Here is a 142,778-nt window from a genome sequence, read left to right as displayed (position 1 = left end):
TCCAGTCCAACACTCTGTGTCACACAGTGGCCAATATATAAGTTGTCTGCAAACATTTGCTGTCTTTGCAGAGGCAGATGGTAGAAATTGAGGAGGCTAACAGTGTTAACATGTTCCTTGGTAACATCCAGGTTGGACTACCGGAGCTGATTTTCATACTCTTTGTATGAGCCAGTTTGGTGTAGTGGTTAAGTGCATGGACTCTTATCTGGGAGAACCGAGTTTGATTCCCCACTCCTCCACTTGCACCTGCTGGAATGACCTTGGGTTAGCCAGAGCTATCACAGAGGTTGTCCTTGGAAGGGCAGCATCTGGGAGAGCCCTCTCAGCCCCACCCACCTCACAGGGTGCCTGTTGTTGGGGGAGAAGATAAAGGAGATTGTAAGCCGCTCTGAGTCTCTGATTCAAAGAGAAGGGCAGGGTATAAATCTGCAATTCTTCTTCTTCTTCTTTGGGATAGGAAGGTAGCATACAAGAATATATATTCAATCCATCGGGAGCTGTCATTCTCACTCTCAGGGGGCAAGGGGGATAACATGTTGTCAAATATTATAAATTGGCTCTCAAGAATGTGTTCTGGTTCACATACAGGAAGGTCGGTGTTGCATTGCTTCCATAACGATGTGAAGTTTGGTGCACTGTTCACTTGCCTGTGACTGGTTGTCATGTGCTAATATTGTCCTCAGAAACCTTTTTCTGAGGTCAGTAAAATGAGTACCCAGCTTGCTGGGGGGGGGGGAGTGTAGATGACTGGGGGAGGCAATAGCAAACCACCCTGTAAAAAATCTGCCAAGAAAATGTCATGATGTGACATTACCTCATGGGTCGGTAACAACTTGGTGCTTGCACAGAGGACTACCTTTACCTTTATTTTTTAACCCTTTTCTGAAGACGTTTAACCAGAACATGGGTAATCAAGGACAATATTAGCATATGTAAATAATATATGCCTTTGGTCCCGGATTTAGGTCATGCATTCCTAGCAATCTAGTAAGCTTTCTTCATGGGCCAGCAGCATCCATTGGTCCACATATGTAAATGATGCCTGCCTTTGGCTCTGGACTTCGGTCATGCATTCCTAGCAATCTACTAAGCTTTCTTCATGGGCCAACAGCATCCATTTGTCCAGCAGTCCCCAACATGATGCTCAGGGGCACCTTAGTATTCACAGGCACCTTTCCTGGTGCCCTCCAAGTGTTTGTAGAAAATGGGCACAGCCAGGTGGAGCTTTTGCCCAACAAGGGTTCTGAATGGCTATTTAAAACATTTCTTTGTCAACAGCAGCCACCACAAAACAAAGGTCTTCAAGATAATCTATGGCAGCCATTTTGTGGCTGGCAATGCCTCTTGTATCGGCCATGATGTGGCAGCTATTTTGTGGCTGCACTTCTCTTTGAGCATTAGCCGCAAGTGAAAGTTTACATTGGAGACAATTGGTCCATATGAACTGTAAAGCACTGGGGTTGGCGCAGTAAGAGACCAGAGTCGGAGAGTGATTTCAGCAAGCTTTACTTCAGGAACACACACACAGACTGAGCTCTATTCAAACTTCCTGCTCCTTTATACAATTCTTGCCCCCTTCTGATTGGTCCTTAACTATGTACATGGATTGGCTATTTACAGGGCCCTAAGGGCCTATCAGGGTACAGTATGAGCCTAGATGTTGATTGGCTACTTATGTTTCAATCCTTCCCCTGATTGGGCACGCTTAGGCCTTCTCTGGAACCCTGGTGTGGAATACAAGCTTTGGCTTGTTCAGCTTCCCTCCAAAAGTAACAGTTCCCTCCAAAAGTAACAGTTCTCCCATTTGAGCCTAGGACACAACATGAACGTTGTTTAAAAGTTTCAGTATTGATTATTTCTAATGTTTATGGAATATCCCCTGCTGATAAAGAATTGGAAACAGATGGGGCAGAAGTCGACAACCTGTTCAGGGTAATTCCAAGATGTCTTTATGTCGTGTTTATTGAAGGAACATTCTTCATCGAAGGAAGCATTCACATCATGAAGAAGATGTCCTCAGCTTGGATCTTTTGAGCACATGAATCATTTTTCGTTGGGGCTTTGCTAGGGTCTTATGTCACTTTATTGTTTAAGTGTTTATATAAATCATTAGCTATTTGTCACTATAACCCTTGGGTTGTGTTATTGTTTAATCCCCAGGTGGGGGCAGGGGATTCCCCAATTTGGAGGCCCTCTCCCCACTCCAGGGTCATCAGAAAGTGGGGAGGGGAGAGGGAAATGTCTGCTGGACACTCTATTATTCCCTATGGAGACCAATTCCTATAGGCTATAATGGAGAATTGATCCACAGGTATCTGGGGCTCTGGGAAGCCTTTTTTTTTTTTTAGGCAGAGGCACCAAATTTACAGCATAGTGTCCAATGCCTCTCCTCAAAAGACCCTCCAAGTTTCAAAAAGATTGGACAAGGGGGTCCAATTCTATGAACTCAAAAAGAAGGTGTCCCTATTCTTCATTATTTCCATCATTTAAAAAGGTGTGCGGTCCCTTTAAATGTGATGGCCAGAACTCCCTTTGGAGTTCAATTATGCTTGTCCCAACCTTGCTCCTGGCTCCAACCCCAATGTCTCCTGGCTCTACCCCCAAATCTCCAGATATTTCTTGAATTGGACCTGACAACCCTAGCCTCTAGGTTCAAAAAAGGTTGGTGACCCTTCCATTGGACAGGTGGTGGTGAAATGTGCCATCAAATTGCAGTTGACTTACAGTGACCCCATAGGGTTTTCAAGGCAAGAGGCAAAAAGAGATAGTTGGCTGTTGTCTGCCTCCACATCGCAACCATGGACTTCCTTGAGAGGGGGGGGGGTCTCCCATCCCACTACTAACTGGGGTTGGCCCTGCTTAGTTTCTGAGATCTGCCAAATTTGTCCAGTCCAGGGGTGGCCAAATTGCGGCTTAGGAGCCACATATGGCTCTTTCACACATATTGTGTGATTCTCAAAGCCCCTCTCCCCCGGTCAGCCAGCTTGGAGAAGGCATTTCTCTCTTTAGATTACTTCTCCAAGCCAAGCCATCCAGCAGCTTGGAGAGTGCATTTAAAGTTAAAGTTGTTTTCTTTCCACCTCCCTTTCCATCTATTTTCCTTCCTTCCTTCCTTCCTTCCTTCCTTCCTTCCTTCCTTCCTTCCTTCCTTCCTTCCTTCCTTCCTTCCTTCCTTCCTGTTTTGCAGCTCTCAAACATCTGACATTTTATTCTATGTGGCTCTTATGTTAAACAAGTCTGGCCACCCCTGGTCTAGCCATTCAGATCAGGGTAATTGGACAATTGCTTCATGAATAATCACAAAGACATTTGTGCAAAATAGGCACATGCACTCACAAGGCGCATCATATCAAGGCGCCGGTACACCAGAAATTCAAGAATATGAGGGGCTGACTTGAGTTAAATGTAACTGTTGCAGCAGCATGTTATGTTTAAGGTTCACAGCGTCACTAATTGGCATTGCTGTGGAAGAGTGGGAATGGAACAGGTGGTATCAAAATATGGAAACCCCCCCCCCCACAGGGTCCTGCACCTGGAGATCCAGCTGAGTCTTGCTGATTTGCACAACTGGGATAGGATCACCAGGGGCTCTGCTCCACCAAGTCAAGGGAACGATTGTTGTATTTTTAGAGCCCTGGAGGCCTGAGCAAACAAATAAACAAAAAGGTACATAAGTATGTGACCTCCAAGCCAAGGAGAACCCACAGTGCCTTTGGCGAAAGGCAGCAAAGAAGGATGCACCAAAAGGCAGTAGTTGCTACCCTTGATGTGCAAAAATTGGCTGCAGAAAACAAGATCCAGTCTTATGGACACCATCCTCAAGGTGATAACGGCAAAGATAGTCAGGAGACGGCAAAACCATGAATGAACAGGGAAGGAGTTGGACCTTCTTTCATCCACTGTTGTCCTCCTGGCACCCCATTCCAGACAGGGAGATCCCTGGACTTAAAGAAAAAGGGTAAGTCCTTTCTGAAGATCATAACAAACCCACTTATTTTGAAGAAGTCACTTGATCCATCTAGCTCAGCTTGTCCTGTTTAGTGGAACAGGAGTCCTCTAAGACATCAAACAGCAAAACCTCTCTTTGAAAATAAGAACATAAGAACATAAGAGAAGCAGTGTTGGATCAGGCCAATTGCCCATCCAGTCCAACAATCTGTGTCACACAGTGCCCCCCCCCAAAAAAACCCCCAAGTGCCATCAGAAGGTCAACCAGTGGGGCCAGGACACTAGAAGCTCTTCCACTGTTGCCCCTCCCCCCCAAGCACCAAGAATACAGAGCATCATTGCCTCAGACAGAGAGTTCCAACAATACGCTGTGGCTAATAGCCACTGATGGACCTCTGCTCCATATGTTGATCCAATCCCTCTTGAAGCTGGCTATGCTTGTAGCCACCACCACCTCCTGTGGCAGTGAATTCCATGTGTTAATCACCCTTTGGGTGAAGAAGGACTTCCTTTTATCCATTCTAACCCGACTGCTCAGCAATTTCATTGAATGTCCACGAGTTCTCATATTGTGAGAAAGTGAGAAAAGTACTTCTTTCTCTACCTTCTCTATCCCATGCATAATCTTGTAATCCTCTATCATGTCACCCCTCAGTCTGCCTCTCAGATCTGCCACCAAAGATTACTGAGCACCTGCGAAACCACAGACCGACGAAGCAGGGGATCTATCTATCTAACAAGTCCTCCCACCAAACATTTTGTGGCAGGAGATCTTGAGGTTCCTGAAGGTCACGAGAGAGAGCATCAAGTATATGTTTCAGTGTTTTCCCTGCCTTATTCCAAAGCTCTGGAGCACGATAACTAAAGGAAAAATACCTGGGGGTCGTAGTAGATTGTGCAATGAGAATGTAAACCCAATGTGCTGCAATGGTGAAAAGGATGGATTTTATGTTAGGGATTATTAAGGAAGGGAATGAACATAAAATGGCTGATAGTATAATGCCCCTGTGCAGATCTATGATGCAACTTCATTAGGAACACTGTGAACAGTGCTGGTCACCCTTTCTCAAAAAGGACGTCGCAGAGCTGGAAAATTACAGATTATTAGGGGGTAGGAGCACCTTCTCTAGGAGGAAAGGCTGCAGAGTCTGAGGCCAGTTTCACACTCACCCCACCCCGCTCTGACGTTCCTCTTTTCAGCGCAGCATCCTTCTGATTTCCCACTATCTGCCCCGGGGCTTCGGCAAAGATTGGTGTTTTGGGGCGGCAAAGAAAAACTGGTTTTTAGCGGTTTCTCTTTGCCACGCAAAAACACCGACGCAAGCTGAAGCCCCGGGGCAGATAGTGGGAAATCAGAAGGACGCCGCGCTGAAAAGAGGAACGTCAGAGTGGTGTAGGGTGAGTGCAAAATTGGTATGAGACTTTTCTCTTCAGGAAAGAGACAACTAAGGGGACATGACTGAGGTTTATAGAATACTAGAGCTCAGGGCCATCCAATAAAGCTGATGGGTAGCTTGTTCAGGATGGACAAATGAAAACACTTCTTTACGCAGAGAGTGATTAAAATATGAAATCTGCTGCCAAGGGATGTAGTGATGGCCACAGGCATAGACAGCTTTAAAGGGGGATTAGACAGATTCATGGAGGAGAGCTCTTTCGGTGTCTGCTAGCCATGGTGACTAAAGAGAACCTCCACATTCAGTGGTAGTCAGCCTTTGAATCCCAGTGCCAGGAAGCAACCTCAGGGGGAGGTCTCAGTCTCCATACCCTGTTGCTGAACCTCTAGAGCAGGGGTAGCCAAACTGTGGCTCAGGAACCACGTGTGGCTCTTTCACACATATCGTGTGGCTCTCAAAGCCCCCAACACCGCCTCAGCCAACTTGGAGAAGGCATTTCTCTCTTTAAATGCATTCTCTAAGTCAAGCCAACCAGGAGCATGGAGACTGCATTTAAAATTAAAGTTTCTTTCTTCCCACCTCTCCTCCCTCCTCTGTCCCCCAACTTCCTTCCTTCCTTCCTTCTCTCAAACATCTAAGTGGCTCTTACATTATGCCAGTTTGGCCACCCCTGCTCTAGAGGTACCGGTTGGCCACTATGTGAAATAGGATCCACAGGACTCTTCTTATGCTCTTACGAATGCCGAGGTAGGGTCCCAAAGGAAGTTTGACTTGGGTTTCACAGATCTGGACTGTTAATGCTTTCCCCCTGGTGCAAGGAGCCTTCCTTTGGCACAAGAAGTGGTTGAAAAATCTCCAGGACCCAAATGTTTATCTAGCCCCCAGTGACTGCCGCATTTCAATCTTGGTGTGGTTACTTTCTTCCTTTCTAGTTTCATACGCAGAGGAGGTGAGTGATGAGCCATGTGCATTGTTTAGCATTCTTATTCTCTTGTTCTCTGATACATGGAAAGGTGAACCACCCCATTGTCTTCTTAAGATCTGATTCACTGGATTGGATTTTGCACTGCAGTGGCTGGTACAGCACACATGCCATGGCCCACTCGCTATTGTCTCCTGCATCACTTGACCTCCTTTGGGGGGGTTTTAAGCTTTTTCTTACATGCATGCCATTTAGCGGAGCGCTTCATGAGTCTCCTGACTCTGATCCATGGAAGCTGGTGCCACAATAAAACTTTCTTCCCCCAAGATGCTTTGCTTCTTGAGAAGAGAATGCCGTAGGTAGCTGGGAAAAGACCATCGCCCCCCTGGGGTGGAATTCTAGCAGGAGCTCCTTTGCATATTAGGCCACACACCCCTGATGTAGCCAATCCTTCAAGAGCTTACAAGGCTTTTTTTTGGAAGCTCTTGGAAAATTGGCTACCCCAGGGGTGTGTGGCCTAATATACAAAGGAGCTCCTGATAGAATTTCCCCTCCTGTTGCCCCCTGGCATTGTCTCTGCTCTTACTGGCAGCTCCTCTCCAAGGTCCAGAAAGGTCTACATAGTGGCCTTCATCTGGAGATGCCAGCGATTGATTCCATGGCCTTCTGAACACAAAGCATATCTTCCCACACTAAGCTACTGGCTCCCCTAGTTCAGAAAGCAGATGACTTCCTGAGCTGTTCAGAAGTACCAAGACCTCAGGAATGAAAATGCTTTAAGAGTAGAGTTGCCAGATCCCTTGTCACTGGTGGGGGAAATTGGGGGAGGAGGGGAGGATCCCAGCAAAGTTGGAACACTTTCCCTATGAAGAAAGGTTAAAACGCTTGGGGCTCTTTAGTTTGGAGAAATGTCGACTGAGGGGTGACATGACAGAGGTTTACAAGATTATGCATGGGATAGAGAAGGAAGAGAAAGAAGGACTTTTCTCCCTTTCTCACAATATGAGAACTCGTGGGCACTCAATAAAATTGCCGCGCTATCAGGTTAGAATGGATAAAAGGAAATCCTTCTTCACTCAAAGGGTGACTAACACATGGGATTCACTGCCGCAGGAGGTGGTGGAATAGACATACAAATATAGACAGCTTCATGAGGGGATTGGATAAACATATGGAGCAGAGGTCCATCAATGGCTATTAGCCACAGCGTACTGTTGGAACTCGCTGTCTAGGGCAGTGATGCACTGTATTCTAGGTGCTTGTGGGGCACAGTGGAAGGGCTTCTGGGGTCCTGGCCCCACTGAGGGACCTTCTGGTGGCACTTTTTTTTTTGTTTGGCGTGGAGCGTTGAACTGGATGGGTCATTGGCGTGATCCAACATGGCTTCTCATGTTCTTAATGTCACACTATGCACTGATGTCATCCAGAAGTGACATCATCATATCAGCAATGCCAGGGGCAAAGCTCTGGTTTGGGCAAAACTCCATGGTAAGTTTGCCTTCAAACCATAGATTTTTGCCCCAAAACCAGAGCATCCCCACACAACATCCCTGATGCAATGGCATTACTTCTGGGTAGCTCTTCCTCTACACCAACCTTGAAGCATTATGAACTGTGGCCAACAGTATTTTGGACTGGAGCTTCCTTGTTGAATAACTAATATCTTGGGTACTAGATGTCAGGCTGAAGAAGATCACTTGATTGAAACTGGTACCGTTTCATCTCCGTGGCTACGGCGACTCAGCACATCTGGCGGAGGGCTTCCGTGGAGGCGGCAGCATCTTCTATTGATTTGTGACAGTGCACTCCTCCTGGGCATTTGCAAATGGCTGTTTTTCATGACCTATAGAACAAGCTGTACTAGCTGGACTGTTTCTGTATAACCTTTTGTATTACTGGATGTTGCTGTTTGGATTATTGTGTAACTTGAATAATTAGCAAGGACACACTGGAACTATGAACATATATGAAGTTGCCTTCTACTGAATCAGACCCTTGGTCCATCAAAGTCAGTATTGTCTTCTCAGACTGGCAGCGGCTCTCCAGGGTCTCAAGCTGAGGTTTTTCACACCTATTTGCTTGGACCCTTTTGAGTTGGAGATGCCGGGGATTGAACCTGGGACCTTCTGCTTACCAAGCAGATGCTCTACCACTGAGCCACCGTCCCTTCTATATATACATGTTTACTGAGTAAATTTATAATGAAATTTATAAGTAAGTAATTTATAAGTAAGAAATTTATAAGTAAATTTATAATGAAATTTTGTATAACGGTGCTACACAGTTTTGGATCTCATTTTAACTTACAGATTTAACTGTGGATTCTTATATCATATACTTGGAGCAGTGAAAAAGGCAAACACTATGTTAAGGATTGTTAGGAAAGGAATTGCGGAGGGCAGAGATCTATGATGCAGCCAGGGATCATTTTGTAGGGGGGGAAAGTGGTGGAGCTCATCCAGGGATTGTTATGCAGCTGCACCTGCTATTCAGTGGACAAGGTGGGAAGGAGTAGGTGGAACTGTCAGAAAGGTTCAGGAGCTGCGCTCCTGTGAGCACCCACTGAATCCGAGGTCTGGATGCAGCCTTATTTGGAATACTGTGTACATTTCCGGTCATTGTATCTCCGAAAGGACATTGCAGAGCTGGAAAAAGTACAGAGGAGAGTAACCGAGATGATTAGGGGCAGGGGTGGGATTCTAGCAGGAGCTCCTTTGCATATTAGGCCACACACCACTGATGTAGCCAATCCTCCAAGAGCTTACAAAAAAGAGCCTCATAAGCTCTTGGAGGATTGGCTACTTCAGAGGTGTATGCCCTAATATGCAAAGGAGCTCCTGTTAGAATTCCACCCCTGATTAGGGGATTGGAGCACCTTCTCTAGGAGGAAAGGCTGAAGAGCCTGGGGCTTTTCAGATGACTGGGATGATGACTGGAGGGGACATGATAGAGGTTTATAAAATTATGCATTGGGTAGTGAAAGTTGACAAAGAGAACTTTTTTTCCATCTCCCGTAATACTAGAACTCAAGGGTGTCCAATGAAGCTGATGGGCAGCAGATTCAGCACAGACAAAAGGAAATACTTCTTTACATCGAAAGTGATTAAAATGTGGAATTCACTGGCAGAGGATGTAATGATGGCCACAGGAATAAACCGCTTTAAAAAGAGATTAGATGTATTCATGGAGTATAAGTATCAATGGCTGCTACCCATAGAGACTGAGGGGAACCTCCATGTTCAGAGGTACTAAACCTCTGAAATGCAGAGTCAGGATGCAACATCAGAGGGAGGTCTCAGCCTCTGTGGCCTGTTGTTGGCCCTCCAGAGAACCTGGTTGGCCACTGTGTGAGACAGGATGCTGGAACAGATGAACCCTCACTGGTCTGATCCAGCAGGGCTCTTCTGATGCTCTTATCAGGGAAAGATCTTGACCCCCATCAGTCCGGCTTTCGTCCGGGCCGTGGGACGGATACAGTGCTGGTTGCTCTGATGGATGACCCTCAGTGGCATCTGGACTGAGGCGGCTCAGTGGTACTGATGTTGTTAGACCTATCGGCAGCGTTCGATACGGTCGACCATCGGTTGCTGACTTGCCGTCTCGCCAACGCAGGGATTCAGGGGCTGGCCTTACAATGGCTTTCCTCTTTCCTCGATGGTCGGGGACAAAGGGTGGCGATTGGGGGTGATCTGTGCCGAAGACACATGCTTGATTCGGGGTGCCTCAGGGGACGGTGCTTTCCCCGATGTTGTTCAACATCTACATGTGCCCCCTTGCCCAGATTGCCCAGAGGTATGGGTTGGGTTGTCACCAGTATGCTGATGACACCCAGCTCTATCTACTCATGGACGGCCAGGCTGACTGTGTCCTGGAAAATCTGGACCTGGCGTTACAAGCCATGGCTAGATGGCTCAGGCTGAGTAGATTGAAACTAAACCCAGCGAAGACAGAGGTCCTTTGCTTTGGTCCGAGAAGGGAAATTTCCCTACCAGCCTTTGACGGTGTGCCACTGACAATGGCACACAGGGTCAGGAGCTTGGGGGTACTACTGGAGCCTGCCCTGACAATGGAGGCCCAAATAGCAGCCACTGCTAATTCTGCATTCTTTCATCTTAGGCGGGCGAGGCAGTTGGCCCCTTTCCTGGAGCATGGCGATCTGGCAACAGTGATCCATGCAACGGTCACCTCGAGGTTGGACTACTGTAATGCCCTCTACATGGGGCTGCCCCTGTGCCGAACCCGGAAGTTGCAGCTAGTGCAGAATGCCACTGCCCGGCTGTTATTAGGGCTCCCCAGGTGGGAGTACATTCAGCCGGGGCTCCGGGGACTGCACTGGCTGCCAATAATATATGGGGTTCGGTACAAGGTGCTGGTTATCACCTTTAAAGCCCTCTATGGCCTAGGACCTGCCTACCTTAGGGACCGTCTCTCCCCACATGTTCCCCAGAGAGTGCTTAGATCTGGTTCTCAAAATCTGCTAGTAATCCCCGGGCCAAAGGAGGCCCGTCTGAAGTCAACCAGGGATAGGGCCTTCTCGATTACAGCCCCCTGCTGGTGGGACCAGCTAACCGAAGAGGTGAGGGCCTTGCGGAACCTTGGGCAGTTCCGCAAGGCCTGTAAGACTGTCCTCTTCCGGTTGGCATATAACTGACTGGTACCCAAAAACTGCGAAGGAAGGTTGTAGAATAGCACCACACTGTTAGATTGTTTTCTTGTTTTAACTGTTGTAAATGATTTAATGTATTTTAATATTTATTAACCTTATTGTTTGGATTTCATGTTGTAAGCCGCCCTGAGCCCGCCTCGGTGAAAAGGGCGAGATATAAATCGAATAAATAAATTAATAATAAATAAATAGATAAGATCTTGGCTTCTCTGCCCTGTTGTTGGTCCTCCAGTGGAAATGGTTGAGGCCTCTGTGTGAGACAGGATGCTGGACTAGATGGACTGCTGGTCTGATCCAGCAGGGCTCTTCTTATTATGAGGGGAAGGCCTCAGCCTCTCTGCCCTGTTGTTGACCCTCCAGAGGAAATGGTTGAGGCCTCTGTGTGAGACAGGATGCTGGACTAGATGGACTCTCACTGGTCTGATCCAGCAGGGCTCTTCTTATTGTCTTATGAGGGGAAGGCCTCAGCCTCTCTGCCCTCTCTGTTGGCCCTCCAGAGGAAATGGTTGAGGCCACTATGTGAGACAAGAGGCTGGACTAGATGGACCATTGTTCTGCTCCAACAGGGCTCTGTTGTTCTTACATGGCATTCTTTTGAGAAATGGGAAATCCCCTGAAAAAAAGTTGTTTAATTGCTTCAACTGCTTCCTGGAGCTCACAGTAGGCTCTGCACTAAGAGCCCTGTAAGCTCTTGGAGAATTGGCTACATCAGAGGTGTGTGGCCTAAAATGCAAAGGAGTTCCTGCTACAAAAAAAGCCCTAACTGTTTGACTGTATCTTTAGTCCATCTAACTTATGACTGTCTATACTGTTTGAAGCCCTGGAGAGGTCATCCCCAGAACTAACATCAGAAATCGTTTAACTAATAATTCCAAAATTTTAACCTGGGACTTTCTGCATGCAAAGCAGATGCTCTATGATTGAGCTATGGGCCCGCCGATAATAATTAGCATCAGCTTAAATACAGAGAATTGCATTATATGACATGTCCCCAGATCCAATTCATTTTGCAATCTCTGAAGCTCTCCCCTGCCTTCCAGTCTCCACAGCACACAGTGCTAATTTTCTTTAATTTGTCCTCAGCAACTCAACAATATAACATCTGCAACATTCATGAACTGAAGATACTGTTAGCATACTAAGACGGAGACAGAGCCACATGCCCCATGGAAGATTCCAACCAGACCAAGGTCACTGAGTTCATCATTGTGGGCTTCCCAAACACCCAGAAAATCCACAAGTTCCTCTTCTTTTTGCTCCTCCTCATCTACCTCTTCACCATCGCTGGCAACCTGCTCATTTTCACCATCATCCGCACAGACTCCCGGCTCCACACGCCAATGTACTTTTTCGTCAGCGTCTTGTCCTTCTTGGAGGTCTGGTACACAGCAACCACCATCCCCAAGATGCTCTCCAACTTGCTCAGGGAGAGGAAGAGGATCTCCTTTGCTGGCTGCCTCCTGCAAACTTATTTCTTCCACTCTTTGGGAGCCACTGAATGCTATCTGCTCACAGCCATGGCATACGACAGGTACTTAGCCATATGTGACCCGTTAAGGTACCCAACCCTCATGAACACTAAGGTGTGTGTGCGACTGGCCACTGGATGTTGGATTTGTGGCTTCATGTGTCCTGTCTCTGAAGTTATCTTAGTATCCAAGTTGCCTTTTTGTGGCCCCAACAGGATAGAGCACATCTTTTGTGACTTCCCTCCTTTGCTCAGCTTGGCCTGCACAGACACTTCCATTAACGTCTTGGTGGACTTTGCAGTCAATGCTTTCATAATCCTGGTGACCTTCCTGTTCATCATGATCTCCTATATAAAGATCATCCAGTCCATCCTAAAGATCCGCACAGCTGAGGGCCGCAGGAAGGCCTTTTCTACCTGTGCATCCCATCTGATTGTGGTCTTCCTCTTTTTTGGAAGCATCATCTTCATGTACGTAAGGTTGAAAACTAGTTATTCCTTGGACTACGACAGAGCCTTTGCTGTGATCTATGCTGTTCTGACTCCTCTGGTCAATCCAATCATTTATAGCTTGCGGAACAAAGAGATCCTAAAGGCAATAAGGAGAAGAATCCAGCTGAAGAGGAGTGTCAGAAGCCCTGCACACTAAACCCCTTTAACTAAGGGGAGTCCAAAAGTCTGGCATTTGAAGCAGAACTCTATCTCTATCTAGGGGAATTTTCTGTATTCTCATTTTCCTTGCTGGAGTTTCTGTTGCTTTTGGGGGAGGGTTTTACTGTTCCTCATGTCTTTTGCTCCTCTACTGGTCGGTTAGATATCACATCAGTTCATGTCCGGCAAAAAAATCTGCAGTGCAAATCTGTAGGGTAATGTGCCAGATGTAATATTGAATCGGCCACAAGAGGGAGCAAAACACACCCAGATCAGGAAAAAATCCAGAAGCAGCAATGACTTACAAGTGAGGGAAATGAGAGTGCAGAAAAGCTCAAAGTCTAGTTTGCTTGGCTTTTAAAATTGCTTAAGTATGGCAATTGAAGTTTTCATGATCCAGAGCTCACTTCATCTACATGCATGCATGGATGGATGGATGGATGGAGGGAGGGAGGGAGGGAGGGAGTTCCAAACAGCAGAAGACAACAGAAGGGTATGTAACACTGCCACCGGGAATTTAATTCCAAATCTTATTATTCAGCTTTTCCCATAGTATTGTACCCAAGCTCTAAGGTTTTTTCATTGGACTATGTGGCCTTTAGGATGAGACTCTGGTATTTTAATAACATATGACTCCAGGTTAACATAAAACAAAATAAAACTTTATTTGTACAAGAAGCGTATTGGTTTCAGGATGTTTAGCAGCATCTCTTCAGTAAATAAAATGGTTTATGTTTCGTTTAATTTAGTTTAGTACAGTCTCAAGACCAGGATACAGTGTAAACAGAATTTTAAAATGTAAAAGCAAGCATAGAATACAGAACTAGCGATCTAAATTTAAGAACTTTATGTTAATAACTGCTGGCTAAGGTGTCACACTCTTTCTCTTCACAATTACTCCTTTCTGTTAGAGAGCCAGTTCGGTGTAGTGGTTAAGTTTGCAGACTCTTATCTGGGAGAACCAGGTTTGATTCCCCACTCCTGTACTTGCAGCTGCTGGAATGGCCTTGGGTTAGCCATAGCTATGGCAGGAGTTGACCTTGAAAGGGCAGCTGCTGTAAAAGTTCTCTCGGCCCCACCTACCTCTCAGGGTGTCTGTTGGGGCGGGGGAAGGTAAAAGAGATTGTGACCACTCTGAAATTAAGAGTATAGGGTGGGATATAAATCCAATATCTTCTTCTTCTATTAAATCTTCCTTTCTCTTTCCCTTTCTTTTAACTCAGGTTTCTGTCAGCTTCTTTCTCTCACACTCTTGTAATAATTTGACAATATTAGGATTTGACTCTCTCTAGTCCAGGGATGGGGAATGGCAGGCCCGAGGGCCGTTTGCGGCCCTTGAGATCACTTGGTCTGGCCCTTGCGGATTGCTGGGCCAAGCTGAACCACATGGCAGCCCCCCCTCCCAGGGCCTCGCTGGCTGGCAGAGATTGCAGGGCCCAGCCATGCTGCGTGGTCTCCCCCCAGTTCCTTATTTCTGTTCCTTCCTTTCTCTCTCTCTTCCTCTCCCTCTTTCTCTCTGTGGAGCCTGAGAGGTGGGCATTGTGAAGGACTGCTGCTGGGGTATGTGGATGCCTTTAAAGGTCTGCTGGGAGCAGCTGCAGTTTTCGAAGGGAGGGATGCACTTGATTATCCCAGATGGTGTGACCTAATATGCTAATATTAGGGAATGTGGTCTGATATGCTAATGCGTTCCTACTAGGCTTTTTCTACAAAAAAAAGCCCTGGTCCTAGGCTTTTGCCTAGGGCAGCAGGCCGGGGAGGGTGAACCAAATTTGGCTCACCCCACATGACTTCAAATAGAAAAACAATTATCTGCATTAATTTTTCTGGTCTGAATCATTCTTCCTTGGCGGAGCACTGTTCTTTTAAATTGATAATTTTGTATGGCCCGTGAATGGTGTTATAAATATCCAAACGGGCCTTGCAGAAAAAAGGTTCCCCACCCTTGCTCTAATTTCTAATAAGTCCTCTATAAGTATTACCAGGGCTTTTTCTTTTTAAGCAGGAATGCAGTTCCAGCTGTCTTGGTGTCTGGGGGTGTGACCTCATACGCAAATGAGTTTCTGCTGGGCTTGCTCAACAAAAAAGCCCTGTGTGAAACAATGGTGGCATCAGGGGTGTGGCCTAATATGCAAATGAGTTCCCGCTGAGCTTGTTCTACAAAAAAACGTCCAGAGTATTACTACTTTCTTCCCTAGAATTCTAATGCTTTTCACAGCTCTTTCAGTCTCTGTTTACTGAACATTTTCTGTTGACTTCCCTGCTGACTGACCACCGCTGACTGTTAACTGCTGCTGTCACTCTGTCTTTTAACTCCTCTCACACTCCTCCCAACTTTTTAACTCCTCCCATACTCTCAGTCACCAACTAATCACCTCACTCATCTTTGGCGAGAAGGGTGGGATATAAATGGAATTAAATAAAATAAATCATCCTCTCTCTTCTGAAACTTACCAAACATATAAAGAAACACTGTTGTTTAATTAAAAATAAACAGAGGCAACACCAGAGCCAGTTTGGTGTAGTGGTTAAGTGTGCGGACTCTTATCTGGGAGAACCGGGTTTGATTCCCCACTCCTCCACTTGCACCTGCTGGCATGGCCTTGGGTCAGCCATAGCTCTGGCAGAGGTTGTCCTTGAAAGGGCAGCTGCCGTGAGAGCCCTCTCCAGCCCCACCCACCTCACAGGGTGTCTGTTGTGGGGGAGGAAGGGAGAGGAGATTGTGAGCCGCTCTGAGACTCTTTGGAGTGGAGGGCGGGATATAAATCCAATATCTTCCAATATCTTCAATATTAACAACAAAACCTACTTTTACTTAGAAAACACGTTACTGGTTATCTAATAGATTGCATGCTCTCAGAAGGTCAGAAGAAGACATCATTTGGTAGAACATTTTGAAGAATGCAAATGACTCGCTTCAAAACCACCGATAAGAACAGATTAAATACTAGGGTTGCCAAATCCCCTGCAACCTTGGCACCTATTGTACCATAGAGTTTTCCCTCCCGAAATGCTAGAGCATCTGGGAAAACCATCGAGTTCTCCCAGAAACGCCTAGAGTGGCCGGCGCACGTCACCGTGCGATGACATCACTCACGGTGACATCATCGCACCAGCGACGTCAGGGGAGGTTCCCCCCAATGTGGGCTGGCAGGTCCAGGGGCTTGGCAGCCCTATTAAATACTCCCTTGTTATAATATTCCCACCTGCAGTCTCCTCAAGTCAGCTTACATATCTTACCTTACAGCTTCTTAACATTTCACTTCGCTTTTACAAAACAACAATACTTTAACTTTACAATTTCTACAGTGTTGTTAACTTGTCATTTCTAATACACCTTCTTAAGTTACAGCAGCCCAAACATTCAAGTTTAATTTTTCATGCAGATATTCAAATCTTTCCTTTGTAAGTGGTTTCATTAGGATGTCAGCTGTCATTTCCTCAGTTAGACGAAACTCTACTTCAATTAGTCCCTTTTTGTTAAAAATCCTTCACAAGTTCACAATTTTTGTTAAAAAATCCTTCACACTTAATGGCACTTTTGGATTTATTGCTTTCCCCTTTACAAATATTTATGCATGCCTGATTGTCCTTGAATACTGTTATTGGTTTAGGCTCATCGATCCCCAAATCTTCTAATAAGTGTATTATCCACTCTAATTCATTGCATGAACTTGCTGCTAAAACGCATTCTTTCTCTGCAGTGGATTAGGGTTGCCAAGTCCAATTCAAGAAATATCTGGGGATTTTGGGGGTGGAGCCAGGAGCAAGGGTGTGACAAGAATAATTGAACTCCAAAGGGAGTTCTGACCATAACATTTAAAGGGACCACACGCATTTTAAATGCCTTCCCTCTATTGGAAATAATGAAGGATAGGGGCATCTTCTTTGGGGGCTCATAGAATTGGACTCCCTGGTCCAATCCTTTTGAAACATGGAGGATATTTTGGGGAGAGGCACTGGATACTATGCAGAAAATTTGGTATTTCTACCTAAAAAAACAGCCCCCCAGAGCCCCAGATTCCTGTGGATCAAGTCTCCATTATACCATATGGGAATTTGTCTCCATAAGGAATAATGGAGTGCCCAGCAGACATTTCCCTCCCCCTGCCCTGCTTTCTGATGACCCTGAAGTGGAGGGGAGGGCTCCAAACCAGGAGATCTCCTGCCCCCACCTGGGGATTGGCAACCCTATAGTGGATTGAGCCAACAATTTTTACTTTGGACTTGTCCAATCTATCTAGCTGTCATCACAAAAGAATTAATAGCCACTAGCTGATTTTCGATCAGTCATGCCCTCTGCCCAGTTGGCATCCATATACCCTACTAATCTTGAATTTTCACAGAGTGAAATTATTAATATCTTTAATAGCAGTTCCTTTAAGATATCTTGCTAACCTTTTAACTGCTTTCCAATCATAATGGTTGGGTATATTTATTTCCTTGCATAGAATATTTATTGAAATATCAGGTCTAGATACACATACACAAGTGTCTTCTATAGCGTCTCTGTATTGATTATTTTCAATAGCTTTTCCATCCATCAACTTTAGATATGTTGGTTCAATAGGAGTATTTACTAGTTTGCAATCTTTCATGCTCATATATTCAATAAAGTCAATGATATTATTCTTTTGATTAAAAAAGAAAACTATGGACTTTATTGAATATATGAGCATGAAAGATTGTAAACCAGTAAATACTCCCATTTACTGGCTTACAATCTGCAACCTTGTTTCTGTATCAGCATTGTTAGTTTTTCATGACATGCATTTGCTGCTTGTTTTAGTCCATACACACTTTTATTAAGTTTGCTCACTAGTTTTTCTCTTCCTATTTCTTGAAATCCTTCTGGTTGCTCCATATAAATTTCCTCTGAGAATTCTCCATTAAGAAGAACTGTTTTAACATCTAAGTTAGGGGTGTCAAATGTGCAGCCCAGAGGCCAGATCAGGCCCCTAAAAAGGTCCTATCTGGCCTGCGAGCAAATCAAAAGTCAGTTTGCAACGTACAGATACACACCTGAATATCACCTGAACAGCATGCTCAAGATTGCTAAAGCACAGACACATTCAAGATTGCTAAAGCACAGGAGCCAGTTTGGTGTAGTGGTTAAGTGTGCGGACTCTTATCTGGGAGAACCGGGTTTGATTCCCCACTCCTCCACTTGCACCTGCTGGAATGGCCTTGGGTCAGCCATAGCTCTGGCAGAGGTTGTCCTTGAAAGGGCAGCTCCTGTGAGAGCCCTCTCAGCCCCACCCACCTCACAGGGCGTCTGTTGTAGGGGGAGAAGATATAGGGGATTGTGAGCTGCTCTGAGACTGGGATTCAGAGTGGAGGGCAGGATATAAATCCAATATCTTCTTCTTCTTCTCTAGTTTTTGATGCAGTAATTCAGAACAAGAGGTGTCCGTTATCAGAGACTGTTAAATAAACAAAATATTGCAAGAGTGCTAATGTTTTAATCATGTTTTAAGTTTTTTTAAAAAAATCTTTAGTTGTGGGTGTGTTTAGTCTGCTACCTGGCGTTACTTTTGATGACACACATTTTATGACACACTCATTTATGTCAGATCCGGCCCACATAACAAATGAGCTTAACACTCCTGATCTAAATGCTGTACCTACATAACTCTTGTAACTGCTGTGCTTTAAAATATCCTGAGAGAGGTACAGTTCATAACAGGGGGAGATGTTTCCAAATAATCTACCCAAAGTTTTTGTGAATAACCTTTGACTTCGAAATATGCCTTATATCGGCCCACAGTCCCATTAGTGTTATATTTTACTTTGAATACCCAGTTGCTTTCTACAGCTTTCCTGTCATGTGGAAATTCTGTAAGTGTCCATGCTGTTTTTCTTGCAAAAAAATTAAGGTTCCTAGCTCAGAGGGAAGCACCCAAGCATTCAGAGGGAAGCACTCAGAGAGAGCCAGTTTGATGTAGTGGTTAAGTGTGCGGACTCTTATCTGGGAGAACCGGGTTTGATCCCCCACTCCTCCACTTGCAGCTGCTGGAATGGCCTTGGTTCAGCCATAGCTCTTGCAGGAGTTGTCCTTGAAAGGGCAGCTGCTGTAAGAGCCCTCTCAGCCCCACCCACCTCACAGGGTGTCTGTTGTGCGGGGAGAAGATAAAGGAGATTGTGAGCCACTCTGAGTTTCTGATTCAGAGAGAAGGGCAAAGTATAAATCTGCAATTCTTCTTCTTCCTCAATGCACGAACATCCTAGTAAAGCCTCGTCCTTCAACGCCTTCCACTTTCATTACCAAACAAGAAAAACAGCAAAAGCCTCTGAGGGAAACACTTTACAAGAATCCCCCGGCTCATCAATCCGTTTCTTTATGCTGCATCTCGCTGTCAAAATCAGGATGCTGTAAAAAAAAAATCATCCTTTCTAATTTGATGCCGAGGGGCATCGCCGGTCCCCAGAAATCCTTTGGATCAATCCAACCCATTAGGTTCCTAATCAGCCCCCAAAGACCTGGAGGAAATACATAAGTAATTGAGAGGTAATGTCTGCAAGTAAATATCCAGCCGGTTCCATATTCTCAGCCACAGGATGGAGATCCGGTTTGACGGCTTCTGCGATCCATCATTTCCTTGAGCCTGCAAAAGTCAAGGAACGTTCTTTAGGAATGAGAAGACAAGTGTGTTATTATTATATGTGAATGAGGAGGTGTAGCAAAGCAAAACTATTCAGCTTTTATTTATTTTAATTTCATAGAATCATGGCATTGGAAGGGACCTCCAGGGTCATCTAGTTCAACCCCCTGCACAATGCAGGAAACTCACAAATACCTCTCCCTAAATTCACAGGACCGTCATTGCTGTCAGATGGCCATCTAGCCTCTGTTTAAAAACCTCCAAGGAAGGAGAGCCCACCACTTCCTGAGGAAGCCTGTTCCGCTGAGGAATCGCTCTAACGGTCAGCAAGTTCTTCCTAATGTTGAGCCAGAAACTCTTTTGATCTAATTTCAACCCATTGGTTCTGGTCCTACCTTCTGGGGCCACAGAAAACAATTCCACACCATCCTCTATAGGACAGCCCTTCAAGTACTTGAAGATGGTGATCCTATCACCTCTCAGCCGCCTCCTCTCCAGGCTAAACATGCCTAGCTCCATCCACCTTCCCTCATAGGATTTGGTCTCCAGACCCCTCACCATCTTCACTGCCCTCCTCTGGACATATTCCAGCTTGTCTTGGGAACATCTTTGACATACTGTTCAGGTTGGTAGCCATGTGGGTCTGCAATAGATCAGCAAGAAGAAGAAGAGCAGGTTCTGTACCCCACAACAGACATCTTGTAAGGCAGCTGATGCTGAGAGAGCTCTGAGAGAACTGTGAGTGGCCTGCAGTCACCCAGCTGGCTTTATGTGGAGGAGGAGTGGGGGATCAAACCCGGTCCTCCAGATTAGAGTCCACTGCTCTTCACCACAACACTAAAATGAGAAGATTCAAGTTCAGTAGCATCTTAGAGAGCAAGGGTAGAAGCCTTTCAGGGTTGAAACCTCTTGAGACTCACAACTTCATATGTCAGGCCTCCAGTTTATAGGCAAGGTTGCAGAATCAACAAAACTAACACTGTTTCGAAAGTGCATTGATGTTTCTTTTAATCTATTTATTTGATTTAGAAATAGCCCAATCTCTGGGCGATATACAGAGACTTTTAAAACATTTGTGAGATTAAAAAAAAACAGGAAGCAAAATTATATTATAAAAACAGATGGTGCATCATATATTAATTATCAAGATCTGTAGATTGCTGGCCACTTTGCAGGCGAGGGTGGCAGGCAAAATGAGTTTGAAGAACAGAAGAGAGTGCCAGACAAGAGGGAAACCATCGCTGTCCTCAACCAAAGGCTGGTGGGTGAAAGAAAATACAAACCAATTTCTCACTAGGCTTGTTCCGGTCTCTGAGCCCTCCCCCCCCCGCCGGCACATCTGTCTGATTTTGCACAAGTTGCCACAGGGCTGCGAGTTGTCCCGCCTCACAGGTCTGATCCAGCAGGGCTCTTCTGATGCTCTTACGAGGAGAAGGCCTCAGCGTCTCTGCCCTGTTGTTGGCCCTCCAGAGGAACTGGTTGGGGCCACTGTGTGAGACAGGAGGCTGGACTAGATGGACCCTCACTGGTCTGATCCACAGGGCTCTTCTGATGTTCTTTTGAGGGGAAGGCCTCAGCCTCTCTGCCCTGTTGTTGGCCCTCCAGAGGAACTGGTTGAGCCAGTTTGGTGTAGCGGTTACATGTGTGGACTCTTCTCTGGGAGAACCGGGTTTGATTCCCCAGTCCTCCACTTGCACCTGCTAGAATGGCCTTGGGTTAACCATACCTCTCGCAGGAGCTGTCCTTGAAAGGGCAGCAGGTGTGAGAGCCCTCTCAACCCCACCCACCTCACAGGGTGTCTGTTGTGGGGGGAGAAGACATAGGAGATTGTAAGCCACTCTGAGTCTCTGATTCAGGGAGAACGGCGGGGTATAAATCTGCAATTCTTCTTCTTTCCCACAGCAAGCAGAAACTGATCTTGCTTGCCATGGGAAAGAGGTGGGGCAAGTCACAGCCCCACGGCAGCTTGTGCTAAATCAGACAGATGCGCTGTGGGGGGGGGGGAGGGCTGCAAGACTAGAACAAGCCTAGTGAGAAATTGGTCTGCATTTTCTTTCACCCACCAGCCATTGGTTGAGGATAGCGATGGTTTCCATCTTGCCTGGCACTCTCTTCTGTTCTTTGAGCTCATTTTGCCCCCTTCCCCCTGCCTGCAAAGTGACCGGCAATCTACAAATCTTGATAATTAATATACTATACACCATCTGTTTTTATAATGTACTTTTAATTTTGCTTCCTGTGTTTTCTTTTAACCTCACAAATGTTTTAAATGTCTCTGTATATCGCCCAGAGATTGGGTAAGTTCTAAATCAAATCAAATGAATAGATTAAAAGAGGCGTCTAAGGTGGGGCATGATAGAGGTTTATAAAACTATGCTCAGGTGGAAAAAGTTGACAGAGACATTTTTCTCTGTCTCCCGAAATACTAGAACTCAAGGGCATCCAATGAAGCTGATAGGCGGTAGATTCAGGACAGACAGAAAATACTTCTTTACATAGAGAATGATTAAAATGTGGAATTTGCTTCCAGAGAATGTAGTGATAACTACAGAAATAAACGGCTTTTAAAAGGGATTAGGTGAATTCATGGAGGATAGGTCTATCAGTGGCTATTAGTCATGATGACTGAGGAGAACCTACACATTCAGAGGCAGTCAATTTCTGGATCCCAGAGCCAGGAGGTAACATCTGAGGAAGGTCTCAGCCTCTCTGCCCTGTTGTTGGCCCTCCAGAGGAACTGGTTGAGGCCACTGTGTAAGACAGGATGCTGGACTAGATGGACCCTCACTGGTCTGATCCAGCAGGGTTCTTCTGATGTTCTTATGGGGGGAAGGCCTCAGCTTCTCTGCCCTGTTTTGGCCCTCCAGAGGAACTGGTTGGGACCACTGTGTGAGACAGGATGCTGGACTAGATGGACCCTCACTGGTCTGATCCAGCAGGGTTCTTCTGATGTTCTTATGAGGGGAAGACCTCGACCTCTCTCCCCTGTTGTTGGCCCTCCAGAGGAACTGGTTGGGGCCACTGTGTGAGGCAGGATGCTGGACTAGATGGGCCCTCATTGGTCTGATCCAGCAGGGTTCTTTTGATGCTATGAGGGGAAGGCCTCGGCTTCTCTGCCCTCTTGCTGGTCATCCAGAGGAACTGGTTGGGGCCACTGCGTGAGGCAAGATGCTGGACTAGTTGGATCCTCACTGGTCTGATCCAGCAGGGCTCTTCTGATGCTCTTATGACATACTTCACAAAATTATCAGTATTTGAAACATCTTTGCTGACAACAGCAGTTATTTTTAATTCCCAAGGCTTTTGTGAGCATCTATTTTTAATAAGTAGTAACATAGAACATAGAAGCATTCTGCCATGCACAGTCACAGCAGCAAGAGAGAAATTTGGGATTTGCTCCTTTCCCCCAGGATTATTTGAGTATCATAAGAGTGAAAGACCTTGAGAAATCTTCCCTGAACCAGGTCAGTATTGGAATATATGGTCAATATAGCAGAGTTTGCCCGCTCCATAGAAGCATGATACAGAGTGCAGTAAATACATCTCGCAAGAAATATATTGCCAAAAAAAGGTAAGCTAGTTTGGTGTAGTGTTTAAGTGCATGGACTGCTATATGGGAGAACCGGGTTTGATTCCCCACTCCTCCACTTGCAGCTGCTAGAAAGGCCATGGGTCAGCCATAGCTCTCACATGTATTAGAAAAGGCGGTTATTGTTCTTTGTTTTGGTGGCTTTACGTTGTATGGGCTTCAATGAATAGGATGGATTCAGCAAAAACCTACAGCAGTAGTGGCACGAAGCTGCCTTATGTTAAATCAGACCTTTGGTCCATTAAGGATAGTATTGTTCACTCAGACTGGCAGTTGATCTCCAAGTTCTCAGGTAGAAGTTCTTTGCATCATATACTACCTGCTCCTTTTAACTGGAGATGCCAAGGATTGAACCTGGGACCTTCTGCTTGCAAAGGCACTATTCTACCACGGAGCCATAGCTCCCCCCCCCCCCTTCCTAGGAAACTGCCTTAATCTAAATCAGGCCTTTTGTCCTTCAAGTTCTGTATTGTCTTCTCTCTGCTCTGCAGCTGCTCTCCAGGACCTCAGGTAAAAGCTTTTCACATCTCCAGTTACCTGATCCTTTTAAGTGGAGATACGAGGAATTGAACCACTGAGCAACAGCCGCAACCCCCTCCTCCTTCTCTTGTAAAAGGAGAGTAGTGATGCTTTGTATAAAATGTAGATATTGCTACAAGCATGCTAAGCTTCCACCATGGGCCTGCGCTGTGGTTTTCAGTGTCTCCAACCAAGAAAGAAGAAGAAGATATTGGATTTATATCCTGCCCTCCACTCTGAATCTCAGAGTCTCCGAGTGGTCACAATCTCCATTACCTTCCCCCCCACCCACCAACAGACACCCTGTGAGGTAGGTGGGGCTGAGAGGGCTCTTGCAGCAGCTGCCCCTTTCGAGGACAACCTCTGCCAGAGCTATGGCTGACCTAAGGCCATTCCAGCAGGTGCAAGTGGAGGAGTGGGGAATCAAACCCAGTTCACCCAGATAAGGGCCCACACACAACCACTACACCAAACTGGCTCTCCAGATATTAGATTTAATTTGTCATACACAGCCCCTCCTCTGGAAAGTGCAAAGCTGTCTGGGGCTCAACGTTCCAACTCCCAACCCATCAGAGTCAGCAGTGATTCCCGATGCCCCGACAGAATACTCCCAACCTGACAAAAGCTTTCTTATCAGAGAGCCAGTTTGATGTAGTGATTAAGTGAGTAGATTCTTATCTGAAAGAACTGGGTTTGATTCCCCACTCCTCCACTTGCAGCTGCTGGAATGGCTTTGGGTCAGCCATAGCTATCACAGAGCTTGTCTTTGAAAGGGCAGCTTCTGAGAGAGCTCTGTTCTGGGGGAGAACGGTAAAGGAGACTGTGAGCTGCTCTGAGACTCTGAGATTCAGAGTGAAGGGTGGGATATAAATCTAATATTTTATTTATTTTTTATTTATTTATTTATCTGGGATTTATATCCCGCCCTTCCCATCGAGTGGCTCAGGGCGGCTTACAACATATGTAAAACTAACATAAAAATAAATTACACTATAAAATTAACATTTCATTAAATAATTAAAATCCAACGTTTGTTATAAATGTACATGTCGTTAAAATCAGACAGCGGTCGTAAAACTACACTCTATTCAAATTCAAATACTGATTCGGTATACTGTCTTCAACATTTCCATGTTCCATATTCGATATTCAGTAGTCGGTATACAGGTATACAAGGATACAAGGCCGGTTAGTTGTGGGCCAGCCGGAAGAGGGTTGTCTTACAGGCCCTGCGGAATTGAGTAAGATCCCGCAGGGCCCTTACCTCCTCCGGCAGCTGGTTCCACCAAAATGGAGCCATTACATTCATTCATTCACCCAGCTCAGTATCATCAGTTCTGATTGGCAAAGACTCTCTCTAAGATCTCAGGGAAAGGAAGGTCTTTCCTCTTGCCTGAGATCCTGGAATGGGGTAGAAAGTGGGACCCTTTTGCATGCAAAGCAGAAGTTTAGATTTGGCTAATGAAAAGCACATGGACTATAATTGGGATTTGTTTTTGCATTCTGATGTAACTACCTAGCAGCCTCAATAGCCCAGCCTAGCACAATCTCATCAGAGCTTGGAAGCTAAGAAAGGTTGGTTCGCTTGGATAGGAGACCACCAAGGACGTTTAGGGTTACTATATGGGGAAAGGCAATGGCAAACCATCGCTGCTCATCTCCTGACTTGAAAACCCCATGGTGATGGGGTTGTGACTAGTTATCTAGATAGATATATAAAAATTAAAAAAAAAACCTATCTATGTACTCAAAACTTATCATTGTCCAAAGATATCAAAACATTTTGCATACAGAGGTCTACTACAGATAACACATATTATGAAAATAAGGATTAGAGGGGGAAATATTTGCAGCAGACAAATATTCAACAATAGGAGACCACAATGTAATAAATTTCTGTTGTCTATCAAATTCAGGTGGGGTTGATGTATCAGTAATTTTGCCCATTATAAAAAAGGTCCCATCATGTAATGGCCCATTGTTCAATCGTGGGTATCGAAGAGTTGCTGCAAGCAAATGTTTGGCAGCTGCTAGCAGTATTTCTAGCCTTTCGAAGTCTATTTTATCTAGTTGTAAGGCAGGCCAATATTCTCAAAGAACCATTTCAGATATATTATCTAGATTCACCCCCATAATCTGTTCTATTTGGGGAAGGATTAGGTCCCCAAAAGCATAAATTTTAGAACACACCCACCAATTATGCAAAAAAAGTCAGAAGAATATCCACCTAACTTCCAACATTTACCTCCTGATGGTGCCTGGGGGTTTTTTTGGCCACTGTGTGACACAGAGTGTTGGACTGGATGGGCCATTGGCCTGATCCAATATGGCTTCTCTTATGTTCTTATGGCCACTGTGTGACACAGAGTGTTGGACTGGATGGGCCATTGGCCTGATCCAACATGGCTTCTCTTAAATTCTTATGTTCTCCAAACACTAGGCCAATCATCTGGATTCAGTCTAGATGGACAATCTTAAATCCATTTATTTTGCATACGGGAAGAAGCAGAAGAAAGCGTTGGAACTGACTGAACGATAAATGATATATATGAGACAGAAGACCTTTTAATGAACCAGATTGTGCTTTAAGGGTTTGTTCAAATAGCGATAACGGGCATGACAATGCTGCTTAAATTGGTGTAGAGATCTATAAATGATATAGTTGATGATATTTAAAGTACCATGGGATAGCACAATTTACTTGTTCTTCAATTTGACCTTTAGATAACGGTTTGCCTTTCTTAAGACAGCATGATGATAAATACCATCTATGAGCCAATTTAAAATATTGATAACAAATAGAGAAAATAGGAGATAAATTACTAGGAGCCCTTGGGGCGGGGCACAGAAAGATTAGTCAGATTAGCAGATCTCCAAAACAAGTAAATTCCAGGGTCCTGTCCAGGTTTAAACCAAGATTGGTTAAGAAAAGTGGCATATGGAGAAATGTCCAATAATAATGTCATCTGCAATTTATCCCAGACCTTAAGCATGTTTTCCATTATTGGAATTCAGGTAAAGAGGTTATGACTTTACAGGGTGCATTATGGTTACGGTTGGGGTGCATTATGTGCCATAAAGTCACTTCCAACTTATGGCAACCCTGTGAATTAATGTCCTCCAAAACATCCTATGGGCAATAACCATGCTCAGATCTTGCAAACTGACCATAATTATTAGCATTATTAGTATGTAATTGCCTAATGTGCAAACCGTTTTGTCCATGCTCGTTACCATTTGAGTGATAACATTAACATCTTGATTTATTCCTTTTAAAACAGGGGTCTTTAATTTCTTCTGAACCAGAAACCTTCTTTTAACCCTCCCCAAGCAGCCAGCAAGGAACCCAGAGTTGCAAGCCCATGACATCACAGTCATAGGACAGGAAGAAGGGACCCAAAGTTATGATCTCACAGGTGTCAAGGCCAGGATTGTGGGCCAACAGACCAAGAGAGCCAGGAGACAGAAGCCAAGATTCAGGAGGTATAGCTGAGGGAGGAACAAGCTATGGAGACGCCCTCTCCATAGCTCAGCGATCTCACCTATATTGGCGCAAAGAGAGGTAGGAGACATGGAGCTCCTCAAGTATGTGTTCGAGCAGCAAGCCTTTCCAAAAACCAAATCTATAGGGGCTTGTAGCCCAGCAACTGAAGCTCCACAATCCACATGAGCTTCCAGATTTGTGGATTAAAGACTTCCGCTACGTGATATGGAGCCCTTCAATCAAACCAAGGTCACTGAGTTCTTCATCACGGGCTTCCCACAGTTACAGCACTTCAACAAGCCCCTCTTCTTCTTGCTCCTCTTCATCTACCTCTTCACCATCATTGGCAACCTGCTGATTTTCATCGTCATTTGCACCGACTTCCAGCTCCGCACTCCCATGTACTTTTTCATCAGCGTCCTATCCTTCTTGGAGGTCTGGTACACGTCAAGCACCATTCCCAAGATGCTCTCGAACCTACTGAGCCAGAGGAAGAGTATCTCCTTCCCTGGATGCCTCATGCAAATCTATTTCTTCCATTCTCTGGGAGCCACCGAGTGCTACCTGCTCACGGCCATGGCTTATGACAGATACCTGGCCATCTGCCACCCGCTGCGCTACCCGTCCATCATGACCAACCAGCTATGCATCAAACTAGCCACCAGCTGTTGGATCTGTGGCTTGCTAGGTCCCATGGCAGAGATCATCTTGGTCTCCAAGCTGCCTTTCTGCGGGCCCAACGAAATCAAACACATCTTCTGTGACTTCCCACCGCTCCTGAGCTTGGCCTGTACAGACACTTCGGTCAACGTGCTTGTCGATTTCATCATCAACGCTTGCAAAATTCTGGCCACTTTCTTCTTGATCTTGTTGTCTTACTGGCGGATTATCGGAGCCATACTTCGGATCCGCACGGCCACCGGGAGGAGAAAGGCCTTCTCTACGTGTACAGCACACCTCACGGTGGTTGTGATCTTCTTTGGGAGCATTCTGTTCATGTACGTCCGGCTGACAAAAAGTTATTCCTTGGATTACGACAGAGCATTGGCCGTTATCTACAGCGTCGTGACCCCTTTCCTCAACCCGATTATCTACAGCCTGAGAAATAATGAAATCAAAGCGGCCTTGAAAAGAAGATTCATGTTCCTGACTAAGGAAGCAGAATAGCCCAGGGTAATTAGAAACTCTAAGGTCACGTCACCCCCCAGGGCTCCATATCTGCCCCTATTCCATCACAAACCCATTGAAATGCAGCCTGTTTCTGGGCACGCCACGAGGGCTTTAGCTCTCCTATTGTTAGACCTCCGTGTTAAGAAGATCAGTTTGAGAGGGGGTAGGTAATGTCAAGCAAGGGACAGGAAGGTCCCTCCACAGTATTCAGCACTATAGGTAACTATCGGCTCCCTGTTTCAGATTAACAAGAGGAGAATATTTTACGCAAACATTTGCAAATGTGCTGCTTGGCCAGACTCCAACCAGACCCCAGTGAGGGCATGATAACTGCAAGAGAGTTATTTGTTTGAAGAAGAGATTCTGTGCTAAGCAGATGAAAGTTTCTGAGCTTAGAGGTAACGGGTCATCTTCATCTTGTCTAATACAAACACTTTATTAGTGCTTAATAAGGTAATGGTAGCCCCCTGTGCAATCAGCAGTTGTTTCCAGCTCTGGGGTGACGTCACATCACAGTGTTTTCACAGCAGACTTTTTACAGGGTGGTTTGTCATTGCCTTCCCCAGTCATCTTCACTCCCCCCGCCCCTAGCAAGCAGGGTACTCATTTTACCAACCTTGGAAGGATGGAAGGCTGAGTCTTACATATATAAAAAATCAGGGCTTAGTGTGAGGGTTCTAGATTTTATGTAGGGTTGGGAAATACCTGGAGATTTGGGAGGGGAAGCCTTGGGGAGGGGGGTTGTGGAAGGGAGGGACTTCAGTTTGGTGTAGTGGTTAAGTGTGCAGACTCTTATCTGGGAGAACCAGGTTTGATTCCCCACTCCTCCACTTGCAGTTGCTGGAATGGCCTTGGGTCAGCCATAGCTCTCACAGAGCTGTCCTTGAAAGGGCAGCTTCTGGGAGAGCTCTCTCAGCCCCACCTGCCTCACAGGGTGTCTGTTGTGGGGGGGGGGGAGGTAAGGGAGATTGTAAGCTGCTCTGAGACTCTGAAATTCAGAGTACAGGGCGGGGTATAAATCCAATATCTTCTTTATTGGGGTATAATGCAATAGAGTTCACCCTCCAAAGCAGCCATTTTCTCCAGAGGAACTGATCTCTGTAGTTCAGAGTTGAAATGTCATTCTGGGAGATCTCCAGGCCCCATGTGGAGGTTGGGAGCCCTATGACATGAAGAAGGGTAGCTATGGCCCTATACTATCTGCTACCAATGTGAATTTTCCTGTCCTGAGATAAGCTTTAGAGGTTACAGAGGTGATACTTTGGGCCAGAACTTTAGGGTTGCCAGTTCTTGGTTAGGAAATGCCTGAATATTTGAGGGGTGGAGCCAGGGAGGCCAAAGTTGGGAGAGGGAAGGGACCTCAGCAGGGTACAAGGCCTTACAGTCCACCTTCTGACTGTCATTTTTCTCACGGGGAACTATCTTTGTAATCTGGAATTCAGTTGTAATTCTAGGAGATCTCCAGGCCCCACCTGGAGGCTGGCAACCCTGTTTCAGGTATTCAAATGACCCCTGGCTTTTAAGTGCCAAATGAAAGCATCTTTTGTTCTCTCAGACATTGGACTGAGCTATTTTTATACCCTCTGCTGCTGTTTTGATCTGGCTAGATGGCTTTTAAATGCTCAATTTCAGTTGTTTTCCTTTCTTGTTCTGTTTGCAGTTTTGTGCTTTTGATCACTGCCTGGGAGACATTGTTCACTAGAAGGGCTGGATGGGGTTGTTTCCCTCAGTCAAATAACAAATCCTGTTAGAACCAATGGAAATGTCACCAAGTGACCAATATCACAAAGGGCTATGTCTTCTCATTAGCCATGATTCATGCTACAGTCACCTCACGACTTGATTACTGTAATTGATTCTATGTGGGACTGCCCTTGAAGACATACATGGAAAAAACTCATTGGTACAACGTGTAGCAACTCACCTTTTGGCTACAGTGAGGTGACTGACTTATGTTCCATAGGTTTTGAGACACCTTCGGTTGCTACCTGCTTGGTTCCAGGCTTCGTTGCAGTCGCTGATTCCTTTCATGACTCACTAATGTAGGGACTGTAGCAGTATAAAAGAGACAGCTCAGTAGCACCTTAAAGACTAACAAAATTTGTAGTAGGGTATGAGAGCCAGTTTGGTGTAGTGGTTAAATGTGTGGACTCTTATCTGGGAGAACCAGGTTTGATTCCCCACTCCTCCACCTGCAGTTGCTGGAATGGCCTTGGGCCAGCCATAGCTCTGGAAGAGGTCCTTGAAAGGGCAGCTGCTGGGAGAGTCCTGAGAACAAGGTGTCTGTTGTGGGGGAGGAAGGTAAAGGAGATTGTAAACCGCTCTGAGTCTCTGATTCAGATTGAAGGGCGGGGTATAAATCTGCAATTCTTCTTTTGTCAGTCACTGCTCACTTCTTCAAATAACGTTCGGACTCTATAGCCGACAACAGACAGCTGGCTTAGGGCGGCAGGAAGCCGCTCCAAAGAGAACCGGCCAGAAATAGAGCACCTGGAAGCTTCCCAATGGCACTTGGAAGAGGGATGGGCCACAGGTGCCCAGGGAGCATCTGGACTGCTCATGCAGGGCCTGCAAGACCGTCCTTTTTAAACTGGCACATCCGGACTGTTAGGAAGATCAAGAATTAAGGAGCCGCCAATGCGGTCTGAAGATTCACACCGCAGAATAATTATATCATTGAACTGGTTTTTAATGTTAGTAGTTTTATTGTTGATGTTTTATATTGTTGGATTTAAATGTTTTTATAATATCACTGTATGTTTTGTAATATGCTGTTAGCCGCCCTGAGCCCGCTAAGGTGGGGAGGGCGGGATAGAAATAAAATTTATTATTATTATTATTATTATGCGCCCCGTCCGAGGCACCCTGGGCACTCTCCAGGCACTTCCCAGCTTTTCAGATGGCCAGGGAAGTGCCTTGGAGCCGGCTCCCAGCAAGTCAGGGGCAACTCAGGGACAGGACGGGGACAGGAGGCAGATGTGCACTTGTGGAGGCGCTTTTTTGGTCGTCCTGCCTCCCGTCCCCTGTTATCACCCTGTGCTTCTCTGTCAAGTACTGCAAGTTCTTCGCCAATCAACACACCTGAGTTTCAGCAAAGGCATTTATCGGTAAGCAAGACGTGACAGCCAGACAGGGTCTTGCTAAAACTGATATCAGAGGGAATTGCCCACATAGATATCGCCAGGGTCCATCTTTTACATAGATTCAAATGCAAAAGCGTCAAAAGCTACCAATCACCTTTCTCCCACACACACACAATATATCACCAAAACGCCATTGTACTGAAGTAAGCTGGAAGCATCTCTGAGAACAAGATAACACGACCTCGAGTGTCTGGCCACAGGGTGGAGAGATGCATGGTACTAGGGGTGGAATTCTAGCAGGAGCGGCTTTGCATATTAGGCCACATCCACCGGATGTAGCCAATCCTCCAAGAGCTTACAAAAAAGAGCCCTGTAAACTCTTGTAGGATTGGTTACATCAGGGGTGTGTGGCCTAATATGCAAAGGAGCTTCTGCTAGAATTCCATCCCTGCATGGTACGGTACATACACAAGAATGCCTTGTGTTAGAACAAAGAGATAGTAGCAAAGCTGGACCCTCAGAGATTATTACAGGGTATAAGCAGTCATTCCCCCCATCCCACATATCACGACAAGAGGCACTCTTAACGTTCTCCACTCTTTTTCTAGCATCTCCCCACTGTCGAGCTTTCCTAATAGAAAACCAATGGAGATCAGGAATTTGGCTAATGCTCCAGTTTTATTAGCCATTCTTTTTAGGTAGGACTGCCTTGGGGGGTGGGGGGTGGGCTCCCTCTGGGAATCCTACCCCCCCAGGGAAAGTGCATGCGCAATACATAGCCTCTCCTCTCCCGGTGTAGTGAACGCCGCGTGGTCACTGTCTGGCTATGCCTGGCAGATGGTCACTGCAATGGCCTCTCCTGCATTACTGCATCCGTAGCAACACCTTCTCGCTGGTCCCCCCCGTTTTCACAGAGTTTGCTACGTCATGGTGCGACCGAAGTGTCCGGCGGTATAACCGGATGGGCAGGCTGGGCCCACCAACCTCGTCAGCCTAAGAGAAGGAAAACTCTAACATCAAACCCGGGCAGATTGAGCTCGTTAATGTAACACCTACCACCTGGAGGACTCACTGCCGGCGTCCCGGCTTACTGGGCCATGGCAGATGACCCCCAGGTGAAAGGGTGGAGCCAGTACCGCGCACACTGCGCTTCACCTAAAAAATTCCTCTGCGCAGGCCTGAAGGGCATATCCACACACACAACCCACAACGCATCAAGTCCTGCAGCGATAGGCAAGGGGCGAAACGGCAGGTGGAAGGTGCCACTGGAAGCCGCAGTCCCGATCCTGCATGTAGGCGGTTCAGGATATTGGTCGCCTGATGCTAACCCAGAGACGAAAGCATCTTTCGGCAGCACCCTGAACGACCAAGCAGCCTTATCTAGGGACAGCACTGCTTGCTCCACACGGAGAGGGGCCTAGAAAAGGTGGCCTAAACAAAGCTCGTCTCCCCCACCCCAGTTGGCTAGCCGCGGTCAACGGGCATCCTTACTTGCGGTCGAAAAATAACAACAAAGAAAAGGCATGCACCTGCCTCACAAAGTGTGCAAAGACTAAAGCTTGCGTGTTGGAACATCAGAACCATGCTTGACACAGTAGGCAGTGGTCGCCCTGAACGACGCTCTGCTCTAGTTGCCCACGAACTTCTCAGGTTGAATATCGACATAGCAGCTCTCAGTGAGGTCCGTTTCCCTGAGGAAGGTAGTCTTCAAGAACACGGTGCTGGCTATACCCTCTACTGGTCGGGTAAGTCAAAGGCTGAGAGCCGCCTTTCTGGCGTTGGCTTCATGGTCAGGAACTCCATTGCCTCCAAACTTGAAAACCTTCCAACAGGTCACTCAGATCGCATCATGTCCATGCGCCTCCCACTTCAAAACAAGCAGCATGCAACACTCTTCAGTGTGTATGCCCCAACCCTTCAAGCAGATCCTGCAGAAAAGAACAAGTTCTATGCTGATCTACGCAACCTCATACGGAAGACCCCTACAGAGGACAAGGTGATCATCCTTGGCGACTTCAATGCCAGAGTAGGTAAAGACTCGGAAGCCTGGAAAGGAGTACTTGGCAAACACGGCATTGGCAACTGCAATGACAACGGGCGCCTCCTGCTAGAATTCTGCATGGAGCACCAGCTCACCATCACCAACACTATCTTCCAGCAGAAGAACAGTCTGAAGACAACCTGGATGCACCCACGGTCCAAGCATTGGCACCTTATCGACTACATTCTGGTGCGCCAGAGAGACCTTCGAGATGTCTTACACACCCGAGTAATGCCCAGCGCAGAATGTCATACAGATCATCGTCTTGTACGCTGCAATCTCCGTCTTCACTTTAAACCCACACCCAGGAGAGGAGGTATCCCTCGGAGGAAGTTTCAGGTTGGCAGCCTCCAGTCAGCCGAAGTTAAAGCTGCCTTCCAGGCAAAACTCCAGTCAAGAATTGAGGACCTCAGTTGCCCCACAGACCCTTCTCCAGAAGCACTCTGGGAACACCTAAAAACTACCGTCCTGCAGATCTCTGAAGAAGTCCTCGGGTTCTCCACAAGGAAGAACAAGGACTGGTTTGATGAGAACAATCAAGAGATCCAAGAATTACTGGCAAAAAAGAGATCTGCCTACCAAGCACATCTTGCTCAGCCCTCCTGTCCTGGGAAAAAAGCAACCTTTCGCGCTGCATGTAGCAACCCCCAGCGCAAGCTTCGAGACATTCAGAACGAGTGGTGGACCAAGCTTGCAGAGAGAACCCAGCTGTGTGCAGACACTGGTGATTTAAGAGGGTTCTACGAAGCCCTGAAGGCAGTATATGGTCCATCATATCAGGCTCAGAGTCCCTTGCATAGTGCAGACGGCCAAGTGCTCCTCACAGACAAGGCATCCATATTGAACCGGTGGTCGGAGTATTTTCAGGTTCTCTTCAGTGCCAACCGCGTAGTTCAAGATTCAGCAATCCACCTCACCCCACTTCAACCGGTGAAAACAGAGTTGGATGAGATCCCCACCCTAGAAGAGACTGTTAAAGCCATCAAGCAACTGAAAAGTGGCAAGGCAGCAGGAGTTGATGGAATTCCACCAGAGATCTGGAAGCATGGGGGCACAGTACTACATAGCTCACTTCACAAAGTACTTGTCACCTGCTGGGAACAAGGCAAATTACCACAGGACTTTCGCGATGCAATCATCATCACCCTATACAAGAACAAAGGGGAAAAGTCAGACTGCTCCAACTACCGGGGGATAACCCTGCTCTCCATCGCAGGCAAAATCCTTGCCAGAATACTCCTGAACAGACTGGTGCCCACCATTGCAGAAGAACTCATCCCAGAGAGCCAGTGCGGCTTCAGAGCTAACAGGAGCACCACCGACATGGTATTTGTTCTCAGGCAGCTCCAAGAGAAATGCAGGGAACAGAACAAGGCTCTGTATGTGACTTTTGTCGACCTTACCAAAGCTTTCGATACCGTTAGCAGGAAAGGCCTGTGGCAAATCTTGGAACGTTTAGGATGTCCCCCAAGGTTCCTCAGCATGATCATCCAGCTACACGAAGACCAGCGAGGCCAAGTCAGACACTGCAACGACCTCTCGGAGCCCTTCCCAATAGGCACAGGTGTAAAGCAAGGCTGCGTTCTCGCGCCAACTCTCTTTACGATCTTCTTTAGCATGATGCTTCAAAGAGCCGCAGTAGATCTAGATGAGGACGATGGTGTCTACATCCGCTATCGCACCGATGGCAGCCTGTTCAACCTGAGGCGACTAAAGGCACACTCCAAGACAATGGAAAAACTCATCCGAGAGCTACTGTTTGCTGATGATGCTGCACTCGTCTCCCACTCGGTATCAGCTCTGCAGCATATGACGTCCTGCTTTGCAGAGGCTGCCAAGCTATTCGGCCTAGAAGTTAGTCTGAAGAAGACAGAAGTTCTCCACCAGCCTGCACCCCAGGAAGATTATCACCCTCCCTGCATCACTGTGGGTGAATCAGTTCTGAAGACAGTCCAGCAGTTCAGCTACCTGGGGTGCATCATCTCCTCAGATGCCAAGATCGACAAGGAGATTGACAACAGGCTGGCAAAGGCAAACCGTGCATTTGGCCGACTGCACAAAAGAGTGTGGAGCAACAAGCATCTGAAAAAAGGCACAAAGATCACTGTTTACAAAGCGGTTGTGATGACAACCCTCATCTATGGCTCCGAATCGTGGGTTTTATACCGTCATCACCTGCGACTCCTTGAGCGCTTTCATCAGCGCTGCCTTCGCACCATCCTCAACATCCACTGGAGTGACTTTGTGACCAACACTGAAGTCCTCAAGCGGGCAGAGGTTACCAGCATCGAGGCACTGCTGTTGAAGACGCAGCTGCGCTGGGCAGGGCATATTTCTAGGATGGAAAACCACCGCCTTCCCAAGATTGCCCTGTATGGCGAACTCTCCACCGGCCATCGAAATAGAGGGGCACCAAAGAAGAGGTACAAGGACTCCTTGAAGAAATCCCTTAGCACCTGTCACATCAACCATCACCAGTGGTCTGACCTAGCCTCAGATCGCAAAGCATGGAGGCACACCATCCACCAGGCTGTCTCTTCCTTTGAGAACGCACGCATAGCTGGTCTTGAGGACAAAAGGAGATTGAGGAAGAATCGCACTGCTACAGGACCAACCCTAAATCAGACTTTTCCCTGCAGCCGCTGTGGCCGGACCTGCCTGTCCCACATTGGTCTTGTCAGCCACCAGCGAGCCTGCAGCAAACGTGGACTATTGCACCCTTCTTAAATCTTCGTTCGCGAAGCCAAGCCGAGAGAGAGAGAGAGAGAGAGCCTTGGGGATATAGCTACCAAAACCCCACTGGGGGTAGGGGACCCTGTGCCCCAAACACCTGTCGCTTAACATCACACCACGCAGCGGAAGGAGGAGGATTGACAAAAAGCAGCATAACCAGTACGAGGACATCATTTCCAGGAAGTGATGTTGGGTAGCTCTAGAAATCATTGCAGACTCTATGGCAAAACAATAAGAGTTTCCTGAGATTTATCGAGCTACCCATCATCACTTCTAGGTTTCCCTCAGAAATGACGGCGTCACACTGACAATGACACACACCCCATCATTATGTCCCTGCCCCCAGCCCTTCCACCGTTTGCCTGTCTTGACCCAGCAACTCTACTTGGGGGCCCTTTTTTGAGGGAAGGGGCAGAAGGCAGGTTATAAATACTCTGGTAGATTGTAAAATAAGTAAATAAGCATTTGGCAAACTTCTGAGATCAGCAGACCTCTTCTTTGGCCTGGGTGTTCACCAAAAGGAGAAGTGGGGTGAAAGACAAAAAGGAGGTCACTGGGCGAGACAGAAAGCATACAGGGCTTTTTTTGGTAGCAGGAACGTCTTTGCATATTAGGCCACACACCCCTGATGCTAGGGTTACCAATCCCCAGGTGGGGGCAGGGGATCCCCCAGTTTGGAGACCCTCCCCCCGCTTCAGGGTCGTCAGAAAGCAGGGGGAGGGGAGGGAAATGTCTGCTGGGAACTCTATCATTCCCTACAGAGATTTATTCCCATAGAAAATAATGGAGAATTGATCCACGGGTATCTGGGGCTCTGGGAGGGGCTGTTTTTTGAGGTAGAGGCACCAAATTTTCAGTACAGCATCTAGTGCCTCCCCCCAAAATATCCCCAAAGTTTCAAAACGATTGGACCAGGGGGTCCAATTCTATGAGCCCCAAAAGAAGGTGCCCCTATCCTTCATTATTTCCTATGGGAGGAAGGCATTGAAAAGGTGTGCCGCCCCTTTAAATGTGATGGTCAGAACTCCCTTTAGAGTTCAATTATGCTTGTCACAGCCTTGATCTTGGCCCCACCCCTAATGTCTCCTGACTCCACCCCCAAAGTCCCCAGATATTTCTTGAATTGGACTTGGCAACCCTAGCAACGTCGGGGGGGCATGGCAATGGACACACTCAGAGCTGGGCGCTGAGCACACTCGCTGCCATGCCCCTGACTTCACCGAGGCTTCTCAAGCCTTGGCAAAGGATGCGAGGAGAGGGGGCGCCTCATGGTGCCCCTAGGCCAGGTGGCACCCCAGGTGGCTGCCTATGTGGCCTACTCCCACGCGCTGGCCCTGGTCCTCCTCACAGCCCTTGCGCCTACTGCGCCTTCCCTCTAGGTAGCCTTCACAGCTGCAGTCCCGCATTCTTCCTCCCCGATGTACCCCACGTCCTTCCTTTAAACAGGTATTCCTGGCAGCCCTGCCCCCTTCCACCAGTTTCTCATTGCCAACTTTATCAGAAGGAACAGGGAAATCCAAGAATTGGGCTACGGCGTCCGCCCCAGCCTCGCTCTGGTTGCATTCTTCTGGGTTCAGCCTGTTCGCTCTCTCGTGGTCGTTGCAGTCCAAAGAAATGTCGGTTCATCCGCTGTCCTTCGGGTCGCCCTCATCTGGTAGGCTGGGATGCTGTGAGAAAGGCCGGGGGAGAGCCCAAGGGCTCAGCCTCCAGACAACCTATTTAAAAGCCAAAAGGCTTTTTGTTGTTGTTGTTCCTGGGGTTAAGGAAAATTCTGAAAATGGCCTTACGGCCATGCTCTTCAAAATGCACCGCATGTGTGAAAAGGCTGACAGCCCACCGCAGGGAACCTTCCCACCCAGGAGTTGATGCAGACATGTCGGAGAGGCGTCCGAGAGATCTGACGTGCCTCAAGAGCCCAGGGAAGGAGTAAAAAACCTCAAGGGACAGCAATGCTAAGGGGAAAAAAAAACAAAGAAAAATTCTAACAGAGCATTTCCCAAAAGCAAAAACTAGAAACAGTGATTTACCAGGAACCAAAATAATCAGGGGTGGTTCTTGGTAAATGCAGGCAGTCTTAGGGTTGCCAATCCCCAGGTGGCCTCGTCGTGTGGTATTATTGCCAAGCTGCATTGGATTCAAGAATTCTTCAATTGGAGCATTGGACTTTTTTACGAATACTTCTTTGGATGCTTCCTCCTGACCCTCATACCTGAAGAAGTTGCTTTGATAGCATCATAAAGAGACTTTGGGTACTGGGAGGTGCAGGTGCTCTTGTTTGTGTGCACTAATTGTGATATGTCTGGTTGGAAATAATTCATTAGTGCTTGATAAAAAATATATATATAATTTGTACCTTGGTTTGAGGCTGGTTTACGTGGAGGCGTTTTACCTTTTTTCCGCTGCTCCAATTTCCATGTTTCTCTTTTGCCTTGCACAATCCCCAGGTGGCAGCAAGGGATCCCTCAGTTTGGAGGCCCTCCCCCCGCTTCAGGGCCATCAGAAAGCGGGGAGAGGGCTGGGAAATGTCTGCTGGGCATTATTCCCTATGAAGATCAATTCCCATAGGGTATAATGGAGAATTGATCTTTGGGTATCTGGTGACTCTCCTCAAAACACCCTCCAAGTTTCAAAAAGACTGGACCAGGGAGTCCAATTCTATGAGCCCCAAAAGGAGGTGCCCCTATCCTTCATTATTCCAAATGGAGGGAAGGCATTTTAAAGGAGAGCGGTCCCCTTTAAATGTGATGGCCAGAGCTCCCTTTGGAGTTCAATCGTGCTCGCTGCACCCTTTCTCCTGGCTCCACCCCCAAAGTCCCCAGATATTTCTTGAGTCAGGCTTGGCAACCCTAGGCAGTATGTCCAAGGATAGACTCAACCAAGGAAGGGCGGCCTTCAGTTTGCAAGACTGAAGCAAGGCTGTTAATGGTAGGCACATTTTGGAGGACATTAATCCATCCAGTCGCCGTGAGTTAGAAGCGACTCAATGGCACTTCACTCACACACGTGCCCAAGGCCACACAGACAGAGGAACATGCCTTCTGGCGGATAAAAGACAGCGGTTATTCAGATCTAAGTAGCTGCTGACTTCTACATGTTCTCTTTCATTATGAACTGACATTCCTAACAGCGGTTCATTCGTTTACTTCATTAATATCTCACCTTTCTCTCCAAGGGGAACCCAAATCAACTTACATTGTTCTCCTCTCCTTCTTTTTATGCTCACAACACTGTGAGCATGGCTTTTTGCGTAGCAGGAACTCCTTTGCATATTAGACCACACACCCCTGATGGAGCCAATCCTCCAAGAGTAGTCCAGGGATTTTTTTGTAGAAAAAGCCCAGCAGGAACTCATTTTCATATTAGGCCACACACCCCTAACATCACCATTGTTTCACACAGGGATTTTGGGTAGAAAAAACCAGCAGGAACTTCTTTGCCTGTTAGGCCACACCCCCGGAAGCCAAGCCAGCTAGAACTGAGTTCCTGCTAAAAAAAAAAAAGCCCTGGTTGAACCACATGCCCTGTAATAAGAGCCCTGTAAGCTCTTGGAGGATTGGCTACATCAGGGGGGTGTGGCCTAATACGCAAAGGAGGTTCTTGCTACAAAAAAATGACATACCTATAAGCAGGGCTTGTAGAAAAAGCCCAGCATGGACTCATTTGCACATTAGGCCACACCCCCTGATACCAAGCCAGCCAGAACTGCATTCCTGCTCAAAAAAAGCCCTGCCTATAAGGTAGGTTAGGCTGAAATTGTACCCAAGGTCACCCAGAAGGATTTCCTGGCAGAGTGGGATTCAAACCTGGATTTTCCAGATCCTAGTCTAATGCTGTAACCACTACACCAGGCTGCCTCATGGAAGGGATTTCCATGCACAGAAGGGGGGAGAGTAATTATCACCCATTCTCCCCTCCTGCTGCAGCCCTGCCCCTTTGTCTTCCACAGTGTCCGTAGGAGTCCACTGATGTCAATCTCAGGCGATGTAAAAGGCTGCAGTGAGTTGGGAGTGGGAAAACAAGAATCTTTTCCATTTAGAGAGAGCCAGTTTGGTGTCACTGTTAAGTGTGCGGACTCTTATCTGGGAGAACTGCGTTTGATTCCCCGCTCCATAAAAATATGGAGCAGAGGTCCATCAGTGGCTATTAGCCACAGTGTGTGTGTGTGTCTATATATATATTTATATATATATTTGGCCGCTGTGTGACACAGAATGTTGGACTGGATGGGCCATTGGCCTGATCTAACATGGCTTCTTGTAACGTACTCGAGGCGGAGACGAGAGTAGGGCAACATGGTTTATTAGGAGCACGTTGCAAGAGAGGGAACACGCGGGCCGGGTCCCACTTATATACAATCCCCGGTACAACCTACAGGGTTGGTCAGGCCAATCCTGACCCGTTGAACTTCCCGCCACAGCTGTTGATAGGCGGGGAGATTCGCGCCCTGCGCTGGGGCTTCCGGGACGGCCCGGTTGCCCCTGCGCCCGGTCGCATATTATTTACTGATACACTACACCCCTCCCCCCCTGGTTAATGAACATAGTCTTGCAGATATGCGGGGGGTCGGCGCTCTCGGGTGGACCGTCTGGGGAGGTCCTGCGGGGGAGGCGCCGCCACCGCATCTGATGCCGTGGGGAACCCTGGTGCGGACGGTGGCGGCCGGACTGGTTCTTCGGCACCTTCGGGCTCTGGCGGTTCCGGTGCTGCCTGGGCCGGCGTTAGGGGTGATGGGGCCGCGTCCTCCGGTCGGTCCCCGATGAGCTCCTCTCCGGCTCTTGCCTCTTCTGTGTCTGCCAGTTCCTCTGGTAGCGTGCGGCGCCTCAATTGGTCTATGTGCCGCCGTAGTACCTGGCCCCCCTCCGTAGATATGTCGTAATGGCGGGACCCGGTGACTCGTAGCACTCGGCCCGCCACCCAATTGGGCCCCCTTGCGTAGTTCCGGGCGTAGACCGGGTCGCCCGCGAAGAAACCCCTGACTGCGTCCCGGATCTCGGGGCTCTCGCGGGTGTCTGACGCCCGGTCAGGGTGTAGTCTGTCCAGCCGAGTTATGAGCTTTCGCCCCATGAGGAGCTCGGCCGGGCTAACCCCTGTGACCGGGTTGGGGGTGATCCTATTGTCGAATAGGAATGCCGCTAATCGGTGGTCCCAGTCTCCCTGTACAATACGGCCCAGGGCTTCCTTGGTGGTGCGGACCATCCGCTCTGCCTGGCCGTTGGTGGCTGGGTGGAAGGGGGCCGACCTTATGTGCCTAATAAGGTATCGCTGGAGGAACGCCTGAAAGTCTGCGGACGTGAAAGCGGTCCCATTGTCCGAGACTATGGTGTCCGGGATACCGTGTGTGCTTAAGACCCTGCGTAATGCTCGGATTGCGGCTGCGGACGAGGTGGACCCTACGGGGATGACCTCGAGCCATTTGGTGTAGGCGTCCACAATTATCATGAAAATCTGCCCCTGGAATGGCCCCGCGAAGTCGAGGTGGAGTCTCGACCATGGTTTCCTGGTGGACTCCCACCTAGTGGCGGGGGCGCTGGGAGGCTCGGGCCGCGACTCTTGGCACGTCTGGCACCTGCGGACCCAACTCTCTATTTCCCCGTCCATTCCCGGCCACCAGACGTAGCTTCATACGAACTATGCCGGGGTGGGTCTCATGGAGGGATTCTAGAACACGCCTTTGCAGCGGGGGCGGGATCACCACCCTACTTCCCCATAGTAGGCACCCCTTGTGGGCCGCTAGTTCCTCCCTCCTGACCTTATAGGGTTTGAAATCTTCCCCCATGTTCCCCTCTGGCCACCCCCTCACCACCCAGTCGAGCACCCGTGCAAGTGTCTTATGTTTCTGGGTGGCCTTGGCGACCTCCGCTGCATGAAGGGGCGGCTCTGGGAGGCTTTCCATCAGCATGACCTGGTGTGCGGGGGCGGGGTCTGGACCCATTTCCGGAAGCGGCAAGCGGCTGAGCGCGTCTGCGTGACCCATAGCCTTGCCGGCCCGGTGTACCAGTGCGTAAGTGTAGGAGTTGAGGAATTGATTCCACCTCAACACGCGCTGTGACAGGATTTGGGGGGTTTGTCGATCTGGCGCCAGCAGACCTAAGAGGGGCTTGTGGTCCGTGGCTATGGTGAACCTCCGCCCGTACAGATACTCATGGAACTTGCGGACCCCCGCCACGATCGCCAGAGCCTCCTTATCTATCTGCGCGTAATTGCGCTCTGCCGGTGTCAGTGTGCGGGAGTAGTACGCCACCGGCACCTCCCTCCCGTCCGGGAGTTGGTGCCCCAGGACTGCTCCCACCCCATACGGCGACGCATCGCAAGCCAAGATGACGGGCAGGCCCTCGTCAAAATGGTGGAGCACCGCATTGGACACCAGCACGTCCTTGACCGCCTGAAACGCGGCGGCTTGTCGTTTGCCCCAAACCCAAGGGGCTTTTTTATCCAGTAGGCAGTGAAGGGGCTCTGCTAGGGCTGCCTTGTGGGGGAGGAATGAGTGATAAAAGTTAAGGACCCCCAAGAAGCTTTGTAGCTCCGCTTTGCAGGTGGGGGCCGGAGCTTGCACGATGGCCCGTGTCTTTTCTTCCGTGGGGTGGATTCCCGCTGCGTCCACGGCGAACCCCAGGAACTCCACCCGCGGAACCCCCAGCAGGCACTTCTCCCTCTTGACCTTCCTTCAGCCCCGCAGCCTGGAACCGGCGGAGCACCTCTCTTAGGCGGTTGCCGAATTCTTCGTGGTCCGGGGCGGCGACTAAAACGTCATCGAAGAACGGCTGGACTCCGGGGATCCCTTTAAGGAGAGCGTCCATTATACTCTGGAAGATCCCCGGAGCGACGCTTACCCCGAACTGTAGCCTCCTCACCCGGAAGGCCCCCCTGTGCGTGACTATAGTCTGGGCCTCGGCCGTCTTATTGTCTACCGGGAGCTGTTGGTAGGCCTGGGCCAGATCCAGCTTCCCGAAGATTTTAGACCCCGCGAGGGCAGCCAGGACGTGGCTCACCACCGGCACTGGGTAGGGGTTATCCTGCAGTGCCCGGTTTATCGTGCATTTGTAGTCTGCACAGATCCGCACCTCCCCGTTTGGCTTTAGTGGGGTTACGATGGGGGTCTCCCAGGGGGCGTAGTCCACTGGCTCCAGGACTCCCTGGGCTGTGAGGCGGTCTAGTTCGGCCTCAATTTTGGGCTTTAAGGCGAACGGAACCCTCCGTGCCTTGAGCCGAATTGGCCTGACCGTGGGGTCTAGGGGCAGGGAGATGGCCGGGCCCTTGTAGCTTCCCAGGGACCCGTCGAATACTTCGGGGAACTCTTTGCAAATCTCCCCGAACCCGCTGGGCGTTAAGGTTTGCCCCACCCCCTCCACGCGTATCCCCAAGGGTTTGAACCAATCCAGCCCCAGCAGGGTGGCAAGTTGGCGCTTTACCACCAGGATGTCCAGCGGCCCGTAGAAGGACCCCCTCTCGACTTGCACCCGCGCCCACCCCGCAATTTGCACCGGGTTCTTCTGAAAGTCCCGGAGTATGAAGTTCGCCGGCCGTAGTTGCAGCTGCTGCCGGGGGCACAGTTCCCTCAGGGTCTCCTCCGCTATGAGGGAAATGGAGGAACCTGAGTCCACCTCCATTTGGCAGGGGTTCCCTTCGATGAGGACTGCCACTTTAATTTTATCGGGGGTGGCGTGGGGCAAGTTCAGTACCTGTAGGGACGTGGAGTCTGCTGAGTGGGACTCCACTGACTCGTGGTGCGTGGTTGGCCTCCGGCGGTTGAGCTTGGCCCGGCAAGCCCTGGCGATGTGGCCGGTCTTCCCGCAGCTCCGGCAGTCCCAGGTCCGGTACTGGCAATCTCTCCGATCGTGGGAGTCGCCGCAGCTGGCGCACTTGGTGGCCGGAACCCTCTCCGACGCTGGTGGTCGATCGGCCGCTCGGGGGCGTTGGGCCGCTCTGTTGGGTGGGCCGGCGAGGCGACGCAGCTGGTAGGCTTCTCTCTCCTCCATGCGGTCGTGGTCCAGCTCCTCGTGGTGGACGGCGTCGGACCGGGTCTTGGGAAAAGTCCTGGAGGTCCTCTCGAACGCCACCGCTTCGCTGAAGGCGCTCTGGAGGGTGAGCTCTTCTTTTGCGAAGAGCTTCTGTTGGAGCCTCTCGTCGCGGAGGCCCCACGTAAATCTGTCGGCCAGGGTGTCTTCCAGCTGGGGGAAGTTGCAGTTCCCGGCGATCTTGCGGAGGGCCGCCAGATAGTCGGCGGCCGATTCTCCTGCCGCCTGGTCCCTCCTGTGGAACAGGAATCTGCGAGCCACCCGGGAGGGCTGCGGCAAGAAGTGGCCCGTGAGGAGTCTGATGATCTCCTCGTAGGATTTCTCCGCCAGGCGGGCGGGCGCCGAGAGACCCTTTGCGATCTCGAACGTGGCAGGCCCGCATACGCTCAGGAGAACATCCCTCTTTGCTCCGGCGTCGGTGACCTTGTTGGCCCGGAGGTAGAACTCGACCCGTTCCGAGTAGGACTCCCAGCCCTCTGGATTTGCAGGGTCGAAGGCCTCGAGGTAGCCGGTGATTCCGCCCTGGTTGGCCATGGTGGCGGCGGCGGTCGCGACCGGTCGTTCGTTGCCCACGATCTCCGTCGTAGCTGATAAGGCTAGAATCCCACCTTCGTCGCCAGTGTAACGTACTCGAGGCGGAGACGAGAGTAGGGCAACATGGTTTATTAGGAGCACGTTGCAAGAGAGGGAACACGCGGGCCGGGTCCCACTTATATACAATCCCTGGTACAACCTACAGGGTTGGTCAGGCCAATCCTGACCCGTTGAACTTCCCGCCACAGCTGTTGATAGGCGGGGAGATTCGCGCCCTGCGCTGGGGCTTCCGGGACGGCCCGGTTGCCCCTGCGCCCGGTCGCATATTATTTACTGATACACTACACTTCTCTTATGTTCTTATGTTCTCCTCCACTTGCAGCTGCTGGAATGGCCATGGGTTAGCCATAGCTATCACAGGAGTTGTCCTTGAAAGGGCAGCTGCTGTGAGAGCCCTCTCAGCCCCACCCACCTCACAGGGTGTCTGTTGTGGGGGGAAAAGATATAGGAGACTGTAAGCCACTCTGAATCTCTGATTCAGAGAGAAGGGTGGGGTATAAATATGCAGTCTGCTTCTTCTAATGCAACTCTGTTCTCACTATGCTGGATCCAAGTCAACTTATGATAAAGATGAACATTCATGCTTGTCAAAGAGTGGGATTTGGTTAGAATTTGACATGCATCCCACTATCTTCTGGTTTTTCATTTGTCATTTTATCTTTCTGCATACCTGGAAGAACCCTCAGTGGATGTCAAACTAGAGGCTTTCCTCTGTCTATCAATCACATTAATCTCCAAACTGCTCTCCAAGGAGCTCTGTGTTGTATAAGTGATTCTCCCCTCCCTGTACTTGTCTGTGGGCGTCTCGATTTTGCTGTATTTGTGGTTGGAGCACAAATGTAGCAATGAGACAACACTGGATCCTGCAAATCCATTCCACCGATGATGGTAGAAATGTTAGACTGGACCCAACCCTAGATTTCCTGCTCCAGTATTCTATGAACTTCTTCGCCCAAAGAGTACTTAACATGTGGAATTCACTGCTGCAGAAAGTGATAGCAACAACATGCACAGACTGCTTCAAGAGCGGATTGGATAAACATACAGAGCAGAGGTCCCTCAGCGGATGCTAGTCACATGGTATAGATGGAACTCTCTGTCTGGGACAAGTGATGCTCTGTATTCTTGGTGCTTAGGAGGCCACAGTGGGAGGGCTTCTGGAGTTCTGACCCTGCTGGTGGAGCTCCTGATGGCACCTGGGCTTTGGCCATTGTGTGGCACAGAGTGTTGGACTGGATGGGCCATTGGCCTGATCCAACATGGCTCCTCTTATGTTCTTACACTTTAATAGTTGGAAAACCTTGTCGCCAAACCCTTTATAGCAGGGGTGACCAAAAACTGCAGCTCAGGAGCCACATGTGGCTCTCAAAGCCTGCCCTGTTGGCCAACTTGGAGAAGGCATTTGTGTCTTTAAATCACTTCTCCAAGTCAAGCCAGCAGCTTTGAGAATGCATTTAAAGTTAAAGTTGCTTTCTTTCCACCTCCCTTTCCATCTATTTGCCTGCCTGCCTTCCTTCCTTCCTTCCTTCCTTCCTTCCTTCCTTCCTTCCTTCCTTCCTTCCTTCCTTCCTTCCTTCCTTCCTTCCTTCCTTCCTTCCTTCCTTCCTTCCTTGTTTTGCGGCTCTCAATACATCTGATGTTTATTCTATGTGGCTCTTATATTAAGCAAGTTTGGCCACTCCTGGTTTATAGGCTCTGGTGGTGAAAGAGATATCAAGTCACACCTGATTTATGGCAACCTGGTAGGGTATTCAAGGCAAGAGACAGTCCGAGGTGGCTTGCCGTCAATGTTCCCTCTAAGCTGTAGAGTCTCGTGAGCAAAAATTCTACTTTGTGAGCTATTGGCATTAAAGTCGTGAGCTGCTGCATAGATTAGTTTGCTCTGGGGCCATTTTTCCTGAGCTGAGACAAAAATGTATGAGCTGGAGGCTAAAAAACTGTGAGCTAGCTCACACTAACTCAGCTTAGAGGGAACACTGCTTGCCACTGCTTGCTTCTGGTGACCCTGGACTTCCTTTGTGGTCCCTCATTCAAATCCCGACCAGAGCTGACCTAGCTTAGCTTCTGAGATCTTATGAGTTTGGGCTAGCTGGGCCATCCAGGCCAGGGTTCAAAAGCAGTCCAGCTCTGGCCTGTTTCATACAGTTTAACTTTAGCATCTCTTCCATACTCCAGATTTAAATTGTCACCAAGTCCTTTTAATCTCAAAAGGAGAGCTGCCACGATTACATCTTTTTCCCAGTAGCCTTGGAATCCACCACGTTTTTTTCTCCTTCACACCTTTTTCCTTCCATCACACCTTTCTCTTTCCATCCCATCACAGCTGACTCATGGGTGACCCCTTGGAGTTTTCAAAGTGTAGTGTATTGGGAGCTTCAAACGAAGACCCTTTGTTGGAGAGGCTCCTTGCAGCTGCATTTAGATTGGCCGCCCTTGCTGAGCCAGCCAATTAGGTAATATCCATTTAAATGAAGCCCACTGTTGGAGAGGCTCCTTGCAGCTGCATTTAGATTGGCCACCCTTGCTGAGCCAGCCAATTACGTAATATCCATTTGAATGAAGCCCACTGTTGGAAAGGCTCCTTGCAGCTGCATTTAGATTGGCCGCCCTTGCTGAGCCAGCCAATCAGGTAATATCCATTTGAATGAAGCCCACTGTTGGAGAGGCTCCTTGCAGCTGCATTTAGATTGGCCGCCCTTGCTGAGCCAGCCAATTAGGTAATATCCATTTAAATGAAGCCCACTGTTGGAGAGGCTCCTTGCAGCTGCATTTAGATTGGCCGCCCTTGCTGAGTCAGACAATTAGGTAATATTCATTTGAATGAAGCCCACTATTGGAGAGGCTCCTTGCAGCTGCATTTAGATTGGCCGCCCTTGCTGAGCCAGCCAATCAGGTAATATCCATTTGAATGAGCATTCCAAGCTCCCGTTTTTCTATTGAGTTGTATATTGCTGGCGATGTGTCTTGGGTGGACTTTCTGCATATATAGTTGCGGCTAGCCACATGTGTTTTCAGTTGGATTTTTGCTAATAAAAGAGCTATGCTGGAATCATTACAGCATCCGACCCACTACTTTGCACAAAGCAAGAGACATCCAGAGGTGGTTGGCCATTGCCTGCCTCTGCACAGCAATCCCTGGACTTCCTTGGCAATCTTCCATCCAAGTACTAACAAGGGCTGACCCTGCTTAGCTTTCAAGATTGGGCTCATCCAGGTCAGTGCTGCACAGGGATGCCAGCCTCCAGCCTGAGGATCCCCCAGAGTTACAAACTACAGAGATCAGTTCCTTTGGAGAAAATGGCTGCTTTGGAAGGCGGGCTGTACGGCATTGTTGTTGGAGTGAGTGACTCACCATGCCTAGTAGGGTTGCCAAGTCCAATTCAAGAAATATCTGGGGACTTTGGGGGTGGAGCCAGGAGACTTTGGGGGTGAAGCCAGGAGACATTGGGGGTGGAGCCAGGAGCAAGAGTGTGAAAAGCATAATTGAACTCCAAGGGAGTTCTGGCCATCACATTTAAAGGGACAGCACACCTTTTTAAATGTCTTCCTTCCATAGGAAATAATGAAGGAAAGGGGCACCTTCTTTTGGGGCTCATAGAACTGGACCCCCTGGTCCAATCGTTTTGAAACTTGGGGGGTACTTTGGGGAGAGGCGCTAGATACTATACTAAAAATTTGGTGCCTCTACCTCAAAAAACAGCTCCCCCAGAGCCCCTGAAACCTCCAGATCAATTCCCCATTATACCCTATGAGAATCGATCTCTACATAGGGAATAATGAAGTGCTCAGCAGATGTTCTCCCCCCCCACCCCACCCTGGTTTCTGGCGACTCTGAAGTGAGTCAGGTGTTGCAGCCAGTACATGTCAAAAGCAAAAGCCTACTCATGAGTTGCAGCCAACTTCTTCCAAGTAACACAGACATCCCATCCCAAGAGGAAGCCTTTCCAAGCGGAGACTGGAGCCTCCAGAGGGGGAAAAGTCACATGGTGGCTTTGGGGGCGGGGCTTCCCCCACCAGCCAGCTGACTGGGGGTGAGAAGCAGCCTGGGAAAGCGGAAGAACCCCCGCTGGGACCTGGGGATTGGCAAGCCTAATGCCTAGACACTGGCAGGTTGCTATATCTCTCTGCTTATAGGTATTATCTTCTTGAATAGAATGCCTCTCTTTGTCTTAACCAGGGAGTTGGGCTTTGATCCTTCCTCTCTCACCCACATTGTCCTCTCATTCTCTCTACATGACCTTCCATGAAGACCAGGTAGGGTTGCCAAGTCCAATTAAAGAAAAATCTGGGGACTTTGGGGGCGGAGCCAGGAGACTTTGGGGGTGGAGCCAGGAGACATTGGGGGTGGAGCCAGGAACAAGGATGTGACAAGGATAATTGAACTCCAAGGGAGTTCTGGCCATCACATTTAAAGGGACAGCTCACCTTTTTAAATGCCTTTCTTCCATAGGAAATAATTAAGGATAGGGGCACCATCTTTTGGGGCTCATAGAATTGGACCCTCTGGTCCAATCGTTTTGAAACTTGGGGGGTATTTTGGGGAGAGGCACTAGATGCTATACTAAAAATTTGGTGCCTCTACCTCAAAAAATAGCCCCCCCAGAGCCCCCAATACCCACGGATCAATTCCCTATTATTCCCTATGGGAATTGTTCTCCATAGGGAATAATAAAGTGCCTAGTAGACATTTCCCTCCCCCCACACACACGCTTTCTAAAGGGGGGGAGGGCCTCCATATCAGGGAATCCCCCCTCCCTGCCCCCTCCCTCTCTCACACACACAAATTCTTACTTGGTCTTCTTCCCTCTGCCTGCTGTGAAAACGAAAGCAAAGAAAGGGAGGGGCCGTTCTCCGAAGCCCTTCCTGTTTCCTCCTTCCTGCTCAGCCTTAAAGGGGCAGACATTTTACAAACTGCTACACCAACATGAACCCTACAGGTATGTTCTCCCCCCCCCCCCCCCCGGCTTCCTGATTTCTGGAGACCGGGGGATGAAGCTGCGAACCCAGAAGTCTCCCGCCAAAGCGGGGGGGTTGGGAAGCCTAAGACCAGGGCTTTTTTTTTTAGCAGGAACATACAGGAATGCCGTTCCTGCTGGCTTGGTGTCGGGGTGTGGCCTAATATGCAAATACATTCCTGCTGGGCTTTTTCTACAAAAAAACCCCACATGTCTCTGCAGGTCTCTTCTGTAGAGACAATGCCTTCATACCCCAACACACATGTCAGACAAGCTGGCCATTTGAGACAGGGAAAGTACTTCTTAGATTAGACTTCTTACTCTCCTGCCAACCCTGCTAGCTCTATTAAAATCAATGGGCTAAAACAGGAGTAACTTTGCATAAGGCTATACTGTAAATTACTTAAGCAATCCTCTTTTGTTTTTGTTTTTTCATTTGCCACCTACCGAAAACAGCGTCTTTCTGCTCATTCAAATAATGAGGATTCCAGAACCTTGTAAATGGGGGTCCATTCTTTCAGCTCAAGCCGCTGCCGTAAACAAACCCTTCCATCGCCGACTTTGTTAGTCAGCTTATTCATTCCCGCGTTCTCCAAAAAACCTTAATTACCGACACCCTAATTGTCTGAGTCGATGCTGCTTTCCAGTAATGAGCCCATAAAACTTTTTGCTGCAGCCAAGAAGATTTTGCGATAGCAAACTCCGGCCTCCTTGATGGCCGCCCTCAACAATATCCCAGAGCAAAGTTCAAGATTTAATCTCCCGCCTGTTATTTGGAAATTGCTTTGAGTGCTAGATTACCTCAGCATATATTTTGCCAGCCTGCAAACAGGAAGGGTGGGGGGGGGGGAATGGCAAAACGAACATAGAATCCATCTGTAATGGATGAGCAACCTTTTTGCTATTTAGCTGTATAATGTGCTGATTTTGCAAGGATCTTAACAGGCTCAAAACTCCTTTTCCTGAGCTAGGGTGGTCCACATAATCCTCAAGCATTTGGCCTCTAAATGGGTGTCAAGTGCTTTGTCAAATATACCTCTGTAGGGGGGGGGGTTTTGTAGCAGAAACTCCTTTGCATATTAGGCCACACCCCCTGATGTAGCCAGTGCTGCAAGAACTTACAGGGCTCTTAGTACAGGGCCTACCATAAGCTCCAGGAGGATTGGCTACATCAGGATGTGTGTGGTGTAATATGCAAAGAAGTTTCTGCTACAAAAAAAGTCCTGCACCTCTGGGAAAGGACTATGGAGAGCCCATTCATATCTAATGGTCCATTGTAAGGAAAAATTTCCCACCCAGTAACTAGTAATTCCACCCTTCAAGTAACCATTGGTACACACTGTCCAGGAGATCTACATGAAATGTGCCTCCCGTGTGTGTCTCTGCACTGTGCTTCTAGACCTGCATACAGGCCCGAAAGTGCTGGGTGCAAAACATAGATGAGCCCTGATTTCAGTCCCCTGAACCCTTCTGGACAGAACATTTCCATTCAGCCTCCTCACTCCACCTTGTTGGACCTAATTATGGTGAGCTGCCAAGCACCGTCCTGGTCAGGGAGGGGATCCCCTGCCCAAGTTCCCAGTGCCGCGAGTGACGGCAGCAGCAGCAGCAAAAGATATTAGATTTATATCCCGCCCTATACTCTGAATCTCGGGCTGTGATCACACACACTAAATAATGCACTTTCAATCCACTTTCAGAGCACTTTCCAATTGGATTTTGCCAATTCACACAGTAAAATCCAGTTGGAAAGTGCATTGAAAGTGAATTGAAAGTGCATTATTTAGTGTGTGTGATCAGAGTCTCAGAGCGGCTCACAATCTCCTTTACCTCCCCACCCCCCCTCACAACAGACACCCTGTGAGATGGGTGGGGCTGAGAGAGCTCTCACAGCAGCTGCCCTTTCAAGGACAACTCCTACGAGAGCAATGACTGACCCAAGGCCATTCCAGCAGCTGCATGTGGAGGAGTGGGGATTTGAACCCAGTTCATCCAGATAAGAGTCCGCACACTTAACCAGTACACCAAACTGGCTCTTCTGATTTAAAATGCAGGATAAAAAATTTAAAAACTCACCCACATCACACACACAATGATGTCACTTCCGGGGAAAACCCAGAAGCAACAGCGGTATCTCTAGGCATCGCCAGAAACTCTGTGACAAAAAAACCTCCGAGCCCAGTTCTGAAAAACATTTATTCAACCAACATTCACTTTGAATGGAACAGATTCACAAACTAATTAGCAACTTGGATTCTGTTTTTAAATACATCTGGATGTTTAATTTTTTCCCCCAGTTTGTTTGTTTAGATTTGAGTTAATTTATTCCTCGCTTTTCAACTGCCAGACTCTCAAGGTGTCTAAGAAATTAGAAGTAAATCAGTAACAATCAACAGAAACAGCATAGGGTGAGGCCACAATAAAAAGGTTGGATCCTATAGGTCGACTCTCATGGAGGATTTGGGCACAGGGAAGGGACTTCCAACTGCACTGCACAACTCCTCCCAGCCAGCATCTCCTTCTGCTGAAATGCCCCCTGAAATGCTACTGCTGGGGAACAAAAGAATGATGGGATTGAGGGTTGGGTGTCTTGCAGCAGTGAAAATTGCCCCCATTTCCACTTGCAAAAACGCTCAGTAGGATCTAAACCTGTAGATCCCTTCTATGAACAGTACCGCTTTGGCCAGGCCAGACGAACGTCCTTCTTATGCCTGGGGCTCCTTGCACTACTGGGGGGAAGCCCTACCACAGGGGTGAACAAACCCACTTAACGTAGGAGCTACATAGAATAAATGTCAGATGTTTGAAAGCCACAAGACAGGGAGAGAGAGGGGGGGGAAGATGGGGGAGGGAGGGAGAGGTGGAATGAAAGCAGCTTTATCTTTAAACGCATTTTCTACATCATCAACTGGCTTGGCTCGGAGAACATAAGAGAAGCCATGTTGGATCAGGCCAATGGCCCATCCAGTCCAACACTCTGTGTCACATAAGAACATAATAGAAGCCATGTTGGGTCAGGCCAATGGCCCATCTAGTCCAACACTCTGTGCCACACAGTGGCCAAAAACCCAGGTGCCATCGGGAGGTCTATCAGTAGGGCCAGGACACTAGAACTCCTCACACTGTTGCCCCTCCCAAGCACCAAGTGGGGCCAGGACACTAGAAGCCTTCCCACTGTTGCCCCTCCCAAGCACCAAGAATGCAGACCATCACTTGCCCCAAACAGAGAGTTCCAACAATACACTGTGGCTAAGAGCCACTGATGGACCTCTGTTCTGTATGTTTATCCAGTCCCTTCTTGAAGCTGGATATGCTGGCAGCCACCACCACCCCCTGTGGCTGTGAATTTAAAGTGATTTAAAGAGAGAAATGCCTTCTCTAGGCCAGCCATTGGGGGAAGGGGAGGCTTTAAGAGCCACATAGTATGTATGAAAGAGCCACAGTTGGGCCACATAGTATGTATGAAAGAGCCACCCCTGCCCTACCATGAACAGAGTTACAGAGTGGATCCCCAGGATCCAACCCACTGTGTCTAAAAATCCAATATAAAAGTCAAGATTCAAGACCAGTAGCTCCTTACAGATCAACAAGATTTGCAGGGTTTTCTAGAGTTGGTGCTCCCTTCATCAGATACCATTTGACTCTCGAAAGCCTCTACCCTGGGAATCTTGGGCTTGAAGGTACTACTGGACTCAAAACCTGCTCTTTACTTCAGACCAATGCAGCTACTCAGCTGAAAATATAAAATTCTGCATCCAAAAAAGCAGCAGGAACATGGAACAGGCAGAGTAATCCCTCTGATGCTGGGGAGAAGAGTCCACACGATAAGAAAGTTTGATGCCAAAGGACTGTTTCTGGAGTGGGTGTTCCCTAAATGGAGCACTCCCACCCCAATGGCCCAATCCACCACGCGCCTGACCCCAAAAGTAGGGGTCACCCAAGGCAGCAGCCTCCAGAAGACAATCTGCAAAAGCAGGCAAGCCCCTTGGCAAGTTCTGATGACTCCCAGCAGGAAGTTCTAAGCTTGTTTGTTTGTTCATACATCATTTTGGGCAGGAGCTCACAGGAGCAGAGCTCCAGAACTTCTAAATTTTATTGTGCTCTTTCTAAAGAACATAAGAGAAGCCATGTTGGATCAGGCCAATGGCCCATCCGGTCCAACACTCTGTGTCACACAGTGGCCATACGAACAGAAGAGAAGCCATGTTGGATCAGGCCAATGGCCCATCCAGTCCAACACTCTGTGTCACACAATGGCCATAAGAACAGAAGAGAAGCCATGTTGGATCAGGCCAATGGCCCATCCGGTCCAACACTCTGTGTCACACAGTGGCCATAAGAACAGAAGAGAAGCCATGTTGGATCAGGCCAATGGCCCATCCGGTCCAACACTCTGTGTCACACAGTGGCCATAAGAGCATAAGAGAAGCCATGTTGGATCAGGCCAATGGCCCATCCAGTCCAACACTCTGTGTCACACAGTGGCCATAAGAACAGAAGAGAAGCCATGTTGGATCAGGCCAATGGCCCATCCGGTCCAACACTCTGTGTCACACAGTGGCCATAAGAACATAAGAGAAGCCATGTTGGATCAGGCCAATGGCCCATCCAGTCCAACACTCTGTGTCACATAGTGGCCATAAGAACATCAGAGAAGCCATGTTGGATCAGGCCAATGGCCCATCCGGTCCAACACTCTGTGTCACAGTGGCCAAAAAAACCAAGTTACTTACTCCCCCCAAATACTTGCTTCTGGGCTCCATTGTCCAAACCGCCTGTGAGAATTTTTCTGAACTCTAAGGTTTGACGAACTTTCTAATATTTTTCCCCTCAAAAAATGGGGAAATAACCAAAGTGTTGTATATGTGGTTGGAATTGTATCAATGATATGGCATTCTTGCCTGGCTCATTGGAGCCTGTAGGACTGAGCTTGGGGACTCAGGAACAATAGGCAGTAGGATCCAAATCCCTGCTGCCCTGCTCCAATCACGAGCCCCCTGATGGTTTGAATGGTCCAATAGCATGCTAGCGTGGGAACTTTGTGTTTATATATAGTTTGTCCTGTTGGCCCAGTCTTCAGTTTTTAGAGGCGGCGCTCTACGATGCTGCATTCAATAAAAGAGCTATGATCACTACCACCTCGCCTCATCGTTGCATAGAACCCACTATATCATACAAAGCATATCAAGCAAACAGATGGAAATCTTCATGCCATTGTGGCCACATAGGAGAAAGCAATTTAAAAAGGAAGATGGGAGTAAAGTTTTATTACGACAATTATAATTCAAGAAGCATGTGTGGCATCTGCAAATGAGTTATGCTAATGAACTCCGGCACCTCCTTTTCTACAAAATGACCCCTGTGTTTGTTTCCCACCAGGAGCCCAGATGGATTACACAGGGTGAGTCAATACAGAAGACAGGATGGGGAACCAAGAAATGATGTAGTAGGATGCGGACTGTAGAAATCTGGAACCAACCAGAAATCTGGAAACAGAACTGAAACGAAAGCAGAAGTATTAACACAACACATTAAACAAGGCAACAATTTCCTAGCAGGATCCTACTGGCAGCAACAGGCAGTACAAATGATACGCAGGACAGACCGTAGTCCCTAACCCAGGGGTGTCAAACTCATTTGGTATGAGGGCCAGATCTGACATAAATGAGACCGTTTGGCCGGGCCACCTGTGTCATAAAATGTAATGCCAGGTAATGGAGATATAAACTTTATAAAGGACACAGACAAGCACAATTGAAGATTGTTGAAAAAAACAAAATAGATTAGCACTCTTGCAATATTTTGTTTATTTAACCAGAGCCGGCATGTCCATTAGCCAATATTCAGCAATTGCCTCGGGTGCTGGATCTTGCAGGGCGCATTGTTTCTGGGCACTGAGTGGTCAGAGGAACTCTTCCCGCCCCCTCAGCACCAAGAAACAATGGCACTTTCAGTCCTGGGTGAACTCGGAGAGCGCCCAGGACTGAAAGCGTGGGTTGTTCCTTCAGCTTTGAGGGATTGGAGGATTTTCCTCCAATCCCCCAAAGCCGAAAGAGCCGCATTCCCTCCCCTCGCGTCCTCTGAGGGCACAGCGGAAGGAGAAGGCGGCATGTTCCTTCGGCTTTGAGGGATCAGAGGATTTTCCTCCATTCCCTCAAAGACAAAAGAGCAGCGTTCCCTCCCCTCGCGTCCTCTGAGGGCGCAGAGGAAGGGAAAGGTGACGTGTTCCTTTGGCTTTGAGGGATCAGAGGATTTCCCCGATCCCTCAGAGCCAAAAAAGTGGCACCGAGTGCCCAGTGGCCAGCATGGTGCCCGCGCACAAGGTGAGTGCAAGTTTCAACTTGGAGAGGGTGAATGTTGGGGTTCTGCCTTGAGTGGCAGAACTCCACGCGCCGGGCCTGTATTTAACAGTCTCTGATAGCTGACACCTCTTGCTCTGAATTAGTGCATCAAAATCTGGAGACAATGTCTGTGTTGTAGCAATCTTGAGTATGCTGTTCAGGAGTGTGTCTGCAAGTTGCAAACCTACTTTTGATTTATTGACATTCTTTACAGAAATCTCATGGTCAATGCTTTGAGCCTAAGACTCAGGGGAAAACATGAAATGGCTGGGCATTGCAAGCTTTTGTACATAAGTTGCTTCATCTGCTGGTCAGCCAGTGGAGAAAATAGAGGCTTTGCTCTGTAGCTCCTGTGCGATTGAGCAAGCCTGGCAAAGCAAGCTGTGATGCAGAAGGAAGCAAGAGAAAGAAAAGGAAGCAGACAGCGAGTTGCTTGCGGGCCTGATAGGATCCTTCCAGGGGCCTGATCCAGCCCTTGGGCCACAAGTCTGACACCCCTGCCCCAACCCTTTCCCAAGTGTCTTTCTGAACTATGTGGGTACACTGCAGCTGTACTGGAGGTGGAGACTGACACCAAGTTGTAGCCGACTTAGGGCGACCCTGGGGCATTTTCAATGCAAGAGACGTTCAGAGGTGGTTTGCCATTGCCTATCTTTGTGTCATGACCTTGGACTTCTTTGGTGGTCTCCTGTCCACACACTAACCAGGGCTGACCCTCCTTAGCTTCTGAGATCTAACAAGACCCAATTTGGTGTAGTAGTTGAGTGCACACTCTTATCTGGGAGAACCGGGTTTGATTCCCCACTCCTCCACTTGAGGCTGCTAGAATGGCCTTGGGTCAGCCATAGCTTTCATAGGAGTTGTCCTTGAAAGGGCAGCTGCTGGGAGAACTTTCTCAGCCCCACCTACCTCACAGGGTGTCTGTTGTGGGGGGAGGGGGAGGTAAAGGAGATTGTGACCGCTCTGAGACGCTGAGATTCAGAGTATAGGGTGGGATATAAATCCAATATCTTCTTCCAGGTCAGGATGCAGTCCTTTACCTGTGTAGAAAAGCCCTCTGGAACAATTCTTTTTTGTATAGTTTGTGGGAACCAGGAGAGCAGGAGCCTTCCTGACCTTCTCAGGAATGCCATTCTGTGTCAAATAAAATTATACAGACAAACCAAGACATGGCCGAGGCCTAGCTAGTTCAGTGTAGGAGAGCCACTTTGGTGTACTGGTTAAGAATGGTGGACTCTGGAGAATTGGGTTTGATTCCCCACTCCTTTGCATGGAACCAGCTGGGTGATCTTGGGTCAGTCACAGTTCTCTCAGAGCTGTTCTTTCAAGAGCAGTTGCCTTTTGTGTGGTGAGAGGAAGAGAAGGAGACTGTAGGTCACTCTGAGACTCTGAATGAAGGGAGGGGGTATTAATACAACTCCTCCTTCTCTTCTTTTCTTCTTCTTCCAGTTTGGTGTAGTGGAGAGAGCCAGGCTGGTGTAGTTATTAAGTGTGCAGACTCTTATCTGGGAGAACTGGGTTTGATTCCCCACTCTTCCACTTGCAGCTGCTGGAATGGCCTAGTGTCAGCCAGAGCTCTCGCAGAGCTGTCTTTGAAAGCACAGCTTCTGGGAGAGCTTTCTCAGCCCCACCTACCTCACAGGGTGTCTGTTGTGAGGGAAGAAGGTAAAGGCTATTGTAAGCTGCTCTGAGACTCAGATTCAGAGCGGAGAGCTGGGTATAAATCCAATATCTTCTACACAGGCGATGCTTTCTGCTTCAACATCAGCCTGACTCTCCCCTCTTTTATTCATTTCCAAATTGTACATGTGTGAGGTGAAACGTATGTAGGATCGAGTGGGTCTTGCCACTGCAATGTTGCCCTTAATAAGTGTACCCTACGTATGTTCATTCACATGCCCTTGTTCCATAAGGCAGGATTGTTTGCGGGAGCAGCCAATAGGAAGGAAAGTTCTAGAAGCAGAAGGACCTGAACGACAGTTATAGACAAGGTCACACAGAGTGGTTTCCCTGAGCAATTAATCAAACTCCTGTTGTTCTCACAAAGCAGCGACTGTCCATTTCTCAGAGATGACAGTCGTCACTTTACAAGAACAAGATTGATTCATTGGCCTGGCCGAGCTGCAGGGACTGGCTGCAGTCTCACATTCGGTTACTGTCAGACATGGGTTACCTCAGCAGAAAGGGGTCAAAGATGGCAGAAGAGCTGGACATGAACAAAGTCAAGAGCTTGGATCACATGGAGGATTCCCATGAACAACAGGGAAATTTTCCATCTATAGAGCGTGACTTTCTTTCCAACTTTTCCAGCCCAAAATACCCTCAAAAATTATTCTTCCAATACGAAAGGGGTCTCCCAGGGAAATCATGGAAGGAGTCAGGAGTCTGCAGTGCAGGGCTGGCAACTCTATCCTGGAAAACTCCTGGAGATTTCTGGGTGGAGAGTGTGGTTTCGGGAAGGGAGGGATCTCAGCAGAGTATAATACTCTATAGTTCATGAACCCAAGCAGCCATTTTCTCCACAGGAACAGAACTCTGTTGTCTGGAGATCAGCTGTGATCCTGGGAGATCTCTAGGTCTAACCTGGAGGCTGACAGCCCTCCTGTAGTGGAAAAGATGAATTGGGAAAATTTATATATGTATCCCGCCCCCCACCTCGCCTTTTATTCTGCAAAAAATCTTTCATGGGAAAGCCAAGATCCCTCTATGATCTCACCATCAGCGAGGCAGGACTACAGCATAAGAACATAAGAACCCTGCTGGATCAGACCAGTGAGGGTCTATCTAGTCCAGCATCCTGTCTCACGCAGTGTCCAACCAGTTCCTCTGGAGGGCCAACAACAGGGCAGAGAGGCCGAGGCCTTCCCCTCAACAGAACATAAGAAGAGCCCTGCTGGATCAGACCAGCAAAGCTCCATCTAGTCCAGCATCCTGCCTCACACTGTGGCCTTAACCAGTTCCTCTGGAGGGCCAACAACAGGGGAGAGAGGCCGAGACCTTCCCATAAGGTTGCCAATCCCCAGGTGGAGCAGGGGATCCCTCGGTTTGGAGGCCCTCCCCCCGCTTCAGGGTCATCAGAAGGCAGGGGGAGGGGAGAGAAACATCTGCTGTGAACTCTATTATGCCATATGGAGACTTATTCCCATAGGAAATATGGAGAATTGATCTGCGAGTATCTGGGGCTCTGGGGGGGCTGTTGTTTGAAGTAGAGGCACCAAATTTGCATTATAGCATCCAGTGCCTCTCTGCAAAATACCCCCCAAGTTTCAAAAAGATTGGACCAGGGGGTCCAATTCTATGAGCCCCAACAGAAGGTGCTCCTATCCGTTATTTCCTATGGAAGGAAGGCATTTAAAAAGGTGTGCTGTCCCTTTAAATGTGATGGCCACAGCTCCCTTTGGAGTTCAGTTATGTTTGTCACACCCTTGCTCCTGGCTCCACCCCCAAAGTTTCCTGGCTCCACCCCCCTTTCTTGAATTGGACTTGGCAACCCTACCTTCCCATCAGAAGAACATCAGAAGAACCCTGTTGGATCAGACCCGTGGTTCATCTAGTCCAGCCTCCCATTTCACGCAGTAGCCAACCAGTTCCTCTGGAGGGCCAACAACAGGGTAGAGAGGCTGAGGCCCTCCCCTGATACTGCCTCAGCGGCTGACTGTCTCTGTTGAAGGTTCCCTTCAGTCACCATGGCTAGCAGCTGCTGACAAACATAGTCTCAATTAATCGGTCTAATCCCCTTTTAAAACTAGCCTTCACTACATCCTATAGCAGTGAATTCCACATTTTAATCACTTGCTGCATGAAGAAATATTTCCTACAACAAAAGCTTCCAAGATAGTAGTTGGAGAAAAAAAAACCAGTGTGACCTCCGTGTCAGGCCCCTGAGACCGTTTAATGGCTAAGAAACTGTACGAGTACCGAGGAAATTGAATCATCAGGGCAGGACATAGAGCCAGCCAGTATGGCCACACTACAGGTAATAAACGCTCTTAAGGAGGCTGAAAGCTCAGGTTGCTGAGGAAACTAATGGGATTGAAGACCGAGCTACATCTAACGCAATTATGAACACCACAAGAGCCTATGAGCCATGGGATAATGACGGCAAAGTTGACTGGGTACAGTCCTCTGCAAACGCACTCAAAAATTGGCATTAATACATTCCGCAGAAAACAATCAGAGTGTGAAAGAGAAGCCAGTCTCAATGACTGCTAAACAGGCAGTGACGAAACGGGCGAGGATTTCGTAAGCAAGGGGTCGCTGAGGGAGTCAAGACCACAGGGGTGACTGTGCAGTGACCACAAGATGGCTTCCAGTAGGGGTTATGATGTGAGGCCACACAGAGGATGGAATGAAAGGGACGATAAAGATATTCCTTTTTGTGAGGGTGCCAGAAACTGCTGAGTACAAATGGAGGCTTCCACATGGCCATGGTGGGTGATAGATCAGGCAAGGGGCGCAACCAAAGGGGAGATTCCTAGCTGCAGAATAAAATGGCGGCCCTGACCCAGAAGACGAGGAAGTCCAGGGGTGGGCCTCAAAGCTGTTTGCTGAGCTTGCGGACTTGTCTCTCGCGAGCCTCAAAGGCTATCTTGGCATCCATCAGCTCGCTCAAGACCTTGCGCACAGCCTCCATCTCCTGCTCGGCCTGCTCACAGTTCCGGACCAGTTCCTGATTCTCCCTCTGCAGCTCTCCCATCATCAGTTTAATGTCCTCGTTCTGCCGCCGGCAGCAGTTCTTCAGCTGCTCCGCCTCAGCAAGCATGGTCTCCAACGTCTTCACCAGCGACTCGACCTGGTCCCGGGACATGGCTGCTGAAAGGGAACGTGGAAAAACATTAGGGGAGCAAAAACAGCCAAAGAAAGACAAATCAAATGTTGTTTGCCAAGGACTTCATTCATTCGTAGCATCGCCAGCTCTGGAGTGGGAAATATCTGGAGAGGTGAGGATGTGGGCCCTAGGGAGGGTGGGGCTTAGAGAAGGGAGGGGCTTCTGCGGGACAGAATGCTACAGAGACCAAGTTTCAAAGCAGCCATTTTCTCTCGTGGAACTGATCTCTGACAGCTGAAGACCAGTTGCAATCCTAGAGTTGCCAAGTCCATTTCAAGAAATATCTAGGTACTTTGGGGGTGGAGCCAGAAGACTTTGGAGGTGGAGCCAGGAGCAAGGTTGTGGAAAGCATAATTGAACTCCAAAGGGAATTCTGGCCATCACATTTAAAGGGACCACACACCTTTCAAATGCCTTCCCTCTATTGGATATAATGAAGGATAGGGGCACCTTCTTTTGGGGCTCATACAATTGGGCCACCTGGTCCAATCCTTTTGAAACTTGGAAGAGATTTTGAGGACAGATGCTAGATGCTAAGCTGCAATTTTGGTGCCTCTACCTCAAAAAACAGTCCCCCAGAGACCCAGAGACCCACATCAATTCTCCATTATACCCTATGGGAATCAGTCTCCATAGGGAATAATAGAGCGCCCAGCAGACATTTCCATTCTCCCCCTACCCCCCCCCCCCCATTTTCTGATGACCTTGAAGCAGGGGGAAGGCCTCCAAACCAGGGGATCCCCTGCCCTCAACTGGGGATTGGTAACCCTATGTAATCCTGTGAGGTTGCCATTTACCGCTTGGAGGCTGGCAACCCGATTTCATAAATGTTCAAACTTATCTGCTATCCTTATTCTGCCCTTCCTCCAAGAATGGCATACAAGGCTCTCCCCATTTCTTGACATTACCCTCACGCCAACTCTGTGGGATAAGTCAAACAGACGCAGAGTCTGGCCCAAGATCACCCTGAGAGAGGATTTGAACTAGGGTCTCCCCAGCCATGATCTGACGGTCTCACCAAATTCATCACACTGAGGCACCGTATATTTCAGGAGCAAAGTCAGTTCAAATGCAGAGCTGGATCCACTTATGGGGTCTTTTTCTTCCCCCCTACATAGGTTTGCCAGCCCCTGTTAGGGTTGCCACAACCCCTGGTGAAGGCAGGGGTCCCTCACTTCCAGGCCCCATCTCCCCACCACTGATCAGCTGCCAGCAGGAGAGGAACTCACCCAGAAAAAAAGAGTGATCCAGTGTCATGACCCAGCAGTGATGTCATCAGTTCCAGGCTAACAGGGGGCGGCACTCTGGGGTCAGGCAGCAATTTTTCTCCAGGCCAGTTTGGCCAGAGATCCTGGAGGGGGGGTTTTGCCATTTTTGGGGCATGGAACAGGGGTCACTGGGGATGTGTGGGGGGAGATATTTGCGAATTTCTGGCATTGTGTAAGCGGTTGAACTAGATGACCCTGGAGGCCCCTTCCAACTCTATGATTCTATGATTTTGGCAAAAACTCTATGGTAGAAGTCAAATTTACCATTGAATTTTTGACCCAATATAACAGTGCTGCCCTGACGTCACTTCCAGGTCACATGGGCAGTGACATACAGGGCCAACCCAAGCCTTTCTGGCGCCCTAGGCAGGGCAGTACAGCTGCGCCTCCGCGCCTGCCACCTACTCGCAAGTAGCCCCGCGTATGCTGCCTACTCACGAGTAGGCGGCAGCTGGGGGGCAACCTGCGAATAGGCTGAAGGTGGGGGCGCCTCGCAAGTAAGCTGCAGGCGTGGGGCTACTCAGGAGTAGCCCCGCTCCTGCTGGCCCAAAGGGAGGGCAAGCTAGAACTGGAGGTGGCGGCAGGGAGAGCAGGGGTGGGGAGAAGGGCAAGCAGGATCTGGCGGTGGCGGGGCAAGTGGGGTGGTCGAGTGGGAGCTGGCGGCAGCAGGGCGAGGGGGGAGTGTGAGCGGGATTTGGCATTGGCGGCAGGTCGAGTGGGGGGAGAAAGGCAAGTGGGATCTGGTGGCGGCAGGGCAAGGGGGAGGGCGAGCAGAAGGCGGGATCTGGCAACGGCAGGGCGAGCAGGATCTAGCAGCAGCAGTGGCAGGGCGAGTGGGGGGAGCTGGCGGCAGGTGGAAGCTGGCAGCTGCGGCTACGGCTACGGCAGGACGAGCTTGGGCAGGCGGGTGCTGGCTGCAGCAGCAGCAGGGGGAGGCAAACTAGGTGTTCTGTTGGACACAGGGGGAGCCCAATTCAGCGCCCCTCCCTCCCGGCGCCCTAGGCAACCGCCTAGTTTGCCTAGTGGGTGACCCGGCTCTGGTGACATAGAAACATCACTGTAGGAAGGCTGGTTTTCCCTGCTGCTCCCTATAACTCCTCACCCCACCGCAATGTTTCCTGGGAGGAACCTAGTAACCCTAGCTCCTGAGCAGCAGCAGGAGAAGAGATTTTTCAAGGATGTGAACATGACTTCTGGGGGAAACCCGGAAGTGATGTCAAGCTGCCACCACTCCTCCCCCATTTCCCTCCCTAGTCTCCTCAGGGCCAGCCCTAGACTCTGGCACCGTAGGCAAAGCTATCTTCTGGCACCCTCCCCGCATTGATAACATCACTGAGACACACCGGGGGGGCCCAATTTGGTGCCCCCAGAAGGACGGCGCCCTAGGCAATCACCTATTTTGTCTAGTGGCAGGGCCAGCCCTGAGTCTTTTGCTGGTCACGACTGGGAAATCATTTTCATCATTTTTTTTATCAATGGACAAATAACTGGTGGGGGGAATGGAACCCTGTGAAATCAGGAATTTCTGTATCTCCTCTTGTCTTATCCAAGATCCTTATAACATTTTAATTATTCCACCCCACACCCCATCCCCGGCTTGTATTTGATTTGTATACATTGACAAGAAGTGTCACTTGCCTCCTTCAAACATCAGTTTTTAGGCTAAACATCATTGATGCCACATCAAATAACTCTTTGCTAATATTCAAGAATCATAGAATCATAGAGTTGGAAGGGACGGCCAGGGTCATCTAGTCCAACCTTCTGCACAATGCAGGAAACTCACAAAGACCTCCCCCTAAATTCACAAGATCCTCATCGCTGTCAGATGGCCATCTAGCCTCTGTTTAAAAACCTCCAAGGAAGGAGAGCCCACCACCTCCCGAGGAAGCCTGTTCCACTGAGGAACCGCTCTAACGGTCAGGAAGTTCTTCCTAATGTTGAGCCGGAAACTCTTTTGATTTTATTTCAACCCAATGGTTCCGGTCCTACCTTCTGGGGCCACAGAAAACAATTCCACACCATCCTCTATAGGACAGCCCTTCAAGTACTTGAAGATGGTGATCATATTCAAGAAGTAGTAATGCTGTGGTGACTATGAATGGAGAACTTCTATTCAGGGCTTATTTTGTAGGAAAAGCCCAGCAGGGATTCATTTGCATATTAGGCCACACCCCCTGACATCACCATTGTTTCACACAGGGCTTTTTTATAGAAAATGCCCAACAGGAACTCATTTGCGTATTAGGCCACTACCCCTGGCACCAAGCCAGCCAGAACTGTGTTCTTGTGCATCACCATTGTTTCTGCAAAAAGCCCACTCAGGAACTCAATTGCATATTAGGCCACACCCCCTGGCATCACCACTGTTCCATGCCAGGCTTTTTTGTAGGAAAAGCCCAGCAGGAACTCATTTGTATATTAGAAGAAGAAGAAGAAGAAGAAGAAGAAGAAGAAGAAGAAGAAGAAGAAGAAGAAGAAGAAGAAGATGATGATGATGATGATGATGATGATGATGATGATATTGGATTTATATCCCGCCCTCCACTCCGAAGAGTCTCAGAGCGGCTCACAATCTCCTTTACCTTCCTCCCCCACAACAGACACCCTGTGAGGTGGATGGGGCTGGAGAGGGCTCTCACAGCAGCTGCCCTTTCAAGGACAACCTCTGCCAGAGCTATGGCTGACCCAAGGCCATGCCAGCAGGCGCAAGTGGAGGAGTGGGGAATCAAACCTGGTTCTCCCAGATAAGAGTCCGCACACTTAACCACTGCACCGAACTGGCTCTCTTTTTAGGCCACTCCCCCTGGCACCAAGCCAGCCAGAACTGTGTTCTTGTGCATTCCTGCTCAAAAAATGTCCTGCTGCTATTACTGATCCACCTGAGGGGACGCTGGAGAAGCACCCACAACACCGTAGACACACGTTTTGAAAAGCCAATATATTCATTTTTACATCTTTTTTTATTACTTTTTGGAGCAACAGAAAATCTCAGAAAGGAAATGATCATAGGCAGTTCTGCAAAGAGCCGCGGTAATGAAGGAACAGCTAAGGAGCCAGGAGGAAATATTTCACCTCAGTGTGCCCCGGTTGGTCATCAATAACAGTAATGGTCATTGCTAAAAATATTTCTTTAATTATGATAATTTGTATCTTTAATGCCTCCGTGAGAACCATTCTGGAGGCCTGCTGTCAGCCTGAAAGGCAGAACATAAATACTTTCATTCTGCTTTTTAAAAAGAGACGAAATATTGATATCATGGTTAATGCTGGCTTGATATTGTTTTCTGGTGGGATGCAGGAGAGAAGGCTGGCTGAACGTGGGTTCTGGATCATAAAACAAGGCCACCGATTCAGTCGTTTAAGATCTACAGTGAAATGAACTATTGAACTCTAAATTCCATTCCCCTGGTATGGAAAGCTATTGCTTGGTAATAGCTTGCCCCCCATTGGTTGTTTCTTCACTACTAGAGTTTGTGGGTTGCCAGCCTTCAGGTGGTAAAGTCCAACAGTGGCTGCACAGTTAGAAAATCAGACCAAAAATCAACTGTGCCAGAAAGAACAAAAACCAAGTCTTTAAGAAATTGTACAAATTTATATCAGAAGTTCTCAGTTCGTGCAATGAAAGAGATCCCACACATATACAGTCCACAAAAATCCATTCTGTTATGTCAACTCCTAAAAAAAATTCCGCAACTCCAAATGGGTCAAAAAACCTCCTTCTTCCTTACAACACACAAGGAGTCCAACCAACGACGCCGGCTTCAGGAAGAAGGAGGTTTTTTGACCCATTTGGAGTTGTGGAATTTTTTTCAGGAGTCGACATATCAGGATGGATTTTTGTGGACTGTATGTGTGGGATCTCTTTTATTGCACGCATTGAGAACTTCTGATATAAATTTGCACAATTTCCTAAAGACTTGGTTTTTGTTCTTTCTGGCACAGTTGATTTTTGTTTGAGCCTCCAGGTGGTGACTGGAGATCTCCTGGGTTGACAACTGATCTCCAGACGACAGAGATCATCTCATCCAGAGAAAACAGCTGCTTTGGAAGGTGGACTCTACGGTGCCATTATAACCCATTGAAGTCCTTCTCCTGAGCTCAGCTGAACCTGAGCTAGGGTTGCAGAGTCCAATTCAAGAATCATTGTGCACCACCCTGCACAATGCAGGAAACTCACAAATACCTCCCCCTAAATTCACAGGATCCTCATTGCTGTCAGATGGCCATCTAGCTTCTGCTGAAAAACCTCCAAGGAAGGAGAGCCCACCACCTCCCGAGGAAGCCTGTTCTACTGAGGAATCATTCTAACGGGGACTTTGGGGGTGGAGCCAGGAGACTTTGGGGGTGGAGCCAGGAAAGATTGAGGGTGGAGCCAGGAGCAAGGTTGTGACAAGCACAATTGAACTCTAAAGGGAGTTCTGGCCATCACATTTAAAGGCAGCGCACACCTTTTAAATGCCTTCCCTCCCTTGGAAATAATATAGAATGGGGGTACCTTCTTTGGGGGCTCACAGAATTGGACCCCCTGGTCCAACCTTTTTGAAACTTGGAGGGTGTTTTGAGGAGAGGCATTGGATGCTATACTGAACATTTAGTGCAACGAACTCAAAAAACAGCCCCCCTTCAGAGTCCCAGATAACCATGGATCAATTCTCCATTATATCCAGGCCTCAAATTCAGCAGGAGCTCACAGGAACACAGCTCCTGAACCTTTCTGACAGTTCCCCCTCTTCCTCCCCACCTGCCTTGTCCATTGAATAGTAGGTGCAGCTGCAATACAATCCCTGGATTAGAAGAACGGGCAGGCAGCCATCCAGCCAGCCACCAGGGGCTTTGCCACACCCCCAGCAGTCCTCATTAACCCCTGGAGAAGCCCACACCACCATCTCTCCACTTCTTATGTGATTTTAGCCGGTGGGTGGCTTGCTGGCCTTTTGACGGGGAGGTGACAGCCCAGAAGAGCCCCAGGGGAACAAGACCTGCTTGGGCTGGCTGGATCTCTAGCCAATCCAAGCGGGCCTCGCTTGCCCAGGGCTCTCTTTTCTTGCATCAGGTTGCTTTTGGCTGGGAGGGGCATATGCTAATATGGGAGGGGCATATGGGGGTTGCTTTTGGCTGGGAGGGGCATATGCTAATAAATGTTTCTACAATACGACCCTGCCCTGATTATATCCTATGGGAATCGGTCTCCAGAGGGAATAATGCCCAGCAGACATTCTTCTCACTTTCTGATGACCCTGAAGCGGGGGAGGGTCTCCAAACCGGGGGAACCCCTGCCGCCACCTGGGGGTTGGCAACCCTAACCTGAGCTCATCAGAGCTTGGGAACAAAGCAGGGTCATCCAAGGTTAGTGCTTGGATAAGAGACCCCCAAGGAAGGTGAGGGTTGCGGTGCAGAGGCGGGCAATGCCTCATCTCTTCCCTTGAAAACCCCACGGATGGGGCTGCCATGAGCCAGTTGTGACTCCACGGCACATTATTCATTCACAGAAACATGGCACATAATGACTCACTGGGAGATCACTCGGAAAAGCAGGACGCTCCACCCCAGCCCTGACCTCAAGAAACCTCTTCACTCACCAGCGGAGCTGTAGACAGGCCTGAAGTAACTGTTGAATTGGAAAAAGCCTTCCAGTTTTCCCGCTCGGCGCGCTCTGGATAAGCAGCTGGGTCTGGGCAAAGGCCCTCCAGTCCTGCCAACGTGGGTCGCGGGAGGGCTTCTCGGCCGATCACCTCATCGGCACGGGGTCCTTGCGGCTGCCTGGAGCTTGAGGACGGCGACCCAGAAGAGACGCAGAGGGCTGAGGAAAGGGATTAGCGCCAGCTAAATCCAGCCATCCGGTTCGGAGGATTTACTGCCCGTATCCAGCCTAGCTTCCCCCCAGGAGGAAGGAGGGCAAACAGAGAAGCCTTTCTTCTCAGCAGAGAGCTGCTCGAGGTAATGCTGATTTCCACCCACTCCTGGCACTTTAGAAGCTCTGGGGCACCGTCGCCAGGACCCCTCAATCTTCACAAAGCAGGTGGTGCAGACTAAGAATGACTTTATTTATTACGTTGGCTCAAAGGTTCCTCGACTGCCTTTCTTTGCACACAGCAAAATCACTCGGGCTCCCTGAGACCAGGCCCATAGCCATGGTCCTGGCCCCACCATTTGAGAGCCAGTTTGGTGTAGTGGTTAAGTGCACCGACTCTTATCTGGGAGAACCAGGCTTGATTCCCCACTCCTCCACTTGCAGCTGTTGGTAGGGCTGCCGGGATTCTCCCACCCTAGAGATTTGCCGGCCCAGGGGTGGGGGGAACCTCCCCCAGTGTCACCAGCATGATAACATCATCCAGAAGTGACGTCATCACGCTGGCGACGTCATGCACTGGCCACTCTAGGCATTTCCAGGAAAACTCTATGTTTTTCCTGGATGCTCTAGCAATTTGGAAGGGGAAAATCTATTGTACAATAGGTACCAAAGAATTTTTCCCTCCCAAATCACTAGAGCATCTGGAAAAACCATAGAGTTTTCCCAGAAATGCCTAGGGCGGCCGCCAACTGACGTCGCCTACACGATGACATCACTTCCAGGTGATGTCATCGCACCGCACACATGTTGCACGTGTTTAAAAAGTCCCCCGCCAGAGGCCGCAGGGGACTTGGCAACCCTAGCTGCTGGAATGGCCTTGGGTCAGCCGTAGCTTTTGCAGAGCTGTCCTTGAATGGGCAGCTTCTGTGAGAGCTCTCTCAGCCCCACCTACCTCACAGGATGTCTGTGTGGGGGAAGAAGATAAAGGAGATTGTGAAACACTCTGAGATTCAGAATGAAGGACAGGATATAAATCCAATATCATCTTCTTCTCTTAAACACTGAGGCGAATGGCCCCACCGCTTGCCACCCCCCAGCTGTCTCCTGTTCTCTCTCCCCCTGGAGGGCAAGCTCCTCATCAGCCCAGAGGGCAGCAGGTTGGCTGAGAGGAGCAGAAGGCGGGGCCTGCAGTTCCACCCTATTTGTGGCAAGAGGCACTGGGGCTCCAGCAGGTGGGGTGGAGCATGCCTGTACATTGCTTGAAAGCAGCATTGGTTTGAAAGCTTGAAGGTCTGAAGGCTTTCAAACATTGCTTTGTTTTTTGCTCTGGGAAGGGGGTTATTGGCAGCTCCCTGGCCCTCACCCCAACAAAAAAACATGTCTCTGTGCCCCACCAAATCTTAAATCCTGGCTACAGCCCTGCCTGGGACTTTCTTGCACGATCAAAGGGACAGCCTGATGAAGTAGAGGTGAGCCTGTTGCCCTTTGCAGGGGGGCAACCCCACCACTCCCTAGAACAGGGGTCCTTTCCCCAGCATGGTACTTGTGGGTTCCCAGGTGCAAACACTTTTTCTGGCACGCACCAAGTGTTTTTAGGAAATCGGTGGCACCAGGGAGACTTTTGCCCAGCAAGGCTTCTAATTGATTACTGGGGATTTGATTGCTGTGCAGATTTTTTGTGTTATTGAAGTTAAGCTTTGGCAGCCATTTTGTGGCTGAGCCCACCATGCCCTTTCAGAATTCCAAAATGCACCCACAGGCTCAAAAAGGGTTGACATTTCGCCCATGGTCTCCGACATCTCATGGATGAAAACAAGGACAATCTTACAGAAGTGACCAAAGGATCCCAGTCACTGCAGCTCCATAGATACGGGGGAATGAAGTGTGACCCCCTCCCTCTCTCCCAGCGGAATCTGATTGAAAGCTGTAGATCATGCAGAAATGGGCAACCTTCTTTGAGGATAGGTGTTAGAATCATAGAGTTGGAAGGGACCATAGAGTTGGAAGGGACCTCTAGGGTCATCTAGTCCAACCCCCTGCACAATGCAGGAAACTCACAAACACTTCCCCCTAAATTCACAGGCTCTTCATTGCTGTCAGATGGCCATCTAGCCTCCGTTTAAAAACCTCCAAGGAAGGAGAGCCCACCACCTCCCGAGGAAGCCTGTTCCACTGCGGAACTGCTCTAACGGTCAGGAAATTTTTCCTAATGTTGAGCCGGAAACTCTTTTAATTTAATTGCAACCCATTGGTTCTGGTCCTACCTTCCCGGGCCACAGAAAACAATTCCACCCCATCCTGTATATGACAGCCCTTCAAGTACTTGAAGATGGTGATCATATCACCTCTCAGCCGCCTCCTCTCCAGGCTAAACATCCTCAGCTCCTTCAACCTTTCCTCGTAGGACTTGGTCTCCAGACCCCTCATCATCTTTGTCGCCCTTCTCTGGACCCGTCCCAGCTTGTCTATATCCTTCTTAAATACTCCAGGTGAGGTCTTCCCAGAGCAGAGTAAAGCGATCTCCAGGTGACACAGATCAGTTCCCCTAGAGAAAATGGTGGCTTTGGAAGGTGGACTCTATGGCATTCTACCCTGCTGATGTCCCTCCCCTCCCCAGACTCCAACCTCTAAATCTCCAGGTATTTCCCAACCCAGAGCTGGCAACCCTATAAGGACACTTAATTACTAGACTGGTTTATTTCTTGGGGCACAGTTTTCCGGCCCAATGGTTTGGGAGTGACTGCCTCAGAGGCTCATGGAGATCTATGGTTGCCAGCTTCCAGATGGCCCGGGAAATCTCACACTATTACAATGAATCTCCAAGCAATGGAGATAGTTCCCCTGGAGAAAATGGCCGCTTTGGAGGGTGGAGTCTATGGCATTGCACCCTGCTGAGGTCCCACCCCTCCCCAAACCGTGCCCTCCCCAGGCTCCACCATAGGATTGCCAAGTCCAATTCAAGAACTGTCTGGGGACTTTGGGGATGGAGCCAGAAGACACTGGGGGTGGAGCCAGGGGCAAGGTTGAACTCCAAAGGGAGTTCTGGCCATCACATTTAAAGGGACTGCACACCTTTTAAATGCCTTCCCTCCATTGGAAATAATGAAGGATAGGGGCACCTACCTTGGGGGCTCATAAAATTGAACCCCCTGGTCCAATCCTTTTGAAACTTGGGGGGTATTTTGGGGAGAGGCACTGGATGCTATGCTGCAAATTTGGTGCCTCTGTCTTAAAAAACTGCCCCCACAGAGCCCCAGATACCCACAGATCAATTCTCCATTATACTCCCTGGGAATCAGTCTCCCTGGAGAATAATGGAATGCCCAGCAGACATTCCCCCACCCTGCTTTCTGATGGCCCTGAAGCGGGGGGAGGGCCTCCAAACCGGGAGGGGGGGATCCTCCGCTCCCAGCTGGAGATTGGCAGCCCTACTCCACCACCGAAATCTCCAGGTATTTCCCAACCCAGAACTGGCAACCCTAAGGATCGCCCTTCCCGTGGTATTCGCCAAGCCATTTCCACGCAGCCCAACCACAACAAAGAGGCAGTCAGTCAGCCCAGGCTGACCAGCTTTCAGAGCACCCTTGCTAATCTTCCAAGCCTAAGTTTTTTGCTGGCAGCCTTACAATCCCATTATCTCTGGCCATAAAAAGAAAATAGATAGAAAGCTCTTTGGGGCCAGGGAGTTCTGCTCCATCCTCCTCCTCCATTCGCTGAAAGTAATGGCCTCATCCGTTTTGATTTGCCTCCACGGACCTCAGCAGGCTCTGGCTTTGGGACGTTCCTGTGACTAACGGGGCATTTCCATTCCTGCCAGTGGGGCAGGGGAGGGTTAAGCCTGGGAGACATCAATTTTGTGAGGGGGGGAAATACACCCTGTAATTAAAAAGTAGTTAAGTATGCATCTCTTTCACTTGCTCTCTCTCTTTCTCTGCAAAATAAAAAAAAAATGAAATATTTTTAGCATAGACAAGTGGTAGCATGCAGAGATGGGGGCACAAATGGCAAAACAGTGCAGGAGGAGGATTTATACCCTGAGTCTCAGAGCATCTTACAGTCTCCTTTCCCTTCTTCTCCCCACATCAGACAACCTGTGAGCAGTGTTCCCGCTAAGCTGAGTTAGAAAAAGAAGATATTGGATTTATATCCCACCCTATATTCTGAATCTCAGTGTCTCAGAGCGGTCACAATGTCCTTTACCTTCCCCCCAACACAACAGACACCCTGTGAGGTGGGTGGGGCTGAGAGAGTTCTCACAGAAGCAGCCCTTTCTAGGGCAACTCCTGCAACAGCTATGGCTGACCCAAGGCCATTCCAACAGCTGTGAGTGGAGGAGTGGGGAATCAAACCCGGTTCTTCCAGATAGGAGTCCGTACACTCAACCACTACACCAAACTAGCTCTTAGTGTGAGCTAGCTCAGAGTTTTTTAGCCTCTGGCTCACACGTTTTTGTCTTAGCTCAGGGAAAATGGCTCCAGAGCACACTAATTTATGCAGTCGCTCACAACTTCAATGCCAGTAGCTCACCAAGTAGAATTTTTGCTCACAAGACTCCACAGCTTAGAGGGAGTATTGCTTCTGAGGTAGGTGGGGCTGAGAGAGCTCTGAGACAACTGGGACTGACCCAAGGTCACCCAGCAGCTGCATGTGAAGGAGCGGGGAATCAAACCCAGTTCTTCACTGGGGGGTCAAATTTGTACTGTTATGTCATGTAGGTTTTATTCTTTTGTGTATCATCTGTTTGCTTTAAGATTTTGTATTGCAAATATATATGCTTACCAACCTCCAGAGGGGGCTGGAGGTTCTCCCAGAATTACAGCTGATCTCCAAACTTTAGAAATCAGTTCCCAGAGAAGAAATGGCAACTTTGGAGGGCAGACTCTATGGCATCACACCTCCACAGAGCTCTTTCCCCTTCTCAACTCCCCCTTCCAAACAGAAAGCACCCCAAAATCTCCCAGAACTTCCCAATCCTAAGTTGGCAACCCTACATTGGATCTGTGTTGCTTAGCAACCATGGTAAGAAGGCAAGAGGATCACCTCTGGGTTGCCTAGCAACCGGTTAGAGGACAACTGTAGCCCAGCAGCCACTGCCCTAGGCCAACAGCCTGTGTTGCCTAGCGACATCCCCCAGATGCACTGAGATCTAGCCCCAACCCCCAGCGAAACAGCTGCTGCCACACACTTAGTAAGGAAGAGAGTTTTATTGGCTCCAAGCACGGCGTGTCTGGGTGGCTTCTGTCACGAAATTTCATTTAATTTTGAGTCGGGTGGTCTGAAAACAATCTGTCAAATAAAGGACACTAGGCAGGCAGGCAAAACACCCCCAGAGCTGGTAAAGAATCCCACCGTGGAGGTCCCCGGCCCCTCCCACGAGCTATTCGTAGTGGTGCTTGCGTCTCTTGGCCGCCGATCTGAGCATGGCAGCCGCTACCCCCATCACGCCAATTGTCCCCACAGCAATGGCATCGGTGACCTGCAAGACAGGGAGACAAGAGTGTGAGACAGACTGCCAACTCTGGGTTGGGAAGTTCATGGAGACTTCCAGCACAACACAAGCAGGGGGGTTTTTTAGCAGGAATGCACAGGAACGCTGTTCCGGTTGGGTTGGTGTCAGGGGTGTGGCCTAATATGCAAATGAGTTCCTGCTAAGCAGTTTTGACACAAAAGCCCTGTGGGAAACAATGGTGCTGTCAGGGGTGTGGCCTAATATGCAAATGAGTTCTCACTGGACTTTTTCTACACAAAAGCCCTGTGAGGAACAATGGTATTGTCAAGGGTGTGGCCTAATATGCAAATGAGTTCTCACTGGATTCTTTTTTTCTACACAAAAGCCCTGTGGGAAACAATGGTACTGTTAGGGGTGTGGCATAATATGAAAATGAGTTCTCACTGGACTTCTTCTACACAAAAGGAGAGGACGGTGGGGAGGGACGGTGGCTCAGTGGCAGAGCATCTGCTTGGTAAGCAGAAGGTCCCAGGTTCAATCTCTAGCATCTCCACTAAAAGAAGGGTCCAGGCAAATAGGCGGGAAAAACCTCAGTTGAGACCCTGGAGAGCCACTGCCAGTCTGAGTAGACAATACTGACTTGATGGACCAAGGGTCTGATTCAGTATAAGGCAGTTTCATATGTTCAAAAGCCCTGCGTGAAACAATGGTGGTGCCAGGGGTGTGGCCTAATATGCAAATGAGTTCCCACTGGGCTTTTTCTACCCAAACCCTGAATACAAGTATTTATTCCTTCCCCCCCCCCCAGTTTTTTTGTTCTCCTGCCCCCACCTGATCACTCATTGCAACTCCGTATCGTAAGTCCATTACAAAATGTTCACAGTTATGGCTAGTCAGGTTATAGGGCATCTCCCTGCCCACCAACTCCTCTGTCCGTTGAAGGATCTTGTCTAGAGGCACCACCGGGAATGCGTCGTCGTGCTTGTTGTTGACTCGGTACGGGTCCTTCCGCACCACGAGTTCCAGCCAGTCTTTCTTCACATACGCTCTGTCAGACAGGACTGCCAAAACGCTGGCAGCACCGTTAGCCAGACGGTCGCCTTGTTGTGGGGGTGGGGGGGAGGGAAGAAAAGAGAGAGGGTTTAACAGCTGCAGACAGGCCCAGGAGGATTGTTTGCACAAATTTACATTTGGCAAGGCCAGAAAATAGGACAACATGGAGGATAGGCAGCCTCCTCCCCCTTTTGCCATTGAGTCACAGCATGGAATGCTCTCTCCTAGGCAGGGGTGGAATTCTAGCAGGAGCTCCTTTGCATATTAGGTCACACACCACCCCTGATGTAGCCAATCCTCCAAGAGCTTACAAGGCTCTTTTTTGTAAGCTCTTGGAGGATTGGCTGCATCAGGGATGCAAAGGAGCTCCTGTTAGAATTCCACTCCTGCTCCTAGGGTTGCCAGGTCTGGGTTGGAAAATGCCTGGAGACTTTGGGGGTGAAGCTGGGAGAGGGTGGGGTTTGGGGAGGGGAGGGGCCTCAGCATGGGACAATGTCATGGAGTCCACTCTTTAAAGCAGCCTTTTTTCCCAAGGGAGCTGATCTCCTCTAGCGGGAGATCAGTTGTAAAAGCGGGAGATCTCCAGGCCCCTACCTGGAGCCTGGCAACCCTACTCCCTCTGCCTAAAGGACATTTTTGGCTTCTCTGGCTTTTACTCTCTCTTACCAAGGCTGCCCCTCAACCATTAAGACCCCCATTTAGATGTTATTTATTGCTCCAAGTGCCTTAGACTTAGCTGAACCACAGCAAGTACAATGAAGCGCACCAAACAGCTCTTCCCATAACTGTCAGTGGATGGCACTCTATCATAGAGAATTTCTAGTCAAAATAATAGGGAGAAAAGAACAGAGCCCAATGCAATGCTCTTTTGCCAACAAGACTGTATCCTAAAATTATGGCTCAGGGAAGTTACATGAGGATGTAATGAACATTACTTGGGCCCACAGATATTTCACAGGACTATGGAGCCAAGACCAAACCTAACACTTGCCATGCCGTGGGGCTGCAGCCACGTTTCAGTAATTGCTTCAAGGGAGCACCCTTTTCATTTTGACACAGTTCGTAATCCTTCAAGATATCTGCGGAGAACTGGATGACGCACAACACCAGCAGGCTCGGGAGGATGCTTGTAGACAGTAGAAGTTATAGGGTTGCCAATTCCAGGTGGAGGGATTCCTGGAGATTTGGGGGTACACCCACATGAAGCTGCCTTATACCGAATCAGACCTTTGTTCCATCAAAGTCAGTATTGTCTACTCAGATTGGCAGCGACTCTCCGGGGTCTCCGACCGAGGTCCTTCACACCACTTCCTGCCTGGTCCTTTTAACTGGAGATGCCGGGGATTGAACCTGCTGTAGAGTCCACCTTCCATAGGAGCCATTTTCTTCAGGGGGATTGATCTCTGTAGTCTGGAGATCAGTTGTAATTCCAGGAGATCTCCCAGCCCCCTCCTGGAGGTTAAGCAACCACAACAGAGAATCATGGCTAAAAAAAGGCAAAGAACAAAACCCAAAGGCTTCCGTGATTAATCAGCCTCTACACAATAACAGGTTTTTGTTCAGCCACAGTCGTGTCTGACTCTTTGCGACCCCATGGACCAAGTCACGCCAGGCCCTCCTGTCTTCCACCATCCTCCGAAGTCTGCTCAAATTCGTGTTAGTTACATCAGGAACGCTGTCCAGCCATCTCATCTTTTGCCATCCCCTTCTTTTGCCTTCTGTCTTTCCCAGCATCAGGATCTTCTCCAGTGAGTGCTCCCTTCTCATTTGGTGGCCAAAATATTTGCACTTCAGATTCAGCATCTGACCTTCCAGGGAACAGTCAGGGTTGATTTCCCTTAGGACTGACCAATTTGATCTTCTTACAGTCCAAGGGACTCTCAAGATTCTTCTCCAGCAACACAGCTCAAAAGCATCTATTCTTCTGTGCTCAGCCTTCCTTATGGTCCAGCTCTCACAGCCATACATAACTACTGGGAATACCATCACTTTGACTACACAGACTTTTGTTGGCAGGGTGATGTCTCTACTTTTTATTATACTGCCCAGGTCCGCCATAGCTGTCCTCCCAAGGAGCAGACGTCTTTTAATTTCATGATAGAGGCTGGTTAATCATGGAAACCTTTGGGTTTTGCTCCTTGCTCATCTGGAGGTTGGCAGCCCTATGTAATGAAGATGGCCCTTCCTCCATCACTTTGGCCCAGAGACCCACAAAAATCCCAGCGCAAGGCCTGCCGGCTCCTGCGGAAACTTACATTCGGGGGCCAAGTGGACCACCTTGCCATCTCCAACGTAGATGGCCCAGTGCTGATAGCAAGAGCGGAAGATCTCTATGAGGTCCCCAGGTTTGATTTCATCCTGTGAGAAACAAGTGGAAGGTTTGTTAGGGCTTGATGCAGTTCAGCCTTGTTGGGTTGGCCCCTGGGGGATTTCTTCCACTAGCAGTAGCAGCAATTTCCCCCAGCATAAGGACACTTTCTCACTTCTTGCACCATGTAAGGCTAGGGTTGCCAGGGAAATTGCCCCAGAATAAGGACACTTTCTCACTTCTTGCACCATGTAAGGCTAGGGTTGCCAGGGAAATTCCCCCAGAATAAGGACACTTCTCACTTCTTGCACCATGTACGGCTAGGGTTGCCAGGGAAATTCCCCCAGAATAAGGACACTTCTCACTTCTTGCACCATGAAGGAGTCAAGTAGCACCTTTAAGACCAACAAACTTTGGGGTAGTGTAGTGGTTAAGTTTGGTGTAGTGGTCAAGTATGATTCCCCACTCCTCCACTTGCACCTGCTGGAATGGCCTTGGGTCAGCTATAGCTCTCGCAGGAGTTGTCCTTGAAAGGGCAGCTGCTGTGAGAGCCCTCTCAGCCCCACCCACCTCACAGGGTGTCGGTTGTGGGGGGAGAAGATATAGGAGATTGTAAACCGCTCTGAGTTTCTGATTCAGGGAGAAGGGCGGGGTATAAATCTGCAATTCTTCTTATTCAGAATGTAAGCTTTCGTGTGCATGCACACTTCTTCAGACGAGGAATGAGGTGCAGTAAGCAGAGCTACATATAGCTGGTGGGGTTTAGAATGCAAAGTGATACAAAGTTAAAATCCGATAGCAGAATAATAAAATTAGCAAAATTCAGAAAACCTTTGATCTGGGTTGCATTGATGTGAGAAACCAATAAAACAGTAACATGTCAGAATGTGAGAATGCAAAGTGCTACAAAATTTGTTCATTTTTCTATTCTGCTATTGGATTTTAACTTTGTACCATTTTGCTTTCCAAACCCCAACAGCTATATGTAGCTCTGCTTACTGTACCTCATTCCTCGTCTGAAGAAGTGTGCTTGGAGCACACGAAAGCTTCCATTCTGAATAAAAGTTTGTTGGTCTTAAAGGCGCTACTTGACTCCTGCTTTGTTCTACTGCTTCAGACCAACACGGCTGCCCCGCTTGGATCTACCTTCTCGCACTATGTAAGGCTAGGGTTGCCGGACACTCTGATTTTTGGGCAAACTCTATAGTTTAAGCCTGATTTAACCAAAGAGTTTGCCCCACATTACATCCCTGCCTACCCCCAGAATGCCCCCTAAATCCTCCCGTCGGATGGGCAAGGGGACCTGGCAACCCTAGGTGATGCCGTAGGGACCACCTATCAAAGCAGTCATTTTCTCCAGGGGACTGATCTATAATCTGGAGACCAGTTGGAATTCCAAGAAGAAGAAGAAGATATTGGATTTATATCCTGCCCTCCACTCCGAAGAGTCTCAGAGCGGCTCACAATCTCCTTTATCTCCCTCCCCCACAACAGACACCCTGTGAGGTGGGTGGGGCTGGAGAGGGCTCTCACAGCAGCTGCCCTTTCAAGGACAACCTCTGCCAGAGCTATGGCTGACCCAAGGCCATGCTAGCAGGTGCCAGTGGAGGAGTGGGGAATCAAACCCGGTTCTCCCAGATAAGAGTCCGCACACTTAACCACTACACCAAACTGGCTCTCCAGGAATTCCAGGAGATCTCCAGCCCCTACCTCGAGACTAATAGCCAAAAACAAACCACCGTGAATATATGTAACTAGTACAATTTCAAATAGAATTTATAAACGATGTGCAGTATATAAGAAAGTACACAAAAATCTGTGCACTCTCTTATGTTCTCTCTTATGTGTACTCTTATATACTGTGCATTATTTATAAATTATGTAAATTACATATGGATTTTTGTGTACTGCCTTGTATACTGCACATCATTTATAAATTCTATTTGAAATTGTACTAGTTACATACATCATGATGACTGGTTTGCTTTGGTTATTAGTTACTCCTGTGAATCTCTTTTGCTTGTAAGCAGGGCTTTTTTGTAGCAGGAACTCCTTTGTATATTACGCCCAGGGCTTTTTTCGTAGAAAAAGCTCAGCAGGAACTCACTTGCATATTAGGCCACACCCCCTGATGTCACTATTGTTTCACACAGGGCTTTTTCCACAGCAGGGACTCATTTGCATATTAGGCCACACCCCCTGATATCAAGCCAGCCGGAACTGCGTTCCTGCTCCAAAAAAAAGTCCTGATTAGGCCACACTCCCTGATGTAGCCAATCCTCCAAGAGCTTACAGGGCTTTTAGTACAGGGCCTACTGTAAGCTCCAGGAGGATTGGCTACATCAGAGGGGTGTGGCCTAATATGCAAAGGAGTTCCTGCTACAAAAAAAGCCCTGTTTGTAACCAGCTGGAGACTAGCAGTCCTATGGGAGACACTGCAAATAATAGGGGAAAGCACTGCCATTAGCAGAGCAAAACTGCTCCTTACACTGGGAGATCCACCACATTATTATTATTTATTATATATCATCTTTTAGATCCTCTGGGCACCTTTGGAATTCTGTCACAGGATGGTGGGTGTCAAGAAAGTATTGGCAGGTGCTCAGGGCTTTTTTTGTAGCAGGAACCCCTTTGCATATTAGGGCACACACCCCTGATGTAGCCAGTCCTCCAAGAACTTACAAGGCACCAGCCCCGTAGCCAGGATTTGAAGAATTGGGGGGCCCTGATTTTTTTCAGGGGGCACATAGTGGTGCCAACCTCCATGGCCTTCTCTCCTACCACCACTGAGGAGGAAAGCTGCCAGCTCACTGCCATACAGCCTTCCCCCTCCCCACAGTTGCCCCAAGGTGATCCCGTCCACCCCTCTTCCAGCAGCTCTGGTGGGGAGCCACTCAGAGGTTTAGATACGTGCCACACGGTCTCCTGCCGTTACCTATAGCATGATCCAGCTAGGCAAGCCCAGCGGGACAAGGGCAGGGAGTGGAGTGGAAGGCACTACCAAGTCGCAACTAACTTCTGGGGCTACAAGACCTCCGATTCGGATTTCTTCCTGTCGAAGGGTGAGCCGAGGCTGCCCAAGCGCAGCTCCCACCCTCATTCGGGTGGCCAGAGAGACCAGGCCAGAAAACCCCTGCAGGCGAACATCACCTCTCCACTGATCCCCAGCCCCGCACTGCAGCCGGGACCTCCACTTGTGTGCACCAGCCTAATGGAGCCATCTGCTCCCCACCCCCACCGCCCCACTTGAGGGCCAGAACGGCCTCTTCTTGCAAGTGCCCTCTAGCCCAACATCAGCCCAACATGAAGCTTAACTTTCAGTCCTGGGCGCTGAAAGTGCCCCATTGTTTCTGCTTGCCGAGGGGTCAGAGATTTCTTCCAGTCCCTAAGGAAGCAGAAGAAACATGGACCTTAACTTTCAGTCCCGGGCGCTGAAAGTGCCCCGTTGTTTCTGCTTGCTTAGGGGTCATAGATTTCTTCCAGCCCCTAAGGAAGCAGAAGCAACAGGGAGTTTAACTTTCAGTCCTGGGCGCTGAAAGTGCCCCATTGTTTCTGCTTGCTGAGGGGTCAGAGAATTCTTCCGGCCCCTAAGGAAGCAGAAACAATGGGGTATGATGATGGCAGAATGGAGAAAGATGCAGCCAAGGCACTGGAGGCTGGTTAGAGGCCCCAAGTCAGGGGGTCCTGCCTAGCAGTCAGGGGGCTGTGCCCCCACAGGCCCCCTCGTAGTTACGGGCCTGCAAGACTCTTAGTACAGGGCCTGCTGCAAACTTCAGGAGGATTGGCTGCATCATGGGGAGGGGTGGCCTAATATGCAAAAGAGTCCCTGTTACAAAAAAAGCCCTGCAGGTGCCAATGTTATACCCATGGGCACCATGTTGGGGCTGCCTGTTACATTTGTTTTAATCCCATCCTCTCTCCAAAGAGCTCAGGACCTGCCTCTCCCCCATTTATCAACAAGCCCCCAACCCTAAAGATAAGTTAGGTTGAGAGACAGTTGCAGGCTCAAGGTAATCCACTAAATTTTACAGATGAGCGGAGATCTGAACCCCCAAATTCCAATCAACACACCAGTCTGGTACTTGGCACCACCATGGAACACGGACCCACCTCCCACGCTCAGCAGTCTTCCTCTTGGATGTACTCTTCCGCTAGGGTTGCCAAGTCAAATTCAAGAAATATCTGGGGACTTTGGGGGTGGAGCCAGGAGACTTTGGGTGTGGAACCAGGAGACATTAGGGGTGAAGCCAAGATCAAGGCTGTGACAAGCATCATTGAACTCCAAAGGGAGTTCCGGCCATCACATTTAAAGGGACAGCACGCCTTTTCAATTCCTTCCTTCCATAGGAAATAATGAAGGATAGGGGTGCCTTCTTTTGGGGCTCATAGAATTGGACCCCCTTGTCCAATCTTTTTGAAACTTGGGGGGTTCTTTGGGGAGAGGCACTAGATCCTATACTGAAAATTTGGTGCCTCTATCCCAAAAAACAGCCCCCCAGAGCCCCAGATACCTGCGGATCAATTCTCCATGATTTTCTATGGGAATAAATCTCCATAGGGCATAATAGAGTTCCCAGCAGACATTTCCCTCCCCTCCCCCCGCTTTCTGATGACCCTGAAGCGGGGGGAGGGTCTCCAAACCAGGGGATCCCCTGCCACCACCTGGGGATTGGCAACCCTAACTTCCGCTCATGATAGATTCTGCCAGGGCTTTTTTTGTACCAGGAACTCCTTTGCATATTAGGCCACACCCTCCTGATGTAGCCAATCCTACAAGAGTTTACCGGGTTCTCAGTACAGGGCCTACTGTAAGCTCCAGAAGGAATGGCTACATCAGGGGGGTGTGGCCTAATATGCCAAGTAGCTCCTGCTACAAAAAAAGCCTTGGATTCAGCAAAACCACAGAGAATTCACTGTCGATCTCTAAGCCCCCTACACATTTCCACACCTTTTTACATTGGGCAGATGAAAGTGCATGGAGAAGAGGTATGTCTTTTAACTCTACTTCAGCAGTTGCTCTAGGGCAGCTAGTGGCAGAGACAGACGGCTTTCACGCACAGGCCATTTTGTCTACAATCCTCTGCAGAATGCAAGGAGCCTGCTAGGTCCCAGGAAGCTGGACACTGACAAATGGTTGTTGTTTCTTTTTGTGCATGCAGAGTTTTGCTGGGACTGTCTTGTTTCTTTTGTGAATAAATATTTCATACTTAAGCACAGAAGTTTCCATTGTTGGAATGTAATCTCTATCTCTCTCTCGACTGACTGACAAGAAAGAAGAAGAAGAAGAAGAAGAAGAAGAAGAAGAAGAAGAAGGAGGAGGAGGAGGAGGAGGAGGAGGAGGAGGAGGAGGAGGAGGAGGAGGAGGAGGAGGAGGTGGTGGTGGTGGTGGTGGTGGTGGTGGTGGTGGTGGTGGTGGTGGTGGTGGAGGAGGAGGAGGAGGATGTGGAGGAGATGGGGATGGAGATTTATACCCCTTTTTTCACTTGGAGTCTCAGAGTGGCTTTCAACCTCCTTCCCTTCCTCTCCCCTCAACTGGCACCCTGTGAGGTAGGTAGGGCTGAGAGAACAGCTCTGACAGAACTGCGCCTGACCCAAGAGCCAGTTTGGTGTAGTGGTTAAGTGCGCAGACTCTTATCTGGGAGAACGGGGTTTGATTCCCCACTCCTCCACTTGCAGCTGCTGGAATGGCCTTGAGTTAGCCATAGCTCTAGCAGAGCTGCCTTTGAAAGGGCAGCTTCTGGGAGAGCTCTCTCTCTGCCAGAGGATGTATTGAGGGCCACAGGAATATGCAGCTTTAAAAGGGGATCAGACAGATTCATGGAGAAGAGGTCTATCAGTGACTATGGTGACTAAAGGGAACCTCAACATTCAGGGGCAGAAAACCTCTGAATCCCAGTGGCAACATCAGAGGAAGGCCTCAGCCTCTATGTTAGGCTTCCCAATCCCCAAGTCCCAGCAGGGGATCCCCCAGTTTTACAGGCTTTCCCCCTCCCCCAGCCAGCTGGCCGGCGGGGGAAGCCCCACCCCCACAGTCATTATGCACCTCTATGAATGATTCCCATAGGGAATGATGAGGAATTGATCTGCAGGTATCAGGGGCTCGGGGGGGGGGCTGTTTTTGAGGTAGAAGCGCCAAATTTTCAGTATAGCATCTAGTGCCTCTCCCCAAAATACCTCCCAAGTTTCAAAAGGATTGGACCAGGGGGTCCAATTCTATGAGCCCCAAAATAAGGTGCCCCTATCCTTCATTATTTTCTATGGAAGGAAGGCATTTTAAAAGGTGTGCAGTCCCTTTAAATGTGATGGCCAGAACTCCCTTTGGAGTTCAATTATGCTTGTCACACCCTTGCTCCTGGCTCCACCCCCAAAGTCCCCAGATATTTCTTGAATTGGACTTGGCAACCCTACTCTATGTCCTCCAGCCTCTGTGTCCTATGGCTAGACTAGATGGACCACTGGCAGGGGTGGAATTCTAGCAGAAGCTCCTTTGAATATTAGGCCACACACCGCTGATCCTCCAAGAGCTTACAGGGCTCTTTTTTTGTAAGCTCTTGGAGGATTGGTGACATCGTGGGGGTGTGGTCTAATATGCAAAGGAGCTCCTGCTAGAATTCCACCCCTGACCACTGGCATGATCCAGCAGAGCTCTTCTTACATTCTTTACTGCCAGAAGCCGTAGCACCTAAGCAGGCATTAGAACTTGGGTGTTGGTTCATATTTATGCTGCGCTGATATTCTCTGAATCTGAACTTTCCCTGGATTTTGGCATTGTACATTACCTAGTCTTTTTTTTTTCCTGAAGTAGAACTAATGTGCTAGAAATTCCCTGCTGCTTCATTTTGTATTTCCAAGGGTGCTATGCATAAAGATTGAGCTGCAATTCTCACTTCTTTCAGCTCATCTGCATCTTTCCCCTGTTTTCCCATTACCAGCATGCTTGGTTACGCTAGGAAAAATAACCCCACTACTAAAGAACCACCACTGGTGTGACGAGATTTTTTTTGAGCGGGAACACACAGGAATTCAGTTCTAGCTGCCTAGGCATCAGGGGTGTGGCCTAATATGCAAATATGTTCCCGCTGGGCTTTTTGTACCCCAAAAGCCCCCTGTGAAACAATGGTCGCATCGGGATGTGGCCTAATATGCAAATGAGTTCCTTCTGGGCCTTTTTATAAAAAAGCACTGTATGAGACAATGGTGGCATCAGGGGGAGTAGCCTAATATGCAAATGAGTTCCCACTGGGCTTTTTGTACCCAAAAAGCCCTGTGTGAAACAATGGCGGCACCAGGGGGTGTGGTTTAATATGCAAATGAGTTCCCACTGGGCTTTTTGTACCCAAAAAGTCCCGTGTGAAACAATGGTGGCACCAGGGGGTGTGGCTTAATATGCAAATGAGTTCCCACTGGGCTTTTTGTACCCAAAAAGTCCCGTGTGAAACAATGGTGGCACCAGGGGTGTGGCTTAATATGCAAATGAGTTCCCACTGGGCTTTTTGTACCCCAAAAGCCCCCTGTGAAACAATGGTCGCATCGGGATGTGGCCTAATATGCAAATGAGTTCCTTCTGGGCCTTTTTATAAAAAAGCACTGTATGAGACAATGGTGGCATCAGGGGGAGTAGCCTAATATGCAAATGAGTTCGTGCTGAGCTTTTTCTGCAAGAAAAGCCCTGGGTGTGACCGTTGGGCAGGCAGATTTTGCTTCTTACTGGCGTGATATATGCATGTACATGACAGTTGCGCACAGCGCAAAAAAAGTCTGGAGGCAACTGCACCACAATTTCCTTTTTGCAGTATTCCGTCAATGCACATACTGGGGACTTAGAGGGGGGCGATGCAAATGGAGCAGGCGAGTGCAGCTAACAGCGCAAGGTTTCAGTGCCAGAACTAATTGGAGAGATCAGCTAAACCAACATTCAAGAGGAGTTAAATGTGGTGATGAACAATATTCCAGAACAGAGGAACAGAATGGGAGGGGAGAGAATTCATGGTGGTGGAAAAGGCCATCCAGTCGCAGCCAATTTAGGACAACCTTGGAGGGTTTTCCAAGGCAAAAGACTTTCATAGAATCGTAGAGCTGGAAGGGACCCCTTAGGGTCATCTAGTCCAACCCCCTGCACAATGGAGGAAAGTCACAAATGCCACCCCCTAAGTTCACAGAATCAGCTTTGCTGTCAGATGGCCATCTAGCCTCTCTTTAAAAACTCCAAGGAAGGGGAGCCCAGCACCTCCTGAGGAAGCCTGTTCCACTGAGGAACCACTCTGTCAGGAAGTTCTCCCTAACGTTGAACCGGAAACTCTTCTGATTTAATTTCAAACCCTTGGTTCTGGTCTGACCTTCTGGGACCACAGAAAACAATTCTGCACCATCCTTTGGGTGCATTCAGAGGTGGATTGCTATTGCCTGCCAAAAAGAGACAGTTTGGTGTAGTGGTTAAGAGCTTAGGCTGTGATCACACACACTAAATAATGCACTTTCCATCCACTTTGAATGCACTTTCCAACTCAATCTTACTGTGTGAACTGGCAAAATCCAGTTGGAAAGTACATTGAAAATGAATTGAAAGTGTATTATTTAGCATGTGTGATTGAAGCCATAGACTGTAATCTGGGAGAACCAGGTTTGATTCCCCATTCCTCCGCATGCACCTGCTAGTGTGACCTTGAGTCAGTCACAAGTTCTCTTAGAGCTGTTCTCTCAAGCGCAGTGCTCTCAGAGCTCTCTCAGCCCCGCCTACCTCATGGGCTGTCTGTTGCAGGGGAAGGAAGGGAAAGGAGATTGGAAGCCAGCCTGAGACTCCAAGTACAGGGCAGGCCATAAATCCAACTTCTCTTCTTTTTCTTCTCTGCATAGCAATTCTAGACTTCCTTGGTGGTCTCCCATCCAAACACCAACCAAGGCTGGTTTTGCTTCTCTTGAGATCTGACGAGATCAGGTAGCCTGGTCCATCCATGCCAGGGCAGTTTGGTGTAGTGGTTAAGTGTGAAGACTCTTATCTGGGGGAACCGGGTTTGATTCCCCACTCCTCCACTTGCACCTGCTGGAATAGCCTTGGGTCAGCCATAGCTCTGGCAGGAGTTGTCCTTGAAAGGGCAGCTTCTGTCAGAGCTCTCTCAGCCCCACCCACCTCACAGGGTGTCTGTTGTGGGGGAAAGAAGATAAAGGAGATTGTAAGCCGCTCTGAGACTCTGATTCAGAGAGAAGGGCGGGGTATGAAGCTGCAGTCTTCTTCTTCTTCTTCACAGATAGACCTCTCCTCCATGAATCTATCTAATCCCCTTTTAAAGCTGCCTATTCTTGTGGCCCTCAATGCATCCTCTGGCAGAGAAAGAGAGCTCTCCCAGAAGCTGCGCTTTCAAGGACAGCTCTGCGAGAGCTATGGCTGACCCAAGGCCAATCCAGCAACTGCAAGTGGAGGAGTGGGGAATCAAACCCCATTCTCCCAGATAAGAGTCTGGGAGAACCACTACACCAAACTGGCTCTTGGGTCAGGCCAAGTTCTGTCAGAGCTGTTCTCTCAGAGCTCTCTCAGCCCTGCCTACCTCATAGGGTGCCAGTTGTGGGGAGGAGAAGGGAAGGAGATTGAAAGCCACTGAGACTCCAAGTGAAAAAAGGGGTATAAATCTCCTCCTCCTCCTCCTTTGTCAGGGGAGGAAGGTAAAGGAGATTGTAAGCCACTCTGAGATTCAGAGTATAGGGTGGGGTATAAATCCATTATCTTCTTCATCATCATCATGTGCATGTGCTCAGCATACAAAAATGCAGACACCAATTGCTGACTTGCATGGCCCAGGCTAACTCGATCTTATGTGATCTCAGAATCTAAAGAGAGTCAGCTCCGGCTAGTACTTGGATGGGAGACCACCAAGAAAGATCAGGGTTGCTCGTTTGGTCTCTTGTCTTGAAAACCCTATGGAGTAGCTATGAGTCAGCTGCGGCTTGACAGCACTGTGCACGCACCCCCATTCCAAGCCAACAAACACCCCCAAGCACAATCCAATCATCGACCTTAATTCTAAGTGTACATCGGAACTCGCACCTGTTCATTCATATCAACTCCATATCGCAGCTCCAAAACTAAATTCTCGCAGTTGCGGGGCGTGAAGTCGTAGGGCATCTCCTTGTCCACCAGCTCCTCAGCCTGCCAGAGAATCTTAGCAAGGGGGAGAGGCGGGTGCGTCTCGTCATATTTATTGTTCACTCGGTAGCGGTCTTTCCGTACCACGTCCTCCAGCCAGTCCTTTTTGACGAAAGCCCTATTGGCAGGGATCAGCAGAGGAATGCCATCTGCCAGGTGCTCACCTGGGAAGCAGAAGGAACCAAGAGAAGGTGGCAAATAAGGGGGCATCAACAGAGACCATGGGAACACAGACAATTTCAGCCCCCCTCCCTCCCCGATTTACAATGACATGCTACATGACTAAGGAACATTTGGTGTAGTGGTTAAGTGTGCGGACTCTTATCTGGGAGAACCGGGTTTGATTCCCCGCTCCTCCACTTGCACCTGCTGGAATGGCCTTGGGTCAGCCATAGCTCTGGCAGAGGTTGTCCTTGAAAGGGCAGCTGCTGTGAGAGCCCTCTCAGCCCCACCCACCTCACAGGGTGTCTGTTGTGGGGGAGGAAGGTAAAGGAGATTGTGAGCCGCTCTGAGACTCTTCAGAGTGGAGGGCGGGATAGAAATCCAATATCTTCATCTACCTCACAGGGTGTCTGTTGTGGGGAAGGAAGGTAAAGGAGATTGTGAGCCGCTCTGAGACTCTTCGGAGTGGAGGGCGGGATATACATCCAATATCATCTTCTCTTCAAAGGATCTTCTTCTGTCATATTTTGGCTTCATTCTCTGAGAACTACAAGCTGCAATAGCTGCATTAGTTTCCCTGCTGGGCTTAAGAATTGGGTTGCCAGGTCTGGGTTGGAAAATACCTGGAAATTTGGAGGGTTAGAGCTTGGCAGGGCTTTTTGTGAGCAGGAACGCACAGGAACACAGTTCCCGCTGGCTTGGCATCAGGGGGTGTGGCCTGATATGCAAATGAGTTCCTGCTGGGCTTCTACAAAAACAGCCCTGTGTGCAAAATGGTGATGACAGTGGGTGTGGCCTAATAAGCAAATGAGTTCCTGCTGGGCTTTTTCTACCCAAAAAAAGCCCTGTGTGAAACAATGGAGATGTCAGCAGGTGTAGCCTACTATGCGAATGAGTTCCTGCTGGGCTTTTTCCACAAAAAAAGCTCTGGAGCTTGGGGAGGTTGGAGTTTGGGGAGGGGAGGGACTACGGCAGGGTATAATACCACCGAGTCCATTCTCCAAAGTAGCCATTTTCTCCAGGGGAACTGACCTGTATAGTCCCAAGATCAGGAGCAATAGCAGGAGTACTCTGGGCACCGCCTGTAGGTTGGCAACCCTAGTTAGAAAGGCTCCAGCTCTCCTGACTATCTGCAGACTATGCAAAGCACAATTATTCAAGAGGGCTTTTTCTATAGGTGAACAGTACTGTGCTGTAATGAAATGGTCCGAAAGTTGCATTGATAAGGGGACCGGGGACTGTGGCCTATGGTGCTGTATTGCTGTCTGTCACCGGAAGTGTGCCACAGGTTAGGTGGTTTTCACACCCCTTGATGTATCCTCTTTTAAAAGTTCATGCTTTGTTTCAGCTCTGAGATTGCCGTAGTTCAAACCCGACAGTATTGTCATTGGGTGTCCCATCCTGTTGACTGTATTAGACTTACCCTAAGTAATCCACCTATCTTTCATTATTTCCAATGGAGAGAAGGCGTTTAAAAGGTGTGCAGCCCCTTTAAATGTGATGGCCAGAACTTCCTTTGGAGTTCAATCATGCTTGTCCCAACCTTGCTCCTGGCTCCACCCCCAAAGTGTCCTGACTCCACCCCAAAGTCCCCAGATATTTCTTGAATTGGACCTGGCAGCCCTCGTGTTAGTCTGTAACAGTAGAAAAGAATGAGAGTTCAGGAGCACCTTAAAGACATATGAACATATGAAGCTGCCTTATACTGAATCAGACCTTTGGTCCATCAAAGTCAGTATTGTCTTCTCAGACTGGCAGCAGCTCTCCAGGGTCTCAAGCTGAGGTTTTTCACACCTATTTGCCTGGACCCTTTTTTGGAGATGCCAGGGATTGAACCTGGGACCTTCTGCTTCCCAAGCAGATGCTCTACCACTGAGCCACCGTCCCTCCCCAAGACTTAACAACATTTGTAGCAGGGAAGGAGCTTTCACAAGTCACTTCTTCAGACAGATCAAGATGAGGAGCCATGTTAGTCCATCTGTAGCAGCAGAAAAGAGCAGTAGGAAAGTCCAGTAGCATCTTAAAGACTGGGGCCGTTTTCCCACTCACGTTTTACTGGCGCCACGACCATCCTGACGCCGGCGAATCTGCCTGGATTTCGCAACAGAAGCGCCGGCGCTCCCAGAAGCGCCGGCGCTTTCCGTCGCTAAGCCAGCGCAAACGTTTTCCTGCATCTTTGCGATTTCCGTTTGCGCTGGCTTAGCGACGGAAGTAGCCGGCGCTTCTGGGAGCGCCGGAGCTTCTGATGCGAAATCCAGGCAGATTCGCCGGCGTCAGGATGGTCGTGGCGCCAGTAAAACGTGAGTGGGAAAACGGCCTAACAGAATTTGCGACGGGGTAGGAGCTTTTAGGAGAGGTGAGCAGTGACTCACAAAATCTCATCCCCTGCCACACATATTGCTAGTCTTTAAAGTGCTACTGGACTCCTGCTCTTTTCTGCTGCCTTCTATAGGCACGTCAGAATACATCAACCCTGCACCCTCCCCTCCCAGTTTGGTTCAAAGCCCCTCCTGTGCTTAAAAAGAAATTTTCTAAAGCATGGAACCTACTGAGTTGCAAACCCACGGCAGGAAGTCAGTTGGCGTCACATGGTTTCACAGTCATGTGACAGGAAGGAGAGGAGCCCACATCTCTGAGCTCAAGGTCACTGATGAGTGACCTTGATCCCCCTCTCTTGCTGTTCCTCTCAGCCAGCAGGCATGGAGAAGTCACAGGGTTGCCAACTCCAAGTCAGAAATTCCTGGAGATTTGGGGATAAAACTGGGGGAGGGGAAGGTTTGGGGAAGGTAGGAACTTCACTATCGAGAGTGACCTTCAGAGCAGCCATCTTCTCCAAAAGAAGTCTGTATTTAGCTCTAATTTCTGGGGATCTCTGGGCTCCACCTGGTCGTTGGCCTCCCTAGATGGAAGTCATGATTCCCATGCACAATTATGCTTGCAACAGGTCCTTCCAAAAAGCGGCAAGAAAATCACAGTTCTGCAGGGGCTGTTGCCCTAATGGGAGAGGGGAGTAGAGATTGCTGAGGACTTGGATCCATGGACACGGATGCTGTAGAACACGCAGCTGCCACTAGATGACGCTGTCACTTTGTTTTTGCTCTGCTGAATGGCTCTTGGAAGCTAAGTAGGATCAATACTTGGAGGGGAGACCACCAAGGAAGACTCTGCAGAAAAAAATCAGTGACAAACCCCCTCTGCTTCTTATTTGCCTCAAAAGCCCCTTAAAGATAGGTGCAATTTGTTGGCCCTTTACACGCACACAATCAGCAGCTGGGAGGGTGGGAAGGCCCGATCTTGTCGTATTTCAGAAGCTAAGCAGGGTCGGTACTTGGAGGGGAGACCACCAAGGAAGACTCTGCAGAGGAAGGCTGTGGCAAACTACCCCCTCTGCTTCTCCCTTGCCTAGAAAGCCCCTGGCTGGGATTGTCGTTAAGTCAGCTGCAATTTGAAGCACTTGTCACACTCAGTCGGCAGCTAGAGTTGTTATAATTGCAACGAAACGAAACTCCGGCTATGCCTCATCGGGGTATGCGCCGCAGAACTGATAGAAGCCACCAGGACTATCGCTGAACTTACATTCGGCAGCCAGGTGGACGACCTGCCGGTCCCCCACATAGATGGCCCAGTGCTGAGAAGCTGGTCGGAAGATCTCAATGAGGTCTCCGGGTTTTAATTCCTCCTAGGAAAGGCAAGAGCAAAATTTGGTTGAGGCTTGAAACCGTTTATTGGATCGAATGGAGAAAACAGATATAAGCTGAGCTCTCCGGAGACCTGCTCAAGTGCAAAATACCCAGGGCTTTTTCTGTAGCAGGAACTCCTTTGCATATTAGGCCACGCACCCCTGATGTAGCCAGTCCTCCAAGAGCTTAACAGTAGGCTCTGTACTAAGAACCCTATAAGAACACATTGGATTTATATTCCGCCCTCCACCCTGAATCTCAGAGTTTCAGAACGGCTCACAATCTCCTTTATCTTCTTCCCCCACAACAGACACATTGTGAGGTGGGTGGGCTGAGAGAGCTCTCACAGCAGCTGCCCTTTCAAGGACAACCTCTGTCAGAACTATGGCTGACCCAAGGCCATTCCAGCAGGTACAAGTGGGGAATCAAACCCTGTTCTCCCAGATAAGAGTCCGCACACTTAACCACTACACCAAACTGGCTCAACTACAAGCTCTTGGAGGATTGGCTACATCAGGGTGTTTGGCCTAATATGCAAAGGAGCTCCTGCTACAAAAAAAGCCCTGAAAATACCCAACATCAGAACTGGAAGGAAGTACCAGAGAGAGAAGGTCTGTTCTTCACCATCGCTCTAGAGAGCTATACAATGTTGCTGTGTTATTGTAGGCAACGAAGAGGCCTCGCTTCCAGAAACACAGCCTGCTTCTATGACAAGGGAGGGGATGGTCTGAGCTAGGGTTGCTAGGCGGTACCTGGCAACTGGGAGGGGGTTTGTGGCCCAGAAGTGCAGGAGGCTACAGTCTCGCATGCACCATTCTGTTACTTCCAGGGGAAGCCAGACATTGCAGGGGAGGGCGGGAGTCCAATCAAATCAATAAATTTATTTATAGCCCACTTTTCTCCCCAGGGGTTCACATTGTTCTCTTCTCCATTTTATCTTCCCCACGGCCAGGGCTTTTTTTGTAGCAGGAACTCCTTTGCATATTAGGCCACACACCCTGATGCAAGATCCCGAAAGATTCTACAAACCCTAATCCTCCAAAAGCTTATAGTGCTCTTATTCCAGGACCCACATCAGGGGGCTGTGGCCCAATATGCAAAGGAGTTCCTGTTACAAAAAAGCCCTGCCCACGGTCTTGTGAGGTGAATTCGAGTGGGCAGCCATGTTGGTCTGAAGCAGCAGAACAAAGCTGGAGTCCAGTGGCACCTGTAAGACCAACCCAGTCTTATTCTGCATAGAACTGTGTGCAGAATAAAATTCAGTTAGTCTCAAAAGTGCCGCTGGATTCAGGCTTTGTTCTTGTGAGGTAACTTAGGTTGAGGGCGGGGCTTTTTTTGAGCAGGAACGTAGTTCTGGCTGGCTTGGTGTCAGGGGTGTGGCCTAATATGCAAATGAGTTCTTGCTGGACTTTTTCTACAAAAAAATCCTGTGTGACACAATGATGATGTCAGGGGGTGTGGCCTAATGTGCAAATAAGTTCCTGCTGGGCTTTTTCTACAGAAAAAGCCCTGGTTGAGAGTGTGGGGCCGGCCCAAGGTCACCCACCCAGCTTCCATAACAGAAAGATCATAGTCCAACACTCTAACCTCTACCCCAGGCTGGTTTTCTGGAGGGTAGCTCTAGGAATCACTGGAAATACTATGCTTTTTACCACAGAGTTTCCAGCGATTCCTAGAGCTATCTTCTGTCACCTTTGGGTTTCCCCGCAAAATGATGTTATGACACAGACTACACCACCAAGAATTTTGAATTTTTCTCCTGACACCACCTGGAGCAGTGGTGGGCAACAGGAACTGGGACAAATAAAACTATATTCTGTCAGCACTGGGGTCAAAAAGCTCAACATACATTAGAACCAGTTTGGAATCTATCCATAATCCACCTGATTTCTTCCTGCCCTGCCTGATTCTGCCCTGTCCTGCTCGACCCCTCCATGCGGCACCCTCCTGCCCAACAGTGTCTGCCCTAGACCTGCCTGCCATGGCGCCACCTCTCTGCCCCTAAATATTCCCAGGTTGTCAGAGCCAGACCCTGAGACGATTCCTGTACTTTTAAGAGCTGCCGGCTGTGAGGAACCTCAGCTATCCTTCTGTGGCATCACTCAGCTGAAAAACAAACTGAGCAAAAATTCAACCCCCTGTCAGCTCTTAAAGGTACAAGAGCCATTTCAAGGTCAGGACCTGGCAACAAAACTTTGAAGCCTGTGTACGGTACCCAGTTTCGTTTTTTTCAGCTGTGATAGAGCTCCCTCTGCTGGCATTTCCATATTCTGCAGGAGAATGGTGGGGGGAAGCTAAATATATGCAAAACCAGAGCTTTTTTTGTAGCAGAAACACCTTTGCATATTGGGCTACACACGCCCCAGATATAGCCAATCCACCAAGAGCTTAAAGTAGTCCCTGTAAGAAGAGCCCTGTAAGCTCCAGGAGGATTGGCTACATGAGGGGTATGTGACCTAATATGCATTGGTAGAGGCCAAGGTGCCATGAGTAGGGCTGCCAAGCCTCCAGTCTGGGCTGGGAATCCTCCACTCAGGAGGTTCCCAACCCGCCGGCCCACATTGGGCTGGCAGGGGGAACCTCCCCCTACGTCACCCAGGAAGTGACGTCATTGCCCCAGGGACGTCATGCAGCGGCTCCTCTAGACGGTTCCGGAACCTCAATGGGTTTTTTTTCTCCAAACACTCTAGCCATTTGGGAGGAAAACTCTATGGCACAATAGGTACCATAGAGTTTTCCTGTCTCAAATAGCTAGAGCGTCCAGGAAAACCATAGTTTTCCCAGAAATGCCTAGAGTGGCTGCCGCACCGTGCGCGTGAGGTAAGTCCCTCACCAGAGGCTCCAAGGGACTTGGCAACCCTAGCTATGACATAGCATTTTGCAGAACGGCTTGTCGACTCCAACTGCAAACAGGCCTTCAAAGACATCCCCTGCTCTAAAATCGTCTGGACTGGAGATATCAGGGATTGAACTCGAAACCATCTGCATTCTAAGCAAGCCCTCAGCCACCAAGCTATCGCTCCCCTTAAACAGCAGACTACTTACCTGCTCAGCTGGGTTCTTCACCCTGATAAAAAAAGCCGAGTGGTTTTGCTCCTCCTCGTTCATCTTCTCTGAGATCAGTGTGTTCTTGTCAGTATCGACTTCCTATGGGCATAGCTAGAAGAGAAAGTGCTGGGATGAGACACAAAAGTGACTCTTGACCCCATGGACCAAGCCACTCTCAAATAATGACCTTTCCAATAAAGAGTTGACTTCATTTATACCCTGTCTTTCTCCCCAGTGGGCGGCATTTGGGCTTACAACATTCTCTCATCCTCCATTTTTATCCCCACAGCACCCCTGGGAGGTAGGTGAGGTTGGGAGCAGGGGGTTTTTTGTAGCAGGAGCTCCTTTGCATATTAGGCCACACATCCCTGATGTAGCCAATCCTCCAAGAGTTTACAGGGCTTTTCGTACAGAGCCTACTGGAAGCTCCAGGAGGATTGGTTACATCAGGGGGTGTGGCCTAATATGCAAAGGAGCTCCTGCTACAAAAAAAAGCCCTGGTCCAAAGGCACCTAGTGAGTTTCAGTGACACAGTGCAGATGTTACCTTAATCAGCCCCAAAAAAGAGGAGGAGAAGATTGGACTTATACTCTGGCCTTCACTCGGAGTCTCAGAGCTGCTTACCATCTCCTTCTCTTCCTCTCCCCACAACAGACACCTATGTGCTAGGCGTGGTGTTTTTTCCCTCAACCAGGAAGGATTTCTTCATGTGAGCCTTCATTTGCAGTCTGAATGGTACAGCCCAGACCAGGGGTGGGCAAACTGGCTCTTTCACACATATTACATGGCTCTCAAAGCCCCCACTGCCCAATCAGCCAGCTTGGAGAAGGCATTTAAAGTTGCTTTCTTTCCACCTCCCTCCCATCTATTTGCTTTCTTTCCTTCTTTCTTACCACCCTTCCTTCTTTCCTATCTCGTGGCTCTTGAACCTCTGATGTTTGTCCTATGTGGCTCTTATGTCAAGCAAGTTTGGCCACCCCGGCGCAGACGTTGTCTTTCTACCAATGTGAGAACTGTGTGTGTGTGAAGTGCCATCAAGTTGCATTGACTTGTGCCAGCCCTATGAATGAATGACCTCCAGACCTTCCTCTCATTAACAGGCTTGCTCAGGTCTTGCCGTCGGAGGGCCGTGCCTTCCTTGATGAAGTCCATCCATCTCGCTTTGGGGCTTCCTCTTTTCCTGCTCCCTTCCACTTGTCCTAGCTTGATTGTCTTTTCCAATAAGAACATAAGAGAAGCCATGTTGGATCAGCCCAATGGCCCATCTAGTCCAACACTCTGTGTCACACAGTGGCCAAAAAAAAATTATATATATATATACACACATACATACACACACACACACACACACACTGTGGCTAATAGCCACTGATGGACCTCTGCTCCATATTTTTATCTAAACCCCTCTTGAAGGTGGCTATGCTTGTGGCCGCCACCACCTCCTGTGGCAGTGAATTCCACATGTTAATCACCCTTTGGGTGAAGAAGTACTTCCTTTTATCCGTTTTAACCTGTCTGCTCAGCAATTTCATCGAATGCCCACGAGTAACTCTTGTCTTCACATAATATGACCAAAATACTATAGCAGTGTAATCATTTTAGCTACTAGGGAGAATTCAGGATGATTTGATCTAGAACCCACTGATTTGGGGGGGTTGGGTGGTCTGTGGTGTCAGTAAAGCTCCTCCAACACGTTTCAAAGGAATCTCCTGTCAGCTTTCAGTATGATCCAGTGCAGGGGTGTCAAACTCATTTGTTACAAGGGACAGATCTGACATAAATGAGACCTTGTTGAGTCAGGCCATGTGTATACCTATTTAAGATTAGCTAGCAGGGATACAAATTTTATAAAGAACACAGACAAACACAGGTTGGTTTGTTTTTTTTTAAAAAACCCAACTTAAAACATGCTTAAAACATTAGCACTCATTGGTCTTAAAGATGCTTTCTTTGTATTTCTCCCATGGGATCCAGGGAACTGGGCACAGGAAGCTTTGACTTTTTTCCTTCCTTCCCCAGGGGACTGGGTGGGGGGAGAGCCTCAGCCAATAGAAGGAAGAGAAGGCTTGGCTCAATAGCTCTACTGTGCAATTGAGAGAACCTGGCAAAGCAAGCTATTCCTACTCCTTTCCTCCCCAAGGGAGCAGCCTCAGCCAATGAAGAAAACAGAGGTTTTGCTCTGAAGCTCCTGTGCAATTGAGCAAGCCTTGCAAAGCAAGCTGTGAGGCAGAAGGAAGCAAGAGAGAGGGAGAAGGAAGCAGATGACAGCCGGTTGCTCAGGGGCCTGATAGGAGCCCTCTGGGGGCCTAATTTGGCCCCCGAACTGCATGTTTGATACCCCCAATCTAGTAGTTAAGAGCAGCAGACTCTAATCTGGAGAACAAGGGTTGATCCCTCACTCCTCCTCTACATGAAGCCTGCTGGGTGAAGTTTCTTTCACAGTTCTTTCAGACCTCTCTCAGCGCCCCCTCCCCGCCACACCTCACAAGATGCTTGTTGGGGGGATAGGAAGGGAAAGGCAATTGTGAACTACTCTGAGACTCCTTAAGGTATAGAAAAACCAATTCTTGTTCATTGTCCAGTTGTGAAAATTAGCTGTAATCAAAGATAGTAATCTCATAGATTATTCTGAGAGGAAGGCATCCTTTGACTATGAGCCTGTGGATAAAGGTACATATTTATTTGCTTCGTTTATACCCTGCTTTTCTCCCCAATGGGAACCCAAAGCTGCCCATATCATTCTCCTGCCCATATGTCTTACGTGTCTGCCTTCACTTCTGCACACTATAGTACAGAGGAATAGGTAGAATATGAGTAATGGGGAAGGAGAAGGAGGAGATGGCGTACCAGACTCAAAGCCTGGGAATTGCAGCTCAGAATTCGCCAGAGCAACGTCTGTCATCCACAAGGAGCTGTTCCTGGCACAGAAATTATACAACAGGAGATGGGTAGGTCTCTTTCCCCCCTCTTCCCAGTGGCTCTCAGTGAAACCAGAACATCTGTGGGCTACTGTACAATGCCCTGATCTGGATGGCCCAGGCACGCCCACTCTCCTCAGATCTCAGAAACTAAGTAGGGTCAACCCTGATTAGTACTTGGATGGGAGACCACCAGAGAAGTCCAGAGTTGCTACGAGGAGGCAGTCAATGGCAAATCGCTTCCATTCCTCTACAATGGCAAGTCACTTCCGTTCCTCTACAATGGCAAGTCACTTCCGTTCCTCTACAATGGCAAGTCACTTCCGTTCCTCTACAATGGCAAGTCACTTCCGTTCCTCTACAATGGCAAATCACTTCCGTTCCTCTACAATGGCAAGTCACTTCCGTTCCTCTACAATGGCAAATCACTTCCGTTCCTCTACAATGGCAAGTCACTTCCGTTCCTCTACAATGGCAAATCACTTCCGTTCCTCTACAATGGCAAATCACTTCCGTTCCTCTACAATGGCAAGTCACTTCCGTTCCTCTACAATGGCAAATCACTTCCGTTCCTCTACAATGGCAAGTCACTTCCGTTCCTCTACAATGGCAAATCACTTCCGTTCCTCTACAATGGCAAGTCACTTCCGTTCCTCTACAATGGGAAATCACTTCCGTTCCTCTACAATGGCAAATCACTTCCGTTCCTCTACAATGGCAAGTCACTTCCGTTCCTCTACAATGGCAAATCACTTCCGTTCCTCTACAATGGCAAGTCACTTCCGTTCCTCTACAATGGCAAGTCACTTCCGTTCCTCTACAATGGCAAATCACTTCCGTTCCTCTACAATGGCAAGTCACTTCCGTTCCTCTACAATGGCAAATCACTTCCGTTCCTCTACAATGGCAAGTCACTTCCGTTCCTCTACAATGGCAAATCACTTCCGTTCCTCTACAATGGCATGTCACTTCCGTGACTTTACAGGATCACCATAACGTGAATGTGAGCTGATGGCACTTTACACGCATGCACACACGCTGTACGACAGTGACTAAAAGCACAAGCCGGGAAGTCTACAGTTCAACTCTTACCTCAATCGCAAACTCACTAGACAAATCTCTTCGAGTCGCCCAATATCTCTGACATAACTTGCCTGAGTTTGTCAAGACATAGAAGCTAAGTGGGATCAGCCACTTCTTGTTAATAATGATAGTAGTAATTATAATAATAAAAATAGGCTGACCCTGCTTAGCTTGTGTGAGTTCACAAGCTCAGGAAAATTATATCAGAGATACCGGGCAACTCAAAGAGGTTTGTCTAGTTAGTGACTGAAAGTAAAATTTGAATTGTAGACTTCCTGGCTTGTGATGATGATGGTGGTGGTGATAAGAAGACTGCAGATTTATACCTCACCCTTCTCTCCGAATCAGAGACTCAGAGCGGCTTACAATCTCCTATATCTTCTCCCTCCACAACAGACAATCTGTGAGGTGGGTGGGGCTGAGAGGGCTCTCACAGCAGCTGCCCTTTCAAGGAAAACTCCTGCAATAGCTATGGCTAACCCAAGGCCATTCTAGCAGCTGTAAGTGGAGGAGTGGGGAATCAAACCCAGTCCTCCCAGATAAGAGTCCGCACACTTAACCACTACACCAAACCATAATAACAATAATCTGCTTCCTAGTCCCAGTAAGGCCTTCTAAGAAGATTCAAACCTCTCAAGAACTGCTATAACCAAAGGGCTGTAATTCAAAGGCAGTCAGGTTTAGCAGCCAGATCATTTTGTTTCTGCCCTATTTTTTGTAACAGGAGGGCAGGGGGAGAGAAGGAGACAGCCTAGGGAATTACAGCTCTTGTTTATTAGACAAGATTCCTTTGGTATCTTCAAAAGGCACCTAGGCTGACGTTCCCTCATTTGCAACTGTATTTGCATTTCATCAGTTAAAAGGCACAGTTGATTAATCATCTGAAATTAATATGCATTTACACGTTCCCTTCCCTTGTTGCCCTTATCACTGGCTGTCTTCCCTTCTTCTGTGGAAATTTCAATTATAAGATTCTCAAGACGGGGTCCTGAATCAATTGACAGCCCAAATGTCAAGGAAATCGTTTGACCCAAAATGAAAAGGTAGTATTCTGGCTGCCTGGTGAGTCTTCTTAAGAGGCTCTGAGCCACTCGCGGGCCCAAATTTAGGACCGTCCAGCACCTGGTCACATAAGATTGCCAGCCTCCAGGTAAGCTGGAGATCTCTTGGAATTAGAACTGATCTCCTGGCAACAGAGAACAGTCCCCCTGAAGAAAATGGCTCCTTTAGAGAGTGGAGTTCATGGCTTTATAACACATTGAGATCCCTCCTCTTCCCAAATCCCTCCTTCCCCAGTCTCTAGCCCCCGAATCTCTAGGTATTACCAGAGCTGGCAATCCTAGGGGCACAGTAAATTAAGAAAACACACCAAGATCCACTCTTCTCAAACCGCAGAGAATCTCACATACCTGCAATGGCCTGTGACTTTTTTCCTCTGGAAACTGGATTTGTCATCCCATTTTCTACCTGGTGCTGTGAATGACGTCACAGGGAAGTTGCTACCTCACCTGTTACCAGGTAACCATGAAATGCCTTGGTAGGTGTGAGATGCTGCTGATGGCCCATTTCACTTCATCGTGTGAGGAAGCTTAAACACCGGATCATAACCTCTCTTCAAGTCTTTCACCCACAGAGACAAGAAAGTGGGAGGGGGCCATTTTGATTTGCTCAGGAAGATGGACGCTGTGCCACTTAACAGCCAAGCGTTTGGATACCCAAATAGCTGACCCATACTGTTGCTCATTCTTTGTCTTTTTGGCGAAAGGGTTTGTGTAAAGTGGCACACTAGCTTGAAGTAGAACAGAGTGCCATATTAGGATCTGGGATACCCCAGTAACCCCCACTGCCAGCAGCACCAGACTGTTTTACCTGTTTTGTTTATTTTAATGTATAATGCAATGTATATGAACTGTTCTGATTTTACTGATTGTGAGCCGCCCTGAGACTTCTCCGGTAGGGAGGGCGGAATATAAGTCTAATAAACTCAAAGTCAAACTGTCAAGGAAGCTCATTGGATGACTTTGGGCCAGTGTCTCAGCCTAAATTACCTCACAGGGCTGTTCTTGTGAGGAAAATGTGAAGGCATGGAGATCATTGTTGTAAACTCCCCTGGGGGCGAAGTTTACATGCAAATAAATAAATGTGCTGATCCTTCAGAGTTATTAAAAGCAGACCACTTTTAAAGCAGTTGTGACTGGGGGAGGGCAGTGTGTGGAGGCCCCCTACCACAGTCAGAGAATGTTTAGGCATCTGAAGTGACTTGCTATTGGTCAATAAAGTATCCCACTTGAGAGCCAGCTTGGTGTAGTGGTTAAATATGCGGACTATAATTTGGGAAAACCAGGTTTGATTCCCCACTCTTCCAGGTGCAGCTGCCTGGGTGACCTTGGGTTGGCCACAGTTCTCTCAAAGCTGTTCTCTCAAAAGCAGTTCTCTCAGAGCTCTCTCAGCCCCACCTACCTCACAATACCATAGAGTCCACCCTCCGAAACACTCAAGTTTCTCCAAATGAACTGATCTCAGTCATCTGGAGATCAACTGCAGGTTTCCAGGTACCACCTGGAAGTTGGCAAGCCTACATTTAATCTCTATATGAATGGTCTCACAGGGACCTTAGTAGCAGTGAATACCAGTGCCCCTGTTCTAGTTACCAGTCAAATCCCATTGTCTCCATGATCACACCGTCCTTCCATCTAGATCACCGGCGGGTCTGCACAGATTCCCTGAGGCATGTCAGAACTATTGCAGGCTTGGTGACAAGCTGTGAAAAAACTAAAGGTGCGATCTTTTCAATAGCTTCTCGGCCCAAGCAACTCTCCTGGAAGTGGAATAATCAGCCGACAAAGCAAGTGTCCCAGTTTCATTCTCTAGGTATTGTTTGCCAAGCTTCTCACTTATGGAAAGCTCACAAAGAGTGTGCTCTGCTCTCAGTATCCACAGCTCCTCTGCGGTTCTTGGTTGCTTTTCCCCCCTCTGTTGAGGGTCAGTATGTCCCTGCAAGCAATTCAGGTCTTTAGAGCTGAAGTGCTATCTCAGCTTTTATACGGTTTGGCCATTTGGATTACTGGAGTGGTGTGGACAGTTCTATTTCTTACAATGGAATTAGGACTGTAATAAACTGCAACAGTCCAGAAGGGTATCTTCGCATAGGAATAGTTCTGTAGTCTATTGCAGTGATTATTGCTGGCATTCTGCATCAGTGTAGGTATCAACTGGCTTTTATTGCAGGGGTGTCGAACTCATTTGTTATGAGGGTCGGATCTGACATAAAAGAGGCCTTGTTGAGCCGGGCCATGTCGGGTTGGGCTGCGTCATGTCTGCCCAGGCCATGTCAGACCAGACCATGTGTGCACCTTTTTAAGATTAGGCAGCAGAGATATAAACCCTGTACAGGACACTGTGACGGAAGTTATGAAGTTATTTAAGGCTGAAGTTATGAATATTTATATGAAAGAAAATGTACATACTTAGTGATATAAGGTTATAACAAAATGTTTAACGTTATACCAGGAGGAAACCCAAGTAAGTGTGGCCCACATGTACCCATTGCTCAGCAAAAGGCTGAGACCTTTCGCCTTACGCAATTGTTCAGAAGGGAGGGACATGTGACGGAATCAAAGGGTTAATGGAGAAGCTGAGGACTCAGAGAGCCCTGAGTCATGTGATCCGAAGGTGGGGGCCAGGGGTGCTCAGAACTCTCAAGTCCTGAGTGACAGCTAACGGCTCAGAGGTTAACTGTCAGGAAGGAAAAAACGGTCAGAAAGAGGGAGTTGGACTCAGAGTGTGGTGGGAGAGGCTTGGTGTGAAGTGAAGCTCTATATACACTCTGTGAGATCAGCCAGGTGGCTGAGCATGAGGCATATCTCTAGGTCATGAGTGCCCTCTAAGGAAGAGGAAGGGGACAGAGAGTGTCTTAGTGGTCACAGACATATGATACACTGCTCCTAGGAGTTTATAAGGTGGCTGAGGAAGAGCCGTGGGTCTGAGGGAGTCAGAAGAGCTGGGGCTTGTCAAACCAGATGACTCGAGGGACCAGGCACTCAAAGCCCAAGAGGCCAGCCTGATTCAAGTTTAGGAGAGTGGATTAATAGAAGAACTGTGTACCCTGAAATACCTCAGAGCATTGCTGGAGGGTCTAGCCAACATACTGTATAGGAAATGTTATTCCTACAAGATGCAAACTAGCCTCTGTATATACATCGCATACCCCAGTTAAAGCCTATTTTGTAAATAAAGAACTACAGTTTGCTGTTGCGTTCTCTGCTATGGCAACGCCAGCCTATCGCCTCCTGCCTCAATATACGTTAGTCTCTTCGGGGTTCTGATACAGTAGATGAATAGGGGACCATTGCAGATTTGAAGTCTTTCCCAATCACACAGGCACCAGAGAACGTAACAGCAAACTATAGTTCTTTATTTACAAAATAGGCTTTAACTGGGGGATGGGATGTATATACAGAGGCTAGTTTGTATCTTGTAGGAATAACATTTCCTATACAGTATGTCGGCTAGACCCTCCAGCAATGCTCTGAGGTATTTCAGGGTACACAGTTGTTCTAGTAAACCCACAGCTCTCCCTCAGCCACCTTATAAACTCCTAGGAGCAGTGTATCATATGTCTGTGACCACTAAGGTCTTCCACTTAGACACTCTCTGTCCCCTTCCTCTTCCTTAGAGGGCACTCGTGACCTAGAGATATGCCTCACGCTCAGCCACCTGGCTGATCTCACAGAGTGTATATAGAGCTTCACTTCACAGCAAGCCTCTCCCACCACACTCTGAGTCCAGCTCTCTCTTTCTGACCGTTTTTTTCTGACAGTTAACCTCTGAGCCGTTAGCTGTCACTCAGGACTTGAGAGTTCTGAGCACCCCTGGCCCCCACCTTTGGGTCACATGACTCAGGGCTCTGAGTCCTCAGCTTCTCCATTAACCCTTTGATTCCGTCACAGACACAGACAAACACGATTAATTTTTTTTAAAAAAAACTTAAAGCATGTGTATAACATAAGCAGTCTTAAAGGTGCTTTCTTTGTATTTCTCTCATGGGATCCAGGGAACTGGGCAAAGGAAGTTCTGGCTCTTTCCTTCCTTCCCCAGGGGACCAGGAGGGGGAGGAGCCTCAGCCAACAGAAGGAAGAGAGAGGATGTTATGCAGAAGGAAGCAAAAGAGAAGGAGAAGGGAGCAGATGACAACCAGTTGCTCGGGGGCCTGATTCAGCCCATGGGCCACATGTTTGACACCCCTGTTTTATTGCCTTGTTATCCTGCTTCTGCCTTGTCATCCTGCATTCTGCTTTGCTCATGATACCTTACCCTAGGTCAGGGGTCCCGAATGTGATGCCCATGGGCACAATGGTGCCCTCCAACAGCTTTCCTGCCACCTACCAAGGTGCATGGGCAGGGGTAAGTGGGGCTTTTCCCCAGCAAGACTTCTGCCTGACCCCTGGAGATTTGATGGTCTCAAATTTATAAAAAGGACTGCCTTGGCTTTGTCAGTGGTGGCCCCTCCTTTAGGGAATGTCCCACCCAGGGCTTTTTTTTTTTTTGTCACAGGACCTCCTTTGCATATTAGGCCACACACCCCTGATGTAGCCAATCCTCCTGGAGTTTACAGTTTGGTGTAGTGATTATGTGCACGGGCTCTTATCTAGGAGAACTGGGTTTGATTCCCCACTCCTCCACTTGCTCCGGCTGGAACAGCCTTGGGTCAGCCATAGCTTTTGTAACTGAACATGAGTCAGCAGTGTGATGCAGTAGCTAAACAGGCCAATGCGTTTTTGGGCTGTATCAGCAGAAGTGTAGTGTCCAGATCACACAAAGTGATGGTATCACTGTATTCTGCTCTAGTTAATTTGTCCCTGTTAAAATTCATGTTGTTTTAGTCCAGTTTTCCAGCCTGTCAAGATCATCCTGTATCCTGTCTCTTTCTTCTACTATATTTTATTTTTTTTCTGCAATGAAGTGCTAGAGGTTGCCCTCTTGTGAAGAATAAGTATGGCTTGGTCTGCTGCAGAAGAAGAATGTGGACAATAAAAAAAAATACATCCAGCTTCACAGTATGAAATCTTACTTTAAAAAAATTTAATTTTTAATTCTAGAGCAGTATAAACGACCCTCTGTTTCAGAACTGTCAAGACAGGGACAAAGCAAGAAAGAAACGAAGAAGAGACAGAAAGTGACTTCCAAGCGCAGGATGGAACGGCTCATCCCTGGTCAAAGTGTGAGGTGCTCCCGTCATTTCTCTTCGTGTTTCCTGGGCAACAACAAGCTGCCCAGCACCATGGCCAAGCCCAGAACAACCCCAACACCAATCAGCGCCATAGCACTGGCCACTGTCTCTCTCACCTGCAACAGATAAAAGAGAAGGACAAAAAAACCTTTGGGTGTATCTCCACCAACCTGGGAAAGTTGCTGCATTTCCATTCTACCTAGGGATGCCAACTCCAGGTAGGGACAGGGGATCCTTTGGCCAGTTCCCTGGCTTCCTTTGGCCAGTTCCCTGGATCCCATGGGAGAGATACAAAGAAAGCACCTTTAATAACAAGTGCTAACGTTTTAAGCATGTTTTAAGGGGTTTTTAATATACATATATATATTTAATTGTGTTTGTCTGTGTCCTTTATAAAGTTTATATCTCTGCTACCTAATTTTAAATAGGTATACACATGGCCTGTCCCGACATGGCCCTGCCCAAGAAGGTCTCATTTATATCAGATCCGGCCCTCATTACAAATGAGTTCTAGGCTGATCCTGCACTGAAGAGGGGGATGGACTAGATGGCCTCTTTGCCCCTTCCAGCTCTATGCTTCTGTGAAACACTTCCGATATGCTAAATGGACATCCCTCAGGCCTATGCATTTTTTAAATTTATGTTATTTATAGTCCACCTTTGTCACTTGGATTCAAAGGCAGATTGCACAGAGTAAAGTCGATACAATCGACAGGATGGGACCTTCAGTAAACAATGCGACAGGATTAGGGTTGTAAAACCAACCATGAGTCTAAAAACAGAACTGAAGCAAACTACTAAGTCTTAACATGACCCACTGAATGATGCAAAAGATACAAAGTAGAACCCCGAATTTAGCAAGCTAAACACCAGGGGTGGCCAAACTGTGGCTTGGGAGTCACATGTGGCTCTTTCACACATATTGTGTAGCTCTCGAAGCCCCACCCCATTGGCCTGTCTGGAGGTGTTTGTCTCTTTAAATCATTTCTCCAAGCAAGCAAGCCGGCAGCTTGGAGAACGTATTTAAAGTTAAAGTTGCTTTCTTTCAACCTCTCTCTCCCTCTTCCCCCATTTATTTGCCTTCCTTTCACCAAGGATGGCCCCATTCGGTCGCAGCAGAAGCACTTCCCCATGGACTCAAGCACAGGCACGCGCACACAGACCCATAGAATTCATGGAACACATGGAACTGACAACCACAGGAAGTGGTGGCTACAAGCAAGCCAGCTTCAAGAGGGGTTTGGATAAACATATGGAGCAAAGGTCCATCCGTGGCTATTAGCCACAGCGTATTGTTGGAACTCTCTGTCTGTATTCTTGGTGCTTGGGAGGGGCAGCAGTGTGAGGACTTCTAGTGTCCTGACCCACTGATGGACCTCCTGATGGCACCTGGGTTGTTTGGCCAGTGTGTGACACAGAGTGTTGGACTAGATAAGCCATTGGCCTGATCCAACATGGCTTCTCTGATGTTCTTATGTGACACAGAGTGTTGGACTAGATAAGCCATTGGCCTGATCCAACATGGCTTCTCTGATGTTCTTATGTGACACAGAGTGTTGGACTAGATAAGCCATTGGCCTGATCCAACATGGCTTCTCTGATGTTCTTATGTGACACAGAGAGTTGGACTGGATGGGCCATTGGCCTGATCCAACATGGCTTCTCTGATGTTCTTATGTGACACAGTGTGTTGGACTGGATGGGCCATTGGCCTGATCCAACATGGCTTCTCTGATGTTCTTATGTGACACAGAGTGTTGGACTAGATAAGCCATTGGCCTGATCCAACATGGCTTCTCTGATGTTCTTATGTGACACAGAGAGTTGGACTGGATGGGCCATTGGCCTGATCCAACATGGCTTCTCTGATGTTCTTATGTGACACAGTGTGTTGGACTGGATGGGCCATTGGCCTGATCCAACATGGCTTCTCTTATGTTCTTATGTGACACAGAGTGTTGGACTAGATAAGCCATTGGCCTGATCCAACATGGCTTCTCTGATGTTCTTATGACCAAGAGTCTCTGTCCACATACACACCTGGTCGCTTTGAGCTATGCCGTACCGCAATCGGGTAACAAAATGTTCACAGTTACAGCAGACCACTCGGTAGCTCACTTCCGTTCCCAACAGCAATTCGGCTTCCCGGACGATTCGGCTAGCAGGCAGGGGCTTGTACTTCTGGTCGTATTTGTTGTTGACTTGGCAGGCGTCACTTTGAGCGATCTCCCACAAGAGCTCCTTCTTCACCACCGCTTTCTTGGACAGGACAGACATGATGCTGTTGATGCCGGCCTGGGCTGAGTTATTTTGGGATGACAAAGGAGGACACCACCACAAAGAAGCATGAGAATTAGCGTTCTCATGTGCCCGCTTATGGCCAGAGACCTCCAAGCAACTTCAGCTCTTGCCCACTGGTTAGCAGGCAGAAATGAGAGCCAAAAGGAGGGGGGCAATTCAGTTCAATAACCTTTATTGGCATAATATCCAACCTGACAAGGAACCAGTTAGGGCTGCCAAGTTCCCACCGAGGCTGGGGGATCCCCACCCCAACCCACCAGCAGGGAGGAGCCCACAGGGGAACATCCCCCCCCCCCAAAGAGTTCCATTGCTGCACAGCATGTGCAGTGCCCAGAAGCGACGTATCACGCTGGGCACGTCATACGGGGACACTCTAGGAATTTGTGGGAAACTCAGCAGTTTCGCACAGGGGTGCTCTAGTAATTTGGGAGAAAACTCTATGGTACTGGCAGCTGCAGAGGACTTGGCAACCCTAGGAACAGCCCATCGATCAATTGGCAATTTGGAAATACACTGTGCTAGGGAGAAAAATTAAGAAATAGAATAAGGCTTCATCTACTTACAGGAAGTTCTTTCCACAGAGCTCCAGGCAATTCCTGGAGCTGTCTAGAAGTGACAAAGGTAGCTCTAGAAATTGCCAAAAACTTTATGGTGACTGCTAGAGGTACCACGGAAATTTCGAGGTAGCTCTAGGAATTGCCAGGAACTCTTTGGCCAGAACCTCCTGTAAGTAGATGAGGCCTTATTTTTTTCTCCCTGGATGTTGCCCTCCCCACCTCCACCCCCATAACTCTCCCACTTGTTGCTTGCCAGGTGTTCTACAACAGGCCTCATCAGGATACTGGAACCCCCTCACAGAATGCCAGTTTCTTTGTGGGGGTTTCACACAACAAAAGAAAACCATTTTCACAACTATAGCTCCTGGGTAGACGATCCTAGAAACTAGGATTGCATGTTCCCTCCTGGAAACCAGCAGGGGAGGGGGGACTTACCAGGAGCAGGAGGGAGGCCCACGTGATGTTGCGAGCAATGTGGTGACATCACCACCAGTGTGTGCCAGAACTGGTGATGGACAAAAACTCTATGGTAAACATAGTTTCTACCATAGAGTTTTTGCCCAAATACCAGAATGTCACCCAGACATTGCCGATGTGAAGACATCACTTCGGTTGCGCATGTCATCACATTGGCATTGCCATATCACCAGCGTCATAGCTGGGCCTTCCTCTGTCTCCTAGTAAGTCCCCCCCCCCGCCAGCTAGCTGATCAGCAGTGGGGGTGGGGCCAGGTCCTGGCAACCCTACTATGAAGGGACTCCCTAACAAAGAAAGTTCAAAATTATGGCTCTGATCACACACACTAAATAATGTACTTTCAATCCACTTTCAGGGCACTTTCCAACTGGATTCTACTGTGTGAACTTGCAAAACCCGGTTGGAAAGTGCCCTGAAAGTGCATTATTTAGTGTGTGAGATCACAGCCAAAGATTGTCAAGGATCTTTGAGGGAACTCCTGACACTAAAACCGGTTTCAAACCAGGCGAGCTTTTTTAGTGTAGACAGAAAGCCTTGTCAGTGTATGCGCAGGCGACAGACCACTGCTGACAGCAAAGGATCTAATTGACATTAGATGATCTGGCTGACGGGCATCTGGAAGATGGCCAGATTGCATCAGCCAGAGTGATGTGACCATGACTCAGCACTAAACCTGATTGGTCACTTACCTAGAGGACATGTATAAATGTACAATAGTACTCTGCTACTTGTTGGAGGTTGGATGGTGAATTGTGTGCAGAACGTTTTGCTAGTCTGTATTATAGTTGTAAATAAATGTATATAGCTAGTCTAATCGCAGCTGTGTACAAGACTTGATTCCTTTGCGGCTTCAGAAACCTCTCTCACTAAATGCGGAAGACCAACAAGCCTATGTGTTAAAATCAAATGGAACCTACAAGTTTTTAGCCCCTTGGACTCAAGACGAAACGAGGTATTTCTAAAAAAGAAAGATCACTTCGGCATTCTCGGATTCAGTCCTTGCCATTTCCTAACCCATCTCATTTTTATAATGGCCTGGTTTGCGAGTCTAGATTCAGGAAAGTTATATCTTTAATTAAATTTGTAAACTTGCTAAATTAAATTAGTAATTCAGCGGGACTAAGGAGTTTAGATACTCCAGAGAATATTTAGAGAGTAATTATATTTGTAAGTAAACATTGTAGAACTACATGGGGATTTCAATTAACTATGGAATCCTGCTAAAACACTCTGAAAATCGTTTCTCGAAAACAAGGGCCCACAACTCAAAACAGTTACATGGACCAAAATTGACTTTTATGAGAATGAAGCAAGCTGTGCTGCAAAAGTGCACACCAGGCTTCTCGCTGTCCCATGACATCATCAGGCCCCACCCTTCAATTCGATGTCATCAGGCCCCGCAGAGCCACTGAGGCCAGAGAAGCCAGCCAACAAGGTTGCAGAGGTTGCCATGGCAACTGCATTGCTTCAGGTGTATTGTTGCCAATCTCCAGGTGGGGGCAGGGGATCCCCCTAGTTTGGAGGCCCTCCCCCCACTTCAGGGTCTTCAGAAAGGGGGGGAATGTCTGCTGGGCACTCATTATTCCCTATGGAGACCGATTCCCATAGGGTATAATGGAGAATTAATCTGCGGTTATCTGGGGCTGGGGGGGCTGTTTTTTTGAAGTAGAGGCACCAAATTTGCGGCATAGCATCCAATGCCTCTCCTCAAAACACCCTCCAAGTTTCAAAAGGATTGAACCAAGGGGTCCAGTTCTATGAACACCAAAAAAAGGTACCCCTATCCATTATTTCCAATGGAAGGAAGACATTTAAAAGAAGAATTGCAGATTTATACCCTGCCCTTCTCTCTGAATCAGAGACTCAGAGCAGCTTACAATCACCTATATCTTCTCCCCCCACAACAGACACCCTGTGAGGTGGGTGGGGCTGAGAGGGCTCTCACAGCAGCTGCCCTTTCAAGAAAAACCTCTGCCATTCTTTATGGCAGATTTAACAAGACAGCCTACTCAGTCAGATACTGTCTCTGTAAGCAAAAATGTGTGGAGTCAGTTACTCATATTCTTCTTTATTGTAATTTGTATACAGATCTTCGTAACAAGTATTTACATCCTCTTTTAGTTAGCATGGTTGATTGTTCTGATGCACTTAAGGTCTATAATCTTTTGAACGATACTTCATCTTCACGATACTTCACTGAGAAGTATCTTTAAGTTTCTTTATTCTGTTTTAAAGGCACGCCAGAGGATCTCATAGAAATTATGTTTATGCTTTTCCTGATGCAATTGTTCCATTTTATCTCTTTTTTTAAAAAACCAATTTGCTCTGATACATACATCTATGTATTTTATGCCAATAAAGGCTAACTTGACTTGGCTTGAACAACCTCTGCCAGAGCTATGGCTGACCCAAGGCCATTCCAGCAGGTGCAAGTGGAGGAGTGGGGAATCAAACCCGCTTCTCCCAGATTAGAGTCCGCACACTACACCAAACTGGCATGCAATCCCTTTAAATGTGATGGCTAGAACTCCCTTTGGAGTTCAATTATACCTGTCACAACCTTGCTCCTGTCTCCACCCCCAAAGTCTCCTCGCCCCACCCCCAAAATCCCCAGATATTTCTTAAATTGGACTTGACAACCCTACATGTGCAGTCCCTTTAAATGCAATGGCCAGAACTCCCTTTGGAGTTCAGCTGTGCTTGTCACAACTTTGCTCCCGGCTCCATCTCCAAAGTCCCCAGATATTTCTTGAATTGGACTTGGCAACCCTATTCAGGCATTATTGCTAGGAAGCCCACAGATCCGGCAGGAAACCACTATAAGGCAGGGGACAAAATAGTGGATGCGTCAGGCAGGCGGTGTATAAGTTAGGGGATAAGGTCAGATATTGTGCACCCCCGTGAAAACCACAGGCCCTCTTGTCATGTGTGGGGTGTAGTGAGTTAAAAGCATTGGATAGGATCCTGGGAGACCCAGGTTTGAATCCCTGCTCATGCCCTGGAGGCTCACTGGGTGACCTTTGGCCAGTCACACTCTCTCAACCTACCCTGTCAGGGTTGTCCTGAGGATAAAAGGAGAGAACAGTGTACGCTACTTTGGGTCCTCACTGGAGAAAAGGATGGGGTACAAACTACTTTCATTAAATAAGCATGTCATTGGGGCTCAGTGATGTGCATCCCTGCTTTAGAAACTTGTTTTCAAGTTCCCTTACTTGTTTGTGAGTTACAAATACAATACACTTGGAATTTCACCCTCTTGGCCAGAGAGTTAGCATGTTAGAAAATCCAATGATTTCCTTTGTTTCCACTGGCATTCTACCAACATAGGTACATTCTTGGCTTTCTTAGGCCACTGCTGAGATGGAGCTCTTGCAACAGAATATCTGGTTCCCACCATGCCCCTGGCTAGCTCTGTCACAAAATATTCCCAAGGCAAGCTTTGTATTCTGAGACTATGCAGGGCTGCCAAAACCCTCCTGGCAACCGGTTGAGTATGGGGCAGGTGACGTTCTGGTATTTTGGGCAAAATGTATATGTACCAATTACCTCATAATCCACCTCAAAAATATCCTATCAAGCTACTCCCAAATCATTGTCCACCTTCAAAAAACCCCACCAAGTTATTGGTTTGGAGGCGAATACGTCAGCTTCCCCCAGGGAACATTTTGCTCTGTAAATTAGGACATCCTGCTCCATAGCAGTGTTTGTGTGTTCTCAAATCCAAAGCATCACACCTCCAATCGTTGGGTTCTTCTTCCTCTCCTTCTCTCCATGAAACACTGGGCATTTTACTGCTGCCTCCACAGACTTCTTTCTTTGAGACTGATAACTAGAACCTTCCCCCAAAGTTGTTTAGAAGATATTGGATTTACTCCCCTCTCCTCCCTGATTTCCTCTTAATTAGCCTTGTATGTGTTTTCATTGTGTTTGCATGGGTGCTGTATCATTTTATTCTCTTTTAATAATAAAAAAACCCTTTTCAGTTGAACATCTGCCTGACTTATTTTGAGCGTTCTCAAGGGAAATAACCTCATAAACACTGGTGAGAATCCCAGTTACCCTCTCTTGCTCTTTCTCCTTTAAAGCTATTTTCCCTCAACTAATTAGGAGACTGCCTATTAGGATAACACCTATACCAGTCTATAAAGTAAGATAAGATAATATATTGGATTTATATCCTGCCCTCCACTCCGAACCGCAGAGTCTCAGAGCGGCTCACAATCTCCTTTACCTTCCGTCTCCACAACAGACACCCTGTGAGGTGGGTGGGGCTGAAACAGCTCTTACAGCAGCTGCCCTTTCAAGGACAACCTCTGTGAGAGCTATAGCTGACCCAAGGCCATTCCAGCAGCTGCAAATGGAGGAGTGGGAAATCAAACCTGGTTCTCCCAAATAAAAGTCCGCGCACTTAAGCACTATGCCGAACTGGCTCTCTTTGGAAGAGTAACTTCGGAAGAGGGACTTCTCACCCCACAATCACAGGATCACACACAAAAAAATCAAAAGATCCATGTGGTGAGTTTTTTTGTTTTTCCCAGCCCTCAAACGGCTCTGTCAACCATCAAATTACTTGGTAGGGTTGCCAACTGGAGGGGAAAAGTCCAATCCCTTTAGCTTAATGTACGTAAATGTGCAGTGGAAGCTTTTAATGCCATGCAAATACCACAAATAATGTTACCTGCTAAATAATATCCCGTTAAGCTTCTCATGAGCTTCATAGCATAGTGAGGATTTGAAACCTACATCTCCCCAGACCCTACTTCTTTGCTAACCACTATACCATGTTGCTTCACATCCAACATGCTGAGATAATACCTTGGAAACATTGATATTGCTTTTAAGAGCAGCAGCACAGTAATAATAGCTGCTAAATAAGAGAATTACTTTGGTTTTTGGCACCTTTCCCTGTCCTATTGGTAGCTTAATAAAGAGGTCCCTAACTCCAGGGTTGGGAAGGCATTAGGAGGGCACCTGTACTTGTAATCTCCATTCCTTTGGTTGTACTAGTGTGACCAAGAAGACATTCTGAGCTTTTGCAGACACATAGCTGAACATAGATCAAAACAAATTCAGGTGCGTAGCCATTAGAATGCCAGCCTTCAGGTGAAGAAGATGATATTGGATTTATATCCCACCCTTCACTCTGAATCTCAGAGCAGCTTATAATCTCCTTTACCTTCCTCCCCCACAACAGACACCCTGTGAAGTGGGTGGGGCTGAGAGAGCTCTCACAGCAGCTGCCCTTTCGTGGACTGTTCCATGAGAGCTATGGCTGACCCAAGGCCATTCCAGCAGCTGCAAGTGGAGTTTGGGAATCAAACCCAGTTCTCCCAGATAAGAGTCTGTGCACTTATCCACTACACCAAACTGGAGATCTCCCAGAATTACAGTTCATCTCCAGACTACAGAGATCAGTTCCCCTGGGGGGAAAAATGATGCTTTGGAGGGTGGACTCCATGGCATCGTCTCCCACTGAGGTCCCTGTCCTCCCCAGGCTCCATCCCCAAATCTGCAGGCGTTTCCCAACCTGGATCTGGCAGCCTTATCCCTCACTGGTGACCAGGGGGATCTGGCAACCCTAGTAGCATATTAGTCTGAAGCAGCAGAACAAAGTTTGAGTCCAATAACACCTTTAAGACCAACAAAGTTTTATTCTGAAGAAGTGTGCATGCACACAAAAGCTTATACCCAGATCTAAACATTGTTGGTCTTAAAGGTGCCGATAGACTCAAAATTTGTTCTATAGGTCAAAACAGGCAGCCCTCATTCCAAACCTTCCCCAGTTACTGAAATGGAAGTATGAACTAGATATTCATATTGGACACATGACTTCAGAACTGTGGCGGTTCCAGAGGCAAACACCTGGGGCCCAACTCGATCTGAGTGCTAATCCTTCAAGTTTCATCCCTTTATGAATTGTTAGCACCGTCAAACGCTCAAGAGCGTGTCAAGCATTGTCTATTCATTTTCTATTGTAACTGTTTGATTATAGATTTGTTACTAACCATGAATTAGATTTAGGCACATCAAAGTAGAAACCACCCCCCCTCTTCCTTTGCCTCTTTCGCTTTTACTAACAAATGCAGGAATGTCCTCTTTGAAGATAAGACCTCCTGGGACTTATTCCCAGGCCGAGTCAGGCCTGGACCCAGGAAGAGCCAATCACAAGATAGATAAGGAAGTTTAGCTGTGAATTTCACACGTGAATGTAGAATTGTTTATAGAACCTTTGATGTGCCATTTTAAAACATGTATGTTGTTACAATGTATCAGTTCCAATACCTAGCTTGGCTGAGCCACATGGATTATCAACAAACCAAACTTTATTTCAAAAATCCGACTGGTTAGATTCCTATGATCTGGGCAGATGAAAACGACGCATGCTGAGAAGGGGGAGAAGGTACATACCAGAGGCTAAAAGTAGGACAACTCTCTGAACTTCTCAGATATTCTATCTGAGGACAAGAAAATTGAATCCAGGATCTGTTGATTTATGTGTCTCACATTTCAGGAGGGCAAAAGATCAGAAGAAAAGAAAGAGAAGATGGTCAAAGTATTTAGCAACAGTAAAGCAGTCATTTATTTGTAGGGTTGCAGGGGGACGCTGGGGGGGGGGCTTCTATGTACGCACAGCATGATGATGTCACTCACAAGTGACATCATCAAACCAGTGATATTGCACACCAGCCACTCTAGGAACTACCAGGGAAACTCTATGGTTTTCCTGGATGCTGTAGCAATTTGGGAGTACCATAGAGTTCTCCCTCCCAAATTGCTAGAAAAACCAGGGAAAACAGAGTTTTCCTGGAAGCTCCTACAGCCGCCGGCGCACAACGTCTCTGGTGTGATGACATCACTTGAGAGTGACGTAATCGCACCAGCAACGTAGGGAGAGGATCCCCCTGCCTGGCCACTGTGGGCCATCGGGCAGGGGACCTCAAGGGCTAAAGAACCCCTGCCCCATCCAGGAGCTTGGCAGCCCTATTTATTTGTAGCCAAGAATAAGGTGAGACCTCCTGCAAGAAAAGAAGAAGAATTGCAGATTTATACCCCGCCCTTCTCTCTGAATCAGAAACTCAGAGCAGCTTACAATCTCCTATGTCTTCTCCCCCTGCAACAGACACCCTGTGAGGTGGGTGGGGCTGAGAGGACTCTCACAGCAGCTGCCCTTTCAAGGACAACCTCTGCCAGAGCTATGGCTGACCCAAGGCCATTCTAGCAGGTGCAAGTGGAGGAGTGGGGAATCAAACCCGGTTCTCCCAGATAAGAGTCCACACACTTAACCACTACACCAAACTGGTTCGCAAGGTCATATTGGAAAAGGAGACTCATAGTTCCCTGGAAACAACATCCTTGAACTCAGGACTCTTCTTCCATGGCTCTTGCTCCATTGAAATAGACCAGGTGGGGACGTTGAAATAGACCTGATGGAGGAGGGAGGGAGGAGGTGGCACAGGGGAGGGCACGGCAGCATGGGGGGCGGCAGGCCATGAGTCTGCCTAGGGCGCCATGCGCCCTAGGGCTGGTCCTGTGTGTGTGTGAGTGTGTAAATGCATGTGTGTGATAAGTGCTTGTCAATTCACGTTGGACTTATGGTGACTGTATGAATTAATGACCACCAAAACGCCTATCCTTAACAGCCTTGCTCAAGTCTTGCAAAAGGAGGGCCGTGGCTTCCTTAATTGAGTCACCCCGTCTCCTGTTAGGTCTTCCTCTTTTCCTGCTGCCTTCAAGTGTTCCTAGCATACGTAATTGTTTTTTCCAGTACCACTTGTCTTCTCGTAATGTGACCAAAGTACAATAGCCTCACTTTAGTCTTTTTTAGCTTAGGAAAAAAAGATGACCAAGCAACAAGAGAATCGGTCTCCATAGGGAATCATGGGAGTACCCAGCAGACATTTCCCACCCACCCCCCGCCACTTTCTGATAACCCTGATGCAGGGGGAGGGCCTCCAAACCGGGGGACCCCCGGTCCACATCTGGGTATTGGGAAATGGCAACCCTAGAAATTCGCTACCCTAAAATGGAACGATGGCCACTGGCTTCAGTGGCTTTAAAATCACCATATAATAGCCTTTGTGGGTAAATGGAACCTCCACTTTCAGGGGCAGTCTGCCTCTGAATACCAGTTGCTAAGAGGGAACCGTGGGAGAAAGCTGCTGCTTTCATGTCATATACTGCTGCCAAGATACCCCTGACCATCAGCAGGGGAGGAGGAGGAGGGGGTTGCCAGATCCAGGATGGGGAACCCCTGGAGATTTAGGGGTGGAGCCTGGAGAGGACAGGGACCAACTTCATTCAGGTACAGTGCCGTGGAGTCCACCCTCCAAAGCATCCATTTTGTTCGGAGAGCTGATCTCTGTAGTCTGGAGATGAGAATGGCATCCCTAAAAGCCTGCAGGTTTCCTGGAAAGCTCTGTGGGTAACAGGGCGCTGGACCAGAGGGGCCTTCCATCTGATTCAACAAAGCTGTTTTTCTTAAATCCTGATATTGCTGTTAAAGAGACAGCTTCAGAGACAGATTGAAAAACTGGCAATTCTAAATCCTGTCCCGCTTGGATTAAAAGCACACTATAAATCCAAAATCTTACCTTTGGGCACCAGGTGGATCACATAACCAGCACCTACATAGATGGCCCAGTGCTTGTAACCCGGACGAGAGATCTCAATAAGGTCTCCGGGTTTGGGCTCTACCTGTTGAGACAGAATTGGAGAATCAAGGGACAAAAGGGGCCCGCCTGCGGGGGGAACCTAAACAGAGTGGATTGGTTGTATCCCTGTACAACTAGGAACGAGGGTGGCAGAAGCAGTGCCAAGGATTCTTAAGCACCTAGCACCCTTTATACCTGGGGTCCCCAGCCTTTTGGAGTCCGCAGTAGGGTTGCCAAGTCCCTAGCCTTCCCTGGAATGTGACGTCATCATGCTGGCGGTATTGCCCGCTGCCGCTCTAGGTGGGTCAGAGAAAACTCTATGGTTTTCCTGAACGCTCTAGCCACTTGGGAGGGAAAAACTCTATGGTACCTATTGTACCATAGAGTTTTCCCTCCCAAATGGCTAGAGCATCTGGGAAAACAATAGAGTTTTCCCAGAAATGCCCAGAGTGGCCGTTGCACAACACCGCCCAATGTGGACCACCGCCTGGACCAGGAGCTTGGCAGCTTGGCAACCCTAGTCTTTAGACACCTCTGCAATTCTGACATTGCATGGTGGACATGTGCGGTGCCACAAAATGGCCACAAAAATGGCTGCCACAGGAGGTGAAACCAGAGACAAAATGGCTGCCGTAGCTTACCTTCAGTCACACAGCAGAGAGTCTTGTGCTGTGGTGGCAGTCCTGACAAAGCAACATTTAAAAAAAAATCTGCACAGTCAGTCCGGAAAAAACTTCACCTGGCCCTGCCCATTTTCCAAAAATACTTGGCAGGCACCAGAAGAGGTGTTGACAGGCATCATAGCACTGCCTGAGACTCCAACTTTGTATTAACTTAACAGAATGTGCCGCCAACAGATATTTAAAACCCTGTAAAAATGGGAGGGAGTCTGTGTTAAAAATGCACCAGGCCTCTTCCTTCTCCTAGACTTCTCCAGCACAATTTTATATAGGGGCAGGGGGGTCCATTCTCTTTTTGGGGTCTTTTTTTTAAAAAAATGATGAAAATGTCCTCTGAGGGAAGGCATTTAAAAGGTGTGCAATCCCTTTAAATGTGAAGGCCAGAACTCCTTTTGGAGTTCAATTATGTTTGTCACAAGTTTGCTCCTGGCTCCACCCACAATGTCTCCTGGCTCCAACCCCAAAGTCCTCAGATATTTCTTGATTTGGACATGGCAATGTGTGCCCAAGAAGGCATCCCAGCTTTTGCAGACACATGACAGATTTCCAGCTGACCATCGTTCAAAATGCTCTGCCCGTGTTCCAAATCTTCCCCAATTACTGAAATGAAGCTATGGAAGATGTTCTTATTAGCCACATGACTGGAATTGTGGAGGTTCCAGAGCAAATGCCCCAGGGCCCAACTTGATCTGAGTGCTAATCCTTCAAGCTTCAACCCTTGATGAATTTTTAGTACCCTCAAAGGCGGAAAAGTGTTCCTTTGATCTGGGCAGATGGGAAAGAAGCATGTTGAGAAGAGGGGGAAGAAGCTGGATGGAAACCAGAGGCAAGAAGTAGGTCAGCTCTCTGTATTTCTTGGATTGCCCATCCGAGACCAAGAAAAGTGAATCCACCTTCTACAAATTTATGCCTCGCATTTCAAGGAGGGGAGGGTGACCAGAAGAAAAGAAAGAAGAGATTGTCACTGTATTTATGTTGCAGCAGCATCCCTGACCTGGACAGCCCAAGCTTAGGGCTGCCAAGCTGCTGCCGGGGGTAGGGGATCCCTCTGTTTGAGGGGCTCCAACCCACTGACACAGAGTAGACCACTAGGGGGATCCCCACCTCCAAAGAACCCCATAATCGCATGATATGCCCTGTGTGATGATGTCGCCCAGAAGTGACATCATCACAGCAGGCATGTTGTGCCAGGGACACTCTAGGAGTCCCGGTAATACTCTATGGTACCATAGAATTTTTACCACAAATTCTAGAGTGTCCCTGGCACAACGTGCCCAGCACAATGACTTCACTTCTGGGTGATGTCATCGTGCTCCGCTGGCTTCTCCCACTGCTGTGGTGGAAGGACTTGGCAACCCTAGCCAGACTAGCCCAATCTTATCAGACCTTGGAAGCTAAGCAGAGTTGGCGCTGCCTAGTATTTGGAAGGGTGGCCTCCAAGGAAGAAGAAGACTTGGTTTTAAACCTTGCCCTTCACTACCTGAAGGAGTCTCTGAGCACCTTACAATCACCTTTCGCTTCCTCTCCCCACAACAGACACCCTGTGAGGCATGAGGGGCTGAAAGAACTCTGAGAAGAACTGTGACTAACCGAAGATCACCCAGCTGGCTTTATGGGAAGGAGTGGGGAATCACACCTGGTTCTCCAGATTACAGTCTGCTACTCTTAACTGCTACACCAAACCGGCTCTCAGTATTGTGTCACAGAGACAGGCAATGGCAAACTACCTCTGAAACATCTTTTGCCTTAAAAACAAGTCTAGTTCACCACCTACTGGTGCATAATGCTAAAGAGCTAGAATTTCTGGCTGCCAGGCAATGTTAGGATCTCCTGGCTATTCTACACACAGTGCCATACGTTGTCACCATCGTTACCATTGTTGTTGTTCAACAGTATTAAGGAGGGGAAGGAAAGGTGGCATTGTAAAGGCTGATTTTGTCAGATCTCAGAAGCTAAGCTGGGTTGGTACTTGGAGAAAGACCACTAAGGAAGACTCTGCAGAGGAAGGCCATGCCAAACCACCTCTGCTTCTAACTTGCCTGGAAAACTATAACTTGGCTATGACTTGATCTCACAAAAAGAGCTGTGTTTCTTGAAAGCTTATGTTGCAATAAAATTTGTTAGTCTTAAAGGTGCTACTGGCCTGTTTACTATTTTAGTTTTTTTAACTTTTTTTTATTTGCAACTTTTTGGGATTCAATCAGAGAACAAATTTCGTTCATAACTATAAAACAAATACCTAAGCAACCTGAATTACTCTTACTTTCTTTATGGATTGATGTCAATGTACCTAAACCAACAATAATTTTAATTGAATTTTTACTAGCAGCAGCAAGAGCTGCTACAGCATCTAGGTGGAAATGTAAATCACCCCGATCAATTTCTTTATGGTCCAACAATATCTGGAGATGTTTTTTGTTATGGGGAAAAAATGTACTATTATCAATATAGAGGAATTGCTGAGTGTGACTGACTTTCCAGCAATTTGGTTACTCTTGTTAAATTATATGGTTTTAATGGCTAAAGTTCCAAATCATGTATATGTCAAGCATGCGGGTTCAATGACGAGTTGAAGTTGATACAAAGACTATGTTTATTGATAGACCGATACTTTGGTTACAGGTTCTTGAGAGTAATGCTGACAATACATTGATACAATACTTTTAAGGCCTACTTCAAAGGGATTCTAAGGGATGGGGTTGCGGGGGTAGCATTCACACATAAACTATCATAAATGTCTACATTCCCATAGTGTTATCAGGACTGTGTCCTTGCTTTCCCCAAATGGCCCGTACTCCCTTACAGGAATGTATGGGAAGGTGCTGATTACTTGGTTTCAGTTCTCACTACTTCTAATAATAAGCCATAAAGCAAGAAGGGGGGGGGGGAGAATAACAAGCTAGCAAAGTTGGATCCTCCATGATACTTCACAGACCAGGTTAGGCAGGACCCTAAAACAATCAATTATCAATGGAATTTCACCATGCTTGACAGTATATCCCATAGATTTACTACAACTGTAATCTGATTATTATTTTAGTTAACATCTTACAATTCTGTATTTGGTATTGTTATCACACATAACGTGTTTATTTGCTTGAAGAATGTATTTATTTTATTAAAATAAAATTTAAATCTTAAAACAAAACATTAAAGACTCTACTGTTTTACGACTTGAGCGCACTTTATAGACACACCACATTAAGGAAAGATTCTTTTAGTAGTCCAAAGTGTGGAGGAGAAAATGAGAACTCCTGCAAGCTCAAATTGTAAAAGGAGAATGAGTGGGGGGGGAGTGTCTGGGGAAATGTCCTTGTGTACCTTTAATGGAAGCTTAATGTGTGGAAAACAGGCAGCAGAACCTTTTCAGAGCAGGGGCGTAAATAATCTCACATCCTGTTCAACCTCTATTAAAGAGACTGGATATTTTTCTCCAGGCCAGTTGGCAACTGTGGATAGGAAGCTGCCCTTGCATTCTTTTTAGCAAAGAAAAAAATGAGATAAAAGCATTTTGCATCAATTTAAAATTAAAAGTTCCATAGTCCTTTGCTATTTTATTTCTAGTACCCACACTCCTCTGTGCAAAACTATGTGTTGAGAAACAAATGCCTTTTCTAACTTCCCCCCCACACCAAGGCCTAGAAACTTGGCTTTGGTTTTTTACAATGAAAGTTAGATTTCTTAAAGATCTGTTGCTCTGCTAAATTCTACCCTTAGACTGAGGCAGCTACAGTGGGGCCTGGCAGAGCCAGTTTGGTGTAGTGGTTAAGTGTGCAGACTCTTATCTGGGAGAACCGGGTTTGATTCCCCACTCCTCCACTTGCAGCTGCTGGAATGGCCTTGGGTCAGCCATAGCTCTCAAAGAGTTGTCCTTGAAAGGGCAGCTGCTGTGAGATCTCTCTCAGCCCCACCCACCTCACAGGGTGTCTGTTGTGAGGGGAGAAGTAAGTCCTTCTGAGTCTCTGATTCAGAGAGAAGGGCAGGGTATAAATCTGCAGTCTTCTTCTTCAACCCCCCCCCCTTTCCAACTATATGGACCCTCCATTGGAGGGCCCCCAATCTGTCACCTTTGCTCACCGCCACAATGAGCAAGCAGTAGCATTGCTACAAGTCTTTTCGATTTTTCTCTCCCCTTCCCTAACACACCTTGCAGAGCAAACGAGAAGGAGAGATGGTCGTTTTCGCACTCACCTTAATCAGCAGCGACGACCCTCTTCACCGCGCAGGATCTGCGTGGATTTCGTACTAATTGCCGCGGAGCACCCAGAAGAGCCGGAAAGTCCCGGCGCTTTTGCGGCGCAAACGGAAACCGCCAAAAACCAGTTTCCGTTTGCGCCGCAAAAGCGCCGGGACTTTCCGGCTCTTCTGGGTGCTCCGCGGCAATTAGTCTCTTTCTCTGAAATCCAGCGCAGATTCATCATCCACGCCCATCGCCAGGATTTTTCATTTGGTGGGGCCCAAAGCCAGGATTCTCGTTTAGTGGGGCACATTTTTTGTGGGGGCCCTAATTATTACGTTTAACTTGGTTCCTTGCTTCAGAACAACATCTCTTTTAACCAGCTTCTCAGGTCTGACACAGCAAGGCAGGTTTAATTCGGCTGCCTTTTAATGAACAGTAATACCAATACTAACATGTTACAAATTTGCAAACAGGGAAGCTATGGGTAGGGTAGAATGCCCACACAGTAGCAAGACCTACAGAATGCCTTGGATCTAAAATTAAAGTTAAAACCAACACTTGCATTAGTAAATAAACAAATGGCCCCTTCAGCCAGCTGATTGAACGGCCATAAAGGTAGCACAGGGGTTTGATTAGAGGGGCCGGGGACCCCCTGAAAACCTTCTAGCTGCGGGCCTGCGCACAGCCGCCCCTCTTTCCCTCCCCTGGACTGACAAGGGAAGGAGAAAAAGAGAGAGCTGAGAAATGCTAAATGGGATTAGTCCGGGAATCTGGCTGGCGGTGGCCGCCCACTGCCCCAGCGCCACTTGCACTTCGGGAAAAAGAAAAGCTGAAACCGCAGCCGAGATAAGCAAGCAAAAGAGAAGGCCGAGGAGGGCAGGGATTGCAGCGAATGCGCCTTTCTCTCCTACTCACGTTGCGCTCCGACATCTTCAGAGGCAGCTCGCCTGCCTGGACAGGCAGTTGTCAGCGCTTGAAGGGGGAAGGCGAGGAGGCCGTTATTTTAATAGCAGCGGACAGCTGCAGCTCTGCGGGGTGAAAGGGGCCTACGGATTTGGCGGGGATCCCAATCGCCTTTGCGCCGCCAGGGCTTGGCCTTGTAGAGATGGAGAAGGAGAGAAGCCCAGCGGGATCGAGGGACTCTCCAAAGGCCGAAGGAAAAGTCCAAGAAGAATGTCGTGGATTTCGAGATTGAATGTTGCAAGGTTTAGGCAAAAAGACGGGCAATGGAGCAAATGTCAGACAGGAGGAGGAGAAGGAGAAATTGGATTTATATCCCGCCCTCCACTCCGAATCTCAGAGTAGCTCACAATTTCCTTTAGCTTCCTCCCCCACAACAGACACCCTGTGAGGCAGGTGGGGCTGAGAGAGCTCTGAGAGAACTGCTCTTGAGACAGCTTTGACAGAGTTATGACTGACCCAGAGTCGCCCAGCAGGTGCATGTGGAGAAGTGGGGACTCAAACCCAGTTCTCCAGATTACAATCTGCCACTCTTAACCACTACCAAACTGTCTCTCAGGCTCACTATACCAAACTGAATTTGCAACAGGTTTTTCTTTCCTGGAGGCTTTTACAGCCTGCCTGGCTAAGGTTGCCAATTGGGGGTGGGGGGAAGAGAGGAGTCCTATTTCTTTAAAAGGAGCTAGATCAAGATGGGTAGTCAAGTCAGTCTGTCTGTAGCAGTAGAAAAGAGTAAGAGTCCAATAACACCTTCAGATCCAAGTGGGCAGCCCATCTTCCACTATATTTTAATGTATTCTCTTTTTTTCTAATGGCAAACTAGAATGATGTTTATATGTGTGTTACATGTTTAAATTAAACCTCTGAGAAACCAATGCCCTCATTTTAAACCCAGAGCTAACATTACAACAGACTCTTATTTATGGCACTTCACACCTAATGACATAGACATCAACCTGCTATTCTGACTTATATTGCCCCCTTGTTGATGCAGCCCAGTTAACGTAAACTAACCATCACCAGACCCCAAACTGTGATTATTTTAATCTGCTAACAAACATTTCCATGATTTTGCATACTAATTCACTGCCCGCTTTCTCTATACTTAGGACTGTTGGCCATTCCATCCTATTGTCTGATGAAGTGTGCTTCGACCACACAAAAGCTTACATTCTGAATGAAACTTGGTTGGTCTTAAAGGTGCAGCTGGACTCCTGCCTTCAAGACTAACAACATTTGTGGCTGGGGAGGCACTTTCGCGAGTCACCGCTCACTTCTTCAGATACTCAGGAAAGTTCCTCCCCTGCCACAAACGTTGTTAATCTTTAGGGTGCAACTGGGCTCCTGCTCTTTTCCTTTAAAAGGAGTTTAATGCTGAGTAGAGCTCAGCGGCTGAAGCTCTAAAGGGCAGGGAAGCAAACCAAACACCAGCTGGTAATTGCTGGCTGTTCAAACGACTATTAAAAGGACAGCTAGAGGGACCAGTTTAAAAGCTGGCAACCCCTCCGCCTGGTGGGCAGAAATGTAACAAGTGAAGCTTCCCCCCCCCCCCCTCTTTCTCACCAGCAAAACTTCACCTACATAATTTGTGCCTGCAAGGCTGTTGATAGAAGCACACAAGAGCAGGCTTGCTTTGGAAGGGGGTGGGGGGAAGAAATGGCAGTCCTAATAATGGTTGCCAAACTGGTCAGGAAAAATTGCCTCGAGCAGCAGTTCCATGTGCAGAAATCATCAAGTGAAGATAGCACAGAGACAGTGTTCCCTCTAAGCTGAGTTAGTGTGAGCTAGCTCACAGTTTTTAGCCTCTGGCTCACACATTTTTGTCTCAGCTCAGGAAAAATGGCTCCAGAGCAAACTAATGTGTGCAGTTTTTATTCTTGTTCAGTCACACAGTCGAGTCTGACTCTTTGCAACTCCATGAACCAAGTCATGCCAGGCCCTCCTGTCTTCCACCATCCTCCGAAGTCTGCTCAAATTCATGTAAGTCACAGCAGCAATGCTGTCCAGCCATTTCATCTTTTGCTGTCCCCTTCTTCTTTTGCCTTCTGTATTTCCTAGCATCAGGATCTTCTCCAGTGAGTGATGCAGTAGCTCACAACTTTAATGCCAGCAGCTCATGAAGTAGAATTTTTGCTCACAAGACTCTGCAGCTTAGAGGGAGTATTGCACAGAGATAAATATTGTGCCCTGCTAATTTGGGTGGGTCACACACTCTCTGTCAAGCCTACCTCTCAGGGTTGTTGTGAAGATAACAAATGAGGGAAGGGACAATGCCCAGCTTTTTGGATGAAGGGCAGGATTGAAATGGACTAGGCAGAAAGCAGAGTTGCTTTCAAAGCCACAGCTACGGAGGCTGAGTGAAAAGTTGGTGATCTTATGGCAGTGAAGAATTACAAAGAAATGTACTGTTAAGAAAGAGTTAGTGCTTGTGAGTGAGGCCATTTGCATCCTGGTGGTGTGTGGGAAGAACAAGCTGGATTCTCTCCTGGAGTTGTTGCAGTCGTCATCTCTTGACTAAGGTTGCCAACCTCCTGGTGGGGCCTGGAGAGCTCCTGGGATTACAATTTATCTCCAGGATGCAGAGTTCAGTTCCCCCAGAGAACATACAGCAAGAAACTAACTGTGTACAAATAAACAAATTTCTGTACGTATTCTATATAATGCTATTATACGTATTAAATTCATCATCTGAATTATTATATCTGGGCCACTGATTATACTCCAACCTGCACTATGAGCCCGCCCGCCTTTGTTATATAGTATTGTGTTGTGTTGTTTTGTTTTTAATTGCATTTATTGTATTTGACTGGTTTTGCTTGAATGTAATCCGCCCTGAGCCCGCTTGGGAAAGGGCAGGATATAAATCTACCAAAATAAATAATAAATAAAAATAAATAAATAAATTATTCTGCAAAAATCTATAAATAAGTCTAAAAAGTAAAGTTCATCCATTTTTATTGGGATAATACACAAGACCTCTAAGTGCTGTTCTAATCCTGGTCTTGACTCCACACCATATATTCCCATTTCTAAACACAGAATTTCAATATATATGTAGTCCAAGATTATTCATATCCAATCAGGGCTTTTTTGTAGCAGGAACTCCTTTGCATATTAGGCCACGCCTCCCTGATGTAGCCAATCCTCCAAGAGTTTACAGGGCTCTTAGTACAGGGCCTACTGTAAACTCTTGGAGGATTGGCTACATCAGGGGAGTGTGGCCTAATATGCAAAAGAGTTCCTGCTACAAAGGAAGCCCTGTCCTTTGCATATTAGGCCACACCTCCCTGATGTAGCCAATCCTCCAAGAGCTTACAGGGCTCTTAATACAGGGCCAATTCAGGAGGATTGGCTACATCAGAGGGGTGTAGCCTAACATGCAAAGATTTCCTGCTACAAAAAAAGCTCTATATCCAATGATGATGGTATTTTGAACTCCTCAGGGTTGTAAAGCTCCTGGACTTAACACTTCCTCTCTATGCTCCCACTAGTTTGAAGATGGCATTTCACAAAGCATGGCTTTCTCAAGCAGGCAGGTCCAGCATTCTGCAACCTTCAAACTTGCTCATAGACGGTTGTTTGTTTCTTGCGTATTATATTACTGTGGGTTCACTTTTCTGTATTGGTTCCCCTGGAAAAAATGGCAGCTTGGGAGGGTGGACTCTGGGGTATTACATCCATTACCTTACATTAAAGATGGAGAACCCTTCAACAGACTTGGAAGAGTAACTGCAGTTTCAATTGCACTGTGAGAGTCCAGTCCATGATGCCTTTAACATCAAATCATCTAAAACTGCAAAACTATCATAGAGAAAATAACAGCAAACACAATAATACAGTTATGTGTTAGGTGCTGTCAAGACGCTTTCAAGTACTTGAAGGGCTGTCCTATAGAGGATGGTGTGGAATTGTTTTCTGTGGCCCCAGAAGGTAGAACCAGAACCAGTGGGTTGAAATTAAATCAGAAGAGTTTCCGGCTCAACATTAGGAAGAACTTCCTGACCGCTAGAGCGATTCCTCAGTGGAACAGGCTTCCTCAGGAGGTGGTGGGCTCTTCTTTCTTGGAGATTTTTAAACAAAGGCTCGATGGCCATCTGACTGCAATGAAGAGCTTGTGAATTTAGGGGGAGGTATTTGTGGGTTTCTTGCATTGTGCAGGGGGTTGACCCTGGAGGGCCCTTCCAACTCTGTGATTCTATGATTCGAAGTCCCAGCTTACGGCAGCTCTGTGAATTAATATCATTCCGAACATCCTATCATGAACAACCTTGCTCAGGCCTTGCAAACTGAGGGCTGTGGCTTCCTTGACCGAGTGCATCCACCTCATGTCTAGCTCTTCCTCTTTTCCTTCTGCCTTCAGCGTTGTCTTTTCCAGTGAGTCTTGGTTTTTTTTTCAGAATGTGCAGGGCCAGCCCTAGACTGTCTGGCACCCTAAGCAAGGCTAACTTCTGGCACACACACCCCCCCCCCGCACTGATGACATCACCAAGTCACATGAGGGCACCCAATTCGGTGCCCCCAGAAGGCCAGCGCCCTAGGCAATCCTCTAGTGGCAGGGCCAGCCCTGAGAATGCGACCAAAGTGCAATAGCCTCAGTTTAGACTGCTGATTTAATAAGCATTCCCTCTATTCCTTCATCCAAATCATTTATAAAGATAGGAGTCAAGTTTCACCTTTAAGACCAACTTGGTTTTATTCAGGACGTAAGCTTCTTAAAGGTGCAACTTGACTCCTATTTTGTTCGACTACTTCAGACCAACACGGCTGCCCACTTGGATGCTGAACAAAACGTGTCCCAGGACGGATCCTTGAGGCACTCCGCTTGTCGCTCTTCTCCAAGAGGATGAGGATACGATGCTTGTCTCATATATTCTAAGGTGAAGCCCTGCAACTGAATGCTGTTATCCTTTGGCCCGAACGAAACCCTGAGCCCTTTCCCCTTAAGCTACTCACACACCATTCTGGTCAGCCAGATCTTTTTATTAGTGACAAAATATTCACATCGTAATAAAATAAAACGTCTGTTCAAACCAAGGTCAGTAAAAATGCTGCTTTACAGCCCACAGAGCTGTTTTTAATGCAATCGGAGAACAGTAAAAGGACAACTTGCAATGCGGTTAGACTGCACGGTGTATTTTATAAAAATCCATTTTTCTCTTTGTTCTGCGTTGTGATACTTGTTGGGCCTATGGGAGGCAGCAGGGTTGCATCTAAGGTTGCCAACCTCCAGGTGGGAACTGGAGATTCCCACAGTATTAGAATTGATCTCCAGGCAACAGAGATCACTTCCCCCGGGGGTAAATGGATGGAGGGTGTGTTCTATGGCATTATAACCACACTGTGGGCCTGCTCCTCCACAAAGTTCTCCCTCTGCAGGCTCCACTCCCAAAATCTCCAGGCAGTTCACAACCCAGAGATGGCAACCCTAGGGCCAGTGTCCAATGCAAAGTGGAGAGGGATAAACAGATAAAGCACCCACATGGTGCAAGAGGCAGTGTGATATGCTGGTCTAGCATCTGAGAGCCCCGGGTTTGAATCCCCAGTCCACCATGGAAGCTCCCTGGGGGACCCTGAACCAGTCACACCCTTCTCACAGGGCTGTTGTGAGGATAAAATGGAGAGTTGTAAACCGCTTTGGGTCTCCCATTAGGGAGAAAAGTGAGCTATAAATTAAGTATATAAATGCATATAAAATGGGAAAGAGGTTCCAATCATACAGCAGCTAAGTTAACTGATCAGTAAACTGATTACCAGGGTTGTTGTTTTTTTAGCAGAAATGCACAGGAATGCAGTTTCCACTGGCTTGATGTCAGGGGGTGTGGCCTAATATGCAAATGAGCTCCTGCTAGAATTTTTCTACAAGAACCCGTGTGAACCAATGGTGATGGCAGGGGGTGTGGCCTAATGCAAATGAGTTCCTGCTAGAATTTTCCCACAAAAAAAATGTGTGAGACAATGGTGATGGCAGGGTGTGTGGCCTAATATGCAAATGAGTTCCTGCTGGGCTTCTTTCTACAAAACCCCCCGATATCGAGGCAACTGGTCTCAATCGCAACAGTTTGTTACCCTTTTCTGCAGGATTGTTGTTGGCCCTGTTCCTAAGCTGTAGTTTTAAAGATAGTCAGGAAACAAGACCAGTTGTAGTACTGAGTGCAGTCCCTCTGCCTCTCAGCTCTCAGAGTTTGGCTTTTTAAAAATAATGTCAAGTTTCCAGCCCTCATGACTGCAGAGCCAGGGCTTTTTTTGAGCAGGAACACACAGGAATGCAGTTTCGGCTGGCTTGGTGTCAGTGGGGGTGTGGCTTAATATGCAAATAAGTTCCTGTTGGGCTTTTTCTACCAAAAAAGCCTGTGTGAAACCATGGTGATGTCAGGGAGTATGGCCTAATATGCAAATAAATTCCTGCTAGGCTTTTTCTACAAAAAAAGCCCTGTGCAGAGCTATCTGGGCAAATGTGCTGAGATCTCAAAAGTGAGTGGCTGTGTCAACAGTGCAATCCTAACGAGTTACACCCTTCTAACACAGTGATTTGCAAGAATGTAACTCCACAGAGGATTGTACTGTAACATTTCCATGGATTGGGCGGTGAGGACCTATTACCCTCCGTAGCCCCATGCCCCTCCCAACTGCTAGCAGAACCAGAATCATTATAGGGTTGCCAACATGCAGGTGGTGGCTGGAGATCTTCTAGAACTACAGCTGATCTCTAGGCGACAGAGGTCACTTCACCGGGGGGAAATGGCCGCTTTGGAAGGTGGTCTCTGTGGCATCCAGGGGTGGAATTCTATCAGGAGCTCCTTTGCATATTAGGCCACACACCCCTGATGTAGCCTACAAAAAAGAGCCTTTGAACAAAGCAGTAGACACGTGCACCTTTAAGACCAACTAAGTTTTATTCAGAATGTAGGCTTTCGTGTGTTTTGTTACATTCTGAATAAAACTTGGTTGGTCTTAAAGGTGAACTTGTCTACTGCTTTGTTCTGTTGCTTCAGACCAACACGGCTGCCTACTGGGATCTATCAAAAAAGAGCCCCGTAAGCTCTCGGAGGATTAGCTACATCAGGGGTGTGTGGCCTAATATGCAAAAGAGGTCCTGCTAGAATTCCACCCCTGGTGGCATCACACCCTGTTGAAGTCCCTCCCTTGCTCAAAACCTGTCCTCGTCAGGCTCCAACCCCTCCCCCCACATCTCCAGCTATTTCCTCACCCAGAGTTGACAACCCTAAAGATCAAGTAAGGAAGACAGGGGGAAAGTAGAAAAAATTTTTGCAAACATTTGTGTCCTGTACTGGTCAGGGCTTTTTTTTGTTCAGGAATGCACAGCCTGAACGCAGTTCCAGCTGGCTTTGGCATCGGGGTGTGTGACCTAATATGCAAATGAGTTCCTGCTGGGCTTTTCCTACCAAAAAAAACCCTGTGTGAAACAATGGTGATGTCAGGGATGTGGTCTGATATGCAAATGAGTTCCTGCTAGGCTTTTCCTACCAAAAAAAGTTCTGGTACTGACTATCAGGATTTTCAGAAACCAGCTTTCGTGGTGTGGGATATAGGCTGCCTGGACCCCCGATTTTAAAAAATACACAAATGACACACAGCCCTGGAGCTCATGTCTGTGTTCCTTCCAAATAATCCTCTAAAGTGACTAATAATTTTTGGCAGACTCCTGCTGTGCTTAAGGCGGAGATGTCCTGCTTAGTGGCAAGGGTTATGAACTCTGGAGCTAGCCTCTATTCCCAGCAGTTGGATCTGCTCACGTTATCCACATTTCAGCTTGAGCAGCTGTAGTCTTCAAAAAAAAGCAACAAGCAACCAAACTGGGTTTTCTTCTGGACAGTGGGAAGCTCCAGTCTCACCACACACAACTAGGGTTGCCAGCCTCCAGGTGGGGCTTAGAGATCTGCTTTTAACAACTGATCTCCAGGTTGGCAGAGATCAGCTCCCCTGGAGCAAATGGCTGCTTGGGAGGGTAGACTCTGTGGCATTGCACCCTACTGAGGCCCCTCCCCTCCCAAACCCCGCCCTCTCCCTGATCCACCCCCAAAGTCTCCAGGTATTTTCCAACAAAGACCTGGCAACCCTACCATAACTCAGGATCTTTCAGCCACCTTCTCACATGAACACATGAAGCTGCCTTATACTGAAGTAGGGTTGCCAAGACCCCTGCATTCTCCAGCGGGGAACTTGCACGTGGCATGATAGCTTCACCCGGAAGTGACATCACAGTGGTGATGTTGAACTCGGCTGCTCTAGGTGTTCCTGGGAAAAAGCTATGGTTTTCCTGAACACTCTAGCCATTTGGGAGGGAAAAACTCTATGGTACCTATTGTACTGTAGAGTTCCCCCACCCAAATGGCTAGAGTGTCCGGGAAAACCATAGAGTTTTCCTGGAACCGCCTACAGTGGCCACCACGTGACGGCGCAATGACGTCACTTCTGGGTGATGTCAACGCACTGGCGATGTCGGGGGAGATTCCCCCCACCGGCCCAATGTGGGCCGGCAGGTTGGGAATCTCCTGGGTGAGGGAATCCCCACCTGGACGGGGGGCTTGGCAGCCCTATACTGAACCAAGACTGCTGGTCTGTTAAAGTCAGTATCGTCTACTCCGACTGGCAGCAGCTCTTCAGTATCTCAGGCAGAGGCCTTTCATATCACTCACTGCCAGATCCTTAACTGGAGATGCTGGGGGTTGAACCTGGGACCTCCCGCATGCTCTCCTTCCCAAACCCTGTCCTCTCCAGGATCCAGCATAACACCAGGAATTTCCAGTTGACAACCCCATCACTACGACCACTCCCCTCTCTTCACAACCCCTTCGAAGTGTAAAAGGGTTGCTTGCTTCTGTGTCTCTCTGCCCCCTCCTGTCACATGGGCGGTAGCATCTTCTCTGTGCCCCAGCAGGTATCCTATCAGAAGCACTCAAAATTCAATCTCAGCCCTTCATAAGACCCTTCTGAAACCCCTGCGGACGGCACCTGCTGAGCCAGGATCCACAAACCCCAAGTCAGCAACTCTGTGATTTTTATTTCCTTCACTTCTAGTCTGCCTTTCTTCCCCAAAAGACCCAAGGCAGTTGACAAACTAAAACCAACATTCCTAAAAAAAAAAAATCTGGGTCAAAACCAAATACAAGCAATAACGCAGGCCCAGATGTTCCATTGAAAGTGTAGCTTTGCAAAGGGTACTGCTTTCTGTCCCCACCAAAGGCATCCTTCATTTATACAAATGGCCCTCCACTTTACACGCGTAAAGACCCATTCATGTGTGACCTGCATCCATACAGAGCCCACACCATTACTTGACTACTGCTTAGTTCCAGATCCCTAAGCTATGGTGCAGAAATTCAATATAGGTATATAAATAGCCCCTGAACATCTCGCCATTTGATATAGATTTCGCACTCCACAAGCATATATAGGGCAGATTCACTTTCAAACCTTGCCTCTGCCGCTAACTCACTCGATAGACCAGGAGTGGCCAAACTTGCTTAACGTAAGAGCCACATAGGTCAGATGTCTGAGAGCTGCGAGACGTGAATGTCAGATGTTTGAAAGCCACGATACAGGAAGGAAGGAGGAAAATAGATAGAGGGAGGGAGAAAGGGGTGGAAAGAAAGCAGTTTTAAATGCACTATCCAAGCTGGTGGCTGGCTTGGCTTGGAGAAGTTATTAAAAGATACAAATGCCTTCTCCAAGCAGGCTGGCAGGGTGGTGAGGGCCTTGAGAACCACACAATAGGGGGAGGTATTTATGAGTGTCCTACATTATTCAGGGGGTTGGACTAGATGACCCTGGGGGATCCCTTCCAACTCTATGATTCTATATAGCCCCCGAGCTGCAATTTGGCCACCCCTGACTTAAACAAAGCTACCCATCGCATTTTTATCCCACTCTTGCTCCAAAGTGTTCAGGTGGCTCACCTGTTTCTCCCCTCCATGTTATTGTCATGACAACCCTGCAAGGTCAGTCAAGTTGAGAATGACTGACCAAAGGTCATCTAATCAGCTTCACGGTCCAGCGGCAATTTGAACCCAGGTCTTTCTAGTCCAACATTCTCCCCTCAAGGCTAAATTTTGCTCACAGGCAAGTTGCTCCTTCTCATCCTCAGCCTTACTCATCTGCAACTCGGGGGGGGGGGGGTGTCAACTGACTAGGGAGGGAAACTATAACAGAGGTTTCATATTCGGAACTCAGCAAGCAATACTTCTCACAGCACAGAGCTGAACAGGATCAGAAGAAGAAGAAGATATTGGATTTATATCCCGCCCTCCACTCCGAAGAGTCTCAGAGCGGCTCACAATCTCCTTTCCCTTCCTCCCCCACAACAGACACCCTGTGAGGTGGGTGGGGCTGGAGAGGACTCTCACAGCAGCTGCCCTTTCAAGGACAACCTCTGCCAGAGCTATGGCTGACCCAAGGCCATTCCAGCAGCTGCAAGTGGAGGAGTGGGGAATCAAACCCGGTTCTCCCAGATAAGGGTCCGCACACTTAACCACTACACCAAACTGGCTCTCCACAGCTGCTAATGCAACCACTGTTAAAGGCATAAGAGCAGGAGTCAGTCCAAAAGTTGGCCACCGTAGTTGTAGGATGAAGTGAAATGTAGGGACAAGGTCAGAATAAGAAGTTGGCAACTTTTTCTACCAGGACTTTGACCTTTCCAATAGACACCTTTCAGGATGTGGGATGGTGCGATATAACCCCATCTCATCAGATATCAGGAGCTAAGGCAGAGTCTAAGGCTTGGATGGGAGACCACCAAGGACAACTCTGTAGAAGAAGGCCATGGCAAACCACCTCTGCTTCTCCCTTGCCTTGAAAGCCCCTGGCTAAGATCATTATACACTGGAAACTACGCAGGGTCAGTACTTGGATGGGAGACCACCAAAGGAAGACTCTGCAGGAGAGGTCAGTGGCAAACCAGCTGCTCACCTGTGCTTCTCACTTAGCTTGAAAGCCTATTGTCACCATATGTTGGTTGCAATTTAATGGCACTTAACATACATAAGAGACCCTTCTCGAGCCAATCCGGCCTCTCTCTACACAACGGAGGCAATGTAGTTATACATATGCACTGTCCTGCCCATTTTTTCTTGCAAGTCCAGGGGAACCCTGGCAGGGAGTTATGGGTCGGAAGGTCTCCGGGACAACGGTCCCCATGGAAACCATTTCTTTTTTAGACTACTGACACAGACAAAACAACCCACGAGAACACAGAAGTCTCAGAGTCTCTGTAATTGGTTCTGTTATTGGTTCTGTTGCCTCTTCCTCTTGACCATGGCACCGATGATTCCCAGGGTGGCCAAGCCCAGCCCTGCAATGCCAACGCCCACCAAAGCATCTCGGACCTGGGGGTTAGACAGAGAACCAGTCAGTTAAACTTAAGGGGAAACTGCTCCGTGTTGGAGAATTCATGTTTTCTTTAAGGGCTGGCACCCAGAAAATGGGTAGCTTTACAAAACCAAGCGAGGCCAAAGTGACACTCAGTCAAATGGGTCACAGAAATGGGTTTCTAGTGCAGCTTTCCCCCACCCCCACCCCCACCCCCAAGCTTTCTAGCTTTAGATAACTGTTTCCACATTGCCTAACCTACTACCAGGGTCCTTCTTCACATCTGCTGAGAGCCCTTATGCTGCAAAGGATTTTGGGAACTGTCCCATGGTTATGGCATTCTAAAAGCCTAACTAGATGTTACCATTTGCACAAGTCCACCATCAGTGTCAACTTGTGAGAAAGTTGTGAGAGCGTTTATGCGGTGAGGCAAGAGATGCCATGTTGGATCAGGTCAATAGCCCATCCAGTCCAATACTCTGTTATCACACAGTGGCCAAAAACCAGATGTCATTAGGAGGTCCACCAGCAGGGCCAGACTCCAGAAGCCCTCCCACTGTAGCCCTCCGAGCACCAAGAATACAAAGCATCACTGCCCCAGACAGAATGTTTTATCTGTGGCTAATAGTCACTGGTGGACTTCTACTTCATGTTGATCCAGTCCCCGATTTAAGCTGTCTATGCTTGTAGCTGCCACAACTTCCTGTGGCAGCAAAGTTCACATGTTAATTACTCTTTGAGTGAAGAAGTACATCCTTTTATCTGTTCTAAACTTACTGCTCATTTTCATTGAGTGCCCATGGGTTTTTGTACCATGAGAAAGGGAGAAAAGTACTTCAAAGAGATCTCTCATCCAAGTGTTTTCTGTTCTGCATGTGTTTTGCTCCCTCTAGGGGCCTATTCAATATCACACAGATTTATTTAGCAAGGGTGGCCAATGGTAGCTCTCCAGATGTTTTTTGCCTACAACTCCCATCAGCCCCAGCCATTGGCCATGCTGGCTGGGGCTGATGGGAGTTGTAGGCAAAAAAACATCTGGAGAGCTACCATTGGCCACCCCTGATTTACAGCATACCTCCCTGCAGTTTAGATCTGCAGGGAGATAGGTTGGAAATAAACTTGTCTGATACCCAATCAACCACTAGAAGGAGCAAAACCCATGTGGAACAGAAAACCCTCCACAAAAGAAACAGGATTTTACAAGTGAGTAAAATGAGAATGCAGAAGAGCCCTATGTCAGGTGACAGTCTAGGATTTTCCCAAAACTATTGTCTTCTGCTGGAAATCAATGCCGCCAAACCTGTCTGCTCCCCATAATTCTTCTCAGCGGGTTGCCAGCAGTGTTCCCTCTAAGCTGAGTTAGCGTGAGCTAGCTCACAGTTTTTTAGCTTCCTGCTCACACATTTTGGTCTTGGCTCAGGAAAGATGGACTCAGAGCAGACTAATTTATGCAGTAGACAATTAGCTTGCTCATAACTTTAAAGCCAGTAGCTCACAAAGTAGAATTTTTGTTCACAAGACTCCACAGCTTAGAAGGAGCATTGGTTGCCCGCAGTGTTCCCTCTAAACTGAGTTAGCGTGAGCTAGCTCACAGATTTTCAGCCTCCAGCTCAGACGTTTTTGTCTTAGCTCAGGAAGGAAGACTCCAGAGCACAATAAGTTGTGCTGTAGCTCACAACTTTAGTGCCAGTAGCTCACAAAGTAGAATTTTTGCTCGCAAGACTCTGCAGCTTAGAGGGAACATTGGTTGCCAGCTGTATTATTAATGAGGCACAGACTTTTTCATGACTCATTCTTCATTATTAAGGTAAACTGTTACAATTGGTTATTGAGCTGTGTTCCACGGATCTGTTCCACAAATGACAGTGCTTTCCCTGGCACAAGAAGCTGTCCTCTGGAATAAGAGGCATGTGGGAAAAGCACGGTGTCAGCAGAATAAATCCAGCCCCTTTATTTATTTATTTATTTATTTATTTATTTATTTATTTATTTATTTATTTATTTCATTAAACTTCTATCCCGCCCTCTCCGCAAGCAGACTCAGGGGGGCTTACAACAGTCATTTATACAATTAGGAACAATAAATCCATAAAATCAATAAAACATCAATACAATTAAAAAATTTTAAAAACTATTTCATGGTGCTGTACCATTACTATGTTGGCGGTTCTGCTTTTCAGACAGTGATCACCGAGTACTCTAACTGATGTCAGGTGGCAGCTCTCTCTCAGTTAAACATTGAAGGCCTGTCGAACCAATTCGGGCTTACAGGCCCTGCAGAATGTAGGAAGGTCCCACAGGGCCCTTATGGCCTCCAGGAGAGCATTCCATAATTCTGGTGCTGCCACCGAGAAGGCCCTGGCTCGTGTCAAATGCAACCTGGCCTCCTTTGGTCCAGGGATGGACAGCAGATTTTTTGTCCCTGAACGCAGTGCTCTCTGGGGAATATATGGGGAAAGGCGGTCCCGCAGATAGACAGGTCCCTGACCATATTATTATTATCCCACCTACCTGGTCACTTTTGGCCACACCATATCGAAGCTCGGTGACAAAGTGCTCACAGTTCTCGCTCGTGACTTTGTACAGCAGCTCCTGGCCCACCATCTCTTCAGCCCGTTGGACAATCTTGGTAACGGGCAGAGGGGGGTACTTGGAGTCGTGCTTGTTGTTGACTCGGTAGCGGTTCCTCCCAACCACGTCCCTTAGCAGCTCCTTCTTGACCAGGGCCTTGTCAGTCAAAGTGGACATGAGGCTGGCGCAGCCCGCCCCAGCGTATTCAGCTGCCGGAGGGAGGGGAAAAAGGTCTCGTGAGCTCTAAAGAGGGGCAACAGTGGGCACGAAAAGGTTGTTGCAAAACTTCTGTCATCAGATCACCGAAAGATTTTAGAGTTCTGGCAAAATGTATCCCGTTCGTTCATTCTACAGTATGCTACATATCTGCTTCACAATATAGAGACAGCCTTAGCTTAGCAAGGGATAGGTCTAGCACAGGGGTGGCCAAACTTGCTTAATATAAGAGCCTCATAGAATAAACATCAGAGGTTTGAAAGCTGGAAGGAAGGAAGGAAGGAAGGAAGGAAGGAAGGAAGGAAGGAAGGAAGGAAGGAAGGAAGGAAGGAAGGAAGGAAGGAAGGAAGGAAGGAAGGAAGGAAGGAAGGAAGGAAGGAAGGAAAATAGGTGGGGAGGGAGAGGTAGAAAGAAAGCAACTTTAAATGCATTCTCCAAGCTGCTGGCTGGCTTGGCTTAGAGAAGTTATTTAAAGAGGCAAATGCCTTCTCCAAGCTGGCTGACTGGGTGGTGGGGTCTTCAAGAGCCACAGAATATGTGTGCAAGAGCCACATGTAGCTCCCAAGTCACAGTTTGGCCATCCTTGGTCTAGCAGGAGATACAATCATCAAATGGAGCCTCCATGTGCAAGTGAACTATACTTTTGACGCTGAGTTGAGAAGAATGCCACTCATGGAAATAGAATGCTGGACTAAATGGATTTTTGGTGTGGCTCAGCAGTAGCGTTGCCAGGTCCCTCCTGGAAACCAGTGATGGATTTAGGGGGCATTCAATACACAGGGCTGGTGCTAGAGTTCCTGGTGCCCTAGGCCTCGCTCCTGCCCCCACCCTGGGCAGACCTAGGAAGGTGAGAGCGGCGGGGCAGCATGTGCTGTCCTCAGAGCCTGTCTTTGCTTGCAAGGGAAGGTGGGCTCGGAGGAGAGCATATGCTGATGTGCCGCCTCGCCGCTCTCAGCTTCCCAGTTCTGTGAAGGGAAGGCAGGCTTGGAGGAGAGTACACACTGACGTGCCACCCCACCACTCTTGCTTTCCCAGGCCAAATTTTCATAAAGCTTTTGCTCAAATCACAGAGCATCATCCCAACATCCCAGAAGATACAATGTTATTTCTGGCTGATTTCTGTAGGCCCATGTCACCACATCACAGTACCTTGGCAGAGCCTCCCTCTTTTCCAGGGTACGTTTCCCTACCCGCTGGACAGCTGATCAGTAGCTAGGCAGTGTGGTCTATCAGTTAGGGACCCCTGCCTCCACTGGGAGGCTATCTGCGCTAAAAATATGTGTCAGTTTTAATTATCTGTTTTCTTTACTAAAATGATTTGCATCCCACCTGTCTATCTACAAAATGGACCCTCATTTGTTACAACAAATTAAGCAAGCAAGATAAATGTTACAATAATGCAAGACCTATCAGCCTATACTAGCCCATAACTCTCCTCTTAACCACATCATAAAATTAATAAGGCTAAAAACCATCCTGAGCTAAAACCACCATCATGGAAAATAAGAATTAATACCGCTGTTTAATTAGCACGGCATCCCATAAAGAATCCTGGTAAGAGTGCATAGAATCCTGTTAGAAATATCTTAGCCCCACCACCACTACCACCAAAAACAACATTTCCCAGGGTTCCCCGGGGAGAAAGAATCACTATTAGCCCTCAAAAGGCCACAATACGTGTGACATTTGAGCTGGGGGTGCCCCAACCTGAATCATATGGCATTAGAGCAACAATACTGCCCTTTAGATAGTTTACTGCTTCAACTTATTGTTTTATTTATTGTTTCAACTATTGTTCCTCCTTAATTACATCCATGCAATTGTCAACCCTATACACTTAACTCATTATTCCTGTTTTGTCTCAAAATATCTTCATCATGTTATGTGCTAATGTTCTGTTCAGCCTCTGGCTGATTCTGCATTTGGCGTTTGCCTCCCTTTCGCTCTGGGGTTGTTCCATGCGGGAGTGATTTCCCGATTCTGCACTAGAGGATTTCTCCCGGATTCAATTCCCAATCTGTTCCGTGTGTTCTGATTCCGCATTACTGCTGCTCCCGGAGTTTCCCCCACAATCGTAGCAATTTCCCCCTCCCTCAGACGTTTCCCTTTTTTTTTTAACACACATGCGTGTTCACGTTACAACGCAATCGTCTTTGTTTGCGTTACAACGTAATGCCAGAGGCATAATACTGGCAAAGCCACATGTTTTCCTTTCGCCCTGCCATTGGCAGGTTATCTAAGCCCCGGGAAATCTGAGTCTGCGATCCACCATTTTTATCCACACACACTGAATGTTAAGCACACAGTTTTCCATTAAAAGCTATAACAAATTACAAACAGATGCATGAAGGTGTGGTGGGGGGGCAGATTTATGCAGAGGGGTTAAGGGAGAAAGTTTCCCCAACCTATCAAAAATATAAACCTATAAACATAATCAAATTCCCGTTCCCGTTTGAGGCCATACCAGGGGGGGGACGGGGAATCGATAAAAGTGGCAATCGCGCATCTTTAAAGTAGTTCGTGTAACATCGCTATGTATTTAGTTGCATTGTAACGATCTTATTTGGAAAAAAAATTATAATAGTCAGGAGTGATTTTAATCGGAGGGGGGAAGAAAGTAATCACAATGCAATGACACATGATCAAAATCACGTGGAATACCATAAAGAATGGGGGCGGGTGGAAGCAAGGGATGTATTCAGTAAAAGAAAATCGTGTTACATCGTTATATTTTTTTCGCGTTGTAATGCGAAACATGATTTGTTTTAAAAAAAATTACTTTATTTCAGGAAAATATTGGATAATTTTCAAACGGAGTAAAATTAAGGAAGTATGATGAAATAACTGGGCGGAATCGTGGGCGTGGAGTTATGTGGGTGTGTTCTACTGATGCGAGAAGTTTGACAGCGCATTGGCGTGAGTTCCGCATATAAATGTTGAGCCCCGAAACCGCATCAAAAATAAACTTCTCGCAAAATGACGATCTCCTAGATGCAGGGTGACACCACTTTAGAGGCGGATCAAACTGCCGCTCAGAGTCAAGAGATGTGGAAACCAACATCTGCCCCGGGGGAAACAAAGCACCAAGGGCGGAGCAAAGGCTAATGCAGAATCACCCTCTGTCTAGAAGTTTAAATGCTTTTCTTCCATTTCACTATATCTGAAAAAGTGTGCTTACACATGAAAGCTCATACCTTAAATAAAAATCTGTTGGTCTTAAAGGTGTCACGGGACTCCAACTAGGGTTGCCAGGTCTTACCAGGCACGTCACGTCTATGGTGCCATAAAGGGTTTTTTTTATCCAAATGCTAGAGTGTCCCTGTGTGATGTGCCCAGCACAATTACGCCACTTCCGAGTGACATCATTGTGCCAGACACATCAGGTATGGATGGAGCTCTTCAGGGGTGGGGCTCCCCCATGAGCCAATCCTGTGCCGGCGGGTTGGAGGCCCCAAAATCAAGAGAAACCCCACCCCCAGCAGGAGGCTGGAAACCCTAATTCTAACTTTGCCCTTAGAATTTGCACAGGGGCCCAACTGCAGCGCTGCAGGAGAATGGGCTTCAGACTCCCCCATCCATGCTATTCTCCCAAATGGTGGGGAAGGTACTTTGTGGGGCTATACGTAATTTCATATGATTCAAGCCAAGGGCCTCCTGAGAGCCAGTTTGGTGTAGTGGTTAAGTGTGCGGACTCTTATCTGGGAGAACCAGGTTTGATTCCCCACTCCTTCACTTGCACCTGCTGGAATGGACTTGGGTCAGCCATTTGCTCTCACAGAGGTTGTCCTTGAAAGGGCAGCTGCTGTGAGAGCTCTCTCAACCCCACCTACTTCACAGGGTGTCTGTTGTGGGGGGAGAAGATTTAGGAGATTGTGAGCTGCTCTGAGTCTCTGATTCAGAGAGAAGGGCGGGGTATAAATCTGCAATTCTTCTTCTTCTCCTGACCAGTGTTCCCTCTAAGCTGAGTTAGCGCAAGCTAGCTCACAGATTTTTAGCCTCCAGCTCACCCATTTTTGTCTTACCTCAGGAAGGATGACCCCAGAACACAATAATTTATTCAGTAGCTCACAACTTTAATGCCAGTAGCTCACAAAGTAGAATTTTTGCTCACAAAACTCTGCAGCTTACAGGGAACATTGCTCCTGACATATCTAGTTTAAACCTGGTGGTGGTAGAGTTTTACAGTGCAATCCTAAGTGTATTTTCCTGGAAATAAGTCAATAGACCTGAGTATGGTTCTTTGTAGACCCACCGAGGACTGCTCTCCAAGTCTATCTATGTGTTTTAGGAAGGCTCCCTTGATTGTTCTTTCTGAAGAAAACTAATGCTACCAGGAGAGAAAGAAGTCCGAATTCACAAAAGCCAAATGTATCAAAAGAGAGCTACATATTCAAGGCAAATATTGTCATAAACAGACAAAACATTAATGCACCCACTTTAAACAAGGTAAAGGTAGTCTCCTGTGCAAGCACCAGTCGTTTTCAACTGCTGGAATTGCTTTCACAACGTTTTCACGGCAGACTTTTTTACGGGGTGTTTTGCCATTGCCTTCCCCAATCCTCTACACTTTTCCCCCAGCAAAGATGGGTACTCATTTTACCGACCTCAGAAGGATGGAAGGCTGAATCAACCTCAAGCCGGCTACCTGAAACCAGCTTCTGCTGGGATTGAGCTCAGGTCGTGAGCAGAGGGCTCCGACTGCAGTACTGCAGCTTTACCACTCTGCGCCACAGGGCTCTTGCACCCACTTTATGATTGAACAAAATACAGAATGCATTCCCCAATTACACCAGAAGGAGGCCAGGGTTGCCAGCCTTTGGCCTAGCCTTTAGAGAGAACTTGATCACTAGCTATTAGCAAGAATATACAACAAGGATGATCATGTTTTTCTCTGTGCCGTGAAAAGACAGGCACTTTCTGACTTCTACAGATCAAGCTGCTTGTAAAGGAACAGAACTGGGCCAGAGACATTGCAAGTCATTTGGCAACTGCAACTGGGGAGATGCTGGGGGGTGGGGACAGGTGCACTAGCACAAAACCAGAAGATAGGTCATTGTGTTGTTGTGTACCGGACTCAAGTGAAGACTGAATTAGGTGTTCCTGCCTGGCTTACTGGAGCCATACGAACAGAGCTTGGGGACCTGGGAACAATGGGCAGCAGGATCCAAATCCCTGCCGCTCTGCACCAATCACAGACCTCCTGCTGGTTTGAATGATCCCATAATGTGCTTGCACGGAAACCCTGAGTTGTATATAGCTGGCCCCGTTGGTCCAGTTCTCCGGTTTTTTAGTGCAGCCCCTATCATGCTGGATGTAATAAAGAGCTGATTATCACTACCACCTCGCCTCTTCAATGCATCGAACCCACTATATTATAGTGGGGCAATGCTCTAAGAGGCTTCAACTAAAAGTTTCTGGTTAAATGGAGCTCTAGGATTCATAGAATCACAGAGTTGGGAGGCGCCATACAGGCCATCTAGTCCAACACCCTTCTCAGTGCAGAACCAGCCTAAAAGCATCCCTGACAAGTGTTTGTCACTTCATCTGAAAGTCTGTGGCAAACCCTAGTGTCACTGAAGCAATAGGCTTCCCAATCCCCAGGTCCCAGCGGGGGATCCCCCGTTTTTACAGGCTTCTTCCCGCCCCCAGCCAGCTGGCCAGCAGGGGAGGCCCCACCCCCACAGTCATCGTGTAGTTGTAGAGCTCCTGCAGATTTAGAAACCTGCAAACTAATCCATTTGTAAAATGTGTGCCTTTAAGGCTGAGCAGGAAACAGGAAACAGGAAGGGCTTCATGGGAAAGGGTCAGTAAGTTTCGATGGAGAACCACCCCTCCCTTTCTTTCGCTTTTGTTTTCACAGCAAGTAAAGTTCTGCAGGAACAAGATCTATTAAGTATTTGTGTGTGAGAAAGAGGGAGGGGGGAGGGGATTCCCTGGTTTGGAGGCCCTCCCCCCCCCCGCTTTAGAAAGTGTGTGGGGGGGAAGGAAATGTCTTCTGGGCACTCTATTATTCCCTATGGAGAACGATTCCCATAGGGAATCATGGGGAATTGATCCGTGGGAACTGGGGGCTCTGGGGGGGCTATTTTTTGAGGTAGAGGTACCAAATTTTTAGTATAGCATTTAGTGCCTCTCCCCAAACTATCCCCAAGTTTCAAAACGATTGGACCAGAGGGTCCAATTCTATGAGCCCCAAACGATGGTGCCCCTATCCTTCATTATTTCCTATGGAAGAAAGGCATTTAAAAAGGTGTGCTGTCCCTTTAAATAATAATATAATAATAATGAGATGGCCAGAACTCCCTTGGAGTTCAATTATGCTTGTCACACCCCCGTTCCTGGCTCCACCCCCAATGTCTCCTGGCTCCACCCCCCAAAGTCTCCTGGCTCCACCCCCAAAGTCCCCAGATTTTTCTTGAATTGGACTTGGCAATCCTATGAAGCAATGATGCCATTTCTGTTTGGTTGTTTTTTTTTTCTTTTCCAGAAGAGACATTGGGTGTCAGTGCAAAGCCAGCAAGCGACACCACCACCCCAATTTTCACCCATTGGGCTGCAAAGAGAATGGGGGGGCGATGCTGGGAAGACTTCCTCTATTCTCAAGAGACCTGCCCTCTTCCGCTCCTAATGGAGGCCCCCTAAGAGGAGCAGAGTTCCTTACTTGGCGGCGCCAGATGGATCACGTAGCCATTTCCTACGTAGAGGGCCCAGTGCTGGT

The 142,778-nt window shown here is 48.1% G+C and overlaps 5 protein-coding genes across 6 annotated transcripts in view; 2 read left to right on the top strand and 3 right to left on the bottom strand.

Annotated features, from left to right (window-relative positions):
- The first annotated feature begins 12,094 nt into the window (after positions 1-12,094).
- LOC132580708 (olfactory receptor 6N2) lies at positions 12,095-13,053 on the top strand. The gene has a single exon (XM_060251751.1). The coding sequence runs from the start codon at positions 12,103-12,105 to the stop codon at positions 13,051-13,053; it is 951 nt and encodes a 316-aa protein (XP_060107734.1). The 5' UTR covers positions 12,095-12,102.
- A 14,421-nt stretch (positions 13,054-27,474) lies between these two features.
- On the top strand, positions 27,475-28,416 carry LOC132580625 (olfactory receptor 6N1-like). The gene has a single exon (XM_060251630.1). It carries the CDS (start codon positions 27,475-27,477, stop codon positions 28,414-28,416), a length of 942 nt encoding a protein of 313 aa, XP_060107613.1.
- Positions 28,417-73,262: 44,846 nt separating this feature from the next.
- LOC132583199 (phospholipase A and acyltransferase 3-like) lies at positions 73,263-116,168 on the bottom strand. The gene is made up of 7 exons (XM_060254870.1): positions 116,066-116,168; positions 93,907-94,020; positions 90,758-90,860; positions 86,921-87,183; positions 76,829-76,931; positions 74,352-74,620; positions 73,263-73,547 (listed from the first exon to the last, which is right to left on the bottom strand). Exons 2-7 carry the CDS (start codon positions 93,967-93,969, stop codon positions 73,449-73,451), a joined length of 900 nt encoding a protein of 299 aa, XP_060110853.1. The 5' UTR covers positions 93,970-94,020; positions 116,066-116,168; the 3' UTR covers positions 73,263-73,448.
- LOC132583210 (phospholipase A and acyltransferase 3-like) lies at positions 103,977-122,057 on the bottom strand. Its single transcript, XM_060254880.1, has 4 exons — positions 121,901-122,057; positions 116,066-116,168; positions 106,180-106,439; positions 103,977-104,255 (listed from the first exon to the last, which is right to left on the bottom strand). The coding sequence occupies exons 1-4, from the start codon at positions 121,913-121,915 to the stop codon at positions 104,145-104,147; spliced, it is 489 nt and encodes a 162-aa protein (XP_060110863.1). The 5' UTR covers positions 121,916-122,057; the 3' UTR covers positions 103,977-104,144.
- Positions 122,058-132,903: 10,846 nt separating this feature from the next.
- LOC132588138 (phospholipase A and acyltransferase 3-like) overlaps positions 132,904-142,778 on the bottom strand; it is a 23,695-nt gene continuing 13,820 nt past the window's right edge. For both annotated transcript variants that reach the window (XM_060260471.1, XM_060260480.1), the window contains exons 3-5: positions 142,722-142,778; positions 135,785-136,053; positions 132,904-133,290 (exon numbers count right to left, since the gene is read on the bottom strand). The exon at positions 142,722-142,778 is cut by the window's right edge and continues 46 nt beyond it. In XM_060260471.1, coding sequence (XP_060116454.1) covers positions 133,189-133,290; positions 135,785-136,053; positions 142,722-142,778 — 428 coding nt within the window. In that variant the 3' untranslated portion in view covers positions 132,904-133,188. The remainder of the gene's footprint in view (positions 133,291-135,784; positions 136,054-142,721) is intronic.

Source organism: Heteronotia binoei, chromosome 1 (genome assembly GCF_032191835.1).
Source record: "Heteronotia binoei isolate CCM8104 ecotype False Entrance Well chromosome 1, APGP_CSIRO_Hbin_v1, whole genome shotgun sequence".
Lineage (NCBI taxonomy): Eukaryota > Metazoa > Chordata > Lepidosauria > Squamata > Gekkonidae > Heteronotia > Heteronotia binoei.
The sequence above is the reverse complement of the archived record's forward strand: the minus strand, read 5'-3'. Positions and strand labels throughout refer to the sequence as shown.

Coding starts and splice junctions, on each gene's coding strand:
- LOC132583199 (XM_060254870.1), bottom strand. CDS start 93,969: ATGAACGAGGAGGAGCAAAACCACTCGGCTTTTTTTATCAGGGTGAAG. Junction 87,184..90,757: donor CGTCCACCTGGCTGCCGAAT/GTAAGTTCAGCG, acceptor TCTGCTTCCCAG/GTGAGCACCTGGCAGATGGC. Junction 74,621..76,828: donor GGTCCACTTGGCCCCCGAAT/GTAAGTTTCCGC, acceptor CCCCACAACAAG/GCGACCGTCTGGCTAACGGT.
- LOC132580708 (XM_060251751.1), top strand. CDS start 12,103: ATGGAAGATTCCAACCAGACCAAGGTCACTGAGTTCATCATTGTGGGC.
- LOC132583210 (XM_060254880.1), bottom strand. Junction 106,440..116,065: donor GATCCACCTGGTGCCCAAAG/GTAAGATTTTGG, acceptor AAAATAACTCAG/CCCAGGCCGGCATCAACAGC. Junction 104,256..106,179: donor GCATAGCTCAAAGCGACCAG/GTGTGTATGTGG, acceptor TATCTGTTGCAG/GTGAGAGAGACAGTGGCCAG.
- LOC132580625 (XM_060251630.1), top strand. CDS start 27,475: ATGGAGCCCTTCAATCAAACCAAGGTCACTGAGTTCTTCATCACGGGC.